General features: G+C 42.0%; 7 protein-coding genes across 8 annotated transcripts; 4 read left to right on the top strand and 3 right to left on the bottom strand.

The window, feature by feature from the left end:
* Nucleotides 1–3,096: 3,096 nt before the first annotated feature.
* Nucleotides 3,097–12,413, bottom strand: rab3b (RAB3B, member RAS oncogene family; the record flags this gene model as incomplete). Its single annotated transcript, XM_079221133.1, has 4 exons — nt 3,097–3,281; nt 6,255–6,379; nt 6,466–6,584; nt 12,189–12,413. 4 exons carry the CDS (start codon nt 12,411–12,413, stop codon nt 3,097–3,099), a joined length of 654 nt encoding a protein of 217 aa, XP_079077259.1.
* A 12,263-nt stretch (nt 12,414–24,676) lies between these two features.
* On the top strand, nt 24,677–37,609 carry LOC306739514 (uncharacterized protein; the record flags this gene model as incomplete). Its single annotated transcript, XM_079221535.1, has 9 exons — nt 24,677–24,745; nt 25,346–25,370; nt 25,474–25,521; nt 26,723–26,937; nt 34,118–34,352; nt 35,163–35,180; nt 35,274–35,297; nt 36,782–36,884; nt 36,967–37,609. 9 exons carry the CDS (start codon nt 24,677–24,679, stop codon nt 37,034–37,036), a joined length of 807 nt encoding a protein of 268 aa, XP_079077661.1. The 3' UTR covers nt 37,037–37,609.
* A 3,522-nt stretch (nt 37,610–41,131) lies between these two features.
* orc1 (origin recognition complex, subunit 1) lies at nt 41,132–54,341 on the bottom strand (the record flags this gene model as incomplete). Its single annotated transcript, XM_079221534.1, has 18 exons — nt 41,132–41,326; nt 43,403–43,490; nt 43,572–43,741; nt 43,837–43,956; nt 44,624–44,773; nt 45,623–45,730; nt 46,378–46,549; nt 47,378–47,479; nt 48,257–48,363; nt 48,460–48,718; nt 48,826–48,933; nt 49,445–49,507; nt 49,783–49,893; nt 51,182–51,431; nt 51,599–52,049; nt 52,871–53,043; nt 53,128–53,255; nt 54,247–54,341. The coding sequence occupies 18 exons, from the start codon at nt 54,339–54,341 to the stop codon at nt 41,132–41,134; spliced, it is 2,850 nt and encodes a 949-aa protein (XP_079077660.1).
* Nucleotides 54,342–55,120: 779 nt separating this feature from the next.
* Nucleotides 55,121–59,908, top strand: prpf38a (pre-mRNA processing factor 38A). Of its 2 annotated transcripts, XM_079220561.1 has the most exons (10): nt 55,121–55,254; nt 56,036–56,195; nt 56,523–56,644; nt 57,287–57,372; nt 57,475–57,585; nt 57,692–57,804; nt 57,920–57,946; nt 58,044–58,135; nt 59,004–59,052; nt 59,420–59,908. In XM_079220561.1, the coding sequence occupies exons 1-10, from the start codon at nt 55,125–55,127 to the stop codon at nt 59,463–59,465; spliced, it is 936 nt and encodes a 311-aa protein (XP_079076687.1). In that variant the 5' UTR covers nt 55,121–55,124; the 3' UTR covers nt 59,466–59,908. The 2 variants fall into 2 exon arrangements, with proteins under 2 accessions (XP_079076687.1, XP_079076686.1); XM_079220560.1 differs by having other exon boundaries at nt 57,287–57,585.
* Nucleotides 59,909–61,445: 1,537 nt separating this feature from the next.
* Nucleotides 61,446–64,578, bottom strand: LOC306739512 (interferon-induced protein with tetratricopeptide repeats 1-like; the record flags this gene model as incomplete). The annotated part of the gene is made up of 2 exons (XM_079221533.1): nt 61,446–62,772; nt 64,484–64,578. 2 exons carry the CDS (start codon nt 64,576–64,578, stop codon nt 61,446–61,448), a joined length of 1,422 nt encoding a protein of 473 aa, XP_079077659.1.
* Nucleotides 64,579–66,283: 1,705 nt separating this feature from the next.
* trmt1l (tRNA methyltransferase 1-like) lies at nt 66,284–74,647 on the top strand (the record flags this gene model as incomplete). Its single annotated transcript, XM_079221532.1, has 16 exons — nt 66,284–66,344; nt 67,265–67,366; nt 67,494–67,556; nt 67,860–67,973; nt 68,892–68,956; nt 69,378–69,534; nt 69,887–70,007; nt 70,120–70,199; nt 70,482–70,743; nt 71,221–71,433; nt 71,523–71,713; nt 71,812–71,878; nt 72,524–72,687; nt 72,780–72,845; nt 73,441–73,567; nt 74,081–74,647. 16 exons carry the CDS (start codon nt 66,284–66,286, stop codon nt 74,229–74,231), a joined length of 2,004 nt encoding a protein of 667 aa, XP_079077658.1. The 3' UTR covers nt 74,232–74,647.
* Nucleotides 74,648–76,074: 1,427 nt separating this feature from the next.
* On the top strand, nt 76,075–102,927 carry niban1a (niban apoptosis regulator 1a). Its single transcript, XM_079220589.1, has 14 exons — nt 76,075–76,192; nt 88,328–88,458; nt 89,475–89,603; nt 89,732–89,846; nt 92,602–92,766; nt 93,718–93,833; nt 96,687–96,791; nt 97,147–97,309; nt 97,425–97,612; nt 98,424–98,570; nt 99,100–99,210; nt 99,772–99,876; nt 99,993–100,104; nt 100,228–102,927. Exons 1-14 carry the CDS (start codon nt 76,138–76,140, stop codon nt 101,430–101,432), a joined length of 2,847 nt encoding a protein of 948 aa, XP_079076715.1. The 5' UTR covers nt 76,075–76,137; the 3' UTR covers nt 101,433–102,927.
* Nucleotides 102,928–104,404: the final 1,477 nt, after the last annotated feature.

Here is a 104,404-nt window from a genome sequence, read left to right as displayed (position 1 = left end):
AGACACTCACCTTTGTTTCTGTGAGCCGAATGTCGATAGAAGTTGTTGAGGGTTTGGTTTCAGTGTATGGATGTATAGTTTCAGCTCCGGGTTCAGTGCAGCCGCCTAGCCGGGTCGGGTAGCAGTCAGCCAAAACAAAGGCTGTGATTGGCTGCTCGATCGCAGACAAATACGCACAATCTGATTGGTCGAAGAGGGACAGCAGAAACGTTTAGATAAATACAAAAAAACTGCGTGATGGTCACGATAATACTAATTGTTAATTCAATGACGATATCAATTGTTAAAACGAACTGTTTTTCTGTTATTATTATTTTACCTTCATTTTTTTAATGACTTTATTTACAATGGCGGCCTGCGTTGTATTTAAACATCTAACCCAAAACAAATAGCTAAATAAAGTCATTAAAAAAATGCAAATCCATTAGATTTAAATAAAGTTTTGCTGCCTTAACTTTAATTCATATTAAATGTGATTAAACACACATTAAATGCAGATTCAATAAGATAGTTTTTCAGCCCAGAATAGTGTCTGCAAAACTTCCTTTTTAGCTGCATTTCAATGCAGTCAGTGGAGTCGTTTGTTCTATATACAGAATGTATTAAGAGAAAAAATTAACTTAGTTAAAAGCTAAAAAATAGAGAGAAAAGGTTCTATAATACTTCGGCGATACAATAATAAATTAGCTCACCACATGCATACACACACTTGTAAATCTAGTATTGAAGTAGATCTGTAGTATTCATTCGTTATCTTTAGTATTCAAGTTTTTACTTTATTATTATTAATCAAGTAATAGCAAGAAAGTCAGAAAAAGTCAACAATAGCCACAAGAAACAAAACAAATGTTACGATTTAAAGATTGTGATTTTTATTATACTAAATTGCATCTATAATATACAAACATTCACAATATATTGTACAATCACTTTGTGCTTCTCTCCCATACAGGAGTAAACTGTAAGACAACAACTTTACACTCTCTATATAGTTTGTCCATGTATACACAGCATCAAAAATAAATTCATACTCAACACCGTTATAATTTCTAAATCTATCATTTACAAATTCACTTAAAAAATAATCATTTGAAGACAATGACAATATTATTGTATGTTTATTTTAACCAATATGAAGACACACGTGGAATTACACACAAAAACGTGCGCTGTGCTAGCTATATAGCAATTTGGCAGGATATTGTATTTTTTCTATCTTCAATATTTAATAATAAATGCAATTTTTTTCTCCTTGTCTTCTTTTTTTTTCTTGACGTCTTTCGTAAACACTCATGTACTTTATCTCAGCTGACATGACATGATCAAAATATCACACTCCCGTCAAAGATACTGTACACAAACACAAAGAAACATTACAACTCAACACGCAATAAATATCATGATAACCATATGCAACACAATGTTGGCTCTAAAATCACACAAACACACACACACACACGCACACACATACACACACACACATTCATGTAGGAAACACTGCAAACAGGACGGCTATTTGACTACACCTGCTAAGGGGGAAGGAGAGAACCATGTGCTCTTCACTCATCAGCTCTGCTCACATGTGTGCGTGAGTATAAAACACCCTCAGTGTGACGCTGGATTGTGTCGGCCAGTGCAAAAGCTGTAAGCCACCATGAAACAGGGCTGCAGCTCTTAGTGGCAGTCTGGGGTCGAGTCTCTGGCAGCCCGGAGGGAAGATGGGTGTTGTGTACATTTTAAGTCACTGTAGTTGTTTTACCTCTTTTTTTTGTAGTCATTTTGCATCTCTTTGCATTTGTTTTGTGTCCCTGTGAAGATGTTGGATTAAGTTTGAAACAAGTTGGTGTTGTTTTTTGGGTGGGAGCGGGGTCCTTACCTGAATCAAGGATCAAGGTATGGAACTTGCCTATAACAGTCAGTTCTGGGCCCTCTGACCTCTTGGGCCCTGGGCCGGCACGCGTTTGGCCTATTCAGTAATCATTCCATGTTTGCAATACCGAACCAAATATGATATGTTTGTTTCACCACATACTACTGTACTACTATACTACACATACTGTACAATTATTTGACTTATAACTCTACCCAATAACAACACTACTAATCTAAAGGAACCCTGTTAGAACCCCAGGAGGCACTCGCTGTTTAACTTTATGCTGTGAAAAACACTACAGAGCAGCATTAGACTTTAACTTCAGACCTGTTTTTGGACTCGACCCGCTCCTCTAATGATTGTGGCTGCAGCCCTGCCTGGGAGTTGTGCATTGGTGGTGTAGCCCTAAAGCGTCTCTCAAGCGACAAACAGCACTAAGTAAGGCCAGTAACAGTTAGTTAGACTATAGGCATATTGTATTAGAGGGAACTCACTATAGCTATCGGAGAAGCAGCCTAGTCGGATGTTTTTTGGCGGATGACTCGTGGGCGAACGACTGTGCCCTGAAAACTTGTTAACGTGAGACGCTCTGGTGTGAGTTTCTCATTGTGCTACACTTTGAGAGGAGAGGCTCTGCTTCCCTGTGGCCCCAACTGCCATCTCCGCTCAGCAGTGCTCTCTCAACAAAATCTAGTTTGGTGTGTCTTGATGGTTGTGCATCTAAGTTGCCTAATCTTCTAAATGCGATCAAAAAGTAGACAACAATGGGTTGAAGGAACCTTTTAGGTCAATTATCGCTGCAAATATTCACTATGTCACCAAACTTCTAACACGCTAATTGACGAGGACGCAGAATTAACTTTGCTTTGCCACTTCCTGGTGTGACCAGGCTTTACGTTTCCACCGTTATCTCATATCCTCCTGTATTCTAACTTGGCTCTGCAACTTTTTCAAACAAGCCAAATTACACTTTGTTCAGAGTTCAATGCCACCCTTACTCCACCACCTAAGTAAGGACCAACCTCGGATGCTTGGGTACGGGACGGTAAGGGGATGAAACTGGCTATATAAGTTGCAGTAGACGTAATGATTATTGACTGCTCACAAACATGGACTGAAGCAGAGAGAGTGTGATGAGGAATGTTGCAATAGTTAATCTGTTTTTTTGTATTTTTATATTTTTTCTCGAGAGCTAAAGGACGGGGCGACAGACGGACGGACGATCAGCAGCACTTCTGAGGTAGCTGGGCGGGCTTGTCGGTCAGTCTGGTGGTCTTGGCGCCGGGGGCCGCCGGCACCTCCACGTCCACGCGCTCCGACATCTTCACACAGATGATGTCCACCAGGCGCTCGAAGACCTGCCGGACGTTGATGTTCTCCTTGGCGCTCGCCTCAAAGTACTCGAAGCCTGCAGGAGGAAACAGATGGGTTAAACAGTTCAAAGTGCATACATGCAGACTTGTTCATGTGAAGGCAGTCGGGATGAAGACAGGAGATTTAGCTTGGTTAGAGTACCAGCTGGGAATTGTACTGTTACAGCAAAAAAAGGCAAAGATGATGATAATTTGAACGCACAATTGTGAAATGCTGTGTAGTGGTAGCCATCTAGTGGGTAGTGCAAAATGAAATGAAACTCTGCTGTAAAGTTGTAGTGCAGTTATAGATCAGATAATAAAAAGGGGAGAGAAGTTGTTTCATCGATTAACAAAATCTGTAATAAGCAATATATTTTTCTCTGTGAAAATCAACCTTTGACCCGGTTCCACAAAGTTATATATGAAGCCTGAGGGGGAGCTCTGCTAAACTTAATTAAAAGTAAAATACTTTTTCATGAGTTTTAGCAATTTAAGTTGGTGAGACTTGGGATATATCGACATGGGAAAAGCAAACAGGCATAATCATAACAATAATAAAACTCGGCAGAAAAACACTGTCTACGTTCAATATATATTTATATTTTGATATAAAACCTGTCCAAAACTGTATGCACATTTTTATATTGGTAGAACTAATAGAATCATATAAAAATATACTGAAAAACTGTTGGACTGGACACTCAGCTGGTTAAATTAACAAATATTGTTTGTCAGTTACTGGAGTGACATGCATGTCAGATATAGCTGGAATGTACAGAATTAAAAAAACACTTCTAAAATTATCTAAATTAAACAATCAGTGAGGGGACAAATTACTTTTAAACTGATGTTAACTTGTACAGTAGATATATTATGTTTGTGACAAAGGGTCACAGTAGACATTGTCTTGCTTTAGGGGTCACATGCCGACACATTTGGAAACCAGTGGTCCTAATACTTACAGTGCTATCTTTGGGCTTTTAAAGACTGTTGTCTCGCTTAAGTTGGGTGTGGTTCCCAGGGTGTGTTTGCTCTTCTCAGACTCTTCTTCCCACTTCACAAATATCTATTTGTAACCTTGGATACCATCTGTTTGAGTGTGACACTGTGAAACCACACAGTGGCAGGCGGCTGGAAAAATGTCTTCAGACAGCCACTTTGTGCAAAGCATTTTTCATGGGAAAAAATGAAAGGTCATCGCGTGTAATCTTTACATCTCCACCTATAGCTGCCCATTAAACACTTTATTTTCTGAATGTGACTTTACTTAAGCACACCCACATTGCAAAATAAATTTGCTGACCAGTGTGAAACCTTTTGCAGCAGCAAACTCTTGTTTGAGTGTTTCAGCCTGCAGCATTTACATGTAATGAACGCTGGTATTGGTAAAGAAATAGCTCCCAGCAGTGGAGCTAAAACCAGTATTGTGCAGTCTTAATTCAAACGCCTCTTAGGCTTTTGGCAATACACAATAGTATTATTTAGTTATTCCTCAGTACACACAAGCCCCGGGGAAGAGAAGTTCAGCTATTTCTCACGGTACAGATGAATAATACCCAACCCAAATGAGTGTTGAAAAATTATTTGTTTACATTTAGTCAAATTGTCTCCATTACAAATCAAAACCCACCTCTTCAGAACTGCTTTTAATGTATGACTGTGTGCTCTTATTGTTTTTATTTATTTTTAGCGGTTTTATTTATATTATCTACTTGTTTTATTGCATAGTTTTTAGGACATTGTAAATGTTGTGTAAAGTGACTTTGAGTACTAAGAAAAGCGCTATATAAATTAAATGCATTATTATTATTACAAGTATTCTGAATTAGCTATTAGCAGCTCCTGCTGGGGAGTGTCAGTCACAATAAAACAAATTGTTGGAAAATATAAACAATAAAGTATAAATTGTATACCTTTGTGTTGCTTGTCCAAGTAACTTATCAGCTGCAAACTACATCTACCACATTCAGCGCGAAGATATAAAAATACTAAAAGAAAACCTCAAACGCCATCAAAACTAGAACATCTCATTTCCTCAACAGCACTTACTGCAGAACCAGCCAATTAATAAATGTTCACCAATTCTGCATCAACACTTTACGCAAGCAAAGCACTAATAATGTATTTTAAAGCAACTGTACTTCATTCTTATTTTCCACTAGACTTTTCTCTTGGACTAAAAATATCTTACGTCTGATGGATGTTATGTTTTATGGTGGAGGGTGTTATTTATGTATGACGGGTTTCTATTTCTTCATCATGTGTCTTGACTGTTGTGCTGTGACTATTTTTTCTTCTGTCATGAGCACACGGACACACATTCCTTACAACTATAAGTTGGATGGCAATTAAGTATTGCATCTGGAATCTTAAAATCATATTATGTATCTCGGTGTATCTGTGTTAGTACATATCAACAGTGTTATGTTAGAGAGAAATACCAGTATGGTATTACATTTGCTATACCTGGACCAACTAGAGCAAGGCAGCTTCTTTATTTTCTGTTTTCAACGTAGATCATCAACTGGTGAGGATGCTCACTTTAAAAAATAAATATTTTTTATTATGACTGGAAATACAGAATCACCATTATATCATTATTACTGTGTATATACAACTGACAGCTGTCATTTCAATCGGTGAAATCGATGCTTGGTGAAGCTGACAATTTAACTCATTGTTTATAAAAATTATTTGAAAAAAATGTTGAGTGATAAATCTTCCATTTTTATGTTTATAAACTGCACATGTGCCATGTGACAGCAGAGGTTCATGGGTATTGTAGTATCTAGAGCAGATCCACCAATCCTCACTAAAAAATAGAAACATAATTGAAATCATTCAAACCAATGGTCAGAATATAACCCTATAAAACTGCTACATTACCCTGGAGACTTTCTGTTTTGAGGAAATTGTTAAACAAGAACTCAGAGTGAGGGAATACTTCATGAATCTCTCTCTGTTAGCCATGTAGAGCCCTCTGTTGTATTAAAGTATTCTGTAGCACTCATGTCGCAGCGTCTCACCTAACTGGTCGGCGAGGTGCCTTCCTTTCTCTGGAGGCACGATTCTCTCCTCGTCCATGTCGCACTTGTTGCCCACCATGATTACCTGGGCGTTGTCCCATGAGTACGTCTTAATCTGAGTCGCCCTGTAAGCACATTTTAAAATCCTTTACTTTGAATATCAAGCACAAAGAAGTGTCATACACACACAGCTTCCAGGGCAATCTCCTACCAGTCCTGGACGGCGTTGAAGGACTCCTCATTGGTGATGTCATACATGAGGATGAAGCCCATGGCACCACGGTAGTAGGCCGTGGTGATTGTGCGGTAACGCTCCTGTCCTGCCGTGTCCTGAAAAAAACAAACAAACAGCCAGTCAAAATCTAAATTTTGGGTTTGTATACGTGCCACTTGTAAGTTTCAAGTCCCAAGTGCCCCCTGCAGACCATAATGAAGAGAACAAACAACATATCGATCCTTTATGTATTTTAGAGGAAAGGAAAGAGACCATCACAGAACACATTAGTTTTCTTTGTGTCCAAGCTCTGGCCTGCACTTGAGGGGAGGGAGTTTATCCTCTGAGGAGCATGATTGTGCTCAGTAAATCTAATGAAGATCTGCCCTTTAGAGTGTGATGTTTCTTGTAGGAGGGCAACGGAAAAAGGCCAGGGAGATGATACAATTGTTCTCCCCATTCCTTAAATTGGAACAATGCTTCTCCAGGCTGCAGGTAGACAAATGTGCACAGGGATCACTGTGTGGTTTCTTCACTCTTGTACTGCCGACTACCGTAATCGTCTGCCGTTCAAACCCGCCTCTGGACAAGAAGTAAATTAACCAGCAACCAAACAGCTTGCTTCAGGTGCAGGTTCACCCAACACGTGATTGAGACTTGGTGTGTCAGCTTCTTCGCGGGTGTGGTAGGAAGTCGTTGAAATGTCTTAAGTAAATTGTGCATGCATCAGAATAGCTATCTGACAGGAACAAAGTGTAAATGCATCCCGAACAAATTTGTCACAGATGTTAAGAAGGTGTTCAGGCATCTGTCTCTCCAAGATGCATCAATGATCTTACTCCCCATGAAGTTACACTGCAGTTGCAGTGAAATGAACCATCTCACGTATAGAAGCAAGAGAAAAGCAAGAGAAAAGCAGCTCCAGCAACCTCAACACATGTGGTCATACGGACGGCACACCAAGCTGCTGTAGCGTTCGTCAGAACTATATGTGCTCCCACAGAGGCTGAATTGCTGAAACCATTGTGCTCCAGTTACTCTTATAGTGCATCACCACCTCCTTCTGGAAAGGAGTTGTGCCGACCCGGATCTGCATCAAGCCCGGGAAAAGCAAGAGAGGTTGTGATTTGTGATCGAGCTACAGTAAAAAAACGAAAGTAAACAAAATCACATCTGGATGTTTAAATGGAGCCATACAAATTGGGATTCACAGAAAGTTCCAGCTGATTAAATGGTGATTTATGCAGTGACGATGGTACAATGGGAAAGGTCAAAATGATTAGGATTCATCAACTGTAGTCCATTTGTATCCACAGCCAACCTCACTGATTCTGTGTATAAACGGTTGGACACTGTGTCCTGCTAACTGTGAATAGAGATACGGTTATATCCCAAAATACTAGGCTGGGGGTATTATCTGTTATAGCCTGGCTTTCAAAACCAGGCTGTTTGATTTGGGTTAATGGTGTTTCCATGGAGACACAGGCTATGATAACAAGACTCCATCATTTGGACCACAAGTTGTTATAAAGCATACATTTTCGCAATGGAAAGCATGCGGCACAACCACCGAATATATGAATACATAAACAAATGTCTTACAGACGTAGAAGAAAATATCAAATTCTAGATACTAATTCTGGAGCGATCATCATCCAACACACACACACACACACACACACACACACACACACACACACACACACACACACACACATTCTCACCTCTCAACCACACATAGCAAGTGTTGCAGTTTCACACGACGCTCACATGAGCTCAGTCTATACTTTCACCCCGTCATCAGTTTGCAGTCCATTCTGCTGTTAAGTTCTAACTAACATCTGCAGTCCGCATTCACTCCTTCCTTGTCTGTATATGGTGCCGATATTATCGATATGTTTATAGCTGCAGATATAAATGGCTGGTACCGATGTTACTTATCTGTAGAAGATTAACAATGCAAAGGGCCGTGTTGGTGCCTCCTGGTTGCGTCAGGTCCCAGTGAGATGATGAAAAACAATGCATTAATCCAGTTTGAGTAACAGAACTGTGAATTTGTGGGGGTTTTAAGTATTACACCAAAACACTGCACAGAGGTTTATAATATTGTGAGACAGAGTTTTACAACAACACTTTTGCGGCGATGAAAGCCGAAGAATAACAAGCGTTGATGTTACAAAGAGACCAGGATTGTGACCTTGCATGTATTTGATTGGCCAACCCAGAGCCTCGACGAATGGCATCGCACACAATTGGAGCCAGGTTCAACTTTCTCTGCTGCACAACCCTGAGTTTTTGTCTGGATGGGGGTGTTAAGGGAAGAAAATGGAAAGGGTTAGCAATGTTGTCTTTGTTAGCCATTTCTATCTATTTGCCAGAATGTGCAAGTATATTGAGAGCAAATTCCTTATATGTGTGCACATACTTGGGCAATAAAACGGATTATGATTCAATGCATCTAGCAATTCCTGATCCACAGAGAAAGGCTAAGGTGTATTATTATATAGTATATACAATATATATATATATATATATATATATATATATATATATGTATATATATATATATATATATACATATATATATATATATATATATATATATATATATATATATATATATATATATATATTATGTAGTAGACTTCCGTTGGTTGTGACCACAGTGGGAGTTGCTGCCCCCTTTTTTCAAATGAAAAAGATACTAAGTACATAAATACAAAATCTGATGCGTTTGAAATTTACTTAATTTTGGATTTTGCGCAGCTAGTCGGTGATGAAGACCGTCTCTGCTGTCAGAGTGTGAACATCTCACAGGAACCAAACATCTTCTTCCCCTCTTAAGACTCTTAACCGTCTTATCTGGCGCCTCGATCAATCCGGTTGGCCGCCGGCGCCGATCACTGCAACAAATTAGCTGAGCATCAATGTGACTTTCACGCCTGTCCACAACAACTCCCACTTCGTTCAGCCACCGCCATCCTCCACCATTTCGTCCTCATACCACTACAGCTGGTCTGGGTGCAGTCATTCGGCTAAATTTAGCTCTTTTGTGCCTCACTTCCTCTGTGCTTATTCAACAATCTCTGGTTTTCTCTTTCTTTGGCTTCTTGTTATATATGGCGACTGCTTGTTTGCATTTGATTAATTAAAATTTGATGCAGAGCGTGATTATATCTATATGTGTGTGTGTGTGTGTGTGTGTGTGTGTGTGTGTGTGTGTGTGTGTGTGTGTGTGTGTGTGTGTGGTGCCGACATTCATCATAAGAAATGTGATAAGCATAGCCGCAGGCAGTGACTGATTCCTCTCAGTCTAGTTCAAAGCAAAGAGAAATTTCTTTGATTTTCACAGAGGAAGTATGTGAACCGCTCAACAATGTGACAGTATGTGCATTAATGTGCTGCTCAAACAGCTCTCCAATCTTCTGGTTCCAGTCTTTCCAGCAGATGTAGAACTTGAGGACAGGTATTAGTGAAAGCCAGCACTGATGTTGGGTGATCAGGTTTGACTCACAGTCAATGCTCCAGTTCATCCCAAAAGATGCCGGATGGAACAACTACAGACCAGTCGAGTTCTCTTAGACCAAAACGGGGAAAACCATTTCTTCATGAAGCTGTTGTTGTGCACGGTTTGGAAGAACATTCGCGTCAAAAAATTTGGTCTGAAAATTGTCGATACTCCAATCTGATCCTCTTTCAGTTGTTACAGTGTGATCAAAGCAATAATCTTAAAGGCACAATGACTAGTATTTGTTGGTTGCCGTTTGTAAACACAACATTCCAAGTTGGCCCCTCTGGGTTATACGGTGCTCACCCCAGATTCACTTTTGAGCCTGGTCAGCTTAGCGTCTTGCCTGTGTGCGCCCGGAAAGGACTATATGCAGACACTTTAGTCAAAGATAACGTGAGAAAGCCCCGTGCTCTTTCTTGTAAAGTTTGTTGCAAACATAAAAGGTATGAGGTAAATATAAATAGGGTTTAAATAAAATACAGTTCCAATACAGAGACTTACATGAGATTATTTTTTCTTTTTCTACCATTATGAACAAAGCTTTCTTGGAAAATGCATCATGTAAACACAGCATAATCTAAACATATTGCTTATATCTTAGTTGATATTGTATGTTATAAGTAGTTTGGTGCAAATTCCTTCACAAATTTGTCGTAAAATGACCAAAACCACTTGACATGCAGTGAACCTGAGACGTTGCCCACTTAGCCCAGTTGGTAACCCCACCTTGTCAAAAGGCCTCAACTCCAACTATCACAAGATCAAAGAATCCCGTAACATCCAAGGAGTTCATTAATCCAATTAAAATAAAACAACGATTTTTTTATTAAAGTCAAATCAGTATTCATGTTAGTCAACGCAAACCCTGCTGTTTTATTGCACTTTATAGTTTATGCGTGTTCCTGTTGTGTGTGTTGTGTCTATTTTTACTCATCTCTGATGCTTTCAGTTTGAATCAATCGGCTCTGATTGGCTCTACTTATGGCACTCTTCCCCCACCTCCCAAACACACACACACACACACACACACACACACACACACACACACACACACACACACACACACACACACACACACACACACACACACACACACACACACACACACATCTCCATCCCCCATCTCCCTTCCTCCAGGCTTCTCTGTCCCCTGCCAGGTCTCAACCTCTTCACCCCAAGAGGTCTCTTTAATTGCCACCGTGTGTGTGCATGTGTGTGTGTGTGTGTGTGCGTGTGTGTGTGTGTGTGTGTGTGTGCATGTGTGTGTGCATGTTTGTGTGTGTGAGCGTGTGTGTGTGTTTGTGTGTGCATGTGTAAGTGCGTGTGTGTGTGTGTGTGCGCGCGCGCAAGTGTGTGTGTCGGTGAGAGAGTGTGTGAGCATGAAGAGCTGCTGCCATGGCAACAACATCACACCGATGATACAAGCTGAGGAGAACCAGAAGTCTGTGTATCTGTCTTTTTTTTCTCCTCCCAGCAGCTTGTTGTTGAGAGCAGAACAGCATGTTACATTGCATCACTCTGTATGTCACAGTAATGTTACTGTATGTTACAGTTTAATATACCATGATGTTACTGTATGTTACAGTTTAATATACCATGATGTTACTGTATGTTACAGTTTAATATATCACAATGTCATTGTATGTTACAGTTAAATATACCATGATGTTACTGTATGTTACAGTTTAATATATCACAATGTCATTGTATGTTACAGTTTAATATACCATGATGTCATTGTATGTTACAGTTTAATATACCATGATGTTACTGTATGATACAGTTTAATATATCACAATGTCATTGTATGTTACAGTTTAATATACCATGATGTTACTGTATGATACAGTTTAATATATCACAATGTCATTGTATGTTACAGTTTAATATACCATGATGTTACTGTATGTTACAGTTTAATATATCACAATGTTATTGTATGTTATAGTTTAATATATCATGTTACTGTATGTAATAGTTTAATATATCATGTTACTGTATGTTGTAGTTTAATATACCATGATGTTGCTGTATGTTACAGTTTAAAATACCATGATGTTACTGTATAATACAGTTTAATATGATGTTACTGTATGTTACAGTGCATTATATGATGATATGTTACACACATATATGTTAGATTAATCTACCTGTCTCTATCTGTGATCTAGCCAGACAGACATACAAACATAAATCCATCCACCCTCACCCAGATCTGCAGCTTGATCCTCTTCTCGTTGCGATACACCGTCTTCACCTTGAAGTCGATGCCCACGGTGCTGACGAAAGAGTTGCTGAAGGAGTCGTCGGCGTAGCGGAACAGGAAGGAGGTTTTCCCAACACTGCTGTTGCCGATGATCAGGAGCTTGAACATGTAGTCAAAGTTCTGGTCGGAGCCGTCCCGCTGGCCGAAACGCTGGTCTGCCTTCGCCATCTGGAGGTTGGGTTTGAGGGAAGGGAGATAAAAACACAATCAGCATCATGAAGATCAGACATTATTTAGACTATTATTTATTTTAGGAATGTAAATATACAGGGAAATGAATATATTCATACAGAAGAAAACTGTTGAAGTCATTTTAGCGATCCCACTTGATTTCTCAAATAAGGGCTTGCTGGGGAGGTCATGTTTGCAGGAAACAACTTGAGGAAATTACATTTCTCTTTTCTCTTTGCGAGTGAAATCAATTGTTCACATGATAAACAGACACACTGTATTGCATCCATGGCGGGTGACAACATAAATATTGTTCAGTTGTGGAAATAAAACAATGTACTGAATACAACCAACGGTTTTGTTCCAATCCAATCTTGAAGTTAACAGTTGAACATCTTTTAATTGCTCACTTCAGATTAAATCTTCCTCAGAGAAAAACACCCGACCTTTAGCTGTGACGAAACCTGTTGGTTGATCCAAAAAACTGCGCAAAGCTGCTCCTCTTTGTTCCTGTAAAGCTGACATTTCAGATGTTTTTTGCCCGATTGCAGCCAAATGTGATTCAAGCACAAAGAGCAAGTAAAACCATTTTAAATACGCACAATGTGTTAAACAAAGACACAGTGCAAACATACATTTCCTGTTCGACTTCACCTGTCAAGTCAAAAGAAAAGCCTGAGCCACCTCTGAGTTTGACCTTGCAGACAGGTAGAGGTCGGTTATAAGGACTGAATGAATGCGAGCAGCAGATGAGTCAGAGCTGAAGATCCTGCTGGGTCTGATCAGGCATGGATGGCTGTGCCAGTGGAGACTCATCCTCTCTGTTAGCGACTGGGGGAGGGGGGAAAAAGTACTACAAAATCCATCTGAAATGATGATTCTAGTTGTGGATGAAGGCGTATTATCTCTGGATCGTTTATGAGGCTATGCACGTGATTCATTTGATGGAAAATAACTGACTTTCTGCGGCATGTCAAGAGTGATTTTGTAGATTTTTTTTGGGATTCAATACAATGACGTCTTCTGTAGAATCTGTCACTCCAGTGCTTCTGCTTTCTATTCGAGACTTGTCATATTATCAATGATTTATGTGACAGTCCCAATCATACTGATCTTATTTTTATTTTTTTACATTTATTTTAGGATTTTAGAGTTACAATGAGGAACTTTTAACTGGTCATGAAACAGTCTCAATTCAATACTATATGACCTACATAAGTAAACAAGATCATCAGTAAACCGATTTACTATTCACTATAGTTATTTTTTAATCTCATCAGCGGTGTCACTGGGCCAAATACCATACGAAACCATGCAGGTTCACCAGAAGCCCCTGCAGCTCATTCCCCAGCGGGGCCTCCGACTGCGACCCGCCCACACAGACAGACCCAGATCCGGCATGATTTGTTTTTTTCTGCGTCGAGTAATTTCACTTTTAATACTTTAAGTATATGTCCCTAGTTGTACTTGTATTGTTTCACAAAAAAAGGTTCACATCTATTTCCACTCAATGGCCTTTAACATGGCGATGGCTGAGCTGGCAGCTAGCGGTGCTAAAAGTGTTGGGTGGTCGGTGAGGGCGGGTGCTACACTTTGGCAACGACACCGTGGGTCAGGTAGGCGTCATAATGGTAGTATGAGCAGCGACAGTGAGCCAACCAGCGGGGCACGCCCACATGCACTAAAAACATGGCTCAGCTAAGTAAAAAGAGGCTCAGATTCCTGACAACTGCAATACGACTTTATAATAAATCACCTCTGGTCAGATCCTCCAATTGAATAATCAACAACCCTAGCACCGCTTTTGTCATTTAGTTAGTCACTGTATATACTTCTATTTCACTGTATATACTTTATATACACTTTATATACACTGTATATACTTTGCATTTTCTTAAATGTAACATGTTCTGCTCTGCTATTTTATTGAATTGTATATATTGAGTATTTTCCATACTTCATATTTTAATGTTTACTCTGTAAATTTCATTCGGAATAAAGTATATATCTATCTATCTATCTATCTATCTATCTATCTATCTATCTATCTATCTATCTATCTATCTATCTATCTATCTATCTATCTAGTTATCTATCTATCTATCTATCTATTTATCTATCTATCTATCTATCTATCTATCTATCTATCTATCTATCTATCTATCTATCTATCTATCTATTTATCTATCTATCTATCTATCTAACTATCTATCTATCTATTTATCTATCTATCTATCTATCTATCTATCTATCTATCTATCTATCTATCTATCTATAACCGCACACACAGAGGTGGGACTTCATGCTAAGGTTAACAGTACCGTACTTCACTATATCTTCACATAGCGAATAGTTATTTGCTGCTATATAAATACTCTGAGCACATCCTCTACTAATACATCATAGGCCTTCAATATCACTAGCAAAATGAAATACACACAATAGCGATAGAGGGTACACAATTACACCATCAGTCCACCACCCTTGAGGTACTTTAGTACAAGGATCTAAATTCTGACAAAAAAATGAAAGCCTTCATTTTTCTAAATATACAACTTTCATCAACTCTCTTCTCCACATAAGTAGAATGAATTTTCTTTCTACCACCACACCAAGTGACATGACCTGAGTTTCACTTGGTGCCAAAAGTTAACGCCCTCTCAAGGGCTTCAGGGAAACTTTCAAATACCTTCTTCCAATATGCAAACAGTTTTCAAAGAGAACGTGCCGATGAACCGCCTGCCTTATTAATCCAGGGGCAAATATTCAAGTCGCTCGACATCCATTTCCGATCTAATAATTCAACTCGTCTGAAATATCTCAACAGCTATTGGATGCATTGACCTGAATTTTTGTGTGGACATTCGTGTTCCCCAGAGGAAGGATGGAAGGATGTTCATGTGTCTAGGCACAAAACTGCAAAACTAATCCAATCCCATCAGCCTCAGCTGTACCTTGTGTTTTCTGCCAAATCATGCATATAACATGCTAAACTACAATGGTGAACATGATCAACATTATAGCTGCTAAACATCAGCGTGTTAGTATTGAACTTGAAGCACTGCTGTGTCTCACTACAGCCTCACACAGCTGCTGAACATGATCCTCCTGCACCAGTACAAAGAAAACTCACAACCATATACAGGATTAACATGTGAAAGTATCAATGAAGATAAAACTCAACATAGGAACACTATAGGAGAAACCTAATATAAATATATGCAATACAATAAAGCTATTTTAATATTATTTAGTATAACATTTTTACATTTTCCTTGTAAAAACACACAGGGCAATAGGGCCACTATACATTCCCATAGGGGATAACATATAGTATAGACATGCTTCAACAGATTAAGACATCATCATGAGGCCAATCGAGGCTAAACCCCCTCCAGAGAGCCACAGACACACTGCACCTGGGAGATTATTATGGGATACCATGGGAACATGGTGTTTTATTGTGTATCGATAGTCTACATTATGATCCATGTTTAGCACCATTGGATCACGGTGGGTGTCTTTAAGTGAACAATAAGGATTATTATAGGAGATTGGATTATTTATACCACTATAAAATGAAACAAAACCCCATTATTTATAAGAAGATTAGCCAATGTGGAAATAATGGAGCTCCATTGAACGACGTTTATGGATTCATTTCAGTCATCAGGCCTGTGTGTGTGTGTGTGTGTGTGTGTGTGTGTGTGTGTGTGTGTGTGTGTGTGTGTGTGTGTGTGTGTGCGTGCGTGTGTGTGTGTGCGTGCGTGTGCGTGCGTGTGTGTGTGTGTGTGTGTGTGTGTGTGTGTGTGTGTGTTCATAGAACCGGTGTTAAACGGTGTTGTGTCATCACTGGTCATATGTGTTTTTTGTCTGTTTGTCTCTTACCTCTGCTGGGCGGATCTGATGCTCTCTCTCTCTCTCTCCCTCTCTCTCTCTCTGCTCTGCACCTGATGGAGGCAGCTGGCTCCCCCAAAATTAATACTAATAATAAAAACTAACAAATGTATCCTTAACAGCGCGTCCGATCTGATCCACCGACCGTCTGTGCAGTGAATCTGGAACACCGGCTGCGTCGCTTGCAATCAGCAGAGTGGATTTTTCTTTCCTCCAGAAATGAGGTGAATTGCCTGTAAAACGTCTCCTCTCCGCGGTGCCGCGCGCAGCTTCTTTTACGCACGGCTCTGCGCTGACATCCTGCGTTAACTCGAGGTGGAGCGAAGCGACGTGGGAATGTTTGCAAAGGCGTCTGCCGCCTGTCACCTCCTCCCCCTAAAAATAAACCGGCTTCTATGTGAATGAAATGTCCCTTTCCCTCCCTTCAGGCTGCTCACAGGCAACTCCTCCGCCCTATCACACGGCAGAGTTGTGCAGACGCGCACACGGCAGGAGCGGCAGTCATTTGCGTGCTATGACTCATAACTGAAGCGGTGAGGCGTGTAATTGCTTCGGCATCAATAAACAGAGACATCGGAGGGGGTTGTACTGCTTCCACAAACATTCAGGTGTGTTTTTGTGCTCAATGCACTGCAGCGTCATTTCACAGTCAACACACCTGTGAGGCTTCATTCAGACATGTCCATGTTGCAGCATCACACAGCGGTTGATGTGGTTATACCAAAGCTGAAACCCTAATTATTCCGTTATTATTGCGTAACAAAATTAATTAGTCGATGACAGCTTTGATGATTGATTTTGTGCCATTGGTCAGGTGGAAATATCGAGCGTGTATACTGAAATATGAGAACTCAATATTAAATGTTTGTACGTGCAGTGCTTGACCGCAGTACGCAAGTGCACTATAGTACAAACTGAGGTGCTTAACTTGAGTAGTTTAATCTCATGCCACTTCGTATTTACATCTCAGTAGGATAAACGTTTTACATTCATCTGACAGTTGAAGTTACTTTGTGAACAAAAAGAAAATGTAAAAGTACAGCTGACACGATGATTGACAGAAAATGTATTAAATGATGATGTAAAAAACTCAACAACATCAACAACATGTAATGCTTTCAGCTTCTCAAATGTGACAATGTGACACTTTTCTTGTGAAGGTGTCACTTTGGGCTTTCAGTGATTGTGACAGTGATAGTGGAGAAGAGAACCATCATATCAATCCATAATGGAAAACAATCAGTTAATAACCAGTACAAAACAACAAAAAGCACCACCTCACATCACAGCACCACCTTCACCTGAAGGTGGTGCTGTGACTCTAAACTTGGTGTAAACCCTGGTTGTAGATTATTGGTTCATTGTTTGAGAACGTGCACAATTACAGTACAATACGTCTGGTTTTCTATTATCACAGTGTAAAGTATATTTTGCACTGTGTTCACATAATAATAATGACTCATTTGAACTGCCGTTGGATGGACGAATGTGCTACTGACCATCATTTAAGTAACTAAATGAAGCTGATAATACTTGTGTACTTTTACTCCTGATACATGAAGTCAATGATACATGTTACTGCTGATACTTTAATAGTGTTTAGATTTTTTCAGTGTGGCTATTAGTACTTTCACTTAAACAACGAGTCTGAATTGGAAAATGTCTTGCACAACTTTTGTTTCAACACGTGTGTATGGAAAATGGGCGTCAACAAAAGGTGGAGTGATTGAATATTAATCTGCACAGTGAGCCAGAAGACCGCATATCCTTTTCCCCTTCCTCGCCGCTGCTCTCAGAATAAAAAAGCTCTTCAACGCTCAATCCGCCGATATGAATCAAAAGCTCATTCATAGGATGTTTTGGAAATTCTTCGTCGCTTCCGGTAAGTTGATGCATTCAGACTTCAGAACTACTTAAACCAAACTCCCTTACCGGTATGATTACTGTTGATTGAGACTTATTGAACCGGTCAAATGCAAAGCCAACGTAAAAAACGAAATGAACGCGGTCAGATGGGCTGCAGTAAAAACAAGTGACGTTACAGAGAATATATAATAATAATAATCCAAAAAGCGGTGATATTTTTCTGATCCGATGAGATATGATTCCTGGAAATGGCTCATTTAAAGGAGCAATGGAGCGGCTGGTAGTTTGGGGGGTTTCCACACAGAGGTAGAAGAAGTAAGAAAGTCAGTGACAGTCCTGAGCTGCCATGCAATTGGCATTTCTTCACAGTACCTTGCTTTCTTTCATGTGAGACCACATGCGCTGAGCAAACCTCATCAGAATAAACATCAAGGTCTGAGCTGGTGAGGTGAGACAGGTGTATTATGGTGTATTATGCTGTTCCAACTCGGGAGGTTTGATGGCTGATTTGATTTGAGTCCTGATTTAGTCAAATCTGAACACACAGGACATGATACATACACACATTTCAGACAACATTATACACAAAAGTGTTAATATGTTATATACCTATTATAATGTATCACTTGTGTTGTGGGGACATGAACTTGTTTACACAGTCATATTGTGGGGACGTTCTCCTGGTGATGACATGCATGTCCTTATAAGGTCTCCTGTATATCATTGCATAACAGGGGGAAACCTAACAGATTAACAGTGATGACACAGCTGATTGCATGCCTGACCTCTAGCCTCAACAGTTAGCACACTGTTGTTGTTTTAGCCGTGTGCTCGACTAACAGCTAGAACTATCAGCACACACACTGCTGAGTACCTCACCGCCTCAGCTCAGATTATACCTTTGTGCACGATTGCATGAAGTGTGTTAATACGACAACTTTGAGCCCATTGCTTGTATAATGTCACATCTCTGGTTGTTTTGTTTGAATGAAGTCTGTTTGATGACTCTTTACAGCACTGGTTGTACTCATTCAATCGTACAACACAGCAGTGGTCATTGCAGACGTATACATGCACTCAATGGTTCACAGCAGCACATTTTAGTTATGTCGACAAACCGGTGGTAAAGGTAAAAAAGTGACAGGAAACCCGTCCCGCCTCAGCAGATTATTATAGATGTGGTGAGCAGTTAACATTTACTCATTCATGTTTTTATTTCACCACATCCAAACAGTCACCCTTGATTTATTTTGATTGACCAAGCTTATTATATCGTATTGTGTCTATTCAATCTGAGTCAGATAGACTTTCCCTCAGAGCTACAGGTGAAAGTTAGGTATTTTTTCTCCATTTAAACACGCCCTGTGAGGTCATCTTCTCCGTTAAACATGCGCAGTGAACTTGAACCCACAAGAATGGGAAAGCACCACCACAGTTAAGGAAGTAAAGGGACATCAAGGCTAAAGCGGCGTCAAGCAAACAATCCACAAATATGTCGTCTTTTTGAGAGCCTGCAGGTCTTGAGTTACTTTGATATTGTCAACAAATCTGGATTATGAGATAATGGGCCCCTGGGGGGGTTCGTTTTCCTTCCACACCGTTAACGGGGAATGTCTGCTGCCGTGTTAGTCATCCTGGAATGACAAAGGTCAATGGAAAACATTTTCCAAATATGTTGCCACTTATCTGCAACTCTTTCAAAAGTCAAAATCCACACATCTTATAATCACCCTTAAAACCTTTTTTTTATTTGAATATATGTGGTGTAAAGTTTATCACCACATATGTGGTTTATCTGTATATCAGTATATACTGTATATCATATACTGTATATATACAGTATATAACATTGCATGAGCATTGTTGGAGGATCTACGATTTTCATTGCCAAAGACAAAGACATCACAAAATTGTTGTGTATATATACTTAAAACGTATCAACAGTGAGGCAGCTCTGTGATGAACTGATCCGGGCCCTATTTCTCGTACCTGGCTTACTGAGTTAGCGGGCTAATTGTCAGGATAAGATGACGTAGGTCAGGTGTTCTCGGTTTCTCGAAGCAAGCTTAGATTAATCACCATAGCAACACATCCAAAAATTTAAACCTGCTCCCGGGCAGGCTTACTGAAATTCACTGGATAAGCTGGACACTCCCACCGGACAAAAAAGGCAGCTTCCTTCCTCATTGATGAAGGAGCGATATTAGTTATATTAGTTTCATAGGGAGAGAGTTCTTTCAGATCGCCAGGATCCATCCTTTACATCACCATGACTTCCTGTACGCGGCGATATAGATTTTGCCGTCAAGGAATCATTTATTTACGAAAGCTTCTCGAGCCGCGGACATTGATCACCACAGGCGCAGCTGATCGCCCGTCTCTCAGACACAGACTATCAGCCGCTGCATGCCGCTGTTCTTAAGTTTATTTAGCTCTTAAGAAACTTATGGATGTGTTGAAAGCACTCATAATTATATGACAGTGCTATTAGTACACCATGCATATCATTATTGTAGAACATGATTAAGGTGATCGTGATGAGAATACAGAGAATCACACACAATTTATTTTCACTGCTTCAATTGATTGAATTTCTGATTATGAATAATGCATACATACTGATCCGCCCATACACATTCAAACTCATATACACATATATAATACATGATTCATACGTGCATACAGTACATATATCCTCATAAGTATATATTTATTCGTAAATATAATCTGATTGATTTGGGTGATGAAGCACTTCAAATTAGCCGATACATTTTCTCAACACTGACGCATTTAACTTGTCTGATATATTTGCGACGCTTATGTCTCGCAGCGGGGGCGCTGTTAAAGTTGCGTTCACGGCAACAATGTTGCAAAAACGTTGGAATATTTGCAACGCGTTTGCTGTGAATGACTACGGTATTGACTTCCTCATATGCCTTCATGATCATCTCCTGCTTCTCATTAGAGAAATAAAAAGAGGTTCCTCTGAGTTTGCCATTGTACTGCTAGAACATCGTGGTGTCCGTGCTCGATTATTATCCCTTCTGAAGAGGAGCGGGCGCGCGCATTTATCCAGATGACTGATGTCTGGCTAGAAACCCAGATAGCCTGATGTCAATCATCTCGCTAATTTAAGCTGGAGATTAGGACATTTGCTTGACTTTGTTTAGCCAGGTACGAAGAATACCCCCCCCCCGAACTCTGAATCTGATCTCTGTTATCTTAGACAAACCGAAGCTTATCTCAGTCCTGACTAAACACGTTCCCTCTACACGTAGCTCTGTTTACATTTAGTGTTAATTCATTCTGTAAGAGAAGAGATTGGATAACAATCAGGCTCTATATTTGATCTTTAATAGAACTGGAACTGTTTAATATGGGCTTTGATAAGATGCTTGACCTCTTGACCTCTTATTCACTTCACTTCCTTTGTTTGTTATTGTTTCCTCCTTTGCTGCAGTTGCCCTCTTTTAGGATCATTAAGGATTCACGATCAAATTCCTGACTGGGCAGTCCACATCTCTCTGTCATCATGTCTTGATCCCGTGGTCTTGACCTCTGACCCTGAGAACTGCGGGGACAAAAAAAACAAACAAAAACTTGTCGTGTAGATTGACATATAGCATCCTTCATAAAACACGTCTTCTGTGCTTAAATGATACATGTAGCATCATTTGCCCCAGAGAAACTACTTTTCTTCTGTGTTCTTGTACGTGGATGGGTTGAGAATAAGGTTCTCTGATAAGGTTGAGAAAAGATCTCAATGATATGACCTGATTCATTACAGATTATATGTAATGCATTTGTTTAGCAGGTAATTGGCCATAAACAAAAGTATAGTGTTGACCTGATGATGGTGCTAGTTGAAAAGTCACAGGATCACCAGTTGTTAAAATGAATCCTGAGGGGAACGTGAATGTGTGTGAAAGCAAATCCCATCTCAACCCATCCAACGGTTGCATGACATTCTAATGCACTGCAGCTGCATTACAATACATTATAATGCAAACGGATATGAAGTTTTCTATGAAATATAAAATGACTGAAGGTGCCTGAGTTTAAAATCAGTTTTTTTCTTCTTTTGTTGTCACTTGCAGTGCTCCATGAGTTCACTTCAGCTGAAGTGCCTCTGTCAACACTTACATGCAACGTCAGCCAACAAGCCGATGGATTCAGCTACCGTCTGTCCCGACCGCCCCGTTCACCTGAGTGCACGACGGGCTGGGAGTCAAAGAACGTAAGTCCTTCACACTCAGCCCCTATTGGGTTTATCAGAGAGGATCTTTACTAAGCGGAGATCCCGCTACAGGATGTTTTTTGACACCGGGTCAGATCAGCAAGCCATACATTCTTGTCGACACTTTGGTTGCTTTTTTGTTTCTTCTCCTTGTGTTGCTACCTTGTGGTGGTGGAGAGGCTTGTGTGTCTCTGAGACCATGAGAGCTGTACCGGGTGGGAGTTTCACCTCCGCGCAGGCTCAACCAAGCCGGATTGGTCTCAGGTGAGGGGCCTGACCAAAGGCAGCACTCCAGGCTAGGGGGTTGTTCACAGCTTTAATGGATCGATAAAGGCAAAAGTAAAGTCAGATTATTTCCTAACTGTGCTGGTTTTATTCCCAGCCTACACTTTTGAATGTTTGAATGTGAAAGACGGTTTAGTTGCACCTGTTGTGACACTCTGGTTGTCATCCTTAGGCTCTGATGTTAACAAATGAGTTATAGTTCTTTCTCTTTCTAAAAGATCAGTGTAGAAAATATTCAAGACGCCGACAATAACTGATGAGAAGAAGAGATAGTGTCAACCTGCCCCAGGGAAAGAAGAAGAGGGACAGGCTCACACCTAACACGCTGGTAATTACGTTACTAGTCCGACCAACCTGAAGGAAATAGTGTCCCTCAAAGGTGTCAGTAAATACCTCTGGCCTGTTATCTCACCCCGCAGTTAAATCATTATGATTTCAGAGTTATTGTCTTTCTGAGAGTCTTCTACGGCTCTGCCCTGGACGCTCTGTGGGACGTAACCCTAACACCCGTTGCATAGTAATTTCGTAGGACATCTGTACCATATTACTGCCTATTTAATTAAAAAAATTCTCACCAATTTGACCAACACTGCCAAGTCTTTACCCAGAGGAACTTACCTTAAGTAGAGTCGGGCGTCACCTGTGTATCACACTTTTTTATGGACAGGGGAAGAAGGTTAAATTAGTCTAAAGAACCAGCAAATGATACGGCTGTGGTTTTATTGCAGTTTTTTCACAAAGTCACTTACAACAATTTCCACTCAATGTAACAGTCACAGTGGTTAAGGATTTCTCAGGGTTTTTCTAAGTCGGGTTTCGCTGCTTTAAGCTCAGTCTCTAAAAGCTGGAGAATCTCAGTTTCATGCTAGCAGTCCTGATTTCTCCGGTTTTCCTAAATCAGCTTTCGCTGCTTTAAGCTCAGTCCTCTGATAGCAGAAGTGTCGTCCAGTCCCTAAAGCTGGAAGCTTGTCTTTCCTCCTCTGTGTCGCTGCTTGTATGCAGACAGCCCAGTTCCTTAAGCTTTCCTGTATCGAGGTCAACTTAAAGGAGGCTTCTCTCTCTCCTTTTTTCTCTTTTTTCTTTGCACAATAACATTAGCTGGTTCTACATACTATGCAGGTTATATTTGTATAACCATACTATGCAGGTTATATTTATAACTACTTAACACTTTATTGATAATATACATTTCAAGATGTTTTCAGGATTTTTTATTTTTATTTTTAGGGTAAACATGCCTGGACATGTTTCAGGTCTGGGTCGTAGGAAGTACATGTACAGTGTGGTTCTTGTTACAGTGGTCATGGTGCAAGAGGGTTGCTGCTCTTTTATAATAGTAACCTGCATATGAATTTTTTCAGTGGCAGTCTGCCAAGTTTCCGGTGTGAGTTGTTGCAATCTGGGCTGGTTGATACAATACTACCAGACACTCCGGTAAACATGCCTGCACTCTCCTACAAGAGATAATGATCTTGTGCTTTTTTCTGTTTAGTTGTTTATTTGTAAGTTACAAAGCTGTAAGTGGTTGAGCATGTGACTTAACTTAATGCTATTGAAGTGGCATTCTTTGCATATTTGGTGACAGCACAAAAATAAAAGTGGACTATGTGGACTGTTTGTCCAGGTGCTGCATTGTTTAGATGTTAGTAAGATGTTGCTATGGTTATGGTCTGTCACTGAAACATAGTGCTGGAGGAAAGTGCCTGGGGTGGTGGGACATACTGTTTCCAGTGTGTGGATGAGTGTTACTCTTTTGCTTCTCCTGTGCCAAGATTATGAAGATATGCTAATCTGCTGATGAATGGCACTGGAAACTCCCTATATCTCTGGTTCTAAAAAAAACACACCTGACCACTAATGTTCTGATTGTGCAAGTGTTCTTTTTTTAATCTACTAAATGTGTGTCTGTGTGTCTATTTCCCAGAAAACTGTCATTTCCCGGAACTCTGATTTTGACAAACAACGGGTCCGGAATATGACAAACCAGATCCTCACCATGAAGGAATGCCATGCCTACCTGCACTACACAAGCGACTGCTCCGAGGTAATAAACAGCTTCATATCCAGATGCAGCTCCAACATTTAACCAACAATTCAACATGACACGCCTCCACATATAAAATGTGTGAATGTGGAAATACAGCTGGGGTTTTCCCACATTTGTGTCTCCTCAGCGAGATGAGAAACGGGTTCAGAAATCAGTGGGTGGAATGGCGTATTGTCATGCTAACATCTGATAATTATCAGGGAACACAGTGTACAGCTGAAGCTGATGGGGACTGGCATTAGTTTAGCAGGTATATTTCGGCAGAAACAAAAGTGTTGTTTGAATTTCTCCAAACCCCAAACATATCTAGGTTACATTATTATAAAAGAGAAGCATCTTGACCACTGTAACAAGGACCACACTGTATAGTACTTCATACGACCCAGACCTGAAACATGTCCAGGCATGTTTACCCTAAAAAAACCTAATCCTGAAAACATCTCTAAATGTATTTTATCAATAAAGTGTTAAGTAGATGATTATTTCACCTGCAGATATTTGCATCAATTTCACATTTTTGAAGATCATTGTAAAAATTGAGCTATTGCACTATTCACTCACTCTCACTCATTTATGTGTATCTCCTTCCTCCTTTAGGGCTGGGAGGAAGCCCACTGCGAGAGTAAGTGTCTGTTATCCGTTGAAGACTGGTGCTACTCATGATGTGGGAATTTTAAAAGAAAGACATTTACTGATGTGTTCTCCACATCTTATCTGTCCTCTAGTCAACTGCAGTCTTATCTTGGATCCCAAGGATAATCTCACAACCACCGGTAGGTCTCAACAAATTCACTGCAGTTTGTGGTTTTGAATCTTTGTTGAAAGTGTATAATACACCCTCATTATCCGCCGGGGGCAGTTTAATAAAGTAACAGAACCGCAGTTCAACCACAGGACGCTTTTCCGTCATAAGGAAACAGGCGCAACAGCCATGCTTCTCGTAATTAGAAAGCTTGAGAGGAGAAAAAAATTAAAAAGTGTGCTCTTGCTGCTTGGTGTCAGTCACACTGAACATTATACAGCTGGAAAAAGGAGCTGAAAAAAAAGCTTTGCAAAATAACTCACATGTACTGTACTGTACATTTAGATTGAATAAAAACAGGGCGTCAATGAAGTTTACTGTGTCTTAAAGAGTTGTTCAGTTTGTGGTTCACCCGTCAGTGGAAAGTGGAAGAAGAGCAGTGACAGAGAATAAAAAAGGACGTGCACACCATAGAAAAGAAAGAGATAGTTTGGCTTCCAGGAGTTTTGTCCCATCATGTACTTTAAGAAATAGATTAACAGCTAGTTAGTTATAACAAATGTTAACACCTTTGAATATGAAGATAATAAATGTAAATTAAGTTAGAATTCTTGAACTAGAATAACAAACAGCTGTTTAGTGGTTATTGAGTTTGGCTTATGACTTTAGTCTCTTTGAAATGATATGACCAGATAATACACTGCATGCAGGAATGCAGTGGCCCTCCTTACATTTACCCTCCCAACAGCTTTAACAGAGAGTTGTAAATTAAAAAAGTGATTTAATTTAACCAAAGTAAAAGGGAGACTTTTGCCACGACTTATGCTACCTCACACTTCTATAATTCAAAGGCAAATGTTTAACCTTTTACACCACAGCAGTTATCTGATAACTTTAGGTCCTTTGCAGATTCAGATTAATAAAACAGAATATAACTCAGCAAATACATTTTGATGTATTTTCACAAGACAAGACTTCACTGATCACGGGGAAGAAATTAGTCCCACCTTTACCAGCTTCAACGTTAAGGTGACGAACATATTGGAAGCCGGCCAACATGAACGTGTGAAGCAAATTTAATCACAATCCATATATCCAATCGTTGTTGAGATATTTCCGTGGTGGTCATCCAGAGAGCCACGTTGCTAACATGGCTAATACATCTTTGACAATGTTTTTTAAATCATGTGATATGATATAACCCGTTTCCTTTCGTCTTTGTCTTCTTTCAGTGAACTCTACGTTGATCTGCATCACTAAGGATTGGTGTCTGTCCGAGCCCATGTTTGGTCTTGGGGTCTTCCTTATCGTGATAATTGTAGTCGCCGGCCTCGTGGCTCTGTGTTGCTTCTGGAAACGCAGAAGAGAATCTCAGACTGAGAGTGTTTCATACACTCCTGCCAAGGAGAATAATAACATGGAGCTCGAGAAGATGGAAGGGGGCATCGTAAAGACATAGAAAATAGGAGTTGATGTGGTACAAAAGAACAGTGGCTGAACAAGGATGAAAACTGACTACCTGTAGTCTAAATGTGGCCACTGTTCTTGAAAATAATAATGATGATAATGGTTTATCATACAACCGCGGGCTCAGTGACCAGACGTTTAAAGACTAGTAAAAATAAATGAAATAGAAATATACACTGTCAGTGCTAAACATACAAAACTATTATATAGCAATATAATTAATAATATATGTATACATATATTTTTAGTTATAGAGAGAGGAAGAGGATATAATTAATACAATTTCCATCTTAATTGTGTGTAACTCTTATTTTTCCGTTTTCCTTCATAACGTAAATGAGCTTCAGGGGTCCTCCTGGTCTGTGGAAAGACCAAGAGGACCCTTTCAGAGGGCCTAAGGCTCAGTTGAGGTTTATGGAATATATGTTCAAAAGACGTTTATTGCCGTTTTAATTTGTTCATGAGCGGTCTCATCTGCGTAAAACAGATGCCATGGGGAAGGAAGTATAATGGTGCAAAGTAAAGTGAGTTAAAGCAAATAAGCAGTACTGGATTGAGCATGAGAATATGATCTCTAGAGACACACGCAAAGACTTATTGTCTTTATAGTTGGTGACTTTCATGTGTGTAGTTCACTGAAACAAACTCAAGCATTGTTCAGAAGCTCTCACTGGCTTCCTGCTCTCTCTCTCTTGAGGTTTTACTCCGGCGAACGCCATCCAAAGCGAAACTGTGATGTGCGCAATGTCCACAGTTCTTAATGTTTCACGACTTGTTCATGAAAGCCATTGTTCAGTCATTGAGCTCAATGATCGGACTGCTCCAGTGTGTGCACATGTTAAACTCAGTCTTTGTCCCCTTTGTGCTGGAAGAACGAGGCTGCCGTTCTGGAGCCACCACATTTTCTCCCAAAACCAGCTTCTGAGTAAATCGGAGGCTGGGAATAGGCTGAGCTGTTGCAGAATCACAGTTCCCAGACTCAAATCTTGCAGCCCTAACTGAGGTTTGCGAGGTCTGGTTGTAAAGGAGCTTAACCAGATAGTCCTTTCACTTGCCCTGACACACCAAGCTGACCTCAGAGAACTATTTAGGAAAAGCATTTTTTGGGGGGTAAAAAAAAAGTCTGTATTGAGGTGGTCTCTCTCTTGCGTCTCTATTATCCTAAAGCTTGGGGGCATGTTTCAGCATTGAGAATCCTACTTAGTTTTGAATTGGGTTCAGCTTTCAGCTCCTGCGACTGCAACAGTTAAAAAAAGGCTTCAAAACCTAAATCCCAAAAGTCGCTGCAGCCTCCGATCACCCCGGAGGTCAAAAGGTCAGCGGTCACAGCGCCTGAATAGCTATCACATATAGCACATAAATGGTTGGATTAGAAATCCAGTGACCGAAACATGATCCATGGTTGACAGAAAAGGGAATGGAAATGAAAAAAAGGAAGATAACTTTCCATCAGATCATCTGACAAAAACCACATGATGTGGACTGTCAGAGCTCTTACTGATCGATAGTGATATTAATCTTCCTCTGTGGAAGTTGGGAGATTTATTTATTATAATGAAAAATAAATATAAAGAGTCATATATTACCTGACAGAGTTCATGGGACTCAAAGGTACATATACACATGTCCGTTGGCATGTTTGATCTCAGGGCTCCTGGATTCTGGTATGACTAGAAATCAGCTGTTTTAAAGGAGAATCCAAGGCTGTTTATCTGCTTTAGTTTATTTCCTCTTTGTACATCAATTTATATTCTTTGATTTATTGTGGTTTTGTAAGGTTCCTGTTCCTTACAGCTGCATATGTTTGTTATTTTTGTGGCAGCAAATGCTCCTTAAAAATATTGACATTAGGGCTGCAACTTTAAAAAGTAAAAAAAGAAATGTTATCAGCAATGCAGATTATAATTTCCCATTGCCCAAAGTGCGAAATACGCGTTCATATTTGTATCTGACAAACAGCCCACAACCGAAATGGATGCAATTCATTATCATCTTGATAGAGGAAATGCATAAAATCCTCGTATTTCAGAAACTGGAAACAGTATATTTTGCTTGATAAATGATGAATAATCAATTCGTTATCAAAATAGTTGCCAAGTAAAACCAGAACTGGGAGCTAAAAGAGGCTAAAAAGCTGACTGAGCTGCACATTTATGGGACTTTATGGGATTTATGGGACTCATTGTAGATCTCATTTGATCTCATGATATAACAATTCTGATTAATGCAGCTTTAAAGACGTTAATTTAAAGACGTTAATTTAATAATTTAAAGACGTTAATTTAGATTACTAAGTGATTCTATGGATTTTTGTTGTGTGTTTTGTGTACAATGTATTGGACCTGATTGTAAAGTTTGAATGAAAGTTAATCTATCACTTGTTTGGGAATACAAACTGTTTGTTTTGGCTATGAAATGATGTCGCTCAGAGCTGATCAATGTTGTTCTATATGAGTGTTTTCTGCAAAATAAATGATTTTAAATGGTCGTCTCAATTGTATATGTATTGTTTTTTTAAATGACAGCAATCTCTTTCTATGTATAAGGATTGACTGGTGTTAAAATTCTACACAAAGCACCTTTAGAGTATGTCCAAGGCAGAGAGTACGTGCTAATGGCAGTCAATGGCAGATTAAAGTAGGCAATACTAATTCAACTGTGCAAACTGTGGCATTAATAGTGCATTTGCACGTTTCAAGAAATATTCATATTTAATTATTAGTTACCGTATTAGTAGTTATATGCATATATACAAGGGCAGCTGTAACTCTTTTTACACACGTTTGTTTTTTTCCTCTCTTTTGTTCTACCTGTCGTTGACAGTTGAATCTATACATCTTTAAGAATGACATAAAACAGAACGATGTTAAAAACAATCAGACAGAGCAGATTCTCCGAAGAAGAGCAATGGTTAGAAGACGCCCATCGTCCTTCTGCGGGTGGTAAATTTCCACTTTCTTGCCCAACTTTGAGAGACAGGGAGGTGTCAAGCGTTGTCCTCCTTCACGCGCAGTGACACTGCAGATCACGCGCGCCGGCTCCATCTCTGGGTTCAATAACGGTACGTGACGCGTTTAGTTACTTAGTTTGTTTCAAATGTTGTAATTCTTCAAGACAACACGTTACTCTTAACTCTAAAAACACTTTGCTCTGACTCCAGCTGCTCTTATCACAATGTCTCGCGGTATATTCTCATCCCTTGGCAGAAGTGGGTGGTTCCAACTCGTTGGTACACTGAGCGGCCATAGTTTTGGCTGCTGGAGCAACGTGCAGCAACTGGACCTACGACGACCACCGGTGTGTTGTTTCTCTGTCAGCATCCGTGCTTCTGTGCAGCTATTTCAGACTTCAGTGGAAGGCTTTTGCCGTCGGCGGTGAGTTGTATCTCTTTATTACCTTTCGAGTATTTTCGAAACAATTCGCCGAAACATTAAACAGGGAAATAACTCAGAACAAAACACAAGAAAATGCCTCACTAGCAGCTACGAGGTCGCTCAGCTCATAGCGAGACACGGGACACCTTCATAACGAAGAGCCTCACTAAAGTCACAGGAATAATGTGCCCGGAAAAGATGCCGGAATTCAACAAAGTGAGCATGTCACACGAATACTTCTCAGCTAACTTAAAGCATCAGGTGTCAGATGAAGCTCGTGCTTTTGATTGATTGAGTGTGATGAGAGCTCAGACGCCATAGACACCGCTCAGCTGTTCATGTTTTTGCGGGGAGTTGACGATAACTTTTGCATCCCGGAGGAGCTGCTGGGTCTGAGGAGTCTCAAGGGCACGACAACGGCGAAAGACATGTCTGAAGCTGTGTCAGATCCACTACAGAAGTTCAACCTTTCCGCTCTCTCTCTCTCTCTCTCTCTCTCTCTCTCTCGCTCTCGCTCTGAGGTCGCTGCTCAGTCGCGGCTCCACGCTGCAGCGGTTTTATTCCCTGAGATCAGAAATTGACCCGTTCTCGAAAGAGGACCGACCTCTTCATGAACTGAGTGACCCTCTATGGTGTGCAGACTTCGCATTTCTAGTCGATCTTACTCATCACCTCAACTCACTGAACAAGAGCCTGCGAGGCAAAGACCAGGTACCACAACTTTACGCACACATGAAAGCATTCTGTGTTTATAATATGATGAAAAAATATGATTCTCAATATATCTTTGAGACACAACTACGTTGTCTGAAAACAGAGCAGCTTTTCCAGAGGTCAACCCACTGGCGTTTCTAGGATTCAAAGAAAGTGAGGGCTTAGCCCCAAGGGAAGTGGCATGTTTTTGTGGCCCATTTGGAGACGCAGATATCCATTGTTTCAGACAGTTCATAGATTGGTTCCATCAGATAGAGTGTGATTTTGCTCTGTAGTTTTGCTTGCATTCATTCAGTATATGATAACACAAGAGACAGAATGTTAGGGTCATAGTGAGCACAACTATTAACCTTTCTCAAATAAGAGAGAGATAAATATGTTTCCTGCTTGTAAAGGAAAGACTGATAAACTAGCTTTCATATCCGCGTCACTCCCAAATCCAACGGATGGAGAATGGACCTGACAGTGTCAACTTTTGAGTTGTTTACTTGTTTTATTTTGAGCAGAAGGGAATAAGATTTTGATCAACATTTACATCTACTTTGTTGTCCGTGTAGTTTTTACATGATACTAGTGATATTTTATGCTCATTTGGACACTATCACTGAGATAAAGATGAACTAGTTCAGTGTCAAATATAACATTCAATGAAAAAAAAAAACATGAATAACAAAAATGAATACAAGTACATCTTGATTATGGAATGACAAATATTGTATGATGGGCTGAAATGGAAGGCACCCAATGCATTCACTATAATCAAGCCAAACTAGGATTGCAATGTACAGAGAAAAACACTATCGGACTAGATCCAGGAAGCATTAGAGGCAGATAAAAAAATACACAAAAATAGCTAGCTAATGCTGTGTTCACACCGAACGCGACACGATTTGTCACGTTGCGCTTACGCTTCAGTTTACTCGCTGTACTTCAGTTACAAAGACAAATCGCGGGGGGGCGTGGCTTATCGCTTCTCTCCCTGAAAAAGAGTTATCTTTTCCGGTATCGACTATGGAATAAATAACCACTAGTTCTGCTTTATACTTGTTGTGGAAGTCCCAAAAATATCGGAACATCAAACGCCCTCGTGTCTGGGTTCATAACATCATCCGTAGCCGCACACAGCTCGGTGAATTTCACCGACTCATCCAGGAACTGCGTCTGGCTTATCTCTATAAAATGGATACCGTTTCCGCCATCCACCATGGAAATAACCACTAATTCTGCTTTATACTTGTTGTGTAAATTTCACATACGTCGTAACATCGAACTCCATCGTGTCTGGGTTCATAATATTATCTGTAGTCTCACAACAGCGTCTGAATGACGGCCACTACCAGCGCTACTTCTGGCGGAGCAGCAACAGTTTGATTCAGCGACGGCAAGACGGCGGAGGTGACGGGCGGAGCTTCTCAACGCTGATTCTCAACGCTGATTCTCAACGCTGATTCTCAACGCTGATTGGCTGACGCAACTATGACTCACGCGATTTGTTTCTGGGCGTCGGCCAATAAGCAGAGTGTGCACCCGCTGTGCACCCGCGTCTGTGCATTGACTTTACATGTAATTTGGTCGCGCGGCAAATTCAGGTCGCGTTTGGTGTGAACACAGCATTAGTGTTAACATAGCCCACTACAGTATTCCCTTTCATTTGCCTCAAGTAAACATAAATGTAAGCAGGTAACCATTGTTAAAAACTACAGATAGCCACATTCTGTAACCACCTGTACTTGCATTCCCTCAGTGCATCATTTACTGTGAGCTATACTCCTCGGTATAGTTTACTTGGAGCTAAACTCCTTGGTATAATCCGGCTTCAGCCCTCCTAAAACTGGCCTACGATGCCCCTAGGTCAACCTTTCTGCTAAAATGGGAAAATATGTGTCTGTCATCACTTCTCATGACAGAATTCAGTCACCGCTTCCAATATTTGTTTTATCAAGCTGTTCTCGACTCCCTTCCTGAGTACACACGCATGAACAAGTTTGAATAAAGGCACGTGGCTGTTCCTCAAGTTGTGGGTCGTCTGTTGCAGAGCCCCGCAACAGAAGCGCTACATGCCCTTTCCTGTGCCCCCCCCCCCCACTCACATGATGCCAGCGTCGCAGGAAAGAAAGCGCTGCTCAAATCTCTGCGTGGCTATAACAACCTCTTCCTAAATTGATGTCAGGAAACATATTCAGTAACACCTAAGTCAAACCTAGATTTTTTTAATTTTTTTTACAAACATTTAATAATCTTCTGTTGCATGGACTACATGAACACTTTGCACGTTCCTGAAGGCTGCAGCCACGGCATGTGCAGCGATGTTGGGGCTACTGTTGAGGCTGGGTTCATGTATGCTGGATCATTTATTAAAACAAACAAACTATATTTTGACTTCAGGATATTTTATTTAATTCAATAAGGCTTTGAGTTTGTCTAATTTGGATTTTTTTTTTTTACATTTCTTATTCTTTAACTAAAATCTTTATGCAGAACCTTTTTCCTATACTGCTAGCTGTTGTTACATACCCAGGAAATATGATGCCAAATATATCAAAATGACTCACTGTACACAGACTCTCATAATAAGGCTGCAGGAAGTATGCATTGGACATTAAGTCGACTGTATTGATTCTAGTTTAACAGTTTCGACTTGAAACTGACAGACCTTTTATTTATACCATGCCAATAATACAAATAGACTTTTACAGTACAAAGGATCAGTCAGCATGGAGGGAAAATTGCTTCTTTTTTATTTTATTTCCACAACTACAAATCACAAGTTAATGGAACTTTCTCCCTTTGTCATGAATCACAGATTCAGGTTAAACGCTATCAGGACTCACTTGAGTTAAAACATGAGACGAGCTCGATTTGTTTAGTAGAAAGTGCTGACGGGGTCAAATGTATCACTATATACGTTTTTGAATTTATTTGTTTTTCTTTATTTCTCCTGTAATTACTTCTTGACATATCTCATATGTCGGAATCCAAAAATAAATGTCCAGGATCAACTTGTCTTTCTAAGGCCTCTCTCCCCCTTCTCCCCCTCCTCCCCCCACACAGATGTCTTTCATTTGTCTTCAGTCCAAACCAAACATCAGTCATGTGGATCAGGTGTATGAGGACGGCACTGACAACAGCAACATATATTTTGGGAATGGTACGCCTCCACCCTGCTCCTCCGCCCACCCACCTCCGCCCTCCAATTGTACGGTGTGTTTCAACCACCAGTACGTCTACGCCGTTTGCTCCGACCTGCTGAAGAACGTGAAGCTGATGATGGAGGGAGCTGGTCAAACAATAGACCTCACCAAGAGCGGTAAGAGATGAACTGAGGTTCATTTGCTTTTTTAAATCAAATCACAACTTCATGTTAGTACCCGTGTGGGTGACTGTGGCTCAGTGGTGAGGTCGTCCTTCAATCAGATGATCGGCGGTTTGATCCCCGGCTCCGCTAGTTCATGTCAATGTCCTTGAGCAAGACACTTAACCCCAAATTGCTCCCGTAGCTGCTGTACCTACAGTGTAGGTAGGTGTATTAATGTGTGTATGAATGTTAGTTACTCCTGATGGGGAGGTGGCCCCATGCATGGTAGCCCCTCCCATCAGTGTGTGAATGGGTGATGTGATGCACCTCCTCTCCTTCTGCTGACATGGATTGTGGTTATCTGGATCGTGGTCCATGCCTACTACTCATTACATGAATAATTTCTGTCATATTCATTTAATGTGCTGTAACTCTGTTACGTTATTCATTCTGGTCACATGACATCTATTGCTTCTGTCCATCCGGGGAGAAGGATCCTCCTCTGTTGCACTCCCGAAGGTTTCTTCCCTTTTCCCCCTGTGAAAGGGTTTTTACTATCTTTATTATCTATACTGTTAAAGCGCTTTGAGTGTTCAGAAGACTAGAAAAGCGTGAAACAAGTACAGTCATTGACCCGTGTATCTCTTTCCACTTGTCTCACAAATAGCTGATACCCCTTCCACTATGAGTCATGTTCCCGCTACATTAATGGACTAATTGTTTGGTTACATGAAAAAAAACCATGGTTTCAAACTGAATTATGTCCGAGTCTCTTTACTGTGTGACCAATAACTGTAAACTGTTATGTGTGTTTTACCGCAGAGTGCCCCGGACTTCTAGGTGAGTGTCTTCTCTTTATTTACATGATTGACATCCGAGTGGAATATCTTGTGGGAAAATTACTACAATAACGGTTTCCTATCGTTCTTTCAGCCACAAATGAAAATGCGGACTTAGGTGAGTAGTTCTGACTACCGATCAGCAGGTTGCTCATTGTTATATGTACTTCACACCTAAGAGGGACACATTTACTGAGATTTCTAACTCTCGTTAATGTAGGTGCAATATTAGTAAAATGTGGAGAAATCGGCATGTTTCAAGTTAGTGGTTAGAATGAGAAAGAAATATCTGATTATGCTAAGCCAACTGATGTTATTTACAGTGTTTTTATAATGTGTCATTTCTGTGATTTAAAGTCTTCCAGATTGACGTTAATGTTTAAACTTTACTAAAAGTAAACTACTAAACCCCATTAATAATACACCCCTCCTCTCCGGCTCAACCAGCGAGACAGGACGAGTGAAACAGTAGAGATGGAATAAAGAGGCGGTCGCTTGTTTAAACAAAGCCGTGAATTATAAAAGAATGAAAGATTATTTTTTGGTTTCTTACGGTGGTTACGCTCTAAAGCACAAGTAAACACACCCGCACCTCCTCACAAACCTGCAGGAAAGGTCTGATATATAGCACCATGCAGAAGAGAGATTAACACACACACACACACACACACACACACACACACACACACACACACACACTCCTCTGCCACTTTGAGCCTCGGTACACCGAGGTGCCTGCAAAGCGGCCTTGTTTGACCTAAGAGCGGGTGCACACTGCTTATTGGCCGACGCCCAGAAACATCCTGAACACAGCAAAGTAAGAAGCACAAGGAACATACAGGCAGAGGGATACACACACCACCACACACTTTTAGTGGGTCACAGTGACGATTGAGAGGGATTATGTCTTTAGCAGTTTTTTTTTTTTTTTTTAAGAAATGGTGGTTGCCTATTGATAATAATGTATTGTTGTACTATTATACGATATATCATGAGAATATTAGCACTATTATTAATGCAAATAAGCAGAATCTTCATGGTGTAGTTAGTTGAGGTGGATCTCATTTTGAACTATTAACTAATGATTATTCTCATCATGGATTAATCTGCAGATTATTTCCTCCATTATTGGACTGATTGTTTGGTTTATAAAAACAGTGACAGATGACATCACAACGACCCCGAATTTTGTTCAATCAACAGTCCAAACCTCAGCATTATTACTTATATATTACAAGTATTACAACATATTAGAATGAGAAGCAGCGCAACTTCACATCTTGTGAATGTGGAACCATTAAATGTTTAAACATGAAAATAACTTAAACCATCAAAATAGTTGCAGCTGTATAACCCATTGGGTAGTTCAACCATTACATTTTAAATTTCACATGTTCTGTCTGTAAAAATGTGTAAAATAACCAAAGTTGTCTGGGAAATGTAGTGGAGTAAAAAGAACAATATTTCCCTCTGAGATTTAGTCTAGTAGAAAGTTACGTGAGACGTAAAAACTCAGGTAAAGTAAAAGTACCTCAAATGTGTACCTAATTACAGTTGCATTCCACCACTTCTCCTCTTGGTTGTTTCTTCTGTGGCTGACAGGTGCACAGAATTGGTGGGTGCTCCTCCTCCTCGTACTCATCGTGATGGTCATCCTTGTGGTTGCTCTCAAGAAATGTCCAAAAAAGATGTGCAAAAAAGAACGGTATAAAACGTCGTCCTCCTTTATGACCACATGAAACATGAATGAATGGTTGGTTGACCTCTGACCTCTCCTGTGTTCACAGAGTGAAGGATGCAGCGGAGGAACTTCCCATGAATACTTTAAACCAATCCCCCCAAGGTGGGGAAGACTAAGCGATTGTTATATGAAACTGTAAATCATAGCTTGTTTTATAAAAAAAAAGCCCCAAACTGCTGTATTTTGATGTATTGAACACCATAAGTAATATACAAGTGAAATATATGGTTTGGTACATGTGCACAAATGTGCGCCAATGCAAATTTTGGAGACTTCGCCTGAATGTTCTCTGTACTAAACCCTCTCTAACTTTGTTCTGCTTCACTTTATCAAAGTCAACTTTTGCAGAGAGAATGTTCACATATTGTGTTATGATTTGGGTTACAGTTAGACCTTACAGCTGCATCATTTCAAAGAAATAATCATCCTGAAAGTGATTTTCTTGTAGGCAGACCTGAAACCTTTTGGGTATGCAATTTTCGAGGAAAGGGCCTAAAAAATAGGTGTAATATAAATATAAATTATCTATACACTTTGTTTTTAAATGAACTGGTACGTTGAGTATTTATTTTATTTTAAATTAAAATGTGTGATAATTTAAACCTTTGTATCATTGCGGCATTATTATAACTAAAGTTTCTATCCGATAATGAGAAATCAGGCATGTCACTCAAATACACAATGTATATTTAAATGTGGAACATTCCAATAAACAGATTGAAGTTGACTCTTTTTCTTTCTTTTTATAATATTATGTAATTAGTCATCACGTTACAAAAAAGCAAGCAAGGCCTCATGGGAGATGTTGAGAATTACCTTTACTGCCTGAAACAGGAGTAGATACTCATGCATCACTTTATTTTCCCTGTATACAAACTTTGAGTATTTGTAAGTAGTGATGTGTCCTTTCATGTCGAGGCTTCGATGCGCTTGTCGAGTAATCCAGGTAGATTTTGGTGAAGCGCGTATCGAGGCTTGTGTCGATGACGTATGTGGAGACGTTCGAAGCCTCGCGAGCCGGCCGTACCACGTGACTGATTCAAGAATGGTTCGTGGGTTTGCCGTGCGATTTGAAATATAAGGGGCAGCGAAACTCAATGAATTTCCCCCTTCCGCTCTGTAACAGCTTCATGTGTGCCTGTGAAAGGGTATTTTATAAAGCAGGCGAAATAGTCTCAACAAGCCCAGCACTGTGGAAAAACCTATTTTTACTTAAAAAATTGGACACATCAACATGAACTAGAAATTGCATTTCCTGCTGAAAATGCGTTGGAATGCAAAAAGCTGAAGCTTAAAGCTTAAATATTTGACAATTTAGCGGAATATAGCTGAAAATAGCTAAATATAGCTGAACATAGCTGAATACAGCTGAATTTAGCTGAAAATAGCTGAATATAGCTTAAAATAGCTGAAAAGATAAATTACCTGCTGAAAAGTGTTGAAGCCCAAAAGCGTTGAACTGAACTGCTGAACATCCTTAATGTAATGGAAAAGTTGGAAGCAAAACTGCAACATCTAAATAATCCAAGAGATACATTAAAGGTAGTAGTTGTAGTTGCAGTAGTAGAAATAACAGTAGCATGAGTGAAAGCAGTAGTTGTAGTCGCAGAAGTAGTAGTTATAGTAGTAGTAGTAGTATAAATAACAGTAGTATGAGTAGAAGTAGTAGTTGTAGGAGTATTTGAAATTACAGTAATAGTAGTAGTTGAAATAACGTAATAGCAGTAGCAGTTTAGTAGTCATATTAATAGCTGTAGTAGTAATAGTTATAGCAGTAGTAGTATTAGTAGCAGGAGTAGCAGTAGTAGTAATAGTCCAAATATTAGCAGCAGTAGTCAAAGTATTAGTCTGCGCATTAAGTATTTAATACAAAAATCCTCATTTGAGCTTCATGTTATGATACAGTTAATTCATGGGGCTTTTATTTTGAAAGGGAAGACAGACAGACAGGAGGCTTTACAATGCCTTTGACTGAATATCTGCATGAATATCTCCAAGTCACACATTCCAATGTGTGTGCAGATTGTGTACAAAACCATCATATTTGGAGGCAAAAACATGCTCAAATCACCATGATAGTACATTCAACAGAGAGGAGAGGAGGAGACGATCGCACTGATATCCTTGATATTTTTCTGGAGTTTAAATAGACGTGGGAGCAACAGCTCCACTGAGGCTCACGTTCACACACACACGGGCAACAGTGCGCGCGACCTATATTACCACGTGCACGCGCGGCCGTTCACACGCGGCCGGTCGCGCGCGGCCGTTCACGTGCGCACGTACACACGCGGACATGGACACACAGTCAGTGAGCAAAGCAAACTTCATGCTAGTGATCAAATTCCATTCCTCTCCACCAACAGCACCTGTTTTCTGTGTGTGTGTGTGTGTGTGTGTGTGTGTGTGTGTGTGTGTGTGTGTGTGTGTGTGTGTGTGTGTGTGTGTGTGTGTGTGTGTGTGTCCAAATATGAAAAGTCATAGCCGTCATCTCCTTAAGTAGCTGAATATTGTAATATTTGAACGGTTTCTGTAGCTGTATATATGAAGGAGGAGATGAGGTGCAAAATACGTACGGAAGAAATAGAAGTTGATTAAAGAAGACGATAACAATAATGCTGGAAGCATTCCAACTAACTAGCGGAGCCGAGGCTCGAAACACCGATCCTCTGACTGAAAGTCGGATATTCTAACCACTGACCCACAGTCACATCACTCTCTCAACTTGTTTCGAGTTTTGATTTTGACCCCGCCATTATATCATGAAGATAGACACAATATTAATAAGTTAATAATTGATGTATTGGCATCACAAACATAATTTATTCAATTTAAAGCTTCACACACCAAAGCCATGGTGTCGTTATGATCACTCTGCCTGTTTTACATCTATTGTCCACTTGGTGGCGCAGTAGAGCAAATGAAGCTCCATGAAGCTTCGGCTCATGAGCGAACCAATTGGATGGAAAGCTTCAATGCTTCAGGAAGCTTCATCTCACCATCACTATTTGTAAGTCAAATAACTCGAGGAAAACAAGAGGCGGACTGGACCACTAAGCATGGTTGAAGCTGCCTGCTGCAAGCTATTTGTTGTTCATGGGGAAAAAACATATTTAAAATTACCTGCTACACTATCGATTGGTTTGCATCATTTCTTGCTATAATTTTGTCTCCAAAAACCTACAGTAAAGGATAATTTGCGAATGCTTAACATGCAATTTGACTCACCTCTCAACTCCGCCCACTCTCCTTCTCTTGCTTCTTCTGATTGACTGACGCACATGTGACTCCTGCAGGAAACCAAACGCTGCAGATAACTTCACAACTAATTAATCTGCGGCGTGCCTCCAGTCTGATGAGTCAGATTTCTCTGCTATTATCGCAGACTCTGACCACACACTTCTACTAAAGATTTCTACTGATGTGGTGAGGTTTAGCCAGCTGTGGAGGAAGCGGCAGTTTACTTGATAAATGTAGTTTCTTTGCATGTTCAGATTGACAATAAAACCAATACATTGTGAAGTAGTGACATAGATGAATATTAAACTTAGATAAAGATGAAATAAATGAACTCCACCTTTACCAGGTTCAACATTCAACAAGTGATGAATGCACGACTAATTATAATCCAATTCTGCAAAATATATATTATAAAAGGGTCATTCTGCAGAAGTACTTATGCTTTTGGTACTTTTATTTTGAGCCAAATACTTTTGTACTTTTACTAAGTAAAGTTAGGCATTGAGGTTGTGGTTTGATCAGTCACTGGTTTCCAAATGAAAACTATGCATCTGCTTCTGGCTCCTCTGAATAAATACAATAACAGCAAATGCGGTCCATACAAGTCTGTTCCATTGATTCCTTTTGTTTTATTCCTTTGGTTGAATTGCTCCTTATCTGTATTCATATTATCACTGCAAGAAAAAGAATGAAAGGGTGGTTCATATTAAATAAGGAGTTTTATTGCATATCCAGGTATTGAAACATAAAATTAAAATGCACTATACAAAGTTAAAAATAATTCCAGTAAGAGCAAAAACCCATTTTAAACTGGGGACAATCACACAAAAACCAACAACTTTTGACTCAAAATATTTCCCTCTGCTCAAAGTGTGATATTGTTCTTAAACTGAGTGATTTCAGTTTGTATAAAACTCGGGGAACAATTTCATCACGCGGTTCAGATAAAGGAGTGTGAAGAGGAGCCCCAGTCAGTCGGCCTTCAGGGCGAAGAGCACGTCGTCCTGGCTCACGTTGAGGCGGACTCGCTGCAGGACCCCCAGGCGGCTCGGCTCCAGCAGCAGCAACCTGCAGGCTCCCAGGCGCTGGCACACCGCCAGGCCCTCCGACACGCTGATGGGCTGCAGGCCCTCCACCCGACACAGAGCCTGGTGCTGCACAAACACCTGGCACACGGGGAAAACAGATGGGGACGACATTTACTCGGGGTGTCAGTGCCTCAGGAGCTGAAGGTCACAGCTCGACCCATCCTGGAACCCACCGGCTACCGGCCTGACGGAGAATTAGCGGTGATGTGTACACGGTCACCGTGTGGTCATGTGAGAAATAACAGAATTAATGTTCAGGCATGAAAACGGGTCAGGGGTGAAAAAGGTGAGAAGGATATTACCCCTCTAGTGGGGTCCGGGGGCATGCTCCCCCGTAAGAAAAATTGTAAGATTCCATATTTTAAAGCATCAAGCTGATGCATTTTGAGATGCATTTTTTGCCAACCTGGGGAGAGCTGGAGAAACTTAACTTCAGCCATGAGTCAGAAATTATTATGGCCTCATTACTAAGTATTATGCAAGCCATTTCATGCCAGCCTGTCACTGGGTCTAACATTTACAGTCAGACCTGCAAACTCATGAGGGGTGAAAAGGTGACACCAGCGGGGGGGGGGGGGGGGGGGGGGGGGGGGGGGGGGGGGGGGAGGAAGTGAGGGGAGAGTCAGTGCCGAACAGCGTCACTCGTCGAGAAGCTGACAAACTATGATCATCATGGGTTTTAATTCTTCTTTTGTCAATACCCAAGTGTACATAAACTGTATACACACACACACACACACACACACACACACACACACACACACACACAAATGTTCAGTTTATTCGCAATTTCTCACATGGATTAGCCTTCATTTCTAAGAACAAGAACAGATAGGCGAGTTTCACATGAAAGTTCTCTTTTTCTGGCCATTTTGAGATGGAACCCACACATGTGATGCTATGCATAGGAAAGCCAGTTGTAAAGCTTCTCTCACCAGCATAACTGTTTTAAGTTGTGCTAACATAATTGCACAAGGGTTTTATAATCGTCCATTAGTCTTCATATGCGATTAGCAAACACAATGTACCATTAGAACACTGAGTGATAGTTGCTGGAAATGGGCCTCTATACACCGATGTAGATATTTCATTAACAACCAGATGTTTCCACCTAGAATAGTCATTTACCACATAAACAATGTATAGTGTATTACTGATTAATTTAATGTTATCTTCATTGAAAAAAAGTGCTTTTCTTTGAAAAATAAGGAAATTTCTAAGTGACCCCAAACTTTTGAACGGTAGTGTGTGTGTGTATATATTTTGTAGACTTAATACTTACAATACTGCTATACTATACTGAATATTGTTTTGCTACTACTACATTTTACTTAATAATATTACACTTATATGCCATAATATGTATAATGTACCAGCCTTTTTATTTTATTTGACCATATTATGTCATACTATTATACCACTTTACTTTGAGGAGACATCACTGTTAGTCTAGAACACTGAATAATGTTTTCCACCAGGTAAACCTGAACAATTATTATATAAAAATAATAAAATAAAAAATAAAAATAAAAATTGGATAAAATCTCCATTGTCCTCTCCTTATATGTAGTCAGGTGTCGGTAGGTAGAACCGCCAGCGCCGCTGACTCGCCGCTCTCCTGGCTGACGCCACGCGCTGCCACGGACTCTCCGCTGCCAGTAATCTCACTCGCTGTCTCTCCCAACAACGTTAGCTAACGTGTTAGCTAGCTGACTAGTTTGCCATTAAAAAAACTGGTGGGAGGGAAATGAAGCCGCTGTAGACATCTTAACGCTGATTGGCCAAGACTCGACACGTCAAAGGTCTTCTATTGCTAAGATGATCACGACCTCAGTTTTTTTCTGTGTCCCACTCCAATCTCAGAAACGGCGGACAGTTGACGCCCCCCCCCTCCCAAAAACAAAAACTATTCGGATCTACACCATTCACGTAGGTTACCTATTTTGGTTTCAAAACGGCGAATTTCATGTCTGAATGTTGTTGTTTTTCCCCAGACAGCAAATATTACTTTACCGTGAGTAAATTTAAAGTACAAATTTGAACGCCAGACTTTTACTGAGTGGTATTGTGATGTGTACTTCTAGTAAAACCCTGTTGTACGCAGCACCGTATTAGAATTGAGAGCTCGACGCTCTTCTCTGTGTGTGTTTTTACCTGTTGAAAGGTGGCCTCCTCCAATCCCAGTCGCCGAAACTCAGCGATGACCGCCCGAAGGAAGAGTTGCTCCTGCAGCGACGCACACCTGAAGACGCACACTAGTCACGTCACCTCATCACACCTTTTACACCGCCATCGTTAAACGGGACCAGAATGAGAGACTCACTTGATGGCCGTGATGTAGGCGGAGGAAAACATCTCGTTCAGAGCCTCCATCACGTGACTCATTCCAACCAAACCAGTGGCTGAAGGGTCGGCGGCAGAGTGCTCGCAGATCTCCGTCGCCCTGCGGCAGATGTCCAAACATCGGCGAGCATCGCCGGACAGCGCAGCCACCTGGGGGAGGGGAGGAAGAGTTGTGAAGAGAGCGGACCTGCGAGAACGGACCAGCGAGAGCGTTCGGGTCAGAGAGAGACGCCCCGGCCGCGTACCTTCCTGGACACCAGCTGGAGAGCGTCCTCCTCGAAGGCCTTCACCTTGTTCAGCCGGGACATGATGATCTGCTGTAGCTGCTTGAAGCTGTATGGCTGGAATGACATCCTGGTCAAACCCTGAAAAAAAGAAAGAAAATAAGCTTTTTTTGACCAGATAATTATCTAAATTCCATCATCATTTTCCATCGTAAACAATACTGATGTTTAAGGGGCTGCTTGAGGTTCCGAGTCAACTTCCTTTGGGATTTCACGACTCTCCATTGTGCATAGAATTGCAGAAAATGTGTGCTGGATAATGTTTATTCCCTGTTTTGCAGTATTTTTTTTTGGGTGATTTCTCTTCTCATTAAAGTTATTTGATCCCTAATTTAGGTAGTTTTCTAAGTCTTAATTTAATTTATTTACCTAACTAACTTTTTTATATTCTCCCTCAGTCAATATTCTGACCCTCAAATTGTCAAAATCTCACCAACTCAACTATAGTATCCTATGATCAATATTTTTTTCCTGTGCTTTCTGACACCCAAGTGTCAATTTCCCATCACCCGAACTAAACCTAGAAAGTCTGACCACATTACACCAGTTCTAGCTTCTCTTCATTCGCTCCTGAGCCACGTCAGATCAGACTTTCAGAGGCTGCTGACGGCATCACGCCCGCCGCCTCCTCCTTTTCAACACAACGTGCCTTTTAATTGTGAAACCTGTGAATCGCACAAGCTACCGTATGCGTTTATCTGAATAAAGGAGCCGCGATAGCGGGGGCAGGGCTACGCAGCTCCCTCACCAGTCTGCTGGCCACTCTGTTGATCATGATCCTCTCCGGCAGGTCCATGGTGTTCGCGATGGTCAGCACCACCAGGCGGGCGTGACGCCGCGTCGGCCAGTCGAACAGGTTGTACATGACGTTCTGCTTCCGGGTCCATAACAGGTCCAACTACGGGCCAAAACACAAACAAAGGTTAACGCGTCAGAAACACATTGCTGTTTTCCTTCTTCCCTTCAACGATGTCTATTTTATTAAAGGCATAAGATGGAGTCAGTGTCGGCGGCTCAGTGTAAACACAGCAATCAAAACTCGGCCGTCCTCTCGCGAGGAGAGAGAAAACGCGCGCCGACGGTGGAGCGAGTTAGAGAGCGAATGAACCGTCGCAATGAGAACAGAGCTGCGAGTCGGAAGAATGGAACTTTATTTTCGTTACTTCCTTAACGCTACTTTGACAGACATAACGCATGATTAACAGTTTTAGCTTCAGTCCGTGAAGTGTTTACAGATTTTTGTCAAGTAGTACGACTGACATTTCATCAAGCAATTGAAAGGGTTTGTTTTGCACACACACACACACACACACACACACACACACACACACACACACACACACACACACACACACACACACACACACACACACACACACACACACACACACACACACACACACACACAGAGAGGAAGTTACAACAATGTGAGAGACAGATGCATTGGTTGCATTGCATGAATTGCATGCATGAATGAGCTCCAACTCAATCAAACAAAGAGACTGTGGTTAACCACCGTCTTTTCCTTGAAACTGTGACTCAACTTGAATACAGTCAATTCACTCTCAGCTTGTTGGGTATTTTTTATCCTTTCACCCGTACCTTGAATGTGAAGCTGGCAAATAGTACGTTTATATTTACATTTTTAAACATTCTTTATATTATTGCCGTGAAAGAATTATGTAATTAGAATGTTTTTGAGAGATGCCCATAAAATAAATGCTCATCAATATGATAGAGCTCTTACTTCGTCCACCAGCAGCACGGTAGTCTCCTTCCTGGGTGCAGGGTTGCTGAATCTCTTCTCCAGCAGAGCTGCTGCGTGGTCGGCCGTGGCCTTCTGACCCGTCAGTTTCTGCAGAGACGAGACTGTTTGAATCCAGCTGGAGCACTATTTACTCCTAAAAGTCAGGAAACAGATCAATGTTTTCCTTCTCCAGAGGAATGACATTTCAAGGTTAGCCTAGATTAGCACAAAGACTGGAAGCGGGTGGAAACTGCTAGCATTAGTTAATGTTGGCAGACAGATGAAATAAAATTAAAGTCAAATCAATAATAAAAAAAAAAGTCTTGGAAACGTTACCTTTTAAATCCAGAAACACTTTGATTTCTACATTTAAAAAATAGATTTTCAACATTCAAGATAAACCGTGATAAATAATAGAAAAAAAACTAAAATACCACAGTGGATTCCTTGAAATAGTTAAAAACCAGCCACAACAAAAAAAAAGGCTCTATGAAAAAAAACAGGAAACAGTGTTTTGTTATTTGGAGAGCAGAAACCAAGTACCGACAGGACGGACGTCACCAGAACACAAACGTGAGCAGAAGCCGAGCAAGTCGACGGCTTAAATATCCTCCATCACGCAAATCATACCGTTTATTCTGCCGCTCTAATTTGACATCCGCACAGAAAATGTGCGACATCTGCCGGCTGTTTCTTCAAAAACATTCACACGGCGCATGCGCTTTTGTCTCCTGGGAGAAGTTGGCTGCCCTCACCTGCAGGATCTGGACGTAGGCCTGGTGAGGATCCGTCATCTTCATCCCGTTGATCTCGATGAAGTGGAAAGGAGGGATCTCGTCCACATCAGCCGCGTGCTGCAGACAGCGCATCACCTCCTGGACCGTGGCCGTCTTCCCCGTGCCCGGCACACCCGAGATGTACATGCACCTGAGACCCAAACGGAAGAGATGAGAGGCGGTCCGAGTGTCATCGAATCCATCTGTGCATTCGTTCAAAACTAGCGCCCTGAATGGGCTTTTACCGTTACAAAGGATTTCTTTTAGGTTTTGGGGATTAGTCAAATGTTAGCTTCTCCTTCAAACAATGGTCAACCTGTAGGTCAGCAATTAATTGATAAATTAATTTATCTTTTTGGTTGGAAAAAAAAAATCTATTTGAAGACGTCACACTGTAAAATAATAATAATAAATATGTTCTGATTTACTATATATTCTATTTCCAAACAAAGAACTGAAAACTATTAGAAATGGACCGCTGTAGAATCCTAGGGCTAATAAACAACAATTAATCTATTAATTGATATAGACGCAATGATAACGCAATCCAATAAATGGCAAAAAGGCTTCCCTTTTCAGACTGAGCAGGTTGTTGAAGACAATTGAAGAAACCTAAAGAAAAGCCGTGACATCAAGTGTAACCATGATGCCGTCACAAGAAAAAGCTCCACATTAATGGATAAATTTGTGGCAGAAATTAAATTATCGCAACAATACCTGAACATTCATTATTTGAGGGTAATATACATGTGACACATCCCCAAAGGTTATGGCTAATTTGGGTGTTTTCTTATGAAATACTCAATAGTTTTACCTCTGGAGCTTTAAAAACCAATAAAAGAAAACAATTAGAGAAGGGAACAAACGGGTCACAGATCAGGGTCTCGGGCTGAGACTCTATCGTTTGTAGGTTTTCCATGTTGGTGCCAATGTGTCCTGCTAATACCGAAAGACCCCAGAATCAGGATCTGGATCTCACCCCCCTGTGCCGTCGGCGATCTTGCTCTCCACGAAGCTGTAGATGTCCTGGAACTCCTGCTCCCTGCAGGGCAGGGACTCCGGCACCGAGGACACGTGCAGCCTGAAGAGACACGTAAACAAACATTAATGCACACAAGGTCGATGTTGCACTCATTATGTTGATCATCTGCTTCACACTTTGGTATTCAGGCAATTTTAAGATTTAATAAAAGTAGATTCTGGTCCTTTGTGATGTTTCTGTTAAAAGAAAAGCAACAATACTTCAAAAAGGAATTAATGCCTTAAGGACTATCAGAGTATGTGTTTCCTGAAAAAGAGATTAAAAAGTCACCTACTTCAGGCAATTTCAACCTTCTAATAAATAACAAAATGAAGTTTCAGATTTTGAAAATGAGGTCTGCAGGCCAGAAAACACATTTTCTGGACAGAAAATCCCTGAATCTCCTATCCCACTGCTCTAAAACGAGCCTGTCCTTTTTCTGGACATCTTACTAAACAAGTGATCATAAAAACAAATCGTCTGATGAACAATAATAGCTAGTTCCAGCCCTGAAATACACTTTAAAGAAATAAGGCTTCAATTTTGTCCAAAAACAAATACAACAACAGGGAAGCGTTGTGGATGCAGGTGTAAACAGACACCAGCCAATCGGCGATCAGGATCTTTATGTGTGGTAGCGTTGATGCGATCATGATGATTACTGTGATGGATTCTGCAGCCCCGATGTGCAGCGTTGACACACTACTGTTGAAACGCTTGGAATCAGCTGGTATTTTGCGTTTCTTTTCTTCTTTCCTTTAATAATAGCTGCTTTACAGAAATCACACATTTTGATCAGTACATGAGGTTCAGAGGTCACCGACTGTTGCGTCTCACCTCGTTCTGGCCTCCTCCAGAACATTAGCAGGCTGTCGGGCCGGCAGCGACCTGCTGGGGATGCTGGGAACGGCGCGATGGGGAGTCCGCGGCGTGCCGGGTGTGACCTGTGGAACCAGAAACAGTTAACAAGAGACACGGCGAGAAAAGAAACCGATGACCTGATTCTGTCCATTTTGTTTGTTTGTGTTCAGGAGCTTGACCTTCTTGTTTGAAGTTTTTTGCGGCGTTCTAGACGAGGAGCGAGTTCTCTGCTTCGACTGAGGAGTACGAGATCCTGCCGCAGCATATCTGCCCTTTTTAAACATCACCTCCTCATCACTGTCAAGCCCCGCCTCCTCCTCCCCATCGTCATCATCCTCCTCCTCCTCACTGCTGCTCTGCAGCTCCTTCTTGGACGGAACAAACTCCTCCTCATCCTCTCCGTCCGAGTTCAGGTCCTGCAGGTTGTCCAGAAGATTCCTGATCACACAGAAAGTGAAGCTTCAGTACTCTGAAGTCTTCCACAAGAATTTATGAATGGATCGATCAGCGGACTGAAAGGCCGACAGCTTCCTCTCTGCGCTCACAGCTGTTTTCTGATGCGAGACGCCACCAGCTGGGCCGACTTCCTCTTCGAGCTCCTCGGTGTGACGGTGAGCGGCAGCATCGGAGAGTTTTCATTATCCACTTCGGCCCTGTCCACGTCACACAACAGTAGAAGATCCGTCATATTTTGATGACATGGAGTCAGGTGGAAAAGGGAGATATCATTTTGAGGATTTTGATGTGATATTCTGGGATGTCAACCAAAAGCATCATGTTGCCATGGAGTCAGGGAATTAGCTGTGGGCTACAACTTGAGCCCCGTTTTTTTGCCTTCTGTACATTTGTTTAAATTTGTACAAATAATCATCATTAAAAGTTTGCTGAAATATTCATTAGCAGCTCCTGCTTGCAGTGTAACCAGGATGAACAGAAAACTCCCAGAGTTACTTCGATACTGAAGAAAACTTAAAAACATGAAGATTATCAGCCAAGTTCTGCAGTCATAAGGAGCGGATTTATGGACAGGTAGAAGTAATGCAAGAATGACCAGAACATAAACAATCTAAATATGTGCATCACGTCTCTGTGTTCAGGTGTCGACTCCCAGAAGGAGTGGTTGTGTTGTGTTTAGAAAACCTGCATGCACTTATGTCTACTCACAGGACGCCCATGGCTGGTTCCTTCAGGGATTTTTGTTCTTTTTTTCGAGAAGGAGTGGTAGCTCTGTTTGAAGACACATTGGATTTTTGGGGTTACTTAACCGCATTTAATAAGAGAAAAACAAAAACATTAATGATTAAGTGATGTGACTGTTCACACTGGAACAACTTCACCCGGCCGTGCAGACTCAACCCTCAAAGAATATCAAGATTTTTTTTTTTTTTAAAGAATCACCCCATACACGTGTCAGCTCCAGGCTCTCTTACACACCCTGGTTGTTGTTGAACGTTATATTATTACAGTCAGTGCAACCACCAGGCCTGCAGTGTCTGACTCACTTCTGCTCCCTGGTGGCATACTGTCTCCTCGGCGTAGCGTTTCTTTTTCTGGGCGTCTCAACCGAGCCCGTCAGTAACCCTGCCTCCATCCCATCATCTCCCTGCTGAGGACTTACATCCAACAGAAGAGGCACCAGTGAGTCTGCATGTTTAAAACAGGTCATCTCTGGTTGAAACCAGTTTAAAACCTGCGGCGAGGTTGTGGATCGCATCAAATGTCCCTCTGCTCACCCCTCCTTTTCCAAGCACGATGGGAAAAGTGCAGCGGCCATCGGGTAACGAAAAACCCGAAAGGCTCACGATAGAGCCGGAGTTTGGTTTTGTCCGTTCTAGACTAGCGTAGAAACAAAGAGGTCATATGAGGCCGGCTCCGTGAAGAGGACCGGCTCCCTGTGAAGCTATAAACAGCTCATTCTGAGCCGATTCTTAGCTTCAGGTCATTTTACACCATTGAAGACCAATAAATCCCCTAAATCCTAAACATTGTTCCTTTAAGTATCAATACACAAAAAAAAAATTAAATACATGGAATTACATAAATTATTTCTGTAGATTTAAATTTGTTTATGTATTTATTTATGCCAGTGTGTCAAGTCTATTCATGGATGTATTTAATTATAAATTCATTTATGCATGCATTTTAGTATTAGTTTGATTCATTCAAATTTGAGTTTTTGCACAATGTGCAACGGTAAACACCGTGGAGCATGAAGCGGTTAGCATGTGCACTGAACCGTAGCGTCCATAACAGCAGCAACATTAGCCACCTATACCTGCTGGGTAGCCAACACTGGCTTACAGCAGTCTGCGGATACCAGGCTGATGATTTAGTGATGATCACTACGCTCGCTTAGCTAAAGCATCTGGTACAGTCTACAGCTGTATGCATCGTAGGGCTTGATAGAATAGCTTTTCTTTGTTAATATTCAACGCTTTGGAGGTTTTCAAATGAATGCTTCGAATGTCCATCGTCACATTTATTGTATCACACTAAAAGATGGGGGAAATAGAATGTTGTGTCATTGTGGTGGTATAAATTGAATTTCTGGTGCCGTTATAGATTGCTGGTAGACCCCCACCCTACCCTCTGCTAATACAGCTGTGTGCTTTGTTGGGGGGAGCGAGTATAGCTAAAATGTCGCTGTTGAAAGACTGAAATGCAACAAATATGAATAGAAGCAGAATATTTTGTTAAGATTTGAGAAAAAAAATGAACATTAACAACATGTTGTGAATTTTGGAAATTAATACATCTGTCTTTTCTCAATACATTGTGACTTTTCAACGGGAATTTGGACTATTACCAAAAAGAAATCTGCAAGTTATTAATATTACAAATAATGCTGCTGACTATGAGAGGATGTGGACACTGCGGCTGTGTGGGAGAGCGGACTCTCACCTGGTGGAGTCGTGTCTGGCCGGCGATGGCGGACTGTTCCCCTCAGAGAGAGACATCTTGTGGAGGACGATGGAGGACGGCCTCAGGGGGAAGGTGCCCAGAGCCCCGGGGGCTTTGTGGGGCGTAAGGCTATGGGGGAGGACCTGAGGGGGAGAGTGCGACGGTCTTCTGACAGCCGACTTCACCTCCAGCTCCTCGTCCAGCAGCTGGCTCAGGATGTCCTCGCTGATCATCGCCTTCTTCTCCGGATCTGCCGAGACGAGGAGGGCAAAGCATGGCCGGAAGAGTTTTTTTAATTAGTGCAAGAGAAGTGTGCAAAAGGTTGCCAGATACATCTGCCAATACTGGTGTAAGATATCTGTAATTAGCTCAAATCTACCACTACGACACCAGAAGAGAATGTACTGTATCACCCACTGCTCAGCTCCAGTTTCTTGCGGACGCCGGGCGTCCTGGCCGAGGCGTTCCTCCTCTTGGCGCTCAGACATTTTGAGGCAGACAGTTTGGTGGCGGAGTGCAGCGACTCCGCCTCGCCGGTGAAGAGCTTGCCTGCGCTCGCGGTGGCCCGACTGTGTCTCACTTCCCCCTGCGTGGCCCGGCGCATGACGGCGAGGTCCGGCGTCGGCAGGGCGCGCCAAGCGGCGCCCCGAGACGCCGGAGCCGCCGCAGGCGGGAAGCAGGGGGGTGAGGGCGGGAGGGAGGGTTTGGGACAGGGAGGAAGAGGAGGAGGGGGAGCTGGAGTGATTTCAGGGTCCATCAGAGCAGAGTCCAGCACTCTGAAGGTCTTGGAGTCCCAGGACAGCTTCACGTACAGGGTATCGTCATCGCCAGAGTCCGGGAACGGAGCTTCTCCATTCAGGTGCGTCACCTTTGAGCGAAAGGACAAAGACTTTAAGGGTTGTTTCACCTCAATCCCACGAAACATTTACCTCTCACTCCAGCAGTTCAATATCCATGCAGACAGCTTATGTTAAAATTAGGAACACATTTTTATTGAATAGGAAATGATTACATGGTAAAACATTTGGCCACATGCAAAGAGCAACTCATACACAATTCTTCACGGATTTCGTATTGCAATAGTGTGAAACTCTCGACGGGCAGTTAGAAAAGACAATATCTCTGACTCTTCATCGGTTTTGACTTGGTTTTTATTACCGTTCGCCCCAGCTGACATACACCAGACAAAAACAACTGCATCTTATTGGGAGTGTTCAGAACCACTTCTCAAAACCCTAAAACAAATGATCCTAAAAGAGCCTTGTATGTGCAGGACCTCTTCAGATAGGAACTCTTTTCCTACAGTGGACGTCACGATTATAGTGATCCTGCTTATATGGATCAAAAAGCTTGGGACAGAATCCTTCCCATACAATTGCTGTTTAAATCATTTGCATACAGTAATTAGGTCGTCCACTTACCGTGATCATTTTTGGTCTTACATACGGAGAAAAAATCTACTTTTTATTTTTTACTCCCATGATAGGTCACAGTAACCAGTCAGCTTCCGGTTGGATAACTGAGGCTGGTGCATATTCTAAATCATAAAAGGGGGGAAAGGAAATATTTTTCTCTCAACGAAAGAGTTTTACATTCCTTCCTAAATGTAAAAAAAATAAAGATTTTCGTGTCTTTTGCGTTTCCATGGAGCCCAGGAAGACGAGTAAGGAAGATGGCGCTGAGCGTCACCTGCACAGGTTTGAGGATGGACCCGGCGTCGACCTCGTCGTCACAGCTGCGTCCCTGGTAGTAGAAGATCTCCTGCGGGTGAGGCTCTCTGCACAGCAGCTTCCGTTTGCTCAAAGGCACTTCGGACACACGAACAAACCACTGGACCACCGCCTTCTTCTGCTTCCCGCTTTCTGAAACAAGAGAGAGAGAGAAGACATTCGGCAACACGTCCTAGAGGACAAAGTCCAGTTTGGCGTCACGCGGTCGGGACTCACCGTCACCGAACAGCCGGATGACTTTGGCCACGTACGGGCTGTCTTCGTCCTCTCCTTCGATGAGGATGTGTTGGCCGGTCTTGATGACCGTGGTCCTCGGGAGACCCTCCACGCTGATGGTCAAAGAGCTGCGATTTACAGATTCAGATTATTAATACAAAGTCGATCAACAAAAGACACTTGATGTATGATTACAGATCGAGCTACCCAGCCGGATAGAACGTAATTAAAAATGAGCTTGACCTTTAACAGCTCGACCAACATTAAAGCAATGAACACATGAGGCATCAATTATTAGAAACCAATAATATGGTGTGCATTGTTCTAAAATGTGCCACTCTGTGTTACGAGTACCTTTGGTACATAAAGTATATTAACACTTTGGTACTTTTATAGAAACTCATTTGCGAATGCAGGACTTTTACTTGTAGTGGTGTGTATATCAACACGTAAAGGACTACTGCTACTTTTACTTGAGTAGAAGATCTGAGTACTTCGTCCTCCTCTGCTCCAAATAGGCAAAGCACCCAAGATAATATACAAAGACGAATAGGATATAAATAGAATAAAATAATGTTTAAAAAAAATACTAATACAACTAATCAATCAGTTACAGTGAGGTACAAGACATGAATGAGAAGTCCAACTTTTTTTTTAGCAACTTCATATTTCTCCTACGTTACATCTGACAGCGTTAATTAGTTAGTTAGTTAGTTTTAGTACAGGTCGTCCTCTCTTTTCTGTTCCATGCATCTCTTGATGGGTTGATTTTGTGAAGGATGACGTGTCCCTTAAAGCGTTGAGAAAATGTAACAACATACTTACTTCTTGAGCTAATAATAAACAATTTCAAAAGCCTTTTTGGATCACCTGGAAAATAATGCCTCGTCACACTGAACACAGGGCTGTATTTGTAAAGATACGTGGTTCTGACAGCACAGCCACGAGGGCGATGAAGATGATGATATAAAAAGATATAGTATATGATGCATTTCTGTAATATACTAAAACGGGAAGAGGGATCATTTGTGTTCGCTGTGAATACTTTTATTTTCAGTGCTTGCGGTGTTTTCAGTTTTCTGCTTCTCCAAAAGACAAAATTAAAAACGTGGTACTCACCCATATTCATAGGTTTTTAACTTCCTGTTGAAACTTAAAGGCTTTCCACGCCACTCGTAGACTCGTCTGACTCTCAGCCTGGTGAAATACTTCATGCTGTGTCCTCGCGGTCTGCTGCACGAGCTCAGGTACAACAACACAAACAACAACCAAAAGAGGACTTCTGTGTGTCCGTTTATCTGTTTAACTCCAACCCCGCATCGGAAAAAAGAAAGGAAATGTCCACAGGGACAGCCTTCAGACAGCACACAGCAGCACTCAGAGATTTCGCGCGAAAATTGCGTAGTTTCTTCTTCTTCTTTAAGGTTTAAGGGCGGTTGGCACACAACAGTTTCGTGCATTACCGCCACCAACTGGTCCGGTGTGTGGACCAGGATGTCTAGTACTTGCATTATTATTAATTAAAAATAAATAACTCAAAAACTCAATAACTAAAAATATTTAAAAAGTCTCACATTGTTCTAATAGTATGTTTTTAATTTATACATAGTGGTGGCAGAAACCTGCTCGTTTTACTCGTAGACATATAAATGTGTTCTAGCTTTAAATGGTCGAGCTCTTTTTCCTATTTGGTGAAAATAGCATGTTCCCTTATGGCCTATTGAACATGTACACAGTGAGGATTTATTTCACTTGTTTTTCTCCCTGCATTTTCGTTTTTTATTGTTGTTGGTTCGGTTTTAGTAAACTCAAACCTGTGCGCCTCCGCTCAGCATTCTCTACGTAGAGAAACAGCGACACCTGCCGACCGATTTGGAGAATGATGCTTTAATTCTGAAAAACCAAAAAGCCAACAGGAAGTTACAGTTATTCTGTTTCCGGTGGTGAATCCCAGGCGGTTGCGGTTGTGCTAGCAGAGTAATTCATTTTTTATTCCGATGGCAAACAGAACCGTTAAGGATGCGAACAGCATCCACGGGACCAACCCGCAGTATCTGGTGGAGAAAATCATCCGGACTCGAATCTACGAGTCTAAATACTGGAAAGAGGAGTGTTTCGGTCTCACGGGTGAGTCGCGTGTTAGCTAGTGAGCTAACGGCTAGTGACTGTTCGGCTAGTGACTGATATGCTAGTGACCGTTCTCTAACTAGCTAGCTAACTAAAGCAATTTAATGCGTACAAAACGTTTCGTGCATTTCTCTCTCTAACGTTTACGGAACCACGTGTGTCACTTTAGTATAGTTTAGAGCATTGCTTACTCTATATCTGTTTATAAATATCTTTAACTTATGAGTAAGCTAAAGCTAAGCGTGTTGATTCACGTTCCTACAAACCAAAATGTACTCTTGTAACTGTTTATTTTGTCTGACTAAAAGCTAAAAACACTAAGTCACTTTGCAACAGTGTGAGACAGATCAGGGCTGCTATTCACGTTAAGCTGCTGGTTATTTACCCTTTATATATGTATATTAGTTAAACGAAGGCAATCATCACATTTTAAAAGATGTAAGCAAGATGTCTTTGGTGTGTTTTACTTGTTGAGCGACAAATAAGTGAAATTGTCATATCGGTCCATCGGTTGATCCTTAAAACACTCTGCTAGATACAGGTGAGATTTGTCGTTTGCTTTTGACTAGAGAATGAACCAAACTTAAGTACCTTGACACCTCCCACATACGGGTTTATACTCTCTCTTCCTGGGAAGGGGAATCTCAATGTAACACCATACAAATGAATATTTGAATACAAAAGTGAGCCTACATGTTTTGGTGTCCACAGTTTGTTTTGTGTCCTGTTGTGTTTCACAATGACTGGTGAACAAAGTGTGTGCATGTTGTGTGATTCACAGCTGAGCTGGTTGTGGACAAAGCCATGGAGCTGAAGTATGTTGGTGGAGTTTTTGGGGGAAACATAAAGCCCACTCCTTTCCTCTGCCTCACGCTGAAGATGCTGCAGATTCAACCGGAAAAAGACATTATTGTCGAGTTCATCAAAAATGAGGATTTCAAGTGAGTTTCAATATATTTAGAGAACAAAGTTAATACTGGCTCTCTAGTCCCTGACTTGCTCTTCAGATAAAAAAGGATTGTCAATTTAAATCTAAAATGGCGAGAAAGTGGAAAAATATATACGACAAGCACACTATTATTGTTATAGGACTTTGTATTTCTACAGACACATTTTGAGAGAAAAAAAAGAAATTCTAGAAACTATAGAAGTCGGACAGACAGCCACTGTGGGGGGGGCGAGGTTATGTTTTCCTTGAACAGTATACAAACAGGACATGTCGAGCATAAATAATATCTACTTTGTTGATATTTTTCTCTCTCTCTTAGATATGTCCGTTTACTTGGAGCGATGTACATGAGGTTAACTGGCACTGCAGTGGATTGCTACAAATACCTGGAGCCGCTGTACAACGATTACAGAAGAGTCAAGAGTCAGAACCGAAATGGAGGTAAAGTGACACTGATAGCCTTCTTCCATGACAGAAGGAAATACCCACCTATCACCAATGAACAGTTTTCAGATTTACATGTTTGCATCTTGTTTATTTGCTCATGCTTATCGAGAAAGGAACGAGAATGGTGCATCCTGTCACCGACTCAACCAGAAGTATAACGTCAAGGGTTTGAACTCTGGATATTAAGATGAGATAAGCTCTTATTGATCCACCTTAAGTTTATGGAGCATTTATATTGTGGATATTAAAGTATGTTCTAATAAATAGATTGTATTGTAAAGAGGTCTGCAGACTCTCAGTCCCCATTTTTCGGTATAAAACTAATTTAGCTTTTTTTTTATCTACAAATAATTCTCTAAATAAAACTGTTTTCACAGTGGAGCTGTTCCATATCTAACTATACAAGCGCCAAACCGATCTCCCACCAGACTTTTGGAATAAAACCCTTCAATAGCCCTCAGAACTGAGAAGTTGGCTCAAGATTTAATTAAGATGAAACATTCTCTCAGTACAGTGAGCGTTTCATTCTTTTGGTTCACTAATTAAACTCCAGGTAGTGTTTAATGAGACTGGACCCTGGTTATGTGGTGGTAAATGATGTTTGATAAAATGTTTGTATTTTTTTTGGGGTTTCAGAGTTTGAGTTGATGCACGTGGACGAGTTCATTGACGATCTTCTTCATGAAGAGAGGATGTGTGACATCATTCTGCCCCGACTTCAGGTACGTTTACACCTCGTCTGTTCACACACACACACACACACACACACACTCCAAGTGCAGATTCAAGTGCCCACACCACTGATGTGTGTTTGTGTCTTACAGAAAAGACACGTCCTCGAGGAGGCTGAGATGTTAGATCCACGTATTAGCGCTCTGGAGGAAGATCTGGATGAGGTGGAGAGCAGTGAAGAAGAAGACGAGGAAGAGGAGAAGGTAATAATGTGTAATGAACCTTGTTGCTGTGAAGTGAATAATACTGATTGGCAATGGCAGATAAGATATGATGATAGATACGTGTTTGTGTTTTTCTCACCTGCAGCCGGAGAGACTGCAGAGCCCTGAGCCTCACAGACGGCGTGATGGTTACCGTGACAACGACAGGCCTCGTCGCTCTCCATCGCCTCGTTACAGACGCAGTCGCTCACCCAGACGGTTTGTGTTTTGAATTATCCAAAACAAGACATTTCCACAGCTCCCTTTTGTAAAGTGATTGTAAATCGTGGATTCATCTCTGAATCAATTCTTCTGTGTTTATTTATTTTTCCAGGAGGAGCAGATCTCCGAAGAGGCGAAGGCATGTTGGCATTTACTTGAAATCCTTTGTCACCTTTTTAAATATAACACATGTAGCTCACGCCTATGTATATCTTTTGTTGCGTGTACTTGCGTAGCCCGTCGCCCCGGAGAGACCGCCATCGCAGCAAGAGCCCCCGCCGCCACCGCAGCCGGTCCAGAGACAGACGCCACCGCTCCAAATCTCCAGGTAAAGAAATGGAGACGAACAAAATGTTTGTCAAAGATAAACAGACAAAGATTAGGTTCTATTCTTGGCCAATAGAGGGTGTAAAATAATAGATGTGATGGTGTTAGCGTGTGCATGCTGGGTCTCAGTGTATACGGGGAGCTCGTTTTGATACAACCCTAACAAGCTTATTTTGAGCTCTCAGAAAAGCTTTGAACAAAAGCCACAGCAAGATAAAAGTGAGATTAAATATGGTTATGTTTCCTCCATTTTCTTCCCAGTGGTCACGTAGTAGGGTGGAAGTGATGTGTCTTCATTTCAATGCAGATGATATGCAAATATATCTTTCTGTCACCTCTAGTGATACAAGTAGTCTGACTTCCCTAAAGACGGCTGTTTTCCAATAATGATGTGCATCTACATGCAAGATGTCAAAATCTAAATGTTTACTGCACTGATCCACTGCCGTGCATCACATGACACACATTTTAAACCGAGCAGGTCTGCTTTGCTTTTGCTGCTTTTAAATGCCGTAACTTCAATTCTGGATATTTTGTGAGTTGAATTAAGATCCAATTAATTTAATTTATTGTTTTTGCATAGGTTCTCTAACTGCATGTGCACTAAACTGCAGCCTGCTGTGAACCCCACAGTGAATACACAATATTCATCTGAGGAGGTTATTTTTTTCAGTTCAGGAATTTTTAAAAGCTGTCACCAAAACAACCAGACATATTTCTTCAATTTGGTGTTTTTTATTTTAATTTGAATTCAACGTAACACAGAAGTTCTTTTAATGATCACGTAGAAGAGAAATGAACGTCTTACTTTATGTGATGATTTGACGAAGGTTGATTGGTACTCATTCTATCATTATTTTTTTAACCAGGTCACCACAGAAGCCACAGACATCGCAGCCACTCAAAGTCCCCAGAGAGGTGAGTGTTGCTACTGTTGTTATAACTAAAGTATGCAAATCTATTTGCATGTGTGGGGCTGGGTATCATTTGTTTGTTTTATGATAAATTATGTTAAGAGTTCCGGTTCAGGAACGGAGTGTCATTACCAATGATGTCCTTTAAAAAAAAAAGAAGAAAAAATATATATATCAGGACTTCTTGATACATTTTAGTCTGTACCAAAACAAGTCTGTAGTAGTTTTCTGCAGTTTTTCTATTTTTCACTCTTATCGCATGATCGTCGTCTTTTATGTTCCTGGATATCTCCGGTGTTGTTAGCAATGAGATGAGAACCATTTGTTTGATTAATTCCATTTGACTTCATTTTGTTTCTTCTCCATCACAGGAGTTCAAAAAAGAGTCACAAGAAGAGTCGACGAGGAATCGAGTGATCTCCCTTTCACTTTTTTTTTTATTTTACCTCTGAACTGTCAGAGAACTTGCTTCTAATTCTTGTACGAAATTCGTTTTTTATTTTATTTCAAATTTTACAAGTAATTTCAACTTTAGATGATGGACCACTGACCGGTCTGTAAGATATTACAATGCAAAGCCCTCAGGTTTTGTGTGTGTGTGTGTGTGTGTGTGTGTGTGTGTGTGTGTGTGTGTGTGTGTGTGTGTGTGTGTGTGTGTGTGTGTGTGTGTGTGTGTGTGTGTGTGTGTGTGTGTGTGTGTGCGCGCCACATCTAATCACTCACCCTATCTGCAGCCTTTCAGTCTCATCTTGTGGTTCCAACCCTTTGAGAGTTCTCCCTGTTTAAGTTCTGGCCATTATCGATCACTTTGGGATCTGTGTAAATGTAGAAAATGTGTTTCTGTATGTTAAGAATGAGCTTCACACTCTTGACCTGACATTCGTCAGAAAATAAAGACCCTGATTCATTAGTTTTGTGTTTTGGGAAGTTTGTTTGATTCCTGAGGAGGAAAAGGACACACGACTTCTGATTGAAGCTTCTGGGATTTTTATTTACAATAAACTTTCAGGTAAAATAACATGCAAAAAATATGACAGCAGTGTTTACATGCTACACTGTATGGCAAGAATGCTGAATTTGTCTTTGGGGAAAAATACTTCAATTAAATATATATATATATAGCTCCAATAACGTCTTCAATATCTATCAAAAAGATCAGCCCTTTTCCGCATGTGCTGTATGAGGCGGTCTACGCAGCATTAACGAACCAATGAGACGTAGGATTTTAAATCGCCCACAGGGAGAAAAAAAAAGAAATCTACAATCCAACGTTGTAAGGGCTACTTATAAACATTTTAGTGAAACGTTAAAATCGCCACAGCAAGTTAGGGAGTTTACGAAAATAATTAAACCTAACGATACATATATATATATATATTTTTTTTAAACCACAGCTCTCATCTCACAAGAGATACGGTATTGTAGCAATTTTAATTAATTTAATCGACCATGTGGTTGCGGAGATGTGCAAGGTGCTGTTTTTAAAAACACCCTCTTTTTTTTGTGGAAAAAGAGGCGAAACAGTGTGCGGTGCTAAACCAGAAAGTATCTTTAGCAGTAGCTTTCAAGAGCTGTAGTTTGATTCACATCCATCACTGTAGAGTACTGCAAGATTGTGTAGAGTACATTCATTTATTGTAAGGTAACCAGAACAAAAACACAACTTCAACAAGATTTCTTAGTGTACACATTTTATATTTAATAGTATTAGTAGGCAATTGTGTACAACTGAGACATAGCTTGACATACTTTATATCCATACAATCAGTTGCATTTGGCTGTAATATTCATTTTACAGGCTCCATCAAATTAACTATTACATTATGAGAGAATTAAATATTCCCCAACCCAGTAGGAATATAAACACTCTTGCATGAACTTAAAATACAGTGTTCAGAGGGGAAAACACACATGAAAGGAACATAATAAACACAACATCTGATCAATATCTATTGTAATAAACCAAATAATATTTAATTAAGGTAATGACATTGAGACATGTCCACAGTAGATGTTATTTAAAAGAGAAGTGTTATTGAATGATTCAGACTGTCATAGAAATAGAGTGTACTACTTCTAACAAAAAACAAGGTTTTTAATATATTTTTTTTACGCCTTCTTTCCCCATTGACTACAAACATGCAAAAACTTGCAGACACCTGCCTTTAAAGGATGCAATTATTTGGGTAATGCAATACCTTTTTGCATAGCATTTTCTTTCTCCAGATTTAGAAACAGTGATTGTTTGTAATAAACCAAATAATATGTAATTATGGTAATGATATGGAGACATGTCCACAGTCGATGATCAGTGTTATTGAATGATTCATGAAAGAGAGTGTACTACTAACAAATGGCAAGGGTTTTAATATAATTGTTGCATTCCATTTTCTTTCTTCAGATGTTGTAAAAAACAAACACTGGCTCTTGCAGGTTTGTCAGAAACTCCTTTATTTCTCCACACATTCGGTTCCTGCTTCTATCTTTGATCTTCTCCAGAATGTTGATGCTGTTCTCACGATAGAAGGATTGATGCGGTATCGCTGCCGCCTTCATGTGATACTGTATTGACTTGTTTTCATCCCGTTGATCGTAGTTTAAATATCTTGCGTATTGGTGGTAGAGGACCTGTTTGTCTGCAGGTTTCAGATCCCTTCTTAGCAGATCCTGGTACATCTGTTCAGCTTCAGCCATGCCGTGTTCGGACTTTGCATGTATATTTGCAAGGTCTATTTTCTTCAGAAGTGAAGAATGAGGGTAGAGAGAAATCACCTCCTCATGGAGACTGACTGCTCTGTCTGTCGTACTTTTCTTTGGGCGACTGTCGCAGAAATAAATGATCTTCCATTTGTAGCAGAGTGCAGCACATCTCTTCAGATAACGCTTATCTGGATGGTGCTTCAGAGCCTCCTCTGCCAAATCAATGGCCTCATCAATATTTACATAGTTTCTGTAAGCCCTTAGTATCACTTTTATACCACTGTAGCTGCTGACGGGATTTCTCAAAACCTTTTCGACCAACTCATGTGCTTCATCCTCAACATCTTCTCCTTTCTTTGCACGTTGCTGAAGGTAGTAAGCAGCGAGATACAAGTTCTCTGGATCCTGTTCCATGGCGACTCTCACTTTCTCCAAGAAGTCAGCCGGCGGCCCTGTGTCGCTGTGCTTAAAGGCCCTCGCTAACCCTATGACGTGACTGGTGTTCCACTCCACCATGTCCGGCTGCATTCTGATGGCTCTCTGGAAGTAATCTGCCACCAGCTCTCTGTCTGCTCTGAACTTCAGCAGGGTCCAGGCTTTCTCAGCGTAGGTCTCTGCATGGAGCTCGTCCTGCGATGGTGATGGGTAATTCTTCATCAGGGCGTCAACCTTTGACAGGTAAGCCTCGCTCTCTGCTTGGTCTCCCAGGTGGTGGTGCAGCCAAGCCAGGTTCCCGTAGTTCACCACTAACCAGGGACCGTCATCTGCATTTCTCATCTGGCTGAAGGCCTCTGCAGCCTTGTTGAAGAAACTCTGGGCGTCTTCGGTGGAGCCCAGCTTGTACTGAATGAACCCCTGAAGGTTGTAGATGTGACCCAGCCAGCTGTTTCCCTCCTCCGTGCCGATGTCCACCAGCTTGTCGTTTATATATAAAAGTTTGGTTTTGTTGGGCTCCAGATCCCAGGTGAAGTGGCACTGCAGGGCCTCCAGTTTTGCCACCAGTGTTGTTTGACTCTGATCAGCACTGATGGGGAATAACAATACAAAATATTAATAGAAACACACAGCTGGAAAGAAAAAGTACAGGATAAAAGGGTAGTACAGAAAAAGGGTAATAGGTAAAGAAGGAAAACTTGAAAGAGAAAGTGATGAGGACAAAGGAAGGCAAATGAGTGGATGTAGTGGTAGGAATGAGGGAATTAGGTAAATGGGACAATGGAGAGGAGGAATGGATAAGAAAAGAGGTATGAGAATACACAAAATAAAAAACTTGAAGAAAAAGAAGACACAAAGGCTGAAAGAAAACACAAAGATGAACGAAGTAAGCAATGAATAAAGAAATAAGTAAAGAAAGGTAGGATGCTAGGATGCAATCCGTAAACACAGTTATAAATGTTTAATTCTTGATTAATAAGCTTGGGTTTTCATACTTCATAAATGATTGATTCGCCATTTGTAAATTAAGTATTAAGGACTTATAGATGATTAATAAGATCATTTATAAAGTGTTAGTAAATGATAAAAAATGCTGCAATTCATGATTAATTCAGTAGTTACTACTCGTTAGTTAAGCATTAGTTAAGTATGTTCTGTGACCTCTAAAGTGAAGACAATTTATGCCTTACAAAGCCTTTAAGTGCTGTGGCCACCAGGACCAAGGACAAGGGGTTGTATTGATAAAATAACTGGGTTGGCTGTGATCCATCCACATATATTATGTTCAACATAATATATTGTACCCAAGTATACTTTTGCATCATAATTCTCCAAAAAGCAATATGACACTATGAAGGAGTTGTAACAGTGTGGTTATAAGTATGCTCATTCCGCCCAGTACCGGGCCGTGGGGCCCTTGGTACCGAGCCGTGGGGCCCTTGGTACCGGGCCGTGGGGCCCTTGGTACCGGGCCGCACAGAAAGAATGAATGAAAGATTAAAATTAAATTAAAACATTTTATTGTGAAAAAGGACCGGATACATCCGTCAGTGGTAACCTCAGACGGAACCCCTTGACACATGTCAAGATGTTACGTTACTCTAAAAATGAAATTTAAGTCTGTTTCAACTTTGTCGGTGTTCTGGATTAAAACCAAGGCAGAGTATCCTGAGATCGCCAAAAAAGCACGAAAACATGCGTCCATTTCAACATCCTGTCTTTGTGCAGCGGGTTATGAGTTAAGCAGTAGACTATAGACTAAAGGTTTAGTTAGGAGTAGACTGGACATAACGAACACACGTCAGGTGTCACCGCTCCCGTCTCTCCGAGGTCAGACCCGGTCCGTGAATATATTGTCTTCACGTAACCGGTCCGTGACGCATAAAGGTTTGTGACCGCTGGACTAAAGGATGTAGAGGGAAAATGCAGAATATTGTGATTCGCAAAACCTGCTTGGTGGCGTCTGTGTTCCAACACAGTCCCAGATGTGTTTATTTTTCTTCTAAAGATGGATTTGATTTTGTAGCGAGTAACGAAGGTTTCAGGGGAAATGTATCGGAGTAAAAGTACCAGTTTTCTTTGCAAAAAGTAGTGAAGTAAAAGTAAACAGAAATATAAATAGTAAAGTAGAGGACAGATATCCCAAAAAACTACTTAAGTACAGTAACGAAGTATTTCTACTTCGTTACTATACACCACTGGTTATTCCCCACAGGCCTTCAGAACTTTGGGTTCGGGTCCCACAGCCTTGTGGGGGTTCACCTTCTTCAAAGCTTTCAGGACCTGCGTGTGTGTGTCACCTGAAAGGCAATGTCCGTGGGGTGCAGGGGGCTTTTGAGGGTGTGTCTGTATACAGCCTGTCGAACCTGGCATAGAAGGTGTGGCAGGGTGGCATCTCGGGGGTCTGCGGTTGTTGTGATTCTCCTATAGTTTGTGACAGATTGTATCGATTCGTTGTTGCAGCCCTAGTTCACACCTTCCTGTCCTTTTCTTCCTTCCTACCTTCCTTGCCTCTTTCAGCCATCTTTTCTTTCTCCCTAGGGTTAGGGCAGTGGTTCTCAAACTTTTTTTGCCACGCCCCCACTTTGGAGGGAGAAAATTGTTCATGCCAACAAACTAAGGAACACTTGTGCCACTGATGGGCATGGCCCCCCAGCACCATATTAATATTAATGCTCTTCATCAATTTTCTGCCAGCTTTGAGGCACTGCTTTTACTCAAGTAGTATTTTAATAGGTGACTTTTACTTTTACTGGAGTAATTTTCCAGTAAGGTATCTTTACTTTTACTCAAGTACGGCTTTTGGGTACTTTATACACCATTGGGAATAACTAGCTGGTGTGTATACTGACATCTTCAACCTGTCACTATCCCAGGCTGTAGTCCCCCGTATTCTCAAATCCGCCATCATCATACCAGTCCCCAAAAGACCAGACACACCCACCCTAAATTACTTCAGGCCAGTGGCACTCACACCAGTCGCCATGAAGTGCTTAGTAAAACTAGTTCTCACACATATCAACCACACGGTCCCAGACTTTGTCTACCCCCTCCAGTTTGCCTACTGGAGGCAAAAAAAAAGGCTCTGCAAAGAGTCATAAAGACTGCAGAGAGGATCACAGGGACGCAACTTCCTTCCATGGACTCAATGTATGTCAGTGTTTCCCCCAGCGTTATGATAGGGGGACATCATAGTCAGAGGCGGTCTTAACATAGAGGCATAGGTAGGCGGCTGCTTGGGGCCCCCTACCAGTGGTCGTAGTAGGGGGCCCCCCAACCAATCTCAAAAAGAAAAGAAAAAGCCCCTTATCATCATGAACGCTTCAAAAGCATGGTCAATTGTATTAATATTCTTAAGAAATACGCTGAAACGTTGAAGTAGTAGTTAAAATGTCCAGTTCATGGTTATCTGTTGTGTCCCTACACCCCCTACTTACAAAATGAAATGGACTAGTCCGTAACGGTGGACGGTATATATATAATAGCCTATGATTATGCAACATTGGGTTAAATTTTGAAACCCGATATGCCACATTTTCATGGCTGCACCTTCTCATCAAATAAAACTAGTAAGATGTCATGTGCATTATCTTAAACACATTTACACATGGAGTACAGTATATGTGTGTACACTCTGAGCAGAGCCCTTAACTTAGATGGTTAACTGGGGACACCTTCATTACGACGCTCTGCTGCCACCTGCTGGTTGGTGTTGCCTGGTTACTGGTTGGTGAACATCACACAGTAAAACACTTTTCGACACAAAATCTCATATCACATTTTTAGATATTGCCCCATTACCGTGGCGATATTGTTTTTCCAGTGGTATTTGTTAAATTCTTTCATTTGAATGTGTCTCTTAACTGTACACCGTTTTATGTATATATTTATTTATATCAACACTTTATTGCATTCTAATCTAAGTGTTGATATTTAGGCTATGTTTAACCTATGTTGTAAAATGAAGAACAAATTAACCTTGTAACTTTGTACATTTATCCATGTTGTTCAATTCAACAGCAATTTACGTTTCCAAACTGCGCAGTTTACGTAACACACGTACGACGGAGCATATCCTGCGTATGTTGCTGTCGTTAGCAATGGCGGAGCTCGCAGAGGCAGACGCTGCTCAGCTTCACCAGGAGGACGCCGATATCAAACGTAAGTAAATTGCCACCGTTAGTCGTCTGAACTCCGCCTTCTGGGCCGTCGAGTGGAGAATAAACTACAGCTCAGTCGTCGTCAGCGCGGCGCAGTGAATTTACGGAGAATTTCAGTTTGTAACTGCTTAACTAAACGAGGGCCTCACCACGGAGCTCCGCCATGGGACCCAAATAGTCAACAATGACAGCGTCAGAAGCGCTGGAGCTAACATTAGCTCGACCGTTGTCGTTAACTGTTACTTCCAACAGTGTATCTCTACACAGAGCCTTAACAACAGTGTGGGTTTGGGCTGTACTACAGTTTAGGATGACACGGTCTCACGACGGAGCTGCACTACGGGACCGCTCAGTTCGGCCATCAGCTGTCTTATTCATTATTGACTGATTTGACGGTTCGATGTGGTTTTAGTTTCAGAACAAAAGGAAACAACAGTCCACTGGCGATAGCTAAACTTCAGAGGATGGCGGGGTTCAGAAGTGACGAGAAGATGCTGTTTGTAGGCTATGTATGTTGTGTCAACAAACAGTGGGAGCAGATCTATAGCAAGTATATTAGACTTATAATATAGAGCTGTACTTATGGAGAAGTTGAGCACTCAAAGCGCTTTAACACTACTAGTCATCATTCACACACTGATGGCAGGAGCTACCATGCTCAGGACTAACTAACATTCATACACCAAGAGCAATTTAAGGGTTAAGTGTCTTGCTCACGGTGCCAGGGATCGAACCACCGATCCTCTGATTGAAGGACATGAAACTTCTCAAAACAAGTCTAGCTGAACTAATTAATATTTTTCGTAAAAAGCTTTTAATGAACTGTGTGTACCTGTAAATTCCATATTGTCCACTCAAAGACATAATCAGCTTAAAGAAACATAATCAAAAATAAAAAACGTTCCTCTTCTGTCTGTGAAGATGGTGGAGACGCACCATCAGTTGGTGACCAAGCTGCAGAACAGGCAGTGAAGACTGAAGCTGCCGAAGACAGCGATGCCAAATCCTCAACCACAACTACTGGTGAATTAATAAACGCTGTTTCTGTGTATTGATTGGTTGACATCAGTGACGGCGTCCTAGCGTCTATATTCACTGACATTAAGGATGAAACCTTTGTTTTGAAAGTATTGTCCTTTTCCACAAACAGAGAGACACATCTCCATCCAAACTAAATTGGAGGGACTCGAGGGGCTGGTTGACCTCAATGGTGGTAAGTTCAGTTCTGCAGGAAATCTTCATCATCCCTCTCTCTTTCTCTGCTTATCTTATTTTTTAATAATATAAATCAGGCGACATAGAATAATAATTAGAGGACATGTTGACTTATTCATTTTATGCAAAAAATGTACTTCTAAGTGGGTATTTTTTGGGCTTGATAGTAAATAAAACATCTAGTTTTGGAGTTGGATGGTACAAATTTAATTTTTGCCATACTTTTCCATTTAAATACAGTTTCTTGACATTTATAGACCAAGCAGCCATGCTTATTGATTTTGTGTATTTCGGTTATCAGCGGGGCGTAAATCGTGTCCTCTGTGTCCTGAGGAGAAGTTCAAAGCCTGCTACAGCCACAAGCTCCGCCGACACCTGCAGAACCTCCACTGGAAAGTCTACGTGGAGTTTGAAGGTAGGAATGTAATCCGGTCTGGCTCACAGTCGGCGGTCCAGTTCATCCCAGAGATTTTGGATGGGGTTCAGGTCAGAGCTCTGGACAGGCCATTCAAGACATTGTCATGTTGAAACCGGAACGAGACAAAAACTGTTGACACAAAGTTGCAACAAAACTGATGTCCAAAGGCTTTGTACATTTTCTGGTTTTATAGAAAAAGAAGCAACGATTAACGACACCTGTATCCAGCAAACTGTCATAGGTTAGTGTTGAAATATCAAGTACAAGTAGATGCATTGTATTTTCTGCTTTTAATTGTTTCACATTGTTGTGAATGTAATTCCATTGGCAGTTTTGTCATTGTCATAATTTCTTTGTAATTTCCATAGATTATAGAACACAATTATACTGTAAGCCAGTGTTTTTCAACCTTTTTTTGAGCCGCGACACATTTTCTACAACAAAAAAATCCGCGGCACACCAACAGCCAAAAGAGTTAAAAATGTCACATTGTAGCATAACACAGCATATATGGTAGGTATTTATTGCGCTACCTACTGGCATGGAAGACAATGGGAAACAATGGGAAATTATTTATGGCAACTAAATAATATATTTTTTTTGGACCGATTAAGTGTAATTGGCCATTTTCCCACGGCACACCTGACGATCTCTCACGGTGGTTGGAAATCACTGCTATAAGAAATGCAGCCTCGAGCCTGAGAACAGCTCCAGAAAAAGTGGACGGTCCTCACACCTTTGGCCATACAGTGAAAGGTGTCTGGATGTCTGAAAAAGTAAACAAAGCAAAGAAAAGTAATGATTTCCAGAAAGCGTACAAAGAACATGTGTGTGAAAGTGTCTGATATCTTGGTCTGAGTAATTCATCAAATCATAATTAATTATTGTTGACGTTTGACCCTTGATCTTTAACAGGCCAGAGAATGTGCATCTGCCACCTGCCCTGCAGAAACCTGAAGCCCAGCCTCAGTGGAGATCAGGTGAGAAACGAGACACACAAACCGTCTGCCGCTCAAATTCCCTTCATTTTGGAACAATAGAAACACTGCGGCTTCAAGCCGCAAAGCCACAGATGGACTCATTCATGTCGATCACTTTACACAAACGTATCTTATTGTGTTGCAGTGGCACTTTATTGTTGTTCATGCGTTGTATTGATTCACTCACACGATGCAGCAATGGTCGTTGCAGACAGCCCTGACGGAGAGCTGCACTCTACTGAGTGCTCCTTTTCTAGTTACTTCATTTCACAGGAAATTTGGTTCAAATTCTGAATTGGTAATTATTGCATTTTAAGGACACTTCTCCCTCTTGCCACATGACAAAACTGTAAAATAGACGCGTTTGGTTTCTTCTTTCACCTCGAAATTGAAATTCTCTGACCGATATTTTGTTCTCCAGGCATCGGGGAGACACGTGGCTCACTACCACTGTGTGGTGTGTTCTGTGACCATCGCCCGCAAGACGGACATGATCAGCCACCTGAAGCGGCACGTCAACAAAGGAGAGACTGAAGCCAGCTACTCCGGGAGCTCGGACGTCCCGTTTGAGGAGCCGGGTAAGAAGCACCGGCACCGTCTCGGCACATGGGGACTCTGTAGAGACGGATAAAAAAAGGCCCACATCCTGCAAACTCTCTGCCAATACCATGTTGCTGCATGGTATACATCATTGATTTCGTCAAACTTCCAAGGAAACATAAATGTTTACTTCACATACGTATAAGCTGTGGCAAAACCAGAACCTTCCATCCTAAACGAGAGCCATTAGTGCCTCAGTAGCCCTCTCGGTCCTGGCACCACTTTGAGTTTGTTAATCCCCAGAGATTCCTTTATCCTTACTGTATGCAACAAAACACAAACAGTGATTATCTTTCTGCGTGACTTTAGTGGGTTAAATGTGTTCGTCAGCTCCGTCTGGTCAGGCATATGAAATCATGAAAGAACTTGGAACCAACGTCCAGCTCCTCCCGAACCACACCACGCCGCAGAAGAGCGACACTTACTTCAACCGCAAGATGAAGACCAACAGGTCGGCACGCACTCGAGACATGACATGACAAAACCATGTGTGCGGATTTTTGCTTTATGTGAACTGTGATCATGATCATCCTTTTAAAGCAGAGTTTGTTTGTGTGTTTCAGGCAGCTGGTGTTCTGTGCGCTGGCGGTTCTGGCGGAGGAGAGAAACCCGCTTGAGTGTCTGGACGCTTTTGGAGCCACAGGTGGGACAGCAAAGTTCTCCGGAAACAATAAAATAGCGTTAAAAAAAAGTACCACAAAAAAAGTTCCACAAGTTAATACCACAAAACATCTCTTTTTACATCTTATTGTGAATTAGTACCTTTTGGACCAACTGTCAAATGTAAAAAAATAAAAAATAAATTGAGATGTGCAAAAAGTCCTAATTTACATTACGCCCTGGAAATATTTGTTGATAAAATGTTCCCAGACCGTCGCTCTAACGTTACACCTCCACCATGTGTCTGCTGTGCGTTTCCTCTCAGGAATTATGGGCCTCCAGTGGGCGAAGCACCTTCATAACGCCGTCAAAGTCACCATAACGGATATCAACGACACGTGCATCAAAATGATCAAAGAGAACTGCGAGCTCAACCACATCCGGGTGGATGGAGGCTCACGTGGCTCCCGAGGCCCCCGGGGGCCCGACGGGGCCGGCAGCGAAGTCGAGGGAGAGCCCGTCGCCACGGTGGAGGTCGTCAAGATGGACGCCAACGTCACCATGCACATGTGGCCCTTTGACTACATGTAAGTAGGAAGGGTTTAGCTTGTTGGTCAGATCACTATATATAGTCCTGTATTAATACTTTCGGAAACGTGTTTGGGTGGAGGATAATTTATCCTTGTGACATGTTCCTTCATTACCATGAACACACACACTGTGGGGAAAATAGTCCCCCAAAAATACACTATTTCCTTCTGTTTGTTTGACTAAAAACTACAGGGACTGGCTGTTTAAGGAAATTGCTGAACCTATTTTTTAGGAAACTTTATATATTTGTGAGGTGATTTTTATTTTTAAGATTACGCCTCCTGTAGGAACCAATGGGCTTGGAGCTGAGAGCCACAGACAGGAATTTAGTCACTTGTTGGTTTGAGGCTGAACATGACATTTGTTTATTATTTTTGGTTGAGTTTTTTTAAATTCTGCAGAATAATATAATGCGTCCTAATTGTTTGCCGTTAAGGGATTGAATCAGTCTCTTTCTCTCTTGCATCCTTCAGCCACTTGGATCCGTTCGGGACAGCAGTGAACTACCTGGACGCCGCCTTCAGGAACGTCCGGAACCTGGGCATCATCTCTGTGACGTCCACGGACACGGGCTCTCTGTACTCCAAGGCTCCCAACGTCACCCTGCGTCACTACGGCTGTCACATCGTGCGCACCGAGTACTACAAAGAGCTGGCAGCGCGCATGGTGGTGGCCACTATGGCCAGGTAGGACTTTTTAAACTCGTGGTATGTGTCTGTCCCTGACGTGATACTTGACCTGAAAGAAAAATTGTAATCCTCGCTGTCTGTTGTAGAGCGGCGGCTCGCTGTAACAAAGGCATCGAGGTGCTGCTGGCGGTGGCGTTGGAGCACTTCGTCCTGGTGGTGGTGAGAGTCCTCAGAGGTCCCACACAGGCCGACGAGTCGGCGAAGAAGTTGCGGAAACTGGTCCACTGTCAGTGGTGTGAGGAGAGAGTCTTCCTCAAACTGGGAAACATGGTGGACGGTGAGTTCACTGTCTGTTATCGAGTGCTGGCATTCATAAATATATCAATTAAATAATAGAAAGAAAGAAAATCATGTCCTTTTTTGTATTTCCTCCAGACACGCTGCCCTGCAACTGTCATGGAAGTCTGCCTGGAAGGACAGCAGTGCAGCTGGGACCGTTATGGTAAACTCCTCCCTCAGCATCACTGACACAGCAGCATCCGTACCTCACTGAGCTGTATGAACGGTCACTAAATACAGCGTCTACTTCAGATGTCCTCATTTTGGCACCATCTGTTGTGGGCAACAAACCAAATTTCGGAATGAAAAAATGAAGATTATCGAGAGACACTACCGTTGGAAACTGTAATCTCAGTCCTTAAAAGTTTGATTGGGTGTACAGTCTGAGGACTACTCTATATGTTTGAATGGTCTTTCAGGCTTTAGATAGTCCTCTTTACAAATGTTACTTTCTATGAAGGGTCTGTTTTGTACTTGGAGAACAAAACTCTGTGCAATGGTTCAACCAGACTGACAATTGAACGGGCAGAATGGGACAAAGATCCCTCTGAGCAGCAGTTGAATAAGGATCACCAGTTATTAGTAAAAGAAACTGGAAGCGTAGCATCAAAATGTGTGCACAATAAGGCAGCCTATGACAAGATGGACTAAATGAAAGTTTGAATAATTCTTGAAAACTATTTCAAGTGAAAATAAAGAATTTGGTTCTGTTGAAATGTTGTCTTATTGAAGGAAAGAAGAACTCATTCCAAACTTTTCTGTGTGTGTGTGTGTGTGTGTGTGTGTGTGCGCGCTTGTGCGTGTCCAGGTCTGGTCCTCTGTTTAACACGGGCTTCCTGAGGAGGATGCTGTCGGCGGCAGTGCAGCACAGCATGGACGACATCCAGACGCTCGTCAAAAATCTCATCTGCGAGTCCAACTGCACCACCCTCAAGTCTTTAGTCCACGGGCCGGCCGCTCTCACCAACCAGGGTGAATCGATCCCGCCTCATCTGTCGCGCGCGTCTGATGTTTGCGTAACGAAACGCCTCGCTGACGGGTAACATTGTGTCTCCTCTCTGCAGTGGAGTGTGGCGTCGTCATCAAGACCTTACAGAGCGGAGCGGAGTCAGGTCCTGCCGAGCAGCCTGGTGAGACCTGTGTGATCTTCTGAAGTTCTTATCAAATTTAATTTATTTGCATAAAAACAGATATACAATTAAAATTTTAACCACATATATACACAATGCCAGGTATGTGAACAAGCTACATGGTAAGGATCACACGTCTGAATGAGAAGTGGCATATATCTATGCTTGTACAATATCGTAATACAGGTGAGTGTTTCTGGTCCATTCATGTCCTTGATTTATGCAAAAAGTAGTTAAGCCAAATTCCTTGTTCCTTCCTCAGCCGCGAGGTGATAGATAGCCAAGATTCTCAGGTTTATTTAGTTGAGTCCCTTGACTAGCAGCAGCGTCCACACCCGCTCTTTTCCACATTGAATGTGATGCCTCAACGGTTTTTGTTGTCGCGGCAGCGTCACGATCGTTAACCCAAAATTCAGTCTGGCAGATTTGCTGTCTTTGGAAACTTTGAGATCTGTACTAGATTTTTTTTAAATGGCGCTATGAGGTTTGAACAAGCAGCATGAGTCACTGCTGGGTTTAGCACAGTCTCACATGGATCCCTCTCAGTTTAGGTTTCCGCTCCGATGTGATTTTCTTTCTGTCTTTCTTGCCGCAGGTAAGAGGAAGACAGCAGAAGAGTCGGGGAATGTACTGAAGAAGATGAAGTGCGATGGGTCTCTGGACCACCCGCCCTTCTACTACAGCATCCACCGCCACAGCATCAGAGGCATGAACATGCCCAAGTAAGTGACCTATGACCTCAGATGTTTTATAGTGTCCTCTGTCGGAACCACACTCAAACCAACAATGATGGTATCTGCTCACAAGTATTGTGTGCATATCAGAGCCCGATATATCTTCTTCCTCTGTGCCATTGAGCTCCATTGTTGTCCACAAACTATAAAAAAAACACACCAGTGAGCACTGGGTGACATGTTCTTTCTTTCCCATGAGCACACACACTAGTTAATTTAGGCTCAATCCCACAGACGCCGTCGTGCCGCCAGAAACACTCGCCGGAGCACCAAATGCAGATTAATTCGCTGCTGAAAATAGTCCTCAACAAATGCACTATTTCCTCCTGTTTGATTAAAAACTGCAGTGACCAGCTGTTGAAGGAAATTACTGAGCCTTTCCTTTTTTAAATATAAAGCTGTATATTTGTGAGGTGTTTTTTAAACTGAGCTGAGAGCCGCAGATGGGAAGATTTTGTTCAAGATTATTATTATTGGTAGTAAGTGTTTTTATCTTTACAGGTTGAACAAGTTCCTTCAGTACCTGACGGAGGCAGGCTTCAAGGTGAGTCGGACTCACTTTGACCCGACGGGGGTTCGAACCGACGCCACGCTGGAGCAGTTTAAGTCTGTCCTCACCAAGTACAGCGTCCCCACGGAGAAGACTGTGTGAGGAACGAGCAGGAAGGAGGTTGATTCACCCACAACATTCCACGCTTTGATGAACAAAATATTTCTGCTCGTCTCGTTTCTACTCCACTCGGACTGTTTCTATTAACCGAAACAAAGTTCTGACTGCACTGATATGGAACACAAACCCACCAACAGCTCTATGTGGATGTGCATACACTAGAACAAAGTAGTAATCGGATGTAATCGAACCAAAACGTTATTAAAACTGCAAACCAAACTGATCCTGCTGCACAAATGAGCCCAACTGATCCACTGTTTCTATTTATTTCCGACTTCTCTTGAAAATTCTTGAGTTACCAGGTTGTTTTTTTTCTTTTCTAGATGGTTTTCATCATCTATTTTTGGTTTTATTTCTCCTGTCTTTATAAAGGCAAAATAAAGTTTTATCTGCAAAGCCTCTATTGTCATGTATGTGATGTCCTGCAATTCTTTGAGTCTGAGAGAAAAACGCGCACAGATGTATTTCTAAGACTTCTAAACAGTTCGAGGTCTAATAGGAGCACAGAACAACCACAGTTTTTGTAACTTTGAGGAGAGAACTTCATTAATCCCGATATGAAATATGAATAGAAAGAATTTAATAGAAAGCTAAGGCAATGAAATGAAATAAATTACTAAACAGAGATCATGCAACGCAAGTTTATTATTATTATGAAAGTTTAGTGCAATGATCAAATAGTCACAAGGGAAATTTCATTGAACGGCAAATGGCGCTGATTTAAAAGAGTGTCTATGAGTTTGGTTCAGATGGATCATGCAAAGAGAAGTGGTGCTTCTGTGTATTTAGTCTGGATTTATAGGGACGGAAAATCAGACCTGAACCCAGACCGATGAGACCTGAGAACCCGAGAGGTCTGGACGGTTCCCGGAGAAGCAGATCAGACAAAAAGACACTCGAGAGGGAGAAAAGAAACTAACTGAATTAAGACTAGAACAGTTTTGTTTTTTTGAAACAACAGCTGCATTAAAGCCTTTGTCCTAGTTAAGCTGCATCTGGATAAACTGTGTTTTGTTTGGCTGTGTGTGAATGTGTCTCTGTTGGAGCTGGAGATTGATTTTCATTGGTTCTTGCCCTGTTGCAGCGGGTGATACTGGACTCTGTTGGTTCTGAACCTCACGGGAGCATCAACACATACTTTAAGTACCAAATGCAAAAGTACTCATTATGATGAATGTCTCATTTCTGAATAATATATATATATATATATATATATATATATATATATATATATATATATATTATATTATAATCATTGATTCACTTTAAGGCTGCAGCTGGTAAATATAGATAATTTAAATTACTGCTGTTGAACATAATACACACAAAACATCATAATGAATTAGTCTTTTTATAATTTGTATCATTTATCTGAATAAGTAAAGTAACTAATTTCTAATAAACGTAGTGATGTAAAAAGCACAATATGTCCCTCTGAGGAATCAAGTAACATAAAATGTACATGTAAATACAGTAAGTAAAACACTTTCCACCACTGCAAAAGATGACATATTATTTTTTATCTGAGAGCAGAAATGTGTATTCTCATGTCAGAACCAGCTTATGATAATTTTTTTATTAAATTGAATGTGGTCCAACCAATACGTCATCAAATCGCTGTCGGATTACGTAGTTGGAGCAACCGAACCCCGGAGCAGCATGGGTGACGATCAGGGGAGAAAAAGTGAGCTGGTTTATTTTCTGACTGAGCGTCACTGAATGGCAAAGTGTTTGGAGGAGGAAGAGGAGGAGGAAGAAGAGGGCGTGTCCCTCCGCCCTCTCTCCCTCTCTGCTGCTGCAGATCGATGTGTCGGTGTTTCGGCTACCTGAGGACGGAACCCTAACCTGTGGATCCTCTCCCAGCAGCAGCAGCAGCAGCAGCAGCGCCATGGGGATCTCCGCGTCCAGTCTGCTGGATGAGACCAAATCCAACTACATCAAAGGTAAATACATATACACATATCTATGTATTAAATACGCATGATACATAACAATACAAACATTCACGGGTTGGAGCGCGTTTTGGAGCGGCGCGGCGCGGACGCACAGCGTTTCCTCTTCAACACGCGAGATCTCCGTGAAACTTCCACTTCTCTGCCGGTGCGATCCCGTGGAGCTTCGTGTCTGAGTGTTAGTGGGGATGAGTGGGAATGGGCAAATCAATCAGGGAAGCGCGCATCAGGGGGGTTGTGAATGTAATCTTCTCTGCCGATTAATCGGAATCGGGAGTCTCATTGAACTCTGGTTTTAACGTGTCGATGTCCCTCAACTGAGAGTTTCTGTGGAACATTTCCCCTGAACTTAATCCCAGATATCTGAATATGTCAGCCAGGGCTGCAGGCACCTCGTCTGTCTGGGTTTCTTGTACGTTTCCACAGACATATCTTCCCCTATCTTAAATCCTCCTTCTACCTCCGTGCACTCAGTGTGGTCTGACTGACAGAGGATGAACCCAAGAGGGGGTTCATCCTCTGTCAGTGTTCTCAGCTATCTGAGGGGCTGATCCGGTCACTCCTGCCTTTCCAGTCCTGCAGGGGGAAAAGAAAAGCGAGATGGGACATTAGTGCCAAGCCCAGTTTCTCTCTTTTGTCCTCTGTGTCCTCTGCTTCTGGGTGTGTCCCTGAGTGGATATGGTGAGTGGACAAAAAGTGGTTTGTTGTCATTGTGTGTGTGAGAGACACACACACAGAGAGTAGAGAGGCGGGGATGCTCGCAGGTGTTCAACATCTAGAGACCAAAGTCGCTTTTGATGACGACGATAGTTGAATGCCGCTGCTTTATTTTGGGATGTCGGTGTTAAGTGTGCATGCGTGAGATGAATCACGAGGACGTTTGGAGACCATATAATCACAGTCATATCCTTCATGTATCGCTCAGTTTGGGATACAAGATCCTCCCACCTGGGGAAAAAAGCAAATTATGAATGGGTTTTTGGGCATGGAAATGTGAGAGAATGGAAAGGGGACATCACTGTAGATATTAGTGATGAGGGCTGTAACTAAGGATTCATTGAAATGTCAAACCTCTACACGGTTGTTGATGCAGGTTGTGGTGCTGCGTCAGCAACCACTGATCATGTTGGCATAACAGAGAGAGAAAAGACATCATTGTTTATGAAAACAGTTGCCAACTAATACATTTTTATGAATCGTCGAGTTGCTGCAGCTCTGGTATGATGCGTCTATGTCCTGCATGGTTGGATTACTCCGCTCGCTGCGGAGATCAATTCAGCATCCGATGCAGCTCAGTGGGATGTAATCCATCAGAATGTACGGTCACAGTCAGGTGGAGTTGTTTTAATAATCATCATGTTTGACGCTCTCTGCATCCAGTTGAAGTTTATTGTCAGATATCGAACAGCTGGACTTGCATCAGCGCCTTTTGTTCTGCAACGATGAGCGGAGAGTTCCAGCGCTTCATTCGTCTGAGTCTAGAAACCCGGCGTGACCCGATCGAAGCCATTTTGGCTTCTTGGGTCACGTGAGCAACAGGCGGAGGTCAGCGCTCAGTGAAACCGCGTCAATGTAAACAGACAAAATATAGGTGAAAAGTCAGAGAAAGCTGAGGAAAACAAGGTGAAGCATGAACAAAAGAGAACAAAGACTCAAATGGCAACAATGATTGCAAAAACGCAGAATAATCTGGTCCTCCCCTTTTGGATATTATCGGACTCAGATAAATAATCGCCTGTGAAACTGCCTCTGTGTCAGGTGTCGATGTTGACACCGGTTGCCTCGGCTGTTGCCGTGGTTACAGAGTATTGTACGTTGAAAGCGGGCATGGGAAAAGTAAAACATGTTGACCCCCGTGCCACACTGTGCCCAGAACGTGTCCTGTGTGAAGGGGGAAATCACGGAGATGTGTTTTGCATATTTTGGTTGTCACTGTTCAGTTCCCTCTCTCGGCCTGCTGGGTCTCGCACACGAGCCGACAAACAATGCTGTGTGTATATGTGTGTGTGTGTGTGTGTGTATATGTGGTCAAGGTTGGAGGAAGCCAGCTCTCAGGCTCTTGTTTAATGGGGTCCCCTGGGTGCCGTTTACCTCCTGCAGCCCAGATAGCTGTGGCTTGCGCAGCTCGGTTGGCTCGCGCTCCGGGACGAGCCATGTGCTCTCATGGTTGCCTCGTCAGTTTTTCCTGGCTGGGCGGTTAAGTGGAGGCCGAATCCAGAGCGGTGACACCGTGCGTCCATTTCTTGCGGTGAAAACGATCCTCTCTCTCTCTCTCTCTCTCTCTCTCTCAGGGTGCAGGGTGGGGTGGGTGTGAACGGAGGAATCTGTTGAATATTTGGTGGCATAGTGTACTGGGTTGGGTTGAATGTCTGGTTTTGTCGCGCAGGATCCATGTGATTTACGATGCGTGTTACTCCAAATATGTGTCCTCCTTTTGAGTTTGAGCTGTATGATGTAACATGTACCTTTTCCTCCAATTTCTAACTCTTATCTGATGGGACACGATGGCCCGAACAACGTTTTTGGCACGCACAGAGCTGCAATTGAGACTGCATATGAAGAGAGGAGGAGAGACGAGAGGCTCAAATCTGCAACACCTACTTTGAGTACATGATAATGAGGTTGTGGAGGCCACATTTGACTAATTGCTCCAACATGTGTCCGTGCTTCATGGAATCGTGGCTTTTTCCACACTAAAATCACGTTTGTGACACGTAGTTCGAGACTATGAACATGTGGATCCTCGGTAGAGGAATACACCAAACCACTCGTAGCGATGTTTAGCACAACGATGCGGCTTCCGAGCGTCTTGAACATCTGGCAGAGCGGTGAGGCATGTTTATTCTCCGCATATTTCACCAAAGGGGACAAACGGAGGAGCTCAACAGGCGCAACATCTGCTGTCCCCTCTGAAAGGTTTCTGCATTACTCAACGGTTTGAGCGGTTTCCCTGAAACCATTGCTCACCATCACCATCACTCAGTGACTCATTGTTGTGTTGGGATGGGCGCAGGAGACCGGCCCTCAAGCCAGTTCTGGTTCTGGTTCTGGTTCTGGTTCAGCAGAACGTCAGCGACCTGGTCACGGCTGGGAAAGTCGTTCATTGGGTATTTCCAGTTTGTGTCTCGCATGATGAACCGCTGTGCTGGTACTAACCGTGTCAAAGTGACACGTGTGTGTGTGTGTGTGTGTGTGTGTGTGTGTGTGTGTGTGTGAGATACTTGCGGTACTCTGGTGGCGAAGGTATGTTTGCGTTCAGTGTTGCTCACCAAGTCACATTGTGTGTATTGAGCTTTACGCATTCCCTTCTTCCATGAAACATCTTTCCTCCATTAAGTAACAAAAACAGAATGGTTTACGTCCACGTTTACCAGCGTTCAGTTTCCTTCTTCTCGACCTGTTGTTGGTGCATTGTTGTGTTCATTGGCGCGTCACTGCCACCTGTAGTGTGAAGCCTTTGACAGGGTTGTGCGTCTTGTCCATTAAAATAAACAAAATGGGGAGCCACTTGTTGAAAACCGGCTCCACAGCCCCGCTAGACTTTAACTAAAGTGAGTGTCCTGCTGTCAGATGTAAGCAGCTCTCTGCTCTTCACTGTGACATCTGATGTGTTACTTTTCGTCGCGGGAGCTGTCCTGCTGCCGGTGGTGTTCTGAGTCTCATGGAAGGGATTCATTTGTGGAGTAAAACTGCAACTTGCTTGTCTCCCACAATGCCTCAAAGAAAGTCAGCCCCGGCTCAGTGTGCAGCATTACATCGTCTGTCCGGCATATAAATTACCCAGAAAAAGAAAAAACTGAGTGTGTCAGTGCCATTAAAATGTGAGAAAACATGATTGAAACTTCGAGTTCCCTAACATGGCTGAAGTAGTTGTAGAGATTATTTGGTTTCTGCTGGCAGGCTGCAGTTCTTCATGCTGTGTCGCTCCAGCTGCCATTACACAACCCCTCAGATATTCAGAGGAGCTGGGAGACTGTGAGAGCCCAGATCTGAATGCACTGCTCTCCACAAAGACGGGAAGCTGCTGCTGCTGAAGCTCCATGCTGGAAACCCACCTGTTGTTTACTCCTTCTGACCCAGTGTCCACTGTACACAATGCAAATACTGCAAATCTACTGCTGTTCAAACACAGCTCACCTTGAAACTTGAGTAGCCAGGAAAGTATGTACTTATGTATTTGCATGAAAGTAAAGCACGGCACCGTCGCCTGAAACGATGAAAACAATTGGAGATTGCAGCCTCATTATACCACTTTAAATGATCTGGTAATTCTTTATCACAAACATGCGCGCGCACACACACATTTTCTCACTACTCCAAAGAAAAATGCAGTTGGCAACCGCTAAACCTCACTAATTAAAACACTCCATGTTTGTTTAACTCATAAACAAAAGCGAACATAGAAAAGCAGTTTGTGGTTGAAGGGAGAGTTGCGTGCTGGAACTATTTCTTGATGGATAACAGCGTATCCTTCCATGCAGTGCCTCTGTGCAACAGGTTGGGAGATTTAGTCGGATATTTTGATTTGTTAAACAAATGAGATACATGTGTTAATCTGTGAGCTTGAGAGGTGTGGATGGGTAGTTTTCTAATTTACAGTCTTTATGCTAAGCTAAGCTAACCACAGTCTCCAGCTCTGTCCTTGATACACACGGACTGATTCTCATCTCACTCTCGTTTTTCCAAAACGGTGCTCTTCGTCTTTTATTTCAAGTGTCATGATTTAAAGGGTGCAGCGGTGCGGTCAGTTTTCTGGTCACGTCGTCTGGATGCGGCTAGTTTTGAGTGCAAACACGAGGAATGAGGGCCGAGCTGCGCGCTCTTGCTGCTCATCACCCGGATATGATGGTATGGGAGCGTCAAACAGGCTCTGCAGCTTGTAAAAGCCACGAACGGACAGATGAGTTCATTATTGTTTCAGAAGAGCTCTCGCGTGGCGACGCCCATCTGATGCAGCGCCTCTGTTCTAATAACCAGGGCAGTAAAACCTGTCAGCCATGTGAGGGAAGTTTATTGAAGCAACCTTTCCAAGTGCAGCTCTTTATCTTCATTGACTATTCCACTCTCTCTCTTGTCTTGGAGCAAAACTTCCATTTGACTGAGAGAGGAATCCCTGACCGTCTGCTAGAAAACCCACAAGGTCTCTTTTAACCACACTGAGCACTGAATCAGTTTCTAGAGTCCTCGGAAAATATTCTGCTGCACCACCAAAACAACTTTTAACTACAAAAACATGTTTACACGTTTCCTTTTGCTGTACGAAACAAGCAAGGAGTCATGCCCGGCCACCATCTTTGTTTTGAGGAGGGGACCTGAGAGACGGGTTAAAGGAGAGACGGAGAGAGAGGATACGAGAGGGGACCAATCATCTGGTCAACGTTTTAACCTGCTAGAATCTTCATTGGGAGCATGTTGGCACAAAAGCACCTCCGTGCCCGGCGTGACTGTAGACCTTACTGAAGCTTGTCGAGGAAACTTTTGTTGATCGACTAATCGATGAATTGACTTATCTTTTCAGCTTTTGAAATATGTGGTTGAAAGAGGTTAGTTTGCATTCCTGCTATTTCTGGTCATTTATATACAGACACAGAAACGGTAGTGGTCACATGAGCGAAAGACGTGCTATGAGCTGAGCTGGAGAGGAGCGTGGACATGTTTTCATGAACGTGTAGTGAACCTCTCTCTGCTCTTAAAATGAGAAAAAAAATGAGAAAAAAATATTTCACCGACTCCCAGACCCTCCTCTTGAGACACACACACACACACACACACACACACACACACACACACACACACACACACACACACACACACACACACAGTCTTTTTCCAACATTTTTCTGCCTTGCAGTGACTTGCTCGGTGTCGTGGGTATTTCCCACAATTTACACAAAGAGTCTTCTCTGAGCTTCCCAGTTTCATGAACTCGTCTAAGCAGCCGGAGCAGCAACATGGTGGCCTCGTATGTGCAAAAAAACAAAAATAATTTCTGACCATTTTATTGTACTTTGGCCATTTTTGAATATGCTTTATTGATGAGATGCTGACGTCCCATGGACTTCTCTAGATTTAAACTGTTGAAGAGATTTCAGCAGTGGTTGTGCATACTTGTTCATTTAGTCATTGTGTGTTTGCATGTTAGCGTGTGTGAAAACAGATGACCAGCACTGACATGTCCATGACACACACACACACACACACACAAACACACACACACACACACACACACACACACACACACACACACACACACACACACACACACACACACATACCGTTGGACCTCATGTGATTTACCTGTTGGAGATTTCAATTCGTCTTTTTTAATGCAAAAATCTCTTGTTTCTTAATTAATAATTAATTATTTATTAATATTTGTTGTCATTGTGCACTAGAAGGTGTTGCGCTGGTTTTTAAACAATTATAATACAGAAATAATATTCAGTACATTGTAAAGGAGGAAACGTTAAAATCTGAACTAGGTACTTTTCGACCCAGCTCTTTAATGAGACGCTGCTTACCATCATCATGTGGTTCATACATGAGGTGTCGCCCAGATCTGGTCTTGAGATTAATTTCGGTAGTCGGTGACCGCTTGGACAATTGCTGTACTCATTTGATAAAATTACATTTTTTTGTGTGTGAAATAGCACCTGTGCGTTGTTTTGGCCTTGAGGTTAAAGGTGATCAAACACAGCCATGGTGGAAGATTGGGCTCTCTGTGTGTTTTTCCAGCATTCACTGATAACATTTTTGTTCCCTCACTTAAATTCAAAGGCCCAGTTTAAACACATCTGAGACTTAAACATTAGGCCATGAAACCTGAAGGGACTCTTGTGCACCTTCCGCTGTCTGACGTTGTGAACGTTGAAGGTGGAAGAGCCGGTCTCTCCAGTGAAACGGGGGGTTGTGAGTCGAGCTGCAGCTGAATCACTTCACACAACTCTCACTCATAGTTCACATACCAAACACTCGCATTCCAGCATATGTTTCTGTTTGAGGACAGGCTGGCTGTTTGCAAGACTCGCATGTCGGTATGTTTGTTGAAAGAGTTACTGCCCAAAAATTAGCAGCAGTCAAATGCAGCTTTGCAAGATGGAAAGTCTATCATCCACCATATATTTAAAAAAAAAAAACACTGATTCAAAAGCATTTCCTCTCTGACAAATGTACTGTAGCTAAAAAGTGAATCCTTTACGCACCACAGAATTATTCTGTGTGTTCACCGCCTACATCGTGGATTAGTCCGCAGGTGTGGCTCTTCATTTTCTTGTTAAAGTGCCAACAGGTGTCACATACTGTGCTGCACGCAGTCAGAAGCCAACCTGCAGTATTTGAAGTATTCAGTCGTCAGTGTGTCAAGTTTCCTGGCAGAAAAATGTGTGTATGTATGTGTGTGTTAGTGTTGGGCACTTTATTACCTCTGACCTCAGTCCCGTCTCGGGGCTCTTTGCTCATTTATTCGTGAACTCAGAGCTACCAAACTTAATGTGCAAGTCCCACAATGTGATAAACTCTTATTAACAGAGTCATAGTTGGAGGTTTAATACCATGTGTGAATTAAGAAAGGAGTTATGGTTCACTGAGAATACCTTCAGTATATGTTTCTGTAAGTCTACTCAGAGAAGGGTGTCATGCGCATGCTCGCAGAGGAGATTACCAGCTCCCAAATCTCAACGCTGTGCGGATTTAAGCATCAAGCCAGCTGATTGGTTGATCCCTTTCATGTTTTAGGAGTTCAAATCCTACAGTATGTAGTCTTAAAATACATCTGTCTGTCGATGAGAATATTAATTATGTGGGGAGTTTAGTCCTTTTAGATTGTAATAATCTGAGGCCCGGGTGGGCTCAACCGGTTGCCCAGTGCATGCTGGGATATGCTCCTGCATCTGATAAGTGACGTACAGTCGATGGTAAATTAAATTTGAGGCTTTGCTCTGGTCACAAAGCACAGCAGCCATCTGAGCTTTGAAACTATGCAGATTTATTGATAATTAAACTTCCTACTCTCATGTCTGACTCCAACTGTGAGCATCATATCACAAACATATTATCGCAGTCTGCGGTTAAATTGGCTGCACCACTTTATCACTCGTGTGCCAGTTGCTGTTGTCTGTACACAACAGAGTATGTTGAGAGGCGATGTCTGTCCGCGGTGGTTAATTGGCTCCGAATTACCCACTTACGTTGCTTTTATGACACTTGTCTGTGTCTGCTGTGCTTTTTATGAATGTCTTCACAATGTGCGTTGGCCACTTTGCACAATTTTCAGTCTTAATCTGTGTGGAGGTTTTCTACTCGTGCCAGGACACAAATGACAAGCAGCAGATGGCTTACACTGGCTCCTTTACAGCCATGCTGATTAGTCAGAAGTGTCCCCAGGAAACAAAAGCAAAGCAGTAATTCTGAATAATTAGTGATTTATTTGTATGAATAGTGGATTGTTTTGTTTATAAAATAAACAAGGTGTCCGACCCAAACAGATTTCTGAGGGACTGTAGCAAACTGATTAGGGGCCGTGCCACGTGGTTCAACACCACGTGTTCAGCATACAAAGAAAAGAAGTCATTTTATGCATAACTTGTTTCTCAATTGATTTTGTGGACAATTTACAACCGTATATGATTTAAATATGATACAATTACATGAATACATTTATTGATTGGTGATGCAGGTGCATTCTGCGTTTCTCAAAACTGTTATTAATACATTTTCTGGCAACACATACTGTATGTCAAAGCTCACAATTTAAGAAACATGGTCATTCTTTTATTTGTTAACTATTATAAAGAAAATAATCATTATAATTGTTATTAATATATATATATATATGTATAATTTCTAATGATAAATATTGAAATATAAAAGGTAACTCTGGTGTGAGAAGGCCTCACAACCTGATAAACAAATGGAGGCTGAAGCTATTTTGCATGAGCGGCAGCCGAGCCATCGGATGAGGGCCGTCTTCAACTCGGGAGCAGCGTGCACCGAGATGAACTCTGAGGAGGAGGAGTCCCTGAAGATGAGGCTCTTTCTCAGCTCCTAAATTTGTGCGGCACATTTCTCAAGTTGCAGAGAATGAGTCAATTATACCTCGTCGAAAACGTGTACGTACCTCACAGCTGGCAGCCAGAGCAGATCAAACCTCAGAAGGACTGCACCAGCCCTCAAATAAAATGCATTTTCTGTGCAGGGCGTCCTCCCACGGGTCGGAGAATAAAACTTCACTTGTGTCCATAAGAGTTTCTGATGCTCCCTGCGTGACTCACAGCTTCTCTTTATTGGAAAAAAGGTGAACCTCCAACCTGACTGGGTGCTGTTGTGCAGAAGCAGGACAGCAGGCTGTACTGACGGTCAAACAAGCAGAGCCTGTCCTTTATGCCAGTACAGTATGAGCTGCCAGGGTATGTTTACCTTGTCAGGGCTGAACTAGCCTTTCCAGAATTTCTTGCAGTATAGGTCTTGGATCCAAACCACCAGCCGCTCTGAAAAATGTAAAGTGTGTGGTGCTAGAGGAATGACTTTAGGGATTATTAATGCAAAAAGGAAAAGTTAGCCGTGCACCAAAATGTTTAATAAGGTAATGATCGAGGTGCCCAACCGGTTTTGCATCAAGACATTCAGCCCATGAGACCAGACATCCTCCATTGGTGACATTCAGAAACAGTCCTGTGGCTGTTTCATCCAGATTTGGATTATGGAACATCATCGTGTCTATTTCGGACCTGGATCACCCACCTTACAGTTGGATTTAAATATGTCCCGTGTAAAGTTGATATTTTGTCCTAACAGGAAGGGTTCAACCTCTGGGGAGCGCTTTGTTTTGTACTGATGGGGCTACTAGAGAAGAGGCCAAGATGTTTTAATTCTGCCCCCAAACATCCACAAAAAAGTAGATGGAAATCCGGCTCGGTGTTGTTTCTGGTCCAGACGAACAGAGCATCCAGTGGACCTTCTGAAATCAACATCTACAAATGAAAAGGCATCCCTGTGGAGTGTTACCGGCCAGGAAATGGAAACTGCCCACACAGGGAGCAGGATATCCACTCTGAGTAGCTGATCAGTGGAGGGATAAGCGGAAGGCCCGTCGGGGTCAATGGGGAGACGAGACATGGAGCTAACGCTTTTACACACACTGCATTGTCTCAGACTGAGGAAAAAACAAGGAGGCCCCCTGAGATCCTCCATCCACAGCTCCAAACAGCCTCTGCTTTGCTGCGAACAACCTTTAAAATCCCCGTCGTCAATCATTCGGCAAACACTAATCTATGAAAATCTAAATGTGTGCCTAAATGCTTGATACGGTGGCCAGAAATATGATTTAAAAACACAGGTCATGACCCTAATTCACACAATTCGAATCATTTGACATCAATTCAAGGTTATTACAGTTGGGACTTTGGTTTGCATTAGGGCTCTGGAATATCTTTTTTAATTAAAATTAAGGACGCCTTTTTCATGTCTTTTCTGCATTGTTTAGGAGTTTTGAAGCGTTAATGAACCTCTCAGTATATGCAATATGAAATTACAGCTTCCCTGAATTTTGACCTTAATAATACATATATTTATAGGGCTCTTCTTTTGTGGGCTATAATTTATGTTTTGTATTGGATTCGCGCCACAGTTAAAGACATTTTTAAGTTTAAAAAGTCTACGTATCTTTCATGTTGAAGGCTCTTAATAAAAAATATCTATCTATCTATTAACTATCCTCCATAACATATCTGAATGTATATTGTGTATTACTAGCCCATGAAACTGCAAATGAAAACCCTAATTACATTTTGATTAGTGGTTAAATTAGTGATGGTGGAATTGTTGCTCTGCCCTGTATCTGAGCCACGGAAACGACTCGTCCGTTTTCTAAATTCATCTCTAACCCAGACAGACACACGGCGTGACGGAGCACCACAGCCTCTGTTACCATAGTGATGTGGAGTCTGCTGTAAAACATCCCAGGGAGATAATGACAGAGCACGTCGACCCCGACATCAACACTGACTACAGTGAGGGAGACGATGCACAGCAGCCGCCTGTTCAGGCATGTTTATCCATTAAGTGGAGGCTGTGTCACTGGGAATTACCTCTAATAGTTAGTGGATATTGAGCTTTTAAAGCTGCGTAAATACTCATTGAATGTCGTATTTGTGATGTGGTTTGCGGCCGTGCAGAGAGACGGCAGAAAACGGGGGACGCTCCGCAGTGACTTTGACGGAGCTTAAGTCTTTTGTTTTTAGTTTTTCCTAAGAAACTGAATCACTCCGCGCCAGGAATCTGGCCCGGTTCAAACGGGAATGGAGGGAAATCTGAGAGGATTCTCTTTTCTCTCGGTAATCCTGTGAGTGTAATGCCAGCTGTAGTCGTAGGTTTGACAGACCACAGGAGGGACGGAGCGAAAGGCCTCTGGTTGATGTGGTGAGAGTCGCCTCGGGGACTTGGATAGAGACGAAGAGTCTGATTGGACGCTCGTAATCTGGATAGAAGTTACTCACACGACCCAGAGAGAGACACCAGCAGCAGCAGCGTCCTGATTACTGTATTCTCCAGAGATCACCTCGGGTACAACGTGACATCATCTGGTGCTTGTTATCCAGGCTGGAGGAAGACTTTGGCATGTCTCAGCGCTGAGGATGAGATGGAAAATGAGCGTATAGATGAGCTCAGGTTTTGTTTTGAAGAATGCTCTGTTGTGAGACATATTTTGGCGAATGCAACACTGCACAAATGTTTAGAAAAAAAGTTGAGATTTTCTTTTCTTCCATTGGACCAGATTGTACTTTACTACCCTGGATATTTGTTGTCTCTCTCCCCCCCACACCTCTCTGTCATTTGTGAATCACTTCAGTAGAATCTGGTCTCAGGGAAGCACAGATAAGGCGTCTTTGTGTTTTAAGAAGTTTTCCAACTAGGCTTCCTGGTTCATATTTCATCCTCTACCTGAGAAAAACACGCCCACAGCGGAGTGGCCTCGTTCTTATTGTCGGGCTGAAACCTGACCACGGGTTCAATTTGAAAATGTTCCGACTCAGTATCTAACACCCGTCCTCAAGAACGATCGGTGCTTAATTTCCCACTGAAACCAGTCGGTAACCGTTGTTTTCCTCTCCTCCTCTCTGTGTGTTCCAGGCCAGGCCGAGGCCGAGCTGAAGGAGTTCAGTCCGTACTACACAAAGCAGTTCTCTCTGGCTCGTTTCTCCGAGGTGGAAGACGATCTGGAGCAGCACAAAGAGAAGATCACACAGCTGCTCAAACAGAGGGTACGTGTCTGCACCGGTGCCAGACCCTCCCCTAGTCAGCATTCTCTCTTTATGAATGGGTCCAATGAATCAGAGGTTTGGCCGAGTTACTGCAGCAGTAAGCACATGGGCAGGTGTGACTAACATCTGTGACGTCATCCTGCGGTGTGAGACAGAGAGGAGTCACCTAGATTACGGTGTGTAAACTGTGATTAAAAGCCAACAGCGGGATTACATCCAGACTAACTAAAGAAAGGGCCCATAGGAAAACAATCAAATAGAGATAATGATCAGAAAATGAAAATAAACAATGGTTTTCAGCCCACTTTTTGTCCCAGTTGTCCAATTCAGGCTCACCTGTGAATTAATTTATAAAAAAGGCCAAGCGGAGGTATTTATCAACATCAGAGCCAAACTGTTAATTCAATTGTTTCATGAACTAATAATGATTACTCGTGGCTGTGAGCCAGTTGAGGGTCATGCATCCAATCATGCCTCCCCATGGCACGTCCAGCTGGTAGGAGACCCTGGAGTAGACCCTTGTTTTTTGCACATGACAGCTGATTGGTTGATTCAACTCCTAACACAGACTAATGTTAATGCGCACTGCATGCAAGTGTAAAAGAAACATATCCTAGTGTACAAGCTCCCCTTCGTCACTCTTGTGGTATTCCGCCAGGCAGCTTTGATTTATCTGTCCATGTTTTGAAGTGTCGGCGTCGGTGCTGACATTTAAAAATTCAACAACATCTTTTCTTTGGAAAAAAAAGTGTTCCTGTTACACTGGATTTCCAACCCAACCCTCATCCAAAGTGTTTATCCACAAATATACACGAGACGTTCACTGCAGAGGGAATTCAGAGGACCAAATACAATTCTTGCTAGGTTTTTAGCTGAGTGTTCATTGTGTGTGTGTGTGTGTGTGTGTGTGTGTGTGTGTGTGTGTGTGTGTGTGTGTGTGTGTGTGTGTGTGTGTGTGTGTGTGTGTGTGTGTGTGTGTGTGTGTGTGTGTGTGTGTGTGTGTGTGTGTTGAGCAGGCGGTTCCTGAGGGAGGCGAGGTGCTGTATGAGGAGTGCGTCCTTTTCTTTGACGAGACCAGGAAGTGGAAGGAGAGGTACGTGGTGGTGAGAGCCAACTACTGCCTGGAGTGTCACGACAGCCTGGAGGTGAGCGCCAACGCGTCACGTTGTTGCGTGGACATACTACCGTACAAAAGGACACGTTTCATCTCCGTTTGTTTCTTTGTCCTCTTGCCCTCTATTCTTTTTCTTCTCCTCCTGTCTTCCTCCTCCAGACTTTTGTGAAAGGGGTTCCTTCCCGTCAGACGCTGCTGCCTACAGGGGGCACTGTGCTGACCTCAGAGGAGAAGTACATGACCATGGTGGACAAATGCTTCCCTGATGACACCAGTGAGTAAAAGATATCTTTGTAACAGACAGAGTGAAATAAAACCATACAAAGCATCAATTACTGGCACCCATAAGATGGAGCAATTTAATTGATTTAATTCAATCCATCTTAAACTAGAAAAGTACATAACATACATACATGTGTACATGCAATTCAAAGAGGAACCATTCATAATCCGTAGCAGAGTCCAAACTAAAGCAGCGGGCCGGGTCAGAGTAGTGTGGAGTCAGCCGTTAAAGATGGTATAAAACTGTCAATAAAATCTGTTATCAATTTAATATGTATCCAACAAGTGTGACCTTGAGCATAACCAAATATTACATGATCTCCTGGCGTAGATAATAATAAATATGTTGTCTATTCACTCTTCCTGTACTTTAATTATTGACACATCACATGCAACGTAATGCTACACAACATGTAGAATGCCAGTGGTGGAAACAAGTACGTAGTATGTTATGCTACTTGAGTATAATTTGGACATACTTGTACTTTATTTTATTTACTTCATGAGCTTTACTCGTAACAGAGTATTTTTTACACTTGGGTATTTCTACTTTTACTTAATTAAAGGATCTGCGTTCTTCCTCCGACATTGATTTCTGCCATATATCACAATATTAATGTCTGCTCACAGAAATTGCGAAAACTGTCAATTTTTCATCTATCCAATAAATGAGTGTGGTTCAGTGGACTTCACAGCTTCACAAAGAATGTCCCTTGTATTTGATCACGGGCATTTCCGCCTCCGGTGTTTTGAAAAGAGACGTAAGTAAACAGTAGCCTAAGCAGAGGATGAGCTTCTTAACGCAATGTTGTCATTTGGCTGTTTGCACACAAACACGCTCTCAGAAAGGGATGCTGGGTATCGTCCCCACCTGTTAGTTACACATGAGAGGAAGAAAAAAAGATTGCAGGATTCATGCTCACTTAGATTTGTATCCTTCAATATTTCTCTACTTTTAAAATCCATAAAATATGCAGGTTGCGTTTTTTTTTTTCAAGACAATTATTCCACATTTCACAGACTCAACAATCAGAAAATTGTAAAATATGTCATCATACTGGCCATTCGCGTAGGTTTTTTGTGTGCGCATAGAAGACAAAGCATCTCTTAAACTGGAGCTCACTGTTTTCCCTCTAGATATTTGATCTGATCATATTTTTTGTAAGCCTTGTATCTTAATGGAGAAGAAGAGAAACCTGTTTTCCTCTGTGATCTTGAACAACAACCTCCCACCCACGGGTTCTCAACAAAGCTAAAAGCAGCTCAGGTGGGAGTTTCGGGAGCCAAGAAAGACTGAAGGAATTTAGGAAGAACATTGTTTAAGACACGCAGGCATGAAGCAGCACTTTGACCATGTTGGTTGATTTAGTTCAGTCTACTTCATACATGCATTTTAAAAACACACATTGCAGTTTGACTGTGTGTTTATTTAAATGCCGTAGACTGTGTTCAGTCAGTGCTCTTCTGGCAGCAGGAAACTGCTTTTACATGTCATACAATGTAGCTTAAATTGTTCTTCTTCTTGGAAGAAATGTGGTGATATTAACGTAAAAAACTAATGATGAGAAAAAAAAGAGACTTCAAGTCTGCAGGTGTTTTCTACAGGTTTTCAGTGGAATACTCCTTTACAGGTATCCGTCTGAGTGTCCAGCAGTACAACTGGTGTCCTGTGTGGAAGCAGGCAGGTTTGGACAGGCTCTGTTCCAGACTGTTTCCAGTCTATTTACTGTGTGGCTTCACCCACCCCAAAAAAATACTGCTGCCTTCAGACCACAGGGCTCACCTGGAGTGACCTGTTTTACTCGCCTTTTCTAATTTGCGTGTTACTCTCAACTAAAGCAGCATGTCTGAGGCGTGAGCAGATTTAAGCAGATTATAGATTAAATCGCTAATTAAGCGTCCTATCGTGTTAGAATACCTTAATTCATGACAAAGCACTGGGGGGGAAAATCACTAATTATCATCCAGTAAAAGGTTTTATCTATGAGGTAACTTATATTCATCCATAACCACAATATACTGTACTAAATTATCTATATAGAATGGGCACATTGTATGTATTTTATTGCTCAAACTAAGAGGACCAGGTAAATATATTATAAGACACATCCTAATGATTAACTAAATGGTTCCCAAAGTGTCTTTTTTATATTTTAAATATAATCAAATTAAACAAAACCGACCGTTGTCAACACTGTTTTATTCTCCTTATGTTTTAAGCTTTTGCTGCTGTTGACTTCCCATAGATATAATGTTCATGTGTTTTATTAAGAACATCTGACTCGATAAACATTCACTCTAAATGGTGAATCCTTTGTGTCCCTGACTTACATAGAACCGAGAGAGATTGAGTTGTTTCCGAAGCTCGTACTGTTGTGCCTGAGGGCCTTTTATTCTCTGAGAAAGGGGGTCAAAGTCTCCTCTGCTTTGGCGGCTCACAACGTAGAGCAGTCACTGAACCGGCAAGAGCCTAAAAACATTACATATGAAAGCTGAGGAGTCATTCATGCATCTCTCTCGACTCGGATCGGTCTGTTGCAGGCCTTTGAGAAACAATGATGCGTGATGAGGCGTTAATGCTTCAATGAGCTGAAGACACGGCGAGCAGAAGTGAAACGCCACATTCCATTCACAACTACTATGGCGTAGAAAATACCGAATGCTAAGCTGCCGCTGTGGCTAAAACAACGGCTTTCCGTTCAGTTCGGTGGTCGCCATCAGCTGATCTCCATGTTTTCTGTGATCAGACGTGAAGGAGGACTTTGCTCCGCCTCTGTCGGGGATGCCTGGACCGCTGCCTGTCTACCTGCGTCTGCCCTACAGGAGAGACTCCTACTTCTGCTTCAGACAGGAGCCCAAAAAAGCTGCCTTCCTCTCCATCCTGTCAGACTGCATCCGACACCAGAACCAGGGTGAGTCCAGAAGATACGGTCGGTCGAAATGCTCCACAGGTGGTTTGTCATCCTCTGCTGCAACGCATCCACGATGGCTCTCTTATTCTCTTTGAGGGTGAGGGAATCGTTTGGTACTTTGGGATTGTTTTCGTTTTGATATCTTACTTTGAGAGATTGTAAACTTGTTTTTCTACTAAATGCTTATTTAATTGCACTTAACTTACTTACTTTAACTTTACTAAATTAAAGACAGTCTGAAGTTGGCAGAATTGTTGGTCCTAAAACAGAAACCAGACAAGATATTATAACTAACAGCGTTCAGTTCTTTACAGTTTTCAATATTGGGCACTGCTGATAGTCGGGACGAAAAAAGTTTGGCTTCTTTTTATAGTTTTTCTTTTTCATAGTTGTCAAAAACACACTCAAGATCCTAGTAACATATTACCATGCCAGAGCTTCACTGGCTCCAGATGTGCTGGTTTTCTGTCGCTTATACAGTCACATGGACTTTAAGACATTGTGATGGACAGTTTCAGTAATATGTGACATTTTATAACCGATGATGATGATAGTAGTTAGTTGCCCAGATATGGAATAAAACAGATTACAAATGACTTTCCTTTTTTAACACATGGTCACTAATGATCCATTTAATTTTATTTGAGAAGCAACGTCACTGTATCAGCAGCAGCAGCAGCATCTACGTGTTCGAGAGACGGATTTAGGTTGCATGGCATCACTTAAATCACTTTCGGCAGTTGCCATGGCAACAGACTTGCCACACCAGCTCCGAGGCCTTTTTTTTTTTTAATAATCAAGTTAAAGCAGAACATCTCCGCTCTGTGCTGCCGAGCGAGTTGACGAAGCATTTCATTCACATCTCTTAGAATAAAGCGAACGCGCTGGAGACCGATGACTCATTATTCATCTGTGTGTTTTGCTAATCTCTCCATCGCTCCTCTCTGTCAGACTTCCTGAAGAAGAAGACGAGTGAAGTGCAGGCCTTCCTCAAAGCCATCCAGCTCTACAGACAGGACAAAGGCAAATACGAGGCCTGGGACATGCTGATAGGGAGCGATGTCAGGGTGCGTCCCACAACTCTTTTCGTTTTCTTGGTGTTTTCAGATTCTCAGTAGAAGTTACGTCGGCAGCAGCTGCTCCTCCTGCGGTCAACACATGCTGACAGTTAATCTCCACCAAAGGAATAGCTCAACATGTTGTTAATTGTGGAGGAGGTTAAAACAGATGAGAGGCGAGAATGTGGTAATCGGCGAGCTTTAGAGGTGATTCCTGTTTCCAGGCTTTATGCTAAGCTAGGCTAACCGCCCTGACCCTGCACTTGACTCAGACGGGAGATGCATCTTAGTTGCAAAGACACCAAACAAGTGACAATTCAGAAACTATAACTGCACAGAATTTCTTGCAAAAACTCAACATACGATAACTTCTAGTCCACAGGAAAGCTTTCCTGTTGAAGAACAGATGAATAAAAGACATACATACTTCATTATTTTTCTCTTCTGTTTCATATAACCCTCGTTTACTCTGGGATGAACCTTTACGTCAGTCAAGCGGATAAGCTCGATCCTGCACACGACCGAAACGTTCATGAAGCAGATGTTCTGCTGCGAGACCAGAACATCTGTCTGGGGAGCAGCGCACTGTGGCTGAACTGTGTCAGTGGTGGAGTGATGATGATGATGATGCCTTTGTAGGGACAGAAGCAGACATTTGTTCCTACTGCAGCGACCTGTAACATGCCTAATTACATTATTTATTTAACCTTTTATCCCTTTTATTTGTAACCGAGGCATCATTTCGTTGCCTTCTGTTTTCGATGTTTTCATTTGATCGTGCCAAACATTTTGCAAAGATACGAGAGCTAAAGAATAAATCCATGATTATCTTTCTGACCTTTTGATTGTGACGGTTGAGACATCACCGCTGATGGTCCTCCAGAGGAGACACATTCATGATCATTGAATAGGCAGAGAGGCTCTCATGGCATAATGACAGCAGCGCTGGCGTTATTGCAGATTAAATGATCGTATAAGTACAAGTTTCATTGACGAGTTTGAAGGTTTATGTTTCAGTATTGCAGTCATAAGTAAGTAAGTAGCTTTATTTACGCAGCACCTGGAAATAACAGAACATTACAACGTGCTTCACAAAGGAAAAAAGTTAATCGACCTAAATACAGACTTGAGGAAGAATAAAACACCAACAGATAGAAACACATTAAAATAAGTGAAAGTAGAACCATTGCACAAAGACTGCAGACGGGTGGGGGGCGTGTACTCATCAGAGTCACGGCTCATTTACATCCTCTCACTCGGTTTGCTGTAATCTTCCAGCGGCCGGAAAAAACACTGAGAACACGAGTGGAGCTTGTTCCCCCAGAGCGTCCTCCTTACTCTCTTTTTCTCCCTTCCTACCTTCCTTCCTCCTCCTCTCCTGAGCTCTCTGCTCTGCCGTTGTGCTTCCTGCTGTTTTTTGCTCCGTCCTCGTTCAGGAATCCTCCCATATAATGACGGTGTAAATGCTCCATTGTGTTGCCGTTCACTCGCATTGTGTTCAGTCACAATTAGTCGGAGGTGAGAGGAAGTCTGACTTGCTGCAGGAAACACACACACACACACACACACACACACACACACACGGACACCCCTTTTAAAGGCAATTTGTTTGAGCAATAGATCAGTAATGTCCTGTTTTCTCTGCTCCTAGCGTGCAGTTCATACACGTATGAAGTAAAAAATACACACCAAAGTACACAGGCTCCCACTCACTCACCAGCATTTTTTCTTTTTGTACATAGTCTGACGCACACGCGCACGCACACACACACACACACCAGTGAAAGACATGAGAGGAATGAATGAATGAAATGTTGGCAGCAGTTTTATAGCCACCGCATCAGAATCATAAATCAGTCGAGGTCTCAGACTTTACAATCAGTTATTTAGATAGAGTGTGAGTGTGTGTGTGATTTCTTCACATGAATATTCTTCTCATGAACTTCTGCACTGTTGGATGAAGAAAAGTCTGGCAAATGTATCGCACCACTGTCCGTTTCGATGTGTATTTAGACAACGATCCAGCCCTTAGCTCTCTCTAGTTTGTGTTGTGTGACCCGAGGCTTCATTACCAACTGGGCCAAACTATTTCAAATATTTTAACGAGAACATTTCTTCATAAGACGTAGCCTTTTCTCGTTCCAAATGTATTTGGTAATGTGAAAACCTTAAAGACCGATACCAATGGTAACAGTGTCTTGAGGCCTTTTCTTTAAAAAAAAAATCCCCTTTTAGGACCCTTGATAATTCGGTCAATGCTATGCTTACATAGAGCATATTCAGAGTGTTAATATAGATTTATGAGGCTGATACTGATATCTTTGGGAGGTTTAAAAAAAACACACACATATGTGAATAGTATTGTTTTAAGATAAACTAACATTTTGGATACAGATCCCTTTAGATTTTTCTTTTTTTACCATTTGTGACAAAGATACATTCTGTGGGACATTTTACAGTGAACTTGTCAGTGATGAACGCACTGTTTTCAAATGTCTTCCAACCTACCTCTGTATATATAATATATATATATATATATATATATATATATATATATATATATATATATATATATATATATATATATATATATATATAATGTTCTGGGTCTGTCTATTTTATTGTGCATTTTCTGTGTTTCTTAAACCTAACTAACTAGCGTGTAAATAGAGGAACCTCTAGAGTCTAGTGGTTGTGGTTAATGGATAATCGTAAACAGACATCACTTTGGGTTTTGGTTACCTGAGATATATCCCAAAAAAAGGGCTTGAATGTGTTTAAAGATATTTTAAATGCTTCATGATGTGTTGCAAAAAAAAGAAACAAATAATAATAATTTCGGTCCTGCCTGTGTGTTTGCAGGTGATGGCCAACGTGGTGATGGAGCAGCTGCTGCCGTCTCTTCAGAAAGATATGCTGCCTCGCCTCAAGGCCAAGAAGACGGAGAGGAAGAGAGTCTGGTTTGCTGTGAGTCACACTGTTAACTTGATACCTTTTTTATATCCTTTGTGACTGATGATGCTGCTGGCTCACCGTCATGCAGATGAAAAATGATCGGTTTTAATTTGAAAGTTGGCCCATGAGGAGCATTTCTATCCTTGTAAATCTACGTTTCAGCGGCGCCTCTGATGATGTTTTATCACAAATTTAACCCAGTTAAATCTAGAATGATAAATCATGCATTCATGCTGTGGGCTAGTCCCCGCATTGCACTCTAACTCTACTGTAAATCTTCATATGGAGCAATTTCAAGCAGTAAGAAATGAGCTGAAAACTTTATTTATACGACTTGTGTTTGATCAATTGACTTGTTTGTGCCCAGACGGTGGAGGCGGCGTACATCCTGATCCAGGAGCATCTGCTGGAGGGACTCTCGGCACTGAAGGAGGAATGTCGAACGTCGGTCCGGCAGCAGGAGGTGCTCATCCACTCCGACATGGACCAGATCCTCAACTCCAGACAGCAGCTGGAGGAAAAAGTCCGAGGTAACGTTCGGCGGACGACTGACACGCCGTGCGGTCGAACGCGGGACGAGCCGCATTCCTATGCCTTGAATGTGAAGGTTTTCTGAGAATAAACATTTGGAATTTCTCCCTCCAGCCAAAGTGTCGGAGCAAGCGGAGAAGCTGTGCTCCGAGTTCGTCCAGCCGTACCTGGCCTCAGTCCTGGAGGAGCTGATGGAGCCGGTCAGCTCTGGCTTCCTGGAGGGACGGCAGCTGAGCGAACACGCCATGGATCAGGTGTATCAGGACGTCCTGCAGCTGGCAAGCAAAGAGGAACTGAAGAAGGTTTGTCAATCACCAATATCCTCTTTTGTGTTGTTTTTTTACTCTGTTATTGAAGACCAACCAAAATATAGCAGAGTTTTCCGCATGAGAAAGGGATTATTTATTCATGAATATTTAAATCAAGGCCTCCTTGAAGGTGTTTATACCCAACTATTCACCACGAAGATAGTTTGATTTAGCACGGCCTAATTTATACTCATGAATTAATAATTTCAGGTCATAAATCATCAAAGCTCAACATAAAAAGATTCAACACTCCAACAATATGTCTAGTAAACAACACAATAAAGACAACATGTGAATGTCCACATTGATTAGTCTTATGCATAGTGACAGTAAATTTGATATATTTGTGTTTTAGACAGATGATCTATGACAGCTGTTAGTTGGATGAAACAAGCTATTTGAGGACGTCACACTTGGCTTTAGGAAATAAATCGACACGTGGTTAGATGATGTCAATATGTATTAGCTGCAGCACTACAAAATCCAAGCAGCTAAAAACAATATAACAACATTGCATCACAACTGCATATAACAGACGGTCGAGGGGATAGAGAAGGGAAACGTAATAACTTTCCATTCGGTATTTGTAGGCACCTCAATACCAAAAAAACAGCTGCCAACTCTCCGAGTGATCCGCCTTCACTGACTGGAAGTACACACAGAATCATGTCACTTTACTTCCTACTGTGACATTTACTTGCCGGGCTCCTTTCTGATCACCCCTTCAAAAATAAGTGTGACCCCCAGCTACATGAGTGCACAAAGACGGGCTGTTCTTTACCCCCCTCATCTCTCCGGCTCTCAGGCTCTAGCAGACATGGCCAGACCCGACCTGCAGAGCTGCTACCAGAAGATCGGCTCCCTGCAGGAGAAACTGCAGCACCTGCAGGAGAGATTTGGTTTCTCCAACATTTCAGGAGTGATCCACAGCGCGCAGATCGACCTGCAGCAGGTACGCACACACACACGCACACTCTGTGCCTCGTCATGTTTCAGATGCCTCCAATTTGTCACTTCCACCACACAAAAGCAAATCTTTGACAGAAAAAACAACCACATTTGTGACTTTACCACTTCTGTACTTTTACTGAAGTAGGGTATTATAGAGTATTATTACATTGTGTTGGTATTTTTACTTAAAGGGGCCGAATACTTCCTCACACACATACGCAGGAGGGTTGGTTTCATTCCCTCTCTCCTCCTTTCGGACTCAGCTGTAATCTTTCTGCTCAGACAGAGTGGGCGGAGGAATATTTCTGGCGAGTCGTTTTATTAGCCAACATTTTGACACAATTGTGATTTGTAATGTATGTTTCTTCAATACATCAACTCGGCACTTCAGTGTGTGAACACATTACTAGTCTGCTGATGATATTTCACACTGATGGGATTTCCAGCTGCTTTGTTTTCCTCCGCTGTGTTTGGGGCATTTAACTGCTGTCTGATCTGATCTCGTGTGTGTCTGTGTTTGTGTGCTTCAGCTGACTGAGAACGCAGCCTACACGTTCGAGCAGCTGCTCAACAAAGCCGTCCAAGACAACCCCGACAACCCCGGCTCTGCCATCGAGAAGGCCAAACACAGAGTGCTCAAGGTCAGATTGTAATTTATAACACCATCCTACATGTTTCCGAACGATTCTTTGGAACAGACGTTTAGTGAATTAAGAAACACATTACTGCCATTACAAATCCAATCAGAGAGAGAGAGAGAGAGACAGAGAGACATACGAGGGAGAGGGGAACAAAAAATGGGATGGGGGAGAGAAGCAAGAGACAGAGCAGATAGGGAGGGGCAAAAGAGAGGAAGAGAGGGGCGGATGAGAGGGCAAGAGACGAGAGTGAACGACATGAGAAGGGGGGTGAGAGAGAGAGACTATAGACGGGAATGAGAGACAAGAGGGAGTGATGGGAGAGAAGAACGAGAAAAGGGATGGGGAGAGAGGTGAGAGGGAGCAGGAGACGGGGACGAGATGTGAGAGAAAGATGAAAGCGGGAATGAGACGTGAGGGGGATAAGAGAGGGAGAGAGAGATAGGGAGAGGTGGACGGGAGGGGATAGGGAGAGAGGAAGCGGGGGAGAGAAAAAAGAAAGAAAAAAGAAGACCTCCCTGACATGAAGTGACGAGTCTCGTCTCTCCCCTCTGTGTCCTGCAGCAATACGACTATGACAGCAGCACAGTGAGGAAGAGGATCTCCAGGGAGGCGCTCGTCTCCATCACTCTGCCCTTCATCAAGAAGAACCTGGCCTCCTGCAAAACTGTGAGTTTCACACAAACACTCTAACAGACTTACCTGTTCAGAAAGATACGACAGATCCAGAGCCTGACACGTACGTGTGTGTGTGTGTGTGTGTGTGTGTGTGTGTGTGTCTGTAGGAGCTTCAGGGTCTCGAGCAGTCAGTCTACGCCGACCACTCCAACTACATCCATGTTGAGAACGTCTATGAAGATATCCTCCTGCAATCTCTGGACAAGGAGGTCACTAAAGGTATGACACAAGTTACACAGATGGTGACAAATCAGCAACACGCACACACACGCACACACACACTCACACACACACACACACACACACACACACGCCTCTAATCTGTCCCGTTTTCTCCTGCAGTGGTGAAGGAGGCGGCCAGCCTGAAGAAGTACAACCTGTTCACAGACAGCAGAGACCTGCTCAGTCAGTCCAGCCGCTCCAGCCTCTCCTCCCCGCCCGTCTCCACTCCGGGTACCCCCGCCATGGGGCTCTCCTCCCCCTCTAAAATCTCCGTTGAGCGCCAGCCCCCGTCTCCTCTGGCGGTCAACGGCCTGCCACCAAGCCCACAGGAGGAAGCGCCGCCGGAGAAGAGCGAAGCCTCGCCGGACACGGCCGTTATTGAGACGCCCCTGGGGAAGGTTGAACAAAAAGATGCCGCTCAGAGTGTCGCTGTCGGTGAGGAGGCGGCGGAAGACGTCTTCCAAACCGTGGAGGCAGAAGCAGGCACCCCTGCGTTAGCAGACGCATCCAACCCGAGTGATTCGCAGGAGGTCAACACAGAGGCGTCTCCAGAGGCCGTCATCCAAAAGGACGAGATTTCTGTCGAAACGGAAAGAGTGGAGATGGCCGCCGAGCCTCAGAGGACAGATGCTCCAAACGAGGCAGAAGTCACTCCGTCAGAAATCCCCGTTGTTGTAGAAAGCATAAAGACAGATGTAGAAGAAGCAGCACTGATGGAAGCTCCTGTACCAAGTTCTGATCCTCCTAACGAACCAGCAAACCCTTCAGCAGAGAGCACTGGGTCCCAAACTGCAGCCAGCAGTGAAGGAGAGACAAACTGTGGAAGTTCAGAAATCAAGTTAGAGGCTCCCTCTAGTGGTCAAACCCCTGAACTCACTTCTGCAGACATCTGCTCGGGCACGAGGCGACAGGAGGCCGAACCAGTGACCGTCTCAGACCCCAGTTCTCTGGCCGTGTCGGTGGGAAGCGAGTCGGCCCCGTCAGACATGGAGTCCATGGAGGATGTGAAAACAACGCAGAGCAGCGTGGACGAAGCCTCAACGACCCCCGACGTCTTGGAGGAGGAGGCCAACGTCGGCAGATCACCTGTGAGCTCGGACGATCCCGCTGGGGACAAAGCCACGAGCGACGAGCCGTCTCCTCAGGCCCAGGCGGAGGCGGCAGATGCAGCAACCTCTCAGCCATCTGAGCCCGCCGAGGAGGAGAGCCCTGAAGCCCGGCCCGTTGGCTGCATCAAGGAGATCCGTGACCTGGTGGAGGAGGTGATCGAGGTGGAGGAGCTGGTGCACCGGTACCCCGACGGAGTTCCAAAAGAGGAGGAATGAGGCATCGGGATCAATCACAGCGGCATTTATGTTCTCTCAGCAAAGACAGGGGACACAAATGATTCAGGATGTTCTGCTGAAGGGAAACCAAATCATTACCAGAATAGAACGTTCAGCATCAAACTGTCCTGGAGTCAAAACATTTGTTCTCAGAGCAGAAGCAGGAAAAAGAAAGACTCCTGAGAAACGTTCACAAAAGAACTTTTTTTTTTTTTAAACACATATGCATGAAATTATTGTAAATTATTTATACAAATCAATATATCAGCTGTGTCGGGTGTATATAACAAACATGTTGGTTTCATTCAGTGAATTCCTTTTAACACTACAACTGTTGTAGCGCCAAAATGTTCTTTCATGTGAAGTTTGGAAATTGCTTATGCTGTGGTAGATTACAAATCTATTTCAAAGGAATAGTTTGACATTTTGGAGAATGTTCTTATGCGTGTTCTCTCTGAAAGTAGGGTGTGAAGATGGACATCAATCTCCGAATATAATGTCAATGTGTGAATCAGGACGTTGTTAGCTTAGCTCAGCAGGGGAGAAATTTAAAAATACACCTACAAAAACCCTTTTTGTTTATCTCTCAGCTCTATATATTACAGGCAGACAAGATATTGGCATCCATCTGAATCTCTCACAAAAAAGAAGCAAATTAATTAATTCCCTAAAATGCCGAACTATTTCTGAAAACATAGTTTTAAATTGTTAACTGCTACAACGGATATTTAAATATGAGACTACACGTCCAAATTCCATATTAAAGATCTAATTTAAAAAAGGTGCAAGATACCAGATTATGAGCATTTCTATTGCCTCTCAACATGGCGGAAGGTGAGCGGGCAGCTAACAGCTAATGTTGCTAACAGCGCAAACTGCGGTGAAATTGCTGACTGAGCTAACGGTGTGCAGCTGCGGGGGAAGCGGAGGAGGGTGCTACGCGTTCGGGACGCCGCTGTGTGCTGTTTGAGAGCGGCGTAGAGTGCGCTAGTAGGGGACCCTCACATGCACTAAAAGCCACGTGGCAGTAACACACTCAGAGGGAGAGCGACTTCATTCTCTGCTCCAGTAGACGTTCATCCTCCATTTCGCTGTTTGCTGTTGCATTAATGCTCTAAATGTTGAATGCAGCTTCAATGTGATTTATTTTTTAAACCCACTGAAGGACTTTCTTTTGTTTGTTTTTTAGCTAAAAAGGAAACTAAAGAAGTAGCTCATCATATTGCCTTTACAGCACCTCCATGTTGCCTCCTCGTGCCTTACGTCACACAATGAAGGAAACCGGCTTCGCTCACGCGGAAGTGGTTGCCGTAGAGACCAGTTCGAGTCTCGACCCCTGTGCCTTCTACCTGTGCAGAGCGTCTTACAGCAGACGTGGTTAGTGGGACAGTTTACAGTGCGAGTACAGGGAGAAACTCTTGACCATTTACTGTCAACGGGGAAAACTGTTTGTTCATGGAAACATTGTGTGGAAATATTAATAAAATAAGAGTCTGAAAAACAAACACGGCCTCAAACTATTTCTGTGAATTCTCTGGTTTCGATGTGGGGGGGGAAACGACACAAACGATAAATGGTTTTATTTGCCAATAAAACAAATGCAGCATGAGGTTTGGATTATTTATTTTTGGTCCACAATCAGACACACTGTGCTGAGAAATATCAAAAACCTGCAAGTAATCTAACATCTGTGACGGATTAAATACTAAATACAGTTGGACGACAATAATACGCCTTACATCCATTTGATATATTGCACCACATATTTTCGCGGGCCAGCAGCGCTCCAGGCCATCAAGGACAAGATAAAGAATACAATAAATTAACATTTGTTCATATTTAAGACATTTTTCAAGATAGGACAATAAAGGCTGTTATTTCTTCTTAAATTACATTCATAGAAATAAAGATAAATGACATCTTAACCTAGCACTTGGAATTCTTTTGTGTTTTTTACAGTCTACTGCAGAGTTTCTAATGAGACACGGTGTGTACTCTTTTATTTTATGGTCCATTGTTTCCTGGAAAGAGCTGTGTAATTTGGGACTAATTACAGAGACAATGCTCTGAGACTGTTATTCGAGTTTAGGGAATTATGTGGAGTTTATAAAATGTTGTTGAGTTATGAGTAAGCAAATCCAGCTGACCTGCTAGGCTCTCCAGGTTCTACTTAAATTCAAAGTGCAACAATTTAACACTGTCTGTCTCCAGTATTGTCCCTAAAATATGTACCAAATTACACAGTGATTATCAGCAAGCTTCCTTTGAAATACAGAACCGCAAACATTTAATATGATTTATAGTTATTTAACGCATTCATAACTCTGTGTGGGACATACTATACTACGTCCCAGTTGACCCAAGATAAATAATCTGAGCAGTCACAATATGATTAAAGGGATAAGATAGAAAGTGCATTTTCTCAGTTTTGCTTTTTTCACTTCCACCTCTTTAGGCAAGCAAAAATAAAAAAGCTCCGCCAGCCAGTGACCCGGACTGGTTTTAAGTCTATAAAATATTATCTCTGTTAAAGGATAGGTCTGGTGATATTCATTAAGTTGTTCTCTTGTTAATAAATCCAACCAACAGTGAATACATCTACTGATACACACACATATATATATATATATATATATATATATATATATATATATATATATATATATATACACATATATATATATATATATATATATATATATATATATATATATATATATATATGTATGTGTGTGTGTGTGTGTGTGTGTGTGTGTGTGTGTGTGTGTGTGTGTGTGTGTGTGTGTGTGTGTGTGTGTCTTCTTCCTCTGAGCCATAGAGCTCCATTAAAAACACATCAATGAGCCACAGTGTTGCACGGGATGACACGTCCCTTCATCACCATGAATACACGCTAGTGTATTTTGACTCAATCCCACACACACCGTCCTGCTGCCACAAACACTCACCAGAGCACCAAATGTGGATTAATC

Source organism: Taurulus bubalis (genome assembly GCF_910589615.1).
Source record: "Taurulus bubalis genome assembly, chromosome: 7".
Taxonomy (NCBI): domain Eukaryota; kingdom Metazoa; phylum Chordata; class Actinopteri; order Perciformes; family Cottidae; genus Taurulus; species Taurulus bubalis.
This window is presented reverse-complemented; position numbering and strand designations above follow the sequence as displayed.

Bases quoted from the DNA above. Each gene is read 5' to 3' on its own strand.
- prpf38a (XM_079220560.1), top strand. From the start codon at position 55,125: ATGGCAAACAGAACCGTTAAGGATGCGAACAGCATCCACGGGACCAAC. The intron at 55,255-56,035 runs GTGAGTCGCGTG...TGTGATTCACAG, and splicing joins GGAGTGTTTCGGTCTCACGG to CTGAGCTGGTTGTGGACAAA. The intron at 56,196-56,522 runs GTGAGTTTCAAT...TCTCTCTCTTAG, and splicing joins ATCAAAAATGAGGATTTCAA to ATATGTCCGTTTACTTGGAG.
- niban1a (XM_079220589.1), top strand. From the start codon at position 76,138: ATGGGGATCTCCGCGTCCAGTCTGCTGGATGAGACCAAATCCAACTAC. The intron at 97,310-97,424 runs GTAACGTTCGGC...TTCTCCCTCCAG, and splicing joins GCTGGAGGAAAAAGTCCGAG to CCAAAGTGTCGGAGCAAGCG. The intron at 98,571-99,099 runs GTACGCACACAC...TGTGTGCTTCAG, and splicing joins CGCAGATCGACCTGCAGCAG to CTGACTGAGAACGCAGCCTA.